The following is a 134,702-nucleotide window of genomic DNA, read 5'->3' as shown; positions in this document are numbered from 1 at the left end:
ATAATATATATACATGTTCACATGTGTGTGCATATATTATGCAGACGTGTTCTTTCATATGTCCATGTGTGGTGCCCAGAAGTCAATGTCAGAAGTCTTTTTCTACCACTTTCACCACCTAATTTTTTGAAGCAGGCTCTCTCTCTCTCTCTGTGTACCTCGAATTCACCAATTTGACTAGACTGGATGGCCAATGAACTATAGCCTGACTTCACTCACACACACACATACACATACACACACATACACATACACACACACACACACACACACACACACACACAGGGGTTACATCTATATGGGACCATGTCTGGCTATATATGTGGGAGCTCACATCTCAGGCTTGTGCAGTCGATACTCCACTAGCTGGGAGAACTCTCTAGCCTCCTTATGTATGGCCTTTTCTTAATATTTGATTTTAAGGGCTGTGAAGGTAGAGAGCAAGGCAGCTGGGTTTATCAGAGTCCACAGGAAAGATATATGGAATTCATAGACCAATAAGAGAGATTTCATGGAGTCAAGTCACAGAGAATGGAGACATGGACAACTCATTTGGCTGCCAAGTGCCTCCTTGCAGTACTGCCGGGTGTCCTTCCCTGCTCCATAGGCCACCCCAGGGCTTTAACACACCTTTGAAATACACATCTTCAATTAATTAATCATCTCTTCCTTGCACCTGTTGCTGATTGCTGCTGAGGGCTTTGGGACAGTCAGAAAGTGATGCATCAAGGTGGCCTAAAGACTGAGTTTACAAACAGAGGGACACCCTGTCCAGTCCTTCAAGAAAGACAAGGAGTCCTTTCCTTCTCCGCCCCCCAGCCCCCGCCCCTCCCTCCCGTAAGCTACGCCAAGTGTTCCTTCCCCGCCATACAGACTGCAGTGGGAAGATGAATCTGGTATCTTACAGTCAATGTCCCTATGGCTGTTTTCCAGCTCTGGGCTTATCTTAACCTTTTGAGAGTCAGTTTTTCCATCTGAAAATGAGAAATCACTCCCATCCAGGAAGAAGTTACTTTATGAAATGGGAAGCGATCCCCCATCGTGGCAGCCAGCTTCCACCTGGCCGTGCCTGTGCTAATCCCAGCCTTATCTGAGTCATCCTATGTCCTCTTTTCTCCACTGCCCCGGGAGCACCTGCCTTGGCCCTCCTGCCTTTACTCTTTTAGTCGGGGAAATTGCTGAAAAAAGGAAAGAAGCAGAGTGGAGAGTGGATGGAAGGAAGGCTGCTCTCTCTTCTGTGCAGCGAAGAAGATGCCCTCGTGTCTGGCTAGAACCAGAACTGGCTCTGTCTTGTATCTGCGTTGGTTTCATGTCTACGATATGAGACAATTGCACAGCACACAGCGCACAGAGCACAGAACACAGCGTGTGCCATCCCTGTGCCGTATTTCACCCCTCACACAGCACTGATTGCTCTCTGGTGTCTGAAACGCCTGAACTTGCAATCCTTGAATAGGCTTTAAGCGCTGTGTTCAAGGTTGGCTTTCCTTCTGCTGTGCTCTTTTGGAAAGGTTTTCTAAAGAAAAATGAATCCATCAGTCAATTTAAAACCAGTCACACCTTACTACCTAATATAAACACCACTAATGTGTTCTTAGGTAACCTGTCTATATTTCACAGGAACTTATCACACACATCATTTTTTGTTTATGTGTGTGTTTTGTTTCTCTGTGTAACAGCCCTGGCTGACCTAGACTCACTTTATAGACTAGGATGGCCTCGAACTCAGAGATCCACCTGCCTCTGCCTTCCTAGTGCTGGGATTAAAGATATGCATCACCATGCCCAGCTAACACACATCATTTTACGGGGCGGGGAGGGGAGAGGAGAGATGGGAATACCTCCTTTTTCATTTAAAGCCATACTGCAAATATCTTCTTGCGTTATTAACCATCCTTGCACATGTTCTGACTGTTTCTACGAGTAGGCAGGATATATGTCCAACTGTTGTAACAGAGGCCATAATGATAGCTTAAACACAGCTGTTTATGTCCCTCTAAAGTGGATGTCAAGGGCACCATAGCTCTGCTGTGCCCCGTGAGAATGTCACATGACTCATAACCTCATTTCTCCACCATCCCTGAGGCAAAGCCACTATCCGTATAGTCTAGGAGGTCACTCCCAGTTTGCATTCTAACCCTTGGGGAGATAGGAAAAGGGCCTCAAAAAACATAGCCATATTTAAAAGACACACCTTTCCAAGCCCTGGAGATGTGATCTCTGTTTTCATGCCATTAGTCACAACGATGACCATATCCTACTGGTAGGGAAGCTTAGATACTGTGCCAGGACATGCACATGCTCAGATAAAGATAGACAGACAGACAGATCAGCAGTCCAGATGAGAGCTGCTGAGCACACCCCTTCCCCAGCCCCCATCACACACACACACACACACACACACACACACACACACACACACACACACACACATACACACACACACACAGAGACAGAGACAGAGACAGACAGACAGAGAGAGAGAGAGAGAGAGAGAGAGAGAGAGAGAAAGAGAGAGAGAGGAGAGAGAGAGAGAGAGAGAGAGAGAGAGAGAGAGAGAGAGAGAGAGAGAGAGAGATGCTGTCTGGGGAGGGCCAGGAGTCAGCATTCACAAGGAGGCCAAAGGACTCTTAGTGGAGAGTTTGAAGGCTTTAGGAAAAACACAGGGTCAAAGAGATTCCCAAGACCGAATATCATAGAAGGTAAGAGCCCACCTAGGCCACTTCTCCTTTAGCAAAAGCAACCAGCAAACAGTACACAGTGGGCCTGTGAGCCCTCAGTGCCTTTCCTAGGACAAAGGGGCTGTTACCAGCAGATGGGGCTGTCTGCCTACAGTCCTAAAGACAGCTCCCTTGGTGCCCAGAGTTCTTGGGTAACTAGGCAGTAATGTAAACTCCACAAAATGTTAATTCAGAATAGCATCTAATGCCAAAGGAAATGTGTGTGTGTGTGTGTGTGTGTGTTGGGAGAGAGTGCAGTAATCTAGGCAACCTTATTCTGGGACACGGAGGCAGACAGTGATTTCTGCATCCCCAATGTTTTCACAGCTCCATGTGCCCAGGTGGGACCTAGAGAAAGACAGGAATCAACAAACAAACAACACTGCAATCAGGAAGTCAGGGAGTCACCCAGCCCAGAATCACACCCATCTGTTTCATCCATAACCACTAGCTGCCACTAGATGGCACCAAACTGCAAAAGGGAGCAATATATATCTTTTTTTAGGCAGAGGCCGCTTCAGGACAAGACAGCAGCAGGTTTATCTGGGCCCCGGGACAGTGAAGCTCAGAAAAATTGCACATGTCTGCTGACTGGAGAGGAGGGAAGGAGGGAGGGAGGAAAAGAGGGAGGGAGGGAGCTCACCATGCTATTTATTACAGCCCCAGAACTTACTGGTTCTGCATACAAAGGGGCTAACAAGCCCCATTTCACCCAACCCCCAGATTCTACCAACACCTACAGCACGGTCTGTGGTTGAGTGTGGCTTTTTTAAATACCAGAAGAAGCCAGCATACCTTCACAATACACAAGCACATCCTGGTGACCCTATTAACCTTGAGACCTGTAGTCTTCAGCCTCATTTCCTTACAATGACTAGAATAAACAGACTACATATAGCTGTAGTTTCATTTTCTCCATTCAATGAGCCATAATGAAAGTAGACAAAAAGATGACCTTCATAGACACCTCCAGGGCCAGGGCCAATGGTGAGGGACCAGGCAGAGTCCCTGGTGATAGAAGCCTCAAGATTCAGGTTTCATTAATTGTAATTCTGGCTGACTCTGCCCAGAAATCCCATCATTTATTCATTCCTTTGCCTTTGGCTCCGAGTCTGCCACCCTGGCCAGATAGCTGCCCTTCTAGTGAGCCACCAGGAGGAGCCCAGGGACACTGGAAATTTCCCAAGGGCCAGGTGCCTGGAGCTGTTGGCCATAGTCACAGAGGCTATAGACAACTTTTAGAGTAAAATCAGAAAGCTGACAAGCCATGTAAAAGGCACATCCCTTCTTTCATTTTTTCCCCTCGTTTTTATGGGTATAGTCAGTTAGTTGTTTCTGTCATCTATATTTCTCCTCTCTCTCTCTCTCTCTCTCTCTCTCTCTCTCTCTCTCTCTCTGCAAAATAGAGAGCCTTCTCATCCCCCCTTTTTTTGGTTGGGGTCTTCACAGTGTGTAAGAGTTCCTCATGCAAATACTATGCCACTGTATGTAAGGGACTTAAAGATCCATAGATTTTTGGCGGTTGTGAACATCTAGGTACCGACAGGTCCTAATGGGTAAATGTATGCAAATGAAACTACCATGCACTATCCCTGCAATCACCCAGCACATTGGTTTGCCTTCCCTTGTAGCCTCTTTTGTGATTTCTACACACTGTGGTGGCCCTGTTGTTTAGTGAGGGGAGGGCTGAAGGTGGGAGGCTTTTTTGGCATCTGCCATCTAGAGAGATTTGTGGAGGCTGTACCAGCTGCAGAAAAAAAGTGGCTGAACCCTGGAGAACTGTGGGCTGTGGGTGACAATGGGCTCAGAAATGTCACTCACAGCTGAGCCTAGAGAGCCCAAGTCCCAGAAGAAGAGTCAACCCCTATGTGTGGATTTTTCTGGCTCATGAAAGATTGGAGGAGGTGTAGGCAAGCAGAGGACCTACCCGACTCCTACTAACAGCCAAGGGGCTATGGCACATGCATCTACAAGCTGTGATCACATCCAAGGGATGGAGATACGTCTAAGTATCTGCCAGGGTACCTCTGACATGGGTGGTAGGAGCCTATAGAAGGCTGCTAATGAAACTGTCCCCTTTGTGTGGTTGGGTATTTACTATGGAATAAAGAAGCTTCTCTCTGGGTACATTGGTGGCTGGCAACCTAAGAACCTGTAGGCCAACGGGTCTGTCACTAAGTTCCACATACCTCCAGGCCCCACAGAAGGTAGGTGAGGCAGGTAAGCCATAGCAATAGAAGGACAGTGCTGGGGTGAGGACCAGGCATACCACTCCCACCCCAACCACCACCACCAGTTCCTGGATATATGCATGGAAATGACTGAGCTGAGGCTGTCAGCTCAGGAGTTATGCCTCCAGTAGGGCCCTGCAGGACACTGCTAGGAAACAGTGATGGAGCTAGCCTACGGGAAAGTGGGAAGGGGCTGAGCCAAGCTCCTTCTCTATTGGGTCCAAAAGCTACCATGCTCCGGACCTCCTGTACATGTGACCCTGCACCACCCTGCCCTCAATGCCCCTGGAAGAATTCTACTCTTTCCTAGACCAGCAACTCTCAGTTGGGAGAATTTGGTTGGCCAGTGAACACTCGACAGTCTGAGATGATTTTATGTCTCGTGTGGGGTAGGGAGGCAAAGACTGATGCCGGCATCTGGTAGCTAGGGGGCAAGGATGCTGCCAGGCAATGAAGAATCACTGTCCACCCACCTGATGGGAAACCTGGCAACAGGGCCATTCATTCCCGCACATTGCCTGGGTGCCAGCTCAGAGGTCCCCTCTGCTGCCTGCCTCCCCTGCCCCAGGTGCACACACAGAGTGGCTTCTCTCCCTTCTGATGGCCCCTCAACTGTCCGCTGAGCCGCTGCCCCCGCCCACATCATTTTCCTTACCACTGTTGATTCTTCCTTTGCTGGAGCTGAGGGTCACTTTCCCTTCTGTTCGCCCGACAGCACCTTGCTCCTCTGTGAGCACCGAGAGATGCAGTATTTCACACTCCATACTGGCGATCTGCTTGTCACCCAGAGACACAAAGGAATTTCCCTAAGACCAACAGCTGGTTGAAAGGGCTACATGGAAGCTCAAACACGAGACTTTTTGACCTTGTCCTCGATGTAGCAGGTCTCAGACATCACTGTCTTCACTTATTGGGTCCTAAGGACCTGAGATACAGTCTTCAAGTGGCATCTTAGGTTGGTTTGGGAACCAGAAAATCAGAGTGGCCTTAGTGGCTTAAGTGAAAAGCTCCCCCTAAGAACTGGTTGGACCTCCTTTGCACTCTGTCCCTTTAAATTTGCACGAGCAATGAAGGAGTATTAGCAAGAATGAAAGCCTGTCAGGTAGCCACACCGACAGAACTGGACGATTTTGTTTAGTGAAATAGGCCAGGCACAGAAAGCAAGCACTGCGTGTGCTCATCCGTCAGTGAAAGCCAAAAAAGTCTGATTCCACAGAAGCAGAGAGCAGAAAAGCTGTTACCTGAGGCTGGAAGGGAAGGACAGGCAGGAGCTGGGTGAACATGACTGCATTAGAGGAAGCTGTCCCAGTGCGTGGTGGGTGACCTGCGAGGGGACCTCAGCTCACGATTCACGGGGAAGCTTATAAAACATGTAGACAGGAAGAGCTCACAGCTTCCCAAGCAAAAGGGAAACATTACATACTCTGATTTGATCTGTACATTCTATGCACCAAGGAGCCACACTGTAATGCACAACTATGACAATTACCATGCATTAGTTAAATAAATAAGATAGAAAGGGACACATAAAAGGCCTTTAATAGCAGCCGGTCCTTCTCAAGGCAAACTGAACGGTGAGTGATGGTGTCCTGCCTCAGTGACGGAATGTGCACCTTGTCTTGGTGCATCAGTGATGCAGAAGACCTTCTTGTGCTGCCCAACATACCTCTTCCCAAGACAGAAACCCGGGAGTCAGCACTCCTGGACACAATTACTGATAAGTTCCTGTAGCATCAAGGAGCCCTGTCTCACTGTGTGACCTGTGTGCCTCAGTTTCCCCATCTGTACGATAACCAAGTGTGCCGGTTAGCTTTTGTGAACTTGATGCAGACTAGAGGCACCTGGGAAGAGAGCAGCTCAGATAGGGGAACCGCCTCCTCCATCAGATTAGCTTGTGAACCTGTCTTGAGTAGTCATGGGTGTGGGAGGGCCCAGCCCGAGATAGGCGGTGCCACCCCGGCCAGGTAGTTTTGACTTCTATAAGACACCAGGCTGGCTGAGCAAGCTGTGGAGAGCAAGCCACTAAACAGCATTCCTCCATGGTTCCGGCTTCAGTTCCTGCCTTGAGTCCTGGCCCCGACTTGTGTTAATGACAAACTGTACCTAGAAACCTACAAGAAGAACATTATGATGGGTGGATCTGGGCCCAGGGGTTCTGCTTAAGCTATGGCACCAACCAAGGACAATATTTGCAGTAAACATTGAACCCCTACCCAGATCTAGCCAATGGACAGGACATTCTCCACAGATGAGTGAAGAGTGGGGACTGACTTTCACATGAACACTGGTGCCCCATATTTGACCACGTCCCCTTGATGGGGAGGCCTAGTGGCACTCAGAGGAAGGATAGCAGGCTACCAAGAAGAGACTTGATACCCTATGAGCATATACAGGGGGAGGAGGTCCCCCTCAGTCACAGTCATAGGGGAGGGGAGTAGGGGGGAAGTGGGAGGGAGGGAGGAATGGGAAGACAGAAGGGATGGATTAACAGTTGAGATGTAATATGAATGAATAAATAATAAAAAATTAACTTATTAAAAAAGACACATAATTCAAAATATTTTAAATGTCATACACAGTTTACAGTCTACACATTTATGTAAGGTTTGTGATGTATTTTACACTTGTATACTGGGTTTTCACATTGCTGCTTATGTTGTATACGTATATACACATTTGGACACTTGTTCATGGTACCTTGTAATGATTGTGAAATAGGCAATAAATAGAGTTGATATCATAAAAAAAAAAAATGATGAACTGTAGCCCATGAACCAAATTAACCCTTTCCTCCCCAAGCCCCTTTTGGTTAGAGTGTTGTATCACAGCAACAGAGCACCAACGAGGGTGGCGATAATGATGCACACGCCTCATAGGCCTGTGGAGGGTACTAGACTCACGTGAGCTGGCAGAAACGGGCTAAATCTTTTGGCCCATGTCAGCTTTCCCAACAGCTAAATGTGTGCTGCTGTGAGAAGATACCAAAGTCCCTCTCTCTACTTTGGAAAAAGAAAAGAAGAAGAAGAGTCCAGCAACACCGGGCCCACAGCTTCTCTGGCATCTTATTTCCACTCTGAGATGTCAATCATTTCTGCCCCATCACTGCAGTGTTTATTGCATCCAAGATCTACTACTGATTTCATGTTTTTCTTCCTTCCATTGGTCATCAAACATTTATCTTAAATGACAGATGCTTTATAACAAGATTGTAAACTCAGTATCCATTAGTTCATATGGATAGACAGAAAATAAGCCCTTAAGTGATAGTCCAATGGCAGCGAGCACACAGGGTGATGCTTTGGAACACCTCCCCCAATGAATCAGGAGCCAGCCTGGCAAAGCTTATACAAGTTCAAAATTATTCTAGAATAAACAGTTTAAAATGAGGAGGGGAAAGGACATGGGGAAGAGGAGGAGACACGACGCCTTAGAGAAATGACTGATGGCTGATTCCAGCTAAGGCAGCAAAGTACACAAGAAGCCAGTGCCAGGAAGGAAGGCAGTGGCCCAAACCATGGGACACATCCAAGGCCACAGGGGCCAGCTCAGATCAGCCTTAGCCACAACTGGGTCTATCAGAACCTCAAAATAAAAACAACACCAATGGATTACAATCTCCCAAATGGTAAAAATGTTACAACTCCATTCTGATGTGAATAAATAAATAATAGGGCCAGCTCTTCCTTCCAGTAAATGCCAATAAATGGTGAATGCGAGTCAAAGGGTCCTTTGGCAGGCACCATGGCCATAATGGAGCTAGGAAAAAGCCATCAATGAAGGTTAAACTGTGGATAAAGTTTGATGAGGAACAAAATAGTCATTTATTCTCAAAAAAAATTTCTCCACATGTCACCTACTAAGCTCAGAGGAGACAAGAATGGCTGATGGCAAAGGAGCCCTGTGGAGTCCTACACAAGGCTCAACAGGAGCATCAGCAGTCCAGGGACAGAGGACACTAAACTGAAGGCATCATGCCAGGTCAGTTCATCCTGATGGCAAGGACGAGGTACAGCCTCATCCTGTGATGGGCACAGGGGTGAGGACCGTGGGTCCTCAGGTAGCCACAGGTAGCTGCAGACGGGTGACCAAGCTCAGTGCTGTGGTTTTAGGCAGACAGCAGAGCATCTGCAGAGGACAGCGCCAGTCCGAGTAGCCAGGGAAAGCTGACCATGGCCTTATCTCAGATGCTAGAGCTGCCTGTTCTTGAGGAAAATAGACAGTGCTGAAATGCCATGGTATGTCTGGTATGGAGCCTATGACTTACTCTGCAGGACTCAGGGGTGTAGGCCAGGGAGAGAGGAAGAAAGAAAGGAGCAAGAGAAGCCAGAGATGGAGAAGCAGGGAGGGGGAGGAGAGGAGAGACCTCCAAGAGAACGGTAAGGCAGAATCATCTGGCTCTTTTTTTTTTTTTTTAAGGGGGTATCTTTTGTTATTTTTTGACCATTTCATCCATGTGTACAATGTATCTTGAACATGTCTAAGCCCCATTTTTGCCTCCCCACTCCCCACACCCACACACACACACAAGCAGGGCTCCCTGCCTTCACATCATTTCTCTGTCCCTTTCTTCCTCTTAGCCTCCTTTATAGGGTTTTTTTTTTTTTTTTTTTTGCATTGAGTAATACCTTCTAATACAATATTTTAAGTTCATTAATGACTTTTCCACTGTGCCTCTGTCATTTTTTTCTTAGTGGTTGTTCCAGGCCTTAGAACACACACACAAACCAGAATCGACAGCAAACCTGAACTGTTTTAACAGTGACAGTATACAAGCACGTCACTTCCGTAAAGATCTGTCTCCTCTTCCACTTTTTATGATACTAGGGTTGGCTACATTTTATCTACTTATGTTAGAAACTCCTCCCTGATGCTCTAGCAAACATACTAAACATACATTGTATGTACTGGAGGGCAGCAACGCATCAGATACATGCTAATTTGTGCGGCTCCCCTTCAGAACAGTTTAGAGAGGAAAAGGCAAAGATGCAATGTATAGCGAGCGCTTCATACATTCATCTGCAGGTCTTCTCTGTGTGGCCTTGAATTGTCTCAGATGGGGGTCCCCTGCCTTCACCCCGGAGTGCCTCCTTTAGTTTTTCTTGCTAGATCTACTAACAACCTCTGCTCCGTTTTCTTTTCTGGGAAAGCCTATTTCGATTTCACAATAGGATAAAATCTTCCTGGACAAACGTTGGGTAGATCGTTGTTGTTTTCTAGAGTGCTGTCTTCCAGCCTTCACCACTTCTTTCCCCCAAGAAGTTAGTAGTATTCGTGTTACCGAAGGTGCCTTGTAAGTGGTTTGTTTAATTCACATTATTTAATTCACTTCTGTCTTGTCAACATGGTCTCACTGTGCAGCCCTGACAGGCTTGGCACTCGCTATCAGAGGAAACTAAACTGACCTGGGAGTCCTAATCCCCCCCCCCCCCATCTCACAGGTGCTGTAATTAAAGATGCACATACTGCATCTGCGGCCCCTTTCTTCCTCCTCCTCCTCCTCCTCCTCTTTTTTATTTGTTTTGTTTTGTTTTTGTTTTTTCAAGACAGGGGTTTTCTGTATAACCTTGGTTGTCCTGGACTCACTAGGTAGACAGGCTGGGCTTAAACTTCTAGAGATCTGCCTGCCTCTGCCTCCCTGTGCACTTGGATTACAGGCATGTGCTACAGCGCCTGGCTTCCTCTTCTTTTTTATAAGTGAAGACTTAGTCCAGGCCATAAGGGGAAAATACATCACCAATCCCAGGCCAACCCTGTTTAATGTTCAAACACTCTTGCTAAGTGTCTCAAGTTGATTCCAAACTTGGGATCCTCCTGCCTCAGCTTTCCAAATAGTTGGGATTACAGATATGCTATACCACGTGTGGATTTTCTTTACCCTAAACAAAAAAATTATGTGTGTGCTTGTGTGTGTACACATGTGTGAGTGGAGGACAGAAAGGGACATTGGGTCCCTGGGAGCTTGAGTTACATGCATCTGCAAGGATACCTGGCTTGTTAGATGGGTCCTGGGATCCAAAGCCTAGTCTTCACGGTTGTGGCACAAGCACGCCTTACTGCTCAGCCATCGAGACATCTCACCAGCCCGTGGGATGATCTCTTTATTACGTGATTAATACATTTCCTGGCTGTTTCCCACCCCCCACACTCCCTGCCAGGAAATCTAAGGAGTTTTCAGTCATTTCTTTAAATGTTTTTCTTTCATCTCTCGTTATTCCTACAAGCGCACTTTGGACACTTGTTTGACGGTGTGTGTCCTAATGGTGCCACAGTTTGGTAACTCTGATTTGCTTCCCATTTTCCTTTCTGTCTCTGGAGAGTATAACATTTGTCTACAAGTGGCAAAATCTTTCTTCCGTTGAGCCCTGACAGTGTTTTCTGATGTAGGGTCTCACTCTGTGGCTCAGGCCAGCCTTCACCTTGCCATGTGGCCTAAGATGGCTTTGAACTCCTGACCCCTTCACTCCTACTTCCTAAAGTACCAGGACTACGGGTGTGTGCTACCATGTCTGGCTCTTATGTGAATTTTAACCAATCTTTAACTTTCTGAATTTTCTCCCTACAGCCTGGAGCTAGAAATGAGAAAAGTGGGCAGCCCACCCCTCCCACTGAGAGAACTCACCCCCCCAACCGGAGTTGACGGGAAAGACTTGTTCTACCCACGTGGATTACATTCTAAGGGAAAACCTAAACAAACTCTTCAGCATCACCAACTCTTAACTGTCTTAAACATTACTAATTTGGCAAATCGGGGTGTCATACAGGTTCGCAACCCGGTGCTAGTCTCCAGCTAGCTTTGCAGCAGTTATTGCCTCTGCTGCCTGTGCCCTGGTTCTGCCTAAGTCACCGTGGGGGCACTTGAAGGCTGCTCTTGCTTTTGAAAACATTGCCTTATTCCCTGGGCTGGGAGGTGACTGACCAATGACGGAACAGAACGAGGGCACAGGTATCTGGCTTTATACTGGATCTGTCATCTCTTCAGCTCTGCATGTAGGCACGTTAGTCACTGAGACCATTTTAACCAAGACTGTAATAGTGTCCTTTACCCAAACTTGCCTTATCTCTTCCCACGTGAGGGCTAAAGACTCCACCAGCTGCCATGACCAGAAACACAAGACCAGGAAAGAAGAATAGCAGTGGAGTTCCTGGAGGGTCCCAACTTACTTTTCATTATTCTTATTAGCTCCTCCCTCTCTCTCCTTCATTCCTGCTGGGTGTCTGTAACCCACCCACAGAGCTGAGGAAAACTCCGGCTTTACCCTTTGGCCACTGAATAGTCTTTCTTTCTCCCTGGCTGTGGACTGTTGGGCACTAGTTTTCATATGGAAGAAGCTCTGAGTGCAGACACGACCCTGACAGCACCTAGTGTTCTGTCATCACACCGAGGAGGGGTAGTTCACATCAGACTCTGTTCTCACTAAGAACTGATGGATCTGCTTGCATGATATGCATTTTCTATATGCTCTAAAGACACTTTCCAAAGACGTTATGTGGCTTTGCTTGGGCAGAGTTAGCATCCCAGTTTCATGTTATGCTTGATTTTTGGCCAGTGCATCTGTGCATCACCCCCATGCCATCTCCCAACTGGCTGACACTTAAGAGAAGTTTTGATGTTGGAAGACTTGACTGTGTACGTCACCAAACTAGGAGAGACTGTTAAAGAAGAAAAATGTCGATACAAGCTGGAGAAACATTTAATGAAACCCAGCACTGGATTTAAAACTGGGAAGACTATTCCCTTAGCCCAATTTAACCATCTATTAGAAAACAGCATCAACTGGAGGTTTTACAGCTTCTCATCAAGGGCAAGAAAAAGAGATGCTAACCAGGGTGCCAACTGTGAGCATTTGTACTCCTTATCATAGAGTACAGATCTGAACAGCTCAAACAAAAGCTGATCTGAGGGTTACAGAACAATTTATAGGTCAGCATTATAAGGTCAGCAAAGTTACTAAATGGATATACCATCAGTTAGCAAAGCCAACTTACAGAGGACCAGGAGACGAGCCTTGGTAAATGAGAATGTGTCCTTTATTATGGGAAAATAGGGTCAGGACACAGTCTAAGTTTTACACAACTCTGTTACAAAATGGGAGATAAATTATAATTATTCTTTATAAACAGATAGGAAAGATAAGCAACTGTGACTTATTCAGAGATACATGGAACCCAGCATCATAAATAACCCTCAATAAGTCTGCACATTCTTAGTAATCACAAAATCGAAATGTGACAAGGTGATCCAATATATACAGAACAAAGAAAAGCCAAGACTTCTTCTATAATTTCTGACAACCAATTAGAAATCTACATGATTAAAAACGGCTTATTGGAGCTGGGTGTGGTGGTGCACACCTTTAATCCCAGCACTTGGGAGGCAGAGGCAGGTGGATCACTGTGAGTTTGAGGCCAGCCTGGTCTACAAAGTGAGTCCAGGAGACAAGGCCACACAGAGAAATTCTGTCTCACACTACCCACCCCCATCCCCCCAAAAAGGCTTATTGGTAAAGAAGAGTGGACAAAGTCTACAAAACATAGAGCCCAGAAACATCCCCATAATTATATGGACATGGGACATAATGGTGGTGTGGAAGCTTTATAAATGTAAACATCAGGAGTGAGTGATCTGTTTTCCAAATGTTAAGAAAATAGCTATGTCTATATAATTGTATCTAGTCATTTTCCTTATTGCTGACAAAAATGCCAAGACAAAAGAACCTAAGGAAAGAAGGGTTTATTTTTGGCTCACAGTTGCAGGTGATGCCGTCCCTCATGGCAGCTGCAGGAGGTCCACTGGGACACTGCATGGGCAGTCAGGAAGGAACAGAGAGGGAACAGAGAGTGAGGCTGGACTATGAACCTCAGGACTCATGCCCAGAGATCCACTTCCTTCAGCAAATCATTATGTCCGGGTTTTACACAATATTCCACGGAGTGTCTCCAGCTAGAGACCATGTGTTTAAAGACACGAGACTACAGATGGGACATTTCACATTTAAACCACATTGGTAACTAACAAGGGCATTTATGAGATTGCATTCATGAGCTTAGGTTAAGGAGTGGCGTATTAATAAGGAGGCAAAATGAAAAAACTAATGTAGATGCTTTAAAAGTAAAAGCTTCCCGGCGATAAGCAACACAAAGTTAACACAGGAATGTTCCAATTATCTAGATTTTTATGTGAAAGTAAGATTTTTAACCTCAAATTCATAAAACAGCTAGAACAAAGCTAGTTTAAAATGTGAAGACCCTTGTAAGGAATGTTATCCAAGCATATAAAAGAGTTAAATAAAATGAGGCCTATCATAATACTAATGGGAAAATTATACTAATTATGAAGCCTATTATCCTCCAATTAATGAACAAATTAATGCAATCCCAACCAGAAGAGCAAGACTTTAGTGGAACTTAATAAGCTAATTCTAGCATTTGCTTGGAACAGAAAATGCACAAAAATAAGACACAGAAGAGATTAAAAAAATAGACTTTCCTACAGGTGGCAGAACAGTGCAAAAACAAATGTCAGCGTGCAGCGTGTAAAGGAAAAAAAGACAGATATGGGGTCTGACGTCAAGCTGGGCAGCACAAACAGTGGGATGAGTCAAAGGCAGCATTTGGAACAGATGGGGATGGACTACTCATTCCATAATGGCCTTTCATTTTTCCCTACTTCATAATGGCCTTTCAGTTCTGTCTACAAAACTAGGGGAATATGATGCAAGCAGGCAAGGTACAGCAAAGACGTGCAGGTAAGCAGCAAACATGGAACTGTCTGGTGTTAAAGTAATCAGGGAAATTCAAGTTAAAATAAGGTTATTTTCAATCACAAAATTGACAGTCTACCAAGATGGAAACTACCGGCTGGGGCAAGTATGGGGAAACTGAGCCTGTAACGGGCTAAGAGTTCAGAGGTCCAGCGAAAGTAGAGCTCTATCATAGGAGGGAAAAAACCTATACGCTGTGAAACTTACTTAGATGCTGACAGGAAACTTTTATTGCATTAATGTTACATGCATTAAATAAGTAGGTGTTAAAACAGTCTCTAAAACAGTGGTAAACAAGAATTCTTTTATTTCACTCCAGTAATAGGTCCAGGATAGCTGTTCCTGACTAGGAGACCAACCACTCGAACCTCAACACACACCTTTTCTTGAGACACTAAGGAGAGCCCTGAGGCTCTCACAGACATCCTGGCCAGCAAAAGGGGAACTTTCAGGCATGTGCACATCAAGACTATCCAAGCTTCAGGCTGGAAGGACGTCTTCCATCTCCCTGCCTAGACCTGCCACGTGGCCACGTACCAGCTGAACAGTCATGAGTCCAGGTAAAACTCAAGTCTAGGAGCAGTCCACGCCGGTGACCGTGTAAACGTCTGGGCAACTGCACAGGGCTCCGGAGCAGCAGCAAGACTGGTGTGGGGTGGACAGGCTGAGGCTGCGTGAAGGCTTTTAATAGTGATAATACAATGAAAGCCTGGCATTTTAAAAATCCTTTATTTGTAATTACATAACATATTTAATACATTAAATATATTTACACTGCACAAAGTATTTAATGTTCAAAAAATCAGATCGCAACCCAGTGTATACAGGTGCTGCATGTTATTAAAAACTATTCTAACTAGGTGCACTGGTTTCTAAGGTTCTCTAGGGTTGGCTGGATGAGTGTGTCTACAGATCATTATTCTGAGAATCAACTTTCCCGGGATGGCAGGTGAGTGGCAGAGCTGGAGCATGGATGCTTTGCCTTACTGCACGTAGGTAACTTTCGACACCTAACTAGCTCAGTCTAACTCAGACATTTCCGGCATACTGCACTAATGCACAAGGGATGGGCCAGCTCAGTCCAACTCAGACATTTCCGGCACACTGCACTAATGCACAAGGGATGGGCCAGCTCAGTCTAACTCAGACATTTCCAGCACACTGCACTAATGCACAAGTGATGGGCCAGCTCAGTCTAACTCAGACATTTCCGGCACACTGCACTAATGCACAAGTGATGAGCCAGCTCAGTCTAACTCAGACATTTCCGGCACAGTACACTAATGCACAGTGATGAGCCAGCTCAGAACGCGAGCCTGAGAACAAGGGCGACATCACTTCTTTGTAGGGTAGAAGAAAAAATAAGCAAAGAACCCTCAGAAGAAAAGAGGTGTTATGACTTCCTTCAGAGCCAAGTGCTGAAGCTTAGCACTTAATGACTGTTTAAATGAACGTCTGTAATCTTAGATAATGAAGACAGAACAGAAAACACTCTTCCTTCTTGATGCTTATGTATGAACCGGGTGGAACTTAGTGGTAGAGTACAGGCTTAGCATGTGCAAGGCACCAGAATCTGTCTCCAGCACCATTTAAGACAAACAAAACCCAAACCCGCTAACTTAAAAGTACTGTAAATAACTACTGGTAGGTAATTGATGATTTGACAGGTAAGTCTCTGCATGTGGCCAGTGGGACAGAGACACTGACACGTTCTGCATCAAGACTCTGAGGTTATAACACTAATGAAGTGACTCGTGGGGTAGGGTGGGTTAAACAGACCTGCCCCAGCACCAGTAAAAAGAACTGAGATCTGTTCTTAAGTAGAGTGTGCTCCCAGACAGGTTAGAAATATATTTGCTCCGTTAAGTAACTGTTAGATCCTTGGTTTTATAACATAATTTCTAGTGCCACCAAAACAAAACAAAACAACCCAAAACCTCCGAGGATTTTCCTCTTCAAGTTTCAGTCTTGAGGTAGATGACACAGTAAACACCATATGCAGCCATGCCCTTACACATGCATGCACACACACTCACGAATGCACACACATATACACACTCATACACGCACGCAATCATGCATGCATGGGTACACACACACACACACACACACACACACACACACACACAGTCTCGCACACACAATCACTAATCACAGGACTGGTGAGCCAAGATTCCCATTTGAAAATGTCTAGGGAGCACCACTGTTCAGCAGTATTCTGGCTTCAGTTTCCAAACCCCTTCACCACCAGGAGTTCTATGGAAGTTGCACAGATTTCTCAATAGTTCTCGGAAGACACAGGACTGTGCCACAGACAGCTTGGATTCAAACTCCTGTAGGATCTCCTGAGTGCTGGCCTGGCCATCCACCTGGGCCTGGAAAGCAATGAAGTTCCTCATGTCCACCAGAAGGTCGTCATGTTCTGTGGAGGGAGGCACCGCAGCGGCTTCAGCGAGGTGCTGGCTGTTGCTCTCCAAGCGCTCTGGCAGAATCAGGTGGTTTCTTGCACGCATCCTGGCCAAGAGTGAAGAGGAACTGGGGGCTCCAGACAATGACACCCCATCTTCTTTGCCACTGAAGTGCTCAGAGGTTTGAGCTTTCCCCTCCTTTTTCACATTGTTCTGAAGAAAGAAGACCACACATTAGCAGACTGGACTTCCAGATTATTCCGCTATTTCCTCAAAGGTTTCAAGGACCCACAGAATAACCCAAATACCATGTGATAAGACTAGGACCCCATCCAATGCCCAGGAAAAGGAGATGTGGGCAGGAGTCTACCATTTGTAAAGGGCATTTCCTGAAGAAATAAGCACTAAGGGAGAGAAATGAAGCCATCTCCTGCACACCAGAGCAGAAGAGCAGGTGAGCCGAGGGAGGCCCTGCCCTGGAGGCATGGTGCCTGGGCAGGTCTTCTAGAGGCGGGGCAGCTTTCAGGAGCCAGGGACTAGTCCTGCTCTTCCTGCCGCATGCACCGTGATGCACATCATGGGACCAGGAGCGGCTGTCACCTTCTCCACTTCTCAGCCTTCTTCCTTTCACACCCTGCGTCTCAGGTGTTTCCTTAAAAGAACAGATCTAACCTGGAAAGTGTCTCAAACTCCTGCTGCTAAAAGCATGGAACGCAGGAGACTGGAAAGGGTCTGCTCCTTAAGGAGTTCACACGGATCTGAAACTGGGGTCTTAACCTGGGAGTTTCCAAGTTTGAGCAGTAACACATCCTTAGCAGATAGTGGTATTTGCCCAGTTTTACCACTGCTGGAGCGTGACCAAAGAGAGGTGCTGTGCCCAGCATTCAAGAAGGCTCCCTGGTCCTTAGGTTTAGACAGTGTGTCTCTACAGCTGACACATCTCCTCCAGATAGGTGGCTGTGCATATTAATTTTCTAAGACCAGAACAAAAAATCTGCTAGAGATTTTGGCAACTCCGAGTCTACAAGTATCAGGTGTCACTATTATCAGTAACAACCATTTTCATCTTCACATCTGAATGCCATTCCCCTGACCACCTAAGCAAATCTCAAACATGAGAGGTAGGCAGCCAGGCTGCTGTGTTACCTGGCTCTTTTCTGTTAGCGATGAAGGACGCTGCACAGGAAGGCTGGAGTTCCTTTTCTGACCAAACCTATTCCTAAATAAGGAAGAGAATCGGGTAGATAGGAGGTCAGGTGCGGTGACAGAGAGGCCAGAGTACTTTCAACAACTGAGCTGGGGAAACCAACTCCTGCTCCACCCGCCTTGACTGTTACACTCTGCTCTTGTACGGTGTGAGCACTTCCTCTCAGAGTGAAATGCACTCAGCACTGCACTGGACACTGGACATGAGAAAGCACCCTGGATAATAATTACACACCGCTATGCTAATATGATAATTAGCATAATAGCTTCTGATGGCTCTAACCCGGCTAATTGTCTTACTAACATTTAGTCAGTATTTAGATTTCTCACTATTTTAAACATCATCTCACAAGCAAAGCCGATCACTTCTTCCCCTGGAAAGTGATCTCTGGAAAGCAGGAAATGAAAGGGAAAAAGGGCAACAGTACATGCCCACGTCACTTAAGCCTGGCCCACAGCATGCCTCCCTGAGCCAACCTCTTGTCCCACAGAGAACAAGCCTTGGCGGTGCAGCTAGCCTCAACCACTGGGGTTCCTCACAAGCATGACAAGGAGTGGTCTCTTACTTTATTCCTGCTGGTGCACCAGAAATACCCCTGTGGCCAGTCCAGGTGGGAACACCAGATGCTGCCCCCAGGCACTGCTGACGGGAGAGCCTCAGAGCTTTCAAGGCATCCTGAGCCACTCGGCTGGCCTCTGCCTCCACCAGCACGTAATCCGGACTGGTCCCCTCTATGATGGCATCATGCTTCACGACACTGTGCACTCCCACTAGCCAGAGTGAGGAAAGAACAAGTGATAATTTAGCCTACACACTCTAATACTAGTGTCACAGGGGGAAACCCACAATGCTTTTAGCTGTTTTCCGGGTGACAGTTATGACTCAGGAACTTCAAAAATGCTTTCTATTCATGTTCGCCACTACCTTACAAGGGACAGTTATGAATTATCCTGGCTTTAAAATACCTGAAACAAAATGCTTTAGTCATAATTTTAACATTGATCTCTTCCTATATATACTATGAGAAAATTAAAACATTAAATGTCTTCAAAGAGAGAAAAATATAAAGCAGAAATATAAAATTTCAAACAAATTAATATTCATGAGAATGTTACATATCAGAACCAGCAAAATACGCTTAATACGATAATGAATGCAACGTTCATTTCCCTGAGTATTTGCATCAGTAAAAATGAAGCAGCAATGCAAGGTGGTGCATGCCTACGGTCCCAGCACCTGAGCAGCTGCAGAAGGAGGACCAGAGATGATGCAAGGCCAATGTGGGATACATAGTGACATGCTCAATAAATAAATAAGAAAGAAAGATTACATAACGTGAGGATAAAAATGAAATAAATTTCAAACTAGACATAAATACAAGGAAATAATTATGTCCCCAAACTCACTAAAATGTAATATAATAATATATAAAAGCTCTAGAAGAAAATTATAAAATAAAATAATAAAGTATAGATCAACTACAGATCATTAATAAATAAGAACCTTGAATTATTAGAAAAAAAGTAGCAGAATGGATAAATCACTTAAAAGTTAAGAAAAATAAAAATCTATGGATTAAAGTAAATCCTAAAGGTCATTATAGGAATATTGTGTATGCTTTTGTGCCAATTTGAAAACCATACAAAATAAGTAATTTCCTACAAAAACAGACAAGTACTGTATATAGAAAAAAATAAAGTTCCTGACAATAAAGAAAACTATAAGCTAGCAAGTATCATTATGAACATCAGTGAGAAAATACTAAGAACAACACTAAAAACAGAAACTAATAGCAAAAAGGAGCACAGACAACTCAGGTAAGAGTCATGGGAATTCAAGGTTGGCAATGTTAAGAAATCCATTTTCTAAGAAGCTTCGTAATGCTCTTTTCAAATCCTTCATGGATGCCTCTACAGTGAAAATGCAAGCCATTCCCCAAACTGGGAATTTCCTTAATAAAACCCATGCCTTTCCCTAGCCTCAGAGTCTTACTTAACGAGGTCACTTACTTCCACAGGTGATGCATAGTATTCTGCTCCCATTACTGGCTAGGAAATTAGTAATAATAGAAAAAGATGTGACAGAAAAATGAAGGCACAATTTTCCTTGAGTTAGTTCTTTCTTCCTTCCTTTATCTACTCCCTTCATTTCCCTCTGTCCCTTCCTCCCTCCCTTCCCTCTGGGCTAGAGATGGGACACAGTGCTTCATGTGTGGGAGGCAAGGGTTCTGCCATTGATCAATACAAGTGCAGTCCCTCTCTCTTCTGAAGTTTTTAATGGATACCAACCTAGAGGACTCTAGAGAATCAATGATAAAAACAAAGCAGTAAAACCATCCAGGAAAGAATACAATACAATAAAATAAAACCCCTATAACCTTCTAATTAAACAGCACTTAAAGAATATAAAGAATCCATATACAGTAACAATGAACATAAAACAGTTCAAAAACAGTTCACTTAAGAAAAGAATGGATGTATTAATTTTGCTCAATTTCACTAATAAAATAAATGCAAATTAAAATAAAATGAGATGCCAGGGGAGTTAGGATAGAAAGGAAGGAAACTTATGGAACAATAGACAAGAAAGGAGCCTCCCCACTGCTGCCTCTCACTGCTGCCTCTCTCCTGCTAAGAAGCAAGAATCCAGACAATGAACACTTGCTACAAATGAATATTCCTTTGGTGCACATCTATTTTATGACAAATACCTCCCCCCACTTGAGGCCTGATGTGTAAGTCCTCGTGGCTGGGGCTTCACTCCTCTCCCCAGACATCCTTGAGAATCTCGGACAAAACCGTTACCTTTGTTTACAGCAAAGAAGTCATCTATCCTTCATGTGCAGCAACTGTAACCCTGACAGCTGCCCTCAGGAGCAACCTGGGTGGTCGCATTCAGGTTTCTTAACAGTTCTCTGAGGATAGTAAATTCAAACCCTGTCCAAATCCAGCGTAGAACTATTATTTAAGATGAGACAGATGGCTGCAGCTACTTGAAGCCCACATCCATGTGGCCCAGGACCTTGCTTTCTTCTGAGCAACTCCCTACTTTTAGTCCTCCTGCTTAAACATAGAGTAAAATATCTTTATTAAATCCCAACTCTTCTTTATACTGGCTAGTACTCAAACTGTGCTTCACTGAAGTCACCAACTCAGCATAACCTGTGCTAAGGTCTCAAATGATTAAGGGAACCCCTCAGGCTGCTGTGGCTGCCAGACTGGAGCTGTACTTCCTGCCTCTGCTTCTCAGACACCAACTTCTATATGCCTGCCTGTCTTATCTATCTGCTCCTCAGACAATGACATCCAACCATCCATCCATCCACCCATCAACCCACCCACCTACCCATCCACCCACCCATCATCCATCTACCCACCCACCCACCCATTCATCCATCCATCCGAGACCACTCTCTGCAGCTCTGGCTGGCCTGGAACTCAAGAGTCCACTAGTCTTTGCCTCCCAAATGCTGGGATTAATGATGTGTGCCACAGGGCCTGACTTCTCTTATTTATTCTGGCATAAAGTAAAGTGTATCACACAGTCCTGGGCATATGAAGACAGACCGCTGAGGACAAATGTTAATATAAATCTTTTTTGGGGGTGAGGGGTAGCATTATTTAAAAAACTAAATGTGTCCTGTGTGTGTCTATCTTCTGCTATAGTGACCTCACTTGTAGGAATTTTCAGGAAGCTGTGTGTCTACCACAGGACAATACACTGACACAAGGCTATTCATCACTACACTCTGACTGAAAAAAAAAACCTTAGCAGTCTAAGTGCTTAATGTGAATAAACTATAGTGTGCCCATGTGAGCCACAGAAAGGGAGAAGGGTCTCTATGAGCTAATCTGAAGGGACTATTATGATAGGCAAAGGCTTTTAAAACAGTGTTTGAAAATGTAAGTTCCCGTACACATTTGTAACCGATAGGCAGCTTGACCTTTATGTCGGTCCCCTACTAAGTTGAGCGGGTAATGTCTCTGACATGGATTCTGTTGCCTGGTTTTGATCACTTCTCCCTAACGGGGCTGCCTTGCCTGGGCTCAATGGATAAGGATGAGCTCAGTCCTGATGTGACTTGCTGTGCTAGGGCAGGTTGGAGGCTCGCTTTCTCTGAGGAGAAGGGAGGGGAGACAGAGGGAAGGAGGTGGGAGAATGGGACCAGGGGAGGAGAGAAGGGAGGGGGCTACAATCAGGATGTAAAGTGAATATATGAGTTAAAAAAAAAATTTTTTTAAAAGGAGTGAAAAAAAAAAAAGAAAATATAAGTTATATATGTGCCTACTCTGACAAAAAGAAACACAAGATGAAGATGCCACATGTTCTTGGGACAAACAAAAAGAGGGATTGGGGTAGCTGGTATGTCTTGACTTTTGTAAGATGTGTTACAGGCGTAAAAAGGAAAATACGATAACATGAAGAAACATAAGGAAACCGGTGTGGTGCACACACCTGTAATCCCAGCACTTAGGAGGCAGAGGCAGGTGGACTGCTGTGAGTTCGAGGCCAGCCTAGTCTACAAAGTGAGTCCAGGACAGCTAAGCTACACAAGAGAAACCCTGTCTTAAAAAGAAGGAGGAGGAGGAGGAGGAGCAAGAGGAGGAGGAGAAGCAGCAGCAGCAGCAACATAAGGAAAATCAAACTAAATTCATCTAACTGTACTATGAAAGAGGGGGAAACAAGAAACTTTTGAATAGTGTTTTGATTAAAAACTTCAGGTTGGAGATAAAAAGGCATATAAATAAATATTAAACTTCTATTAGTGTGGTTTTCTCGTTGTGGTGGCTGTACAGCGTCATGCATGGTATGACTGCGCAAATACATCCCCATGCTGAGAACGGTGGTCAAGAATTCTCCCTCTGGAAGAAAGGCGTCTGACCCACAGGAAAGGCTCTACAGTGTGGATGCAAACCAAACCGGACAGAGTAGCATCAGCTTCCTGGGGTTACTAAAGTTCGTGCCGTACCATGAGGCACACCTACTTAGCATGTACAACAGGACAGGTTCTGACATGGATCCGCCATGGAGCTACTACAGTCAAGGCAACAACATCACGACTTGCAAAGCCCTCTTCCTGGCCATGGGCACATGGGACCCCACGCTCCTACGTCCTACCCGCAGCGAATGCCAAGTGGATTCTGTCCTTCGCTCTACTGAGGAGCCTTGGTATCATCTGTACTGTCAAGGTTCACAACCTTTCTCTTCCACTCTTCTGCACTGGGCACTTCACATCTCACTGTCTCTCTTTGCCATCTTCTCTGGCCGGTTTATTATCACGGTTTGGGTTGTTTTTATTTCATTTCCTGGCTTGAGTTGTATTAAGTTTCTTGGCTGTGTGGGTATAAAGCTCTCATCTAACTTGGAATATTCTTTACTAGTTATTCTCGAGATTGATATACTCTCCTCATTCTTCTTCTTGGTTAGGGCTTCGGTTACCTTAACAGGCTGCTGACGCCCCACAGTCTTGCTTCTGTGAACTTACTGTGTTCCTTTTTGCATAGCTTTTCCTGCTCTGTATTCAAGTTCACTAACCTTTTCTTCTGTTATGTCTAATACGTCTTCGCCTCCTACCAAGCATTTTTCACATCAGATATTATATTTTTATAAAAGCTCACTTTGAATGTATGAGTGCAGCTTTCATGTCTTTTTGAATATATAGAAGTTATAATTATTTAAGTCTGTGCTAATTCTACCATCTGTGTCAATCCCAATTTATTCCCTCATTGTGATTAACATCTCCCTGCCTATTTCTATGCCCAGTAATTTTTGTATTTGATGAAAAACATCATAAATTTTATCTTGTCCAGTGTTTACTATCTAAATAGTCCTAGAAGAGTTCAGGTAAAGCTGAAACAGTGCTAACTCTGCAGTAACACTATACTTTATTTTGTAATACAACAGGCTGCCTGGCAGCACAAGCATTGTCTCCGGCTATTGGTGTGCACAGCAGTGCTTCCTCTAATCCTTCTGAGTGGTCCTTTCTGCAGGATGTGCTGATTAGCATCCAGCTGAGTTCCAAAGGAGCCCCTCTGCAGAAGAGCAGCGGTCCTTCCCTGTGCTGCTCTCACCTTCAGTACTCTTCCATAAACTCCAGCACCTAGGTCTCCCTGGAACTGTCTGGCCAGGACTCCATCTGACCACTTTCTCATGTTTTTCAAGGCAGCAAGCGGCAAGCTGAATTCACTTGTCTCCCATCTGAGTGCTCACCATCCTTTCGTGCCTTCTTGGCACCAGTGCTACATACACTGTTACATTTCAGCTGTTGCATCATGGGAGAGTAAACATTGTTCCACCATTATTGGAATTATGGTTCTTATCCAGAGATGTAGAAAGAGATAAAAAAAAAAAGTGTGCATATTTATTTGTACACATACATGCATATATGTGTATCTGTAGCTATGTTTACTTATGCATGTGAATGATAAAGCAAATGCTGAAAAATGTTAATGGTGATAAAGGCTACAACAGTGTCCGCATGCTCTTCATACTCATTTCTTTGAAGGACTTTTCTGAGCCAGGTGTAGTGGTGGTGCACTCTGGGAGGCAGAGGCAGGTGGATCGTTGTGAGTTTAAGGCCAGCCTGGTCTACAAAATGAATCCAGGACAGCCAAGGCTACACAGAGAGAAACCCTGTCTTGAAAGAAAAGAAAAGAAAAGACTTTTCTGCAGTAACACATAAACCTTTCTTCTCAGAGTACCCAGACTCAGGTACCACAGCCATTACACTGTAAACACAATGCGGCAAAGGACAAAGATGACACTCGGGAGATAGCAAAGCTGGCCAGGGCATGACGACTCCCACTGTCTTCCGCAATCGTTAGTTGGTTTCTCAAATGCCTTCTCTGTCATCTTGGCCATGAGTCTCTCTTTCTGCCTGTCCTTAGCCACAGTCCTGCCTCTCTCCCATGATCTGCTTCTCTACCCTCTTGTAGTTAGAAAAGTGTATAAATACAGCCTGTAAGGAAACTGCCTACCAACCAACGTTCAGGCAGCGCATGCCTGTTTGAGGTATCTGATCTGCTGTAAGTGGTCATATATTAAGTATTATTGTTTCCTAGAGTTTCAATATTTCAGGTCTTCAAAATGTCAGTTCCATAGGTAAAGACTACCATGCTGGAAATGGCTCCCACATTTACTGTTCCAAGCATCCAGGTGAGAGATTCATCAAAATCATTACCTGATTTTTTGAAAAGCTTTTCCAAAACGTAATCATCACTGTTCTGCTCCTTGGCTTCGCTTTCTTGCTCAGTGTTTTGCTGGCAGTACCGCCTTTTCTTCACCAGGTATGGGACACGAGTTCCCTCAAACTTGGCATCTCTACAGTGCTTGGAGCTCCTGGCCTTTTGCTTGGGCTTTGGACTTCTCTCTGGAGTCTCTTCCTCTGCCACATCATGTTTCCTTTTTGATTTGTGCTTACAAAAATGCCCTCCTGTTTGTTCACTCCCAAAAACAGGTTCTGTCTGACCCTGGCAGGCTCCTCCTTTGTAGGAAGAAGCCTGCTCCTCACTGGCGCTCATGTCAGCAGATGGCCCAGACGGTTGGTCGACTGCTGGGGCATCTGAACACTCCCCATCTGCATTCATCACTGAGAGCTGCTCCAGCCTGGACCCTGCATCTGTCTCTTCTCCACATGCAACCCTGCCAGTTCTCTTCTCACTCGTGTGATGGTCGCCTTTCAAAGGGCCACTTTCTCCAGAAGTTACACTTCCTGCAGCTCCCACAGCCTTAGCGTTTTCTTCAGTCAGGGTGCCACCATTTGCAGATGTGTCAGAACCAGAGATTTTCTTGAGATCTGTTCCTAAGGCTGGTGGAGTCTTTTTTTTAAAATGGCGTTTGGGTGTTTGAATATCGGAGCCAGTTCCTGCAATGGAGAAAACACAGCTAATGTTACACTGCAGAATTCTCATGCAACCGACTAACTTAAAGAACTTAATGTAATACCTGCAAAAATAGCACTTGTTTCAGTGCTCTGGGATGCGTTGGGACTAGACAGAGTGAACAGCTCATACAGATCATTGGACTTGAAAAAGCGCCTTTGCTTTGGGTCTTTTAGCACTCTGTTTGTCAAAAATTGCTTGAAGATTTGTCTGAAAAGATAAAATTACATTGGCATCAGACAATGGTTAGCTGTACCTCAAAATCCCAGTTATAAAGCGTGAGAGATGGGGCTGTAGAGAGAGCACTGGCTGCTCTTCCAGAGGACCCAAGTTCAATTCCCAGCACCCACAGGGCAGCTCACAACCACTTGTAATTCCAGTATCAAGTAATATAATGCCCTCCTCTAGACTTTGTAGGCACTGCATACACATGGTGCACAGACATACATGCATGCAGAACGCCCACACTTAAAAATAACTTAATTTTTTTAAGGTGTGAGAGAGATACTAACAGCAGATACATGAATAATTAAAAAGCCCCCAAACTCTCAGTCCTGGAAAATCACAACTCAAGATGTATACAATGTATCAGGTGGTTTCACGAGTTTTAGAAATCTTAAATTAGACATAGTACCTTATTATTTATGCCTAATGAGTTTTGTTTGACCTCCAAAACCTATCACATTTCAAGCCACACCTTTCTATATTTATGTGCCCTAACCTCTACAGACCTAAGAAGCCAGTCAGCATCCCTCATTCATGGGCCAAGGCCTATTCTGCCCTGCTTGGTGCCCTCTTATGATGGGTTCAGGGTTTTGCCCAGCCCCTACCTGCTGGCCCACACACTCTGCCTAAGGTCATGTGCTGTCCTTTTCACTAGGCATTACCACGAAGCAACATCTTCCCCTCCTGTCCACTTATGCGTCAGGCTAAAGCTTTCTTCTCACAAGACTCACCTCATCTCCAGACCCTACAATATGCCCTAAGGACACAAAATGTTTCTGGAACAGTGTGGAACCCTGCTGTTAAGGTAGAAGTCTGGCATTTCCAGATAGTCTCTGAGCTCGGTCTAAGATGAAACTCCCCTTCTCTGCTGGGTTCTCTCTCTGACTGATCTGGGGGACCCCAAATCTTCTAAGGAACATCACATAGCCCTCAAGGAGATTATAAGCTCAACCTTTTCCTGATAAGAAACTCGTTGATTGTGCACCCGGGGATTCCTGGAAATACCCACCTATGCCAATGAGACCTTAGCTTTCAGCAAATGACCGTTAGCCATACTTGGAGTTCTTCCCCCACCCATAGGATAAGTAAATACTGTGTTCCCCTTCTTATGATAGAATTATCACTGCATGAAAGTAAAGTATCCATGGCATCCCTAGCTCCATGTATCAAACACATTCTCCTTCAAAACCCTCCCACTGCCCAAGGTTTATAAGCCCCCATGTCACAGGAAATAAGCAAGCTAGAATAACTCGTAAGTTATTCTGGGGAAGGAAAGGTTCTCCTTCTCCCCAGAGAATTCATCACTGGACCCCCTAGGGCTTTGCTGGCGTGAGCTTCCACTATTCACTGGTATGTCAGTGCAGAATGCTGCTGCCCTCTTCCTAACACTGTTCCACCTACCCCACTGCAGTGCCCAACTGCAAGAGCAAGCAGCTGGCTGCTCTAAAAGCAGCCACTTTGTCCACCTGGACAAAACCAGGCTCTCACCTCTGCCTCTCTCGGTTTCAGAGCTCCAAGAGAGCCTGTTACCCACTGTTCACGAAGCACCCACTGGGCTCACCCAGGCTGGGCCTCTGTTGCCCACTGGCTAAGGTTTCGGATTTCAGAGTCCTGAGCTCCTTTGACCCTGTACTTCACCCTTTTCCTCCCTGGAATATGCACTTCCAATTTCGTGCTCGACGGGACCTGAGCTTCCTGGAGAGTCCCCAACAAAGCCCCAGGCTCCAATCAGGGGCAGAGCAACAGAACAGTCCAGTGCTGGTGCAGGTGTTAGAATATGGGACAAGAATGAGTCTGAGGGGCACAAGAAACACTGGCAATGTCTGGACTCTCCCTAATTACCACTGTCTCAAACTGCCTAGTTATGAGAGGAATTCAGGCAGGGACACAGACTGCTAACCTCTCCGAGAATCACTGAATGTATTGTCTTCACTTCTGTCACTTCTCAGTTTTTCTACAAGCAAGTGGCACATTATAGTAAGTCAGAATGTTTCCCTCACAAAGCAATTAATATCAAATTTCCAAAAAAGGAGTCTCTGATTTAGATTAAGGTACAAAAATTATCAGGTTCAGATAGTTTAAAAAAAAAAAAACAGTAAGACTGCCAGTAGTGGTGCACATCTTTAGTCCCAACACTTGGTAGGCAGAGGCAGGGGGATCTCTATGAGTCTGAGGCCAGCCAGGTCTACTGAGTGAGTTGCAGGCCAGCCAACAGCTACACAATGAGATCTTGTCTCAAAACAAAACAAACAAACAAAAAGAATAACGGATCAAATATATTTTAACAGCAATGAAAAAATAATAACACAAAACGGTCAATGATATTGCTTACATTAAAATAATTCTTCTAAGATGAAAGTATCTTTTAAACCAACACTTGGAAATAATAAAAACCCCTTTTTCCTGAAAGCTCAGGCTAGGAAGTTGAGGCTCAGCAGCCATCTGTACTGACCGGTGGTAGATCTTCTCCTCAATGGTGCCGGCCATCAGAAGCCTATAGACAGTGACCTGCTTCTTCTGACCTATCCTCCACGCTCGCTCCCGGGCCTGTGGCAGAGAGAGATTTTAACCAGGGCCAATTAAGAGAAAGCGGTACCTGGTCATTGCTTTCTACCCCAGTCAGAAGTATGCCAATGAAGAAATGTACACTCAAGGCCAAAGCAAGCCGGTGCACAGTCATGTGACAAAAAGAAAACCAAGACAGCGTGACTGACTTTTTGTGAGCACTTTTCACACCATGGCTTGCAATGGATGCTGAGGATAAACAGCTGAGGACTCTCCCAGTCTGTATGACTGACCATGTGTTCTCTCATGTGACAGGATGGGATAGGACCAAAATGTACTATACGTGAACATTAGAGCTACTGATGAAAGCTGCCATTAACAAGCTGTCCTTTTGAAGATACCTTCTCTTCATGGATAAGACAGACCTGTGTGTCAGTGCTTGGGTTCCAGTCTGGGTCATAGATGATGACTCTGTTGGCCCCGGTCAGGTTCACTCCTATGCCGCCCACTCGTGTGGTCAGAAGGAAGACAAAGATGGACGCATCCTACAGAAAAGATGCAGAACAGAGTGGGCACAGCTGAAAGCTGCTACAGCGCTGTACTGCCTGACACAGGTCCTACCATGGGCTCTCTGCTGGTTACCAATACACCCACATTTCGTGTCCCAGAAGCCTCTCTGAATCAAGTTCTCATGCCAGAGAGCCTACTTTTATTAATTATACTGACAATTTTTAATAACTGTGCAAAGACACTCTCGCTGGCCATGCTTCAGCAGCTCCTTGGCATCTTCTCAAACATCAGCATCTCATTTCTTAATCTTACATGCCTACTTTTGAAGCCCTAAAGTGAACAGTCAAAGGCAAAATGCTACCATGTGTGATGGCTCACACCTTTAATTCTAATACTTGAGAGGCAGAGGCAGGTGGAGCTCTGTGAATTTGAGGCCAGCCTAGTCTACATAGCAAGTTCCAGGATAGCCAGGGCTATACAGAGACACCCAAAGGGATAATGCCAGCCAGTCACAAAGACCTGTCACAGCCTGCGAGGGTGGACATGCTCACTCCTTCCCCTCCATAGCTGTACTCCCTTTGGCCTCTTCTGTCACGTCCCTTGTTACCTCATTGTATCTTGTAATCAGTGGCTGTCTTGATGCTATGGTAGTGGTCCCATCCATTTTGAGATAGGAATATTTATGGGCTCTCAGGAACACTTCCAGTATGTGCAGCATCTGTTGGGGGATGAAGAAAACAGTATGCAAACCAAGTATGCTCCACACGAGTACGTCTCCACCTACGTAAGCACTGCGCCTATACCGAAAGGGATTTCTTGCTTTGAGAAAGAGAAATAATACTGCCACAAAAGAATTTTTGCTAATTCCTCCTGATGTAGGCATCCCAGCCTCACCAGGATGCCAGATCCCACTGTGACTCTGTAGGAGCCAAGCGGCCATGCAGTCCCATGAAGTGACACGGGGCTGCCCCCTCAGCAGCATGGCAGACCTCTCTTCAGGTGACACCCTACCTTTTGCACTTGTGGTCACTAGTCTTGTTTGCTGGGTGCAGCTTGAGCACTCACCTGCCTTGACTGGGAAAACAGCAGCACCCGCTGACCCTGCTTTTGCCATATTTTCAGCAAAGACTCAACAACAATCATTTTCCCAGAGCGTTTCCAGTAACCAAACTGATCTTCCTCTAGTTCGTCTTCTGGAAGACCGCTGAGATTCTTGGGGCCTCCAGTAAAGAGATCAGGGTGGTTGCAGATCTTCCTCAGAGCTACAAGTCCAGAGAAAATCTGTGATTAAAACAACAACACATATGACTCAGGTTACCCTGTGTAAGCAACAGGAGAGGAGGAAGGAGGAGACATGTTACATGGTCACAGTCATTGTCACCAGCTTGTTGATTTCTCAATGTGAACAGTAAGGGAAACAGTCTGGATCTTGAACGGCTCACTGCAGGTTGTACATATGTTGAAGGCTTGGTCCCCATAGTGGCAGTGTCCAGATATGGGGCTTTGGGGAAAGTGATTGGGCCATGAAGGCTCTGACCTCATTAACAGACTGTTGCATTGATAGGTTTATAATTTCATTGTCTACTAAGAGGTGGGAACTAGCTGAAGGAAGGGCTTTTAGAAGTAAGCCTTGGAAACCGTGTCTTGTCCCCAGCTCCCTTTCTCAGACCCCTCCTTTGCAGCCACCATGAGCAGTTTTGCCCTCACATGTGCTTCCTGAAATGCTATTCAGTCCCACTAGGGGCCAGAAACAACAGCCAAGTGACCACAGGCTGAAAACCCTGAAACCATAAGCCTCCAAACTTTCCCTCCTTTAGGTTGATTTTTTCAAGTATTTTGTCATAGTGATAGAAAACTGACTAAGACAAGCTGGAAGAAATTAACTTTCATTCATTTCTTTCCCTGGTTAGACAATGTCTCTGGAAAAAAAAAAAAAAAATTTTACTGGACTGAACACGCTACAGAGGCCATAGTCGATTGCTGATGATTCAAGTTCCCTTACTAGAGAAAAGGACATTTAGTTCACAGCATTGTAAATCTGATAGAAACAAATGAACAAACAAAAATCTAGCTTACCTTAAAAACACACGGGCCAGAAACGCCATACCAATCCCTGACTTAGCAAATGTCTCCTGATCCCACATGTCTAAATAACCTAACGCCCTGTGTTTAGAGTGTGAGCCTGAGGCTGAAATTCCATTTCCTGCTACAACATCTGAGAGCATATATGCATGAAGAATGCATGAATGGAAGGATGTGCAGGTTGGACCATGCAATAGAGAGCACCAGGGGCTGGGGTTTGCTGACCCCAAGTCCCAGGCCCCAGCCCCTGCCTCAGGGTGCTTTTCAAAGTTCAGTTAGGGTCCATACCATCCGCAACTCCAGTTCCAAGAGCTCTTACGCCCTCTTCTAATCTTCATAGATACCAAGCATGCATGTGATATGTGGTGAACCTACATACATGTAGGCCAGACACTCATGCATAAAATAAATATATCTTTAATTGGAGCTAGAGAGTTGGCATGGCCATTAAGTACACTGGTTGTTTTTCCAAACTCCACAGGTTTAATTCTCATCCCCCACTGGCAGCTTACAACCTTCTAACTCCAGGTCCCAGTGATCTGACTCTCTTCTGGCTCCACAGGCATTAGGCACACATTCTCTGAGAAGCTGATAAAACTTACTAGTCTTCATAACCAAATCCTGATAATATAATTTTGGTTATAATTTCCAAGAAAACTCTACAATGTACTAGACACCACCCCTGCCAGGTAAGAGCCTTAGGTGGTAGGACTTATGGTCACACCCCCTCCTTTGGTCCAGCTTCCTAGCTCAGGGCCCCACCCTCATCCCAGTGACCCTGCTCCTTGCTCCACACCTATCTCCAACTGTGCCTATGACTCAGTGGCCACTCCACAGATGACGGCAGGTGAGCAAAGGTGGCCTGACACAAGAAGCCTGGCACATTCTAAAGAGCAGTTTCTTCTCCTGCCCCACCCTCCTTGATAACAACTTATTTCTCTGGAGTCTGCTCTTTGGCTGACCTGATTGTCTCCATTGAGAATCCTGTAAACTTCTTTGGAATCAATGAAATTCTGGTAGACTTGATGCTGCTCATCAGTTAGGCGGCAAAATAAGACCTGGAAGAGAAAAAAGGAATGAAACAGTTTTTAAAATACTCTAACTTATCAATAAGATTCCCTTTTATTTTTTAAAAGGTGCAATGTATGCAACTTTAGCAATGATACATCTCTCAGCTAAGGAAAATTGTTCCTTTTCCATATCCATCCATCTCCTAACTCCAGCCCGTCACCCCATAGTCCCTCCAGACTGGCTTCCTGTTCACAGGCAGTCTCAGGACCCAGGTACACAGTCATGTGTCATTTCAGCCTTTCCCCCAGGCCTCTCATCTACACTGTGCTTGAATGACTTGGAAAGAAGCTTTACCTCACCTGGAACTCTCCCATACTCAGGGCTTACACGTTTACCAGGCCCTAGAGCAATTCCTACCCTCCCAGCCCACCAGTCAATTTCCATGCCATCACACTGCCCACTTCCTGCCTTTCAGTCCCTTCTCTCTAAGGCTACAGCCTCTAAGTCCAACCTCAAGGCAGGATTTTCTTCACAGCCTTTATAAACAGTGCCCAGCTGCAGCCCAATCCTGCAGCAGCTTACCACTGTCTGCCCTAAGAGACATCTCTCCACACATCCTGCCTAGCACTGTCTAAAAGTCCCTAGTAGCTGTGCTGATGCCCGAGGCTTCCTAAGCCACTCACCTACCAGCCATCTTTGTCTCAACCTCTAGTCATAAACATTCAAATAAAAAAACAACAAAAACCGAGCTTGAAGCTAGCAGGATCCATATCCTCAGGTGCTTAGTTCCCGTCCCTAAGACAGTTCTAATTCTGCATCCGCTTCCTGTAGGTGCACAGACTAGTCCAGGGCAGAACCTGAGACAATGCCTTAACCTTTGCACTGGATCTCAACACCTGTCTTCCTCAGGACAGTCCTCTGCCCACTGGGCTCTCTACCGGAAATAGGGAACACCCTGAGAAAACACGAGGCAGTCCTCACCAGCCGGCTGCTTCCCAAGCCAGCACCTGGTGTGAGCCACTGATGCCTATGAAAATTCCCCTGAGCATCAGAGCTGCCTTCAGAGCTGCCAAGTACACCAGGCTCTTCCCATTGAGCTACTTGCCCCCCAGTTGGCCAGCTCCGGCCCCACCATCTCCTAGCCCACTTTCTGGGCCTCCACAATCTCCGCAGCTAGTTCCTCTTCTTCTGCCAAGGAGAGCAGCTGCTTCTTGGTCTCCACATGCTCTCTGGACAACCAATCTGTGCTCGGAAGTGTAACTTTACCAGCTCACTGTATTAGCTATGGCCAGCCTAGAACCTCTTATGCAAGTGGATGTTATGCAAGTACTTCAACATGTCCTAAATTAAACTCATCAACTGGTTGTCCTCTTGAAGCCTCTATCACTGCAGATCCATCTTAGTGTCTAAGGGCTTTGGGAGGACACAAAGGAAAAATGAGATGTGGGGCTAGAAAAAAAGCAGAGATGAAGTGGCTTTGGTGAAAGATGTGTGAGATCCTCCAACATACAAAATCAACAATGTGCTTAACTTGATGGCCCTGAGCATAAGATGTAATCATCAATTAAGATTACAGAACACCAAGGTAGATTCAATATTATCCTTTTAACACCAACTCAGATGACATCAACCCCTTTTATAGCCTATTCTCATGAATATATTCATACACACACACACACACACACACACACACACACACACACACACAAACCGGCCTTTCTTATGACCAGTAGAACCCAAACTGACCTCTAGATGGTCACGTGACTGCCTCCTTAGCTTTCTTGCTCCCAGCTTCAGCCACCCCGACACCCTTGCTGCCCACAGGTACCAACACACTGCCCTGCCCATAACCTGTAATGCTCTCCCTCCAAATCCCAGCAACTCATTCTCTGACCTTCACAGCCTCCAGCATGATTAGCGGATCAAAGGCCTCTTCTGACCATCCGTTAGGGAAAGACCACTCCTTCAGCATGTCTTGTCCCCCGACTTGGTGAAAACACCTGGACAGCCCTACTACCTTACTTATTTGTGAACCTGTGAGGTTTATGATCGCAGGATCATTTGCTCACTGCTGTGTGCCAGAGCTTATTATACAATGTGTGACAGGAATGACTGGGGCTTAAGGAGATGCTTTCGAGTAATTGTAGGGTCAGGCCAAAGCCTGTGGCCTAGAGGGGAAATCCAGCCATGGGAAGATGTCACAGTGGGTCCAGTCACCAGCAGACCGGCCTGCCCACAGTCCTAGGATAGAGCTGTAGGCCTAGTCAGTTACACAGACACACTCATGCTTGAGAAATGCTTGGTCACCTCCCAGACTCCCATACCTGTTCGTGCTTATCCGGCAAAGAAAGGCTCATCTTGACATCCGACTTCGCTCTCCGCAGTAGGTACGGGTTAATGGTGTCTCTTAAGACGCACGCACACTTATAGGCAGTTTTAACCTTTAATGAAAGAAAAAAGAGAAACATTAGCTTAAGGAATACATTTGTTCTTCTCGGTTGATTCCATTCCTTAAAAATTAAAGAATGATCAGCTGGTATATAAATTCAACTCAGAAACTATCCAAGTTCTGTATGCTCCCAGGAATGACACCTTTCACAATAACGTCATCAGATAAAAAAAATGTACCTCATTAACCAAAACACAGGCGAGGAAAGCTGTTAAATCGTGGTTTATCTCTTCTTCTACACTTGTTTTAATTATTACTGTACCATTTAGTTAAGCCTGAAAGTAGAGAGTTATCTGCTCACTGCCCATTCTCTAGGGGAAACACTAGTTTCAAACAAATCCCCGTTTATAATCTTGTATTCTCCAGGAGGTACAAAGGGCCTGGGCCTTGTGAGGTTAGAGATCAAAAGCCAAGTGTGGGGAGAGCTGCAGCAGGGGGAGCCACCAGCTAATAAGGGGAGATTAGGCTCCAGGGAGTAAGTTCAAGAGGAGCCCTGTGATCCCAGAAATCAAAGGTCACTCTGGCCTAAAGTGGAGCATATGGCTCCATAACAGACATGGCCACATGAGAGGGTATTAACTGTACACAGAAAACAAAGACCTGCAGCCTGGGAAGCCACGCCTTCTGCAGCTTGCTTATGGGCAAGCAGAGGCTTCCATTAATTATTGATACTTAAAAAAAAAAAAAATCTAAGTACGTTTAACAATTTAGTAAATTATTATTCCATAGAATAAGAAAAATCCAAAATTTAAACATAAAAAATGTAGCTTTAAAAAAAGAGCTTGAGCATAATAAACATAGAAAAGTTCACATTAAACACATTAACATGCTAAAAAGAAAATATTAGGAAAGACCCTCAGTACTCCTCAATCATGTCTCATCACGTATGCACACTTGTCTGTATGAAGGTGTTATGCGAACGGGTGTATATAACTACAAAGCACAGGCAGCCCCTGGACTACCAAGAGGCTAAACTTTAACAACTTCTAGTTATATCTACCCAGTAAGTTTATCCCTGGGACAATGATAAAAGTTGCCCATAAGGATATGAGGTACAGATGACTTACAATGCTAAGATGTTAAATTTCACAGTTGACCAACCCAGCCCACCGAGAAAGCAAGCACTCTGGTGTTCTAGGTAAATACTTCCCATCTCCCTGCTGCTGCTTTGGACACTACACCAGGGCTCTGCTGATGTGTGGTCCGTCTCCAGCTCCCACTATCTTTGGCATGGCATTTCTGAGGAAGTGATCTGGTATTTCATGCCCACCTGGTCTCCAGGTCTGTCTCTATTAGTAAAAATACAGGGCTGGGGGACAGTTATATGCCTCCTCTTACTCCTAATCCTGACAAGACAAAAGACACCTGCTGAGACTGACAGTAGAAAGGCAGCCCAGCCCAGCCCTGCCTCTGCAGAATGGGCAGATCTTCAGCAACAAAAGCATAGGTTTCCTGGACCTCAGTGAGGAGGTTCCAGAAGTTGCCTGCCTAGGTTCTTTTTGGTTCTAAAGATACAACCTTCTTACGGGCTGGGGTGGCTTGCCCTCAGTTCCTCAGCCTTTGGGGTTGGCCTGGCTCCCTGTCCTCCAGGAGGCTTTCTGGTCTCAGGGCTGGATGTGACATCTGTAGTTTCAGGCCTCATGGCCCTCTTCTACATGTCCCTTTGCCACAGTCACCTAGCTTACTTAGCTGGGTTTCTAGGGAGGCTTTGGTACTCAGCCGCCTCCCATCTCATGAGCCCCAGGCTGACCCAGTAATTACCTGTGGACCAACTACCTTCACATGATTCAACAACGTGTGGCAAACGTGGCCTTAAGCAAAAAGAGCAAAGGAAAGCGATGCCCCCCTCACAAGACTTGCCATCTAGCACTAAGTAAACACACTCAACGGTTTCGTCTTACCAGTTTTGCTTCACAGATATTACATGGAAAATTATAGAATGAAACAGCTCACTAGTTTTAAGTTGTGTGTTGTTTCTGTAGTATAATAAAATTTGTACAGCTCTGTTCCATCCAAGACACAAAGCGTTCCTTTGCCCAGTGCATCATCCTGCTGTGTATGATACCCACCTATTAGTCACAAGCAGTGGGTTCAGTTATCAGACCTGCCTGTCCTAAAGCACAGGGCTCGTCCCCACAATGGCAGCATCTGCCAGCGTCTCAGTGCGTACCTCCTAAACACAAGGAGGAACTATACGCACACATTTCTGAGACAAGGATTTCAAGAAACACACTGTCTGTCCTTTTTCTCAAGATAAGCTTCCCACAAATGACCTGTTAATGCCGGAAGAGAAATGTTAAATCCAGAGTTTAGAAATCTGGGCCAGACAACGTTGCCAAGCAGTCCTCAGTAACAGGACAAAGCAACAGACTCTGCATACTGAGAAAACACCATGTTCATGATGCTCCTGCCACAAATATGTAGTTTGGATGTAATGTGGAAGCCATGTGAGACAAATCTTATTTTTGGTTTAAAATTATTCCAAAATGGAAAAATAAAATAACAACAAAGGACAGAGCAAGGATTCAGAGATGGGAGCACTTACATGTTTATTGATAACCATTTAATCACAAAAGATAAAGTGATTAATATTGGTTTTGACAAGCCTCTGGTTTTAAAGGTATGAAACTGTTTTAATGATTAAGTTTTCCAAAACATGAGATCACCTTTGGAGGAGGACATTAGCTTGGCTCAGCCAGGACCCAGGAGGAGCATCCCCACCTGAACAGGGAGGCCAATACCCTACTCACTCCAAGGCTGGGGTCTGCTCCCATAGGTCATGGAATGCCCTCAGGAGAGCTCCACTCTCTGAAATTATATAATAACCCCAAACTACCTGTGGCCCAGGCCTAAGGCGTCAGTTGGGTACAGCAAGCTCAATCCTGTTTCCTTTATTCTATTAGCATCTACATCTTGCTTATCCTGACTAAAATGTCACCTAGGTCTCCTATCCCTACTGTGCTAGTCTCAGGCCACTACCTTTGTCTTGGTCTGGCTCCTCACTTCCCCCTCAAAAGCCCGAGGTCTTTTAATGCCAGCCTCTTCATGACTACTTGCAGCCCAAACAACCCAAAGACCTGCCACCTTCTATCTGCTGCCTCAAGTACCTTCTTGGTGTCCCTCAGCAAGGCCCCGAGTCCCAGCCTCCCCACACCATGTCCCGCACAGTCCAACAGGTTCTTGCGCTGCTCCAGCCACAGAGCACAGTTGTGCTCACAGCCACAGCCCTGACCCTGAATGGCTGCATGCTCTGTGGCCTGTTTTCCCAGGGCCAGGTTAGAGCAGTGGCTCACTGTGTTCTTCCTAGCTTCCCATCTACCCCTTCTCACTGTAAAAGGCACACTACCCTGGTTGGCACAGAATTGCTTAGTTTTGTTTTTGTTTTTGTTTTTGTTTTTGTTTTTTCAGGATTTCTCACTGCTCTTATGACCACTTCCAAAATTATTTTTCTTTTTTTTTTTCCAAAATTATTTTTAATTTAATATCTGAGAGGCACTTCCCAAGAAAAACCAACATTGAAACTATTTCTTTCCTCTTGTGAAAAGAGAAGTTTTGTCCTAGTGTTTCCCTTACATGATTTTTTTTAAAAAAACCTTATCTATAAAAATACATTCTACTGAGTAGGGACAATTTCTGACTTTCATCAGCCACCAATTTCTAAGCCTGGCCACTTTCCTTGGCTACAAAGTGCACTGTCTGGGGAACTGTCTAGCATATTACCTGCACTGGGGAAGCATTGGAATATCCTCCCATGGTGATGGGGACGGAGAACTGTTCCATGAACACAGGTAATGTGCCTAGCTTTCCTGGGAAGATGAAGTCGAAGAGCGACCACAGCTCTCGAAGGTTATTCTGCATCGGTGAGCCAGACAAGATGATCCGATGAGGCGTGCGGAACTGTGTGGCGAGAAGAGACATCCTTTTATGAAATGCTATCCAACCCCAAAACACTCCCACATAACAGTTAATTAACACATTTAATCATCATTTTTGTGTGTCCATTATTTTGGTCCTCTCCAAAATGTGCATATTTTGTCCAATTTTCTAACCGCATGTGGATGAAAACACTGGGAAGAAATCTGTCTTAGTTCAAGTTAAACAGCACCCATTAGAGGTGGATGCGGTTACATCCTAACAGCTGACCCTTATCAAAAAGGACCGGCATCAAGAATGCTCCACATTAAGATAAAATTTAATAAATGTATCATAAAGCAAATAGTCTATTCTAATATTAAATATCCCTATGCACATGAACCCCGCCTCTGTAAACAGCCATACCTGTTTGCAAGCAAGAGTGACGGCGGCATTTGGATTTCGAATTTTGTGTCCCTCGTCTAAGATGACATAGTGCCAGTCATGTCTGCTGATGTCATCTTGCATCAGTCGAATGTAGGAATAAGAAGTTATCAACACTCCGTGACAATGAACAATGTCTCGAATCAGCCTCTCCTATAACCACAATAACACCACGAGGGCAGATGTAAGGAAGAAGCAAACAACAAAACAAACAAACAAACAAACAAACAAACAAACCCCAAACCAAGCAGGGCCTAAAATGACAATCTGAAGGTTAGCCACGGATGATCATGAGACCACCAAAAGCACACTATAAAAATATAGAAACACACAAAGAGAAAATGTCTGGGCATGAGACATAAGGAAAAGTTTTCCTTCAAGCATCAGAAATAACTAATTTTTCTGAAAAGAAATGCATAATTCTTAGCAGGGAAAGGCTAAAACCTGTAATCCTGCTTGATCAGGGCTTCAGTCAGCCAAAGACTCAAAAAATAAGCTACCTGGAAGCTGGCCGGGCACACTGGTGAGTGCAGCTAAGGCAGTCCCACAGATAATAAGCTACCTGGAAGCTGGCCGGGCACACTGGTGAGTGCAGCTAAGGCAGTCCCACAGATAATAAGCTACCTGGAAGCTGGCCGGGCACACTGGTGAGCGCAGCTAAGGCAGTCCCACAGAAAGCCGTTGGGGCAGAGGGGCCAGAGCGACGCTCCCTACACAGAGCATGCTAGCATCAACTCCTGGAGCAAGGACACAGTGACCACCAGCAACTCCCCCTCTGCACATGGAAACTTCCTTGGATCAGGTCCTAGAGCTGGCGAGTAGTGGAGTCGGGACTCAAAAGGCAAAAGGACAGCCCGCGCCAAAGCTACAATCATCCAGTATTGGGTTACACTGCTGCTCACAACATTACAGAAGAAAGCGCAAGTGAAAATTCTGTGTAGCTGCATACCATTTCTTTTAAAACCTTGTTAAACATGAAGTGTACTTCATGTTTAAAAATATGGAATACTTTTAAATAATGAATAGGGATGTTTTTAAAGTATTACTAGAATTTCTGTTTAATTAATAAAACCTAGAGGGAAACCAGGGTAATGAATATAAAAGTGGACCCAAACCTTCACCTTCTCCAGACACTTTCTCCTGCCCTTGCGTGTGTGTGTGTGTGTGTGTGTGTGTGTGTGTGCGCGTGCGCGTGTGTGTGTGTGCGCGCGCACGCACATGGCGTTTGTGTTCATATGAATGTGGAAGCCAGAAGACAACTTCCAGTTTTGTTCCTCGGGTTCTGTCTACCTTTTCTTTAAAGAAAGTTTTGGGCTAGTGAGGCAGCTCAGGGAGCAAAGGTACTTGCCACAAGTCTGGTGACTTGAGTGCAACCCTGGAACTCCTGCGTGGTGGAAGAAGAGCTGATTCTCACAAGTTATTCTCTGATCTCTACACACCTCTCACGCATGAGCACACATGAGGAAGGAAGATAAAACACAGCCTTGAGCTTAAAGGACACCTGAACCAGATTGACATGAAACGCTGACCTGGGAATTAGTGAAGATACCAAGAATTTGCAATGCAAATAGCAGATCTATTTTATTTTGTATTTATTTATGTTTTAAAATGGAATGACACATTAAAAAAGAAAAAAGACCATAAATCTTCACCTATTTAAGATACTATAACAAACATGGGTAAAGCCCCCAAAGCAATCAGGACAGCTCCAGGCACAGGGCCAGGGGGCTTCTCATGGACAAGGAATGAGACAAGCAAACAGAAGTTTCAAACTGAGGACACAGGACCTGAGCATGCTGTTGGGGCTCCTTCTCACAGCTAGCAGTATGGCTCAGACATAGGGTACTCACTCCTTTACATGCACACACACTCAGATGCACAGACAACTCAGTGGGCAAGGGAGGAAAAAAGGGCAGAACTAATAAGAGACAAAGCCAGTCAATCTTAGAGAAAATACCTGCAGGGACAGAGCAAGCCTGTGTGTGATGGCACGCACCCATATCCCAACATTCAGAATGCAGAGAATTTACAGAGGAAGTTCCAGGCTAGCCAGGGCTACAGAATCAGATCCTGTCTCAAAGAAAGCCAAAATAATAACGGGCAGAACAAACATAAAAGTAATTCTTTGAGATTCTCTGACAATAAGACAGGTTAACTCCTGACAACACTCAGCCTACCTCAGAAGATGATGAGCATCAAAGAACCTCCTTATAGAGATGGCTTCGAATGTGGCAAAGCAGCCACTGGCCAAAATACCCTCATTTCTGCCACAGACAGAATTCTGCCTAAAAATGGGTAAGCTTGGATGGAGGCAGAGTTGACAGCCAAACTCTGCCAAGATAAGGTAGGAAAGTCCTCAATAGTTCCTGCCTCACAAATATGGCCATCAGATATACTGGGACAGAAGGCTAAAGATGATGCTCCAACGTTAGAGAGAGTTTTGGATGACTGTTCAGGCAGTAAACTGTTTCTGTCATTTTTTCATTTTGGAAGGTGATAACCTGTACTTTCGGTTTACTCAAGTAATTAATTTTTATTCCTTCTCAAGTCTCTGATGGGGTTGAAGACCAGATAGTTTAGTTTTACAATTAAACTTAGTTGTTTAGGCATTAAGATGTTTTTAGGTCTAGATAGATGTTTTAAGTTGATAGAGATGAGATATGATAGATATTGATTTACATTCAGAATTTTAGATGTTCTAAGATAGGAAAGATGTTTTCTTCAAGGTTGCCAAATACAAATAGCCAAAACACTATGAATATAACATTTATATAACTCCTCATTGTTTCGAGGTTCTTCTTGCTATATGTAGTTTATTGAACATATATGTAATAATATAAATGTATATGTAAAAAAAGAAAAACAATAAAATAAAATAAATGAGAAAAAAAGTAACTCTTGAAAAGACAAACCAAAGAACTCAGTGTGTAGCTTGAAACTCTCAGTTATGGAAAGAATGTAAGACTGGTAACACCGCATAGCAGAAACCTTCAACATTTTGAGAGAAATGAGTGACAAAAATTAATTATTCAAGCCGAGCAGTGGTGGTGCACGTCTTTAATGCCAGCACTCAGGAGGCAGAGGCAGGTGGAACTCTGTGAGGCCAGCCTGATCTACAGAGAGTTCCAGGACAGCCAAGGCTACACACACAGAAACCCTGTCTCAAAAAACAACAACAACAACAACAACAATTAATTATTCAAAAGAGAATAAGCACAAGAAAAATCAGACTAACTGGGGAGCAGAAGGATTAGAAAAGGGTGCCATGTTCTTCCTAGTGCGAGTGACGTCACAAAGGGCATCCTGAGAGCCACAGGGTCCTTCCAACTGTTCCAAGTCATCAGCCAGTACAACCCAGCCCTCTAATCTGAAAGAACTACATACACACTCCCAGCTCTCACTTTACAGATAAAAGATAAACCCAGAAATATGGGGTTTCTCACAGGAATACAAAAGTAGCTAAGGATGAAAAAGCCTAATAATGCTCACACATTGTTTATAATTCAAAAATCTCAAAAAAGTCATAATTTTATTAATACCATCTTAAGAAACTGGGACTTTACTTTTTCTTTTTTCTTTTTTAAGCCAGGCATAGTGGTACATACCTGTAATTCTAACATTTAGGAGGCTGAGGCAGCAGGCTTACAAGTTCAGGCCCTGCCTGCATCATATAGCAAAGCCCTAGCTCAAAGAAGGGGCTGGGGTGGGGTGAGGGTGGGCTCTCAGTGTGTAAAGAAGGGGCTGGGGTAGGGTGAGGGTGGGGTCTCAGTGTGTAAAGGTGCTTGCTACTAAGCTTGACAATGTGCACTGAACTCTCGAACTCCACAAGGTAGAAAGAGAGAACAACTCCCACAAAGTTGTGCTCATCTCTACATGGCTCCTAAGCTCGCTCGCTCTCTCTCTCTCTCACACACACACACACACACACACTCACATACACACACTCACACATACACAAACACACACACTCATACACACAGTCACATATACACACTCATACACACACACACACACACACACACACACACAAATAAAAAAATTAATGTGAGTTGGGCAAGCAGCTTGCTGCCCTGAGATCAATTCCCAGAACTGAATGAACTGGGCTTGGCTGGGCACACTCATGATGTCAGCACTGGGGACGGAGGCTGGAGGATCAGAGGTTTCAAGGTCGTCCTCAGCTACACGGTGAGACACCGTCTTAAAACAAGATGAGCAGACAATGCAGATGCATGTGCATACGTATCTCGGTGTGGATTCAATAAAGTGTAAAAGGGTACAAAGAGGGCTGAAGGAAACCTGAAGTGGGAAACTGTCCGCTCATGCACCACAGCACACAAGGCACTCAAAGAGCTAAAACAATTGCTTTACAGACTACACACCAAAGACACAGTAAAGGCTCAATGAGCGTGAACTGTGTTATTCTAGTGACTACTCTTGAGAAGTTCAATGTCCAATGCATAGTACTATACCAATAGCTACTGTGGTGCAAAGCCTTGCAAACACGGCCAGAGAATTAAGACTCACTTCAGTCCACCTCCCTGATGGAGCCCGCTCCTTCAGCTGCTGGGGCTCAGTGCAGAAAAGAACCATCTGAAGGAGCAGGCTCCACTCCCCAGCCTCACCCGTGACCCTGTAACTCTGAGCGGCCAGAGCTAATTCCCCCAGTTCTTCCACATCGACATTTTCTACCAAGACTCTAGGCAGGCAGCACCCCAGCTCTTCCCGTTTCCCTCCAGGAGATCAGGGGCACCCCACAGCCATGCCAGTAGGTAGAGCATAAAGTGACAGCCACGGAATACTCCACAACTGAGTGCTGTCCAGCTGTCAGCCATATGCACACTGAGAGATGGAAGGAGAACAAGTGTGGTTGCCTGGGGCTTGAGATGAGAGCGGAAGTTAAACCACCACTGACAGTTATGAAGTACTCATCCCCTGTGTTTGGCCACGCCCTGCAAAAGCGGGTTCACTTGACTTGCTCATGGACCCTGGGACTTTCAACTGTTGCACAGGTTCACGATGGTCACCCCACTTAGCCCTAAGGTGCTCACTTACCTAAAATGAATTCTTAAAATCACTTGACATAGCAAGAAGCTTTACCATAGTTAAGCTAACGAGACATTGACCCGCTAAACGTATGCCATTGGTGCAATGTGTAGCTTCTTGTGATTGCCTAAGAACCAAAGCTTATTAGGGCATTCTGCAATGTTAACTATAGAACCACAGAATTCCTGTTTCTACTCTGTTCAAAAAGATGTACAGTGATTATAAAGAACTTTAAAAGATGCTTTACAGAAAGAACAAGAAGTTGTTCAAAATGTTCACAATGAAAATACATTCTCTCCTGGGTAACAACCCATCTATGACTACTGAAGTTCACCTGACTCAATCTCAGAATTCTGTAACTGCCTGGACTGGAGTTTCAATAATAGTAAATTGTTGAATATTATGGACGTCTCAATCCAAACACTTAAGACAAATCATCTCGGGCGGTTTCAAATTAAAAGCTTGTAAAATATGTAACCTCTCCTAGTTTTTGCAATTAATAGGGTACATCTGCAATTAGCCTGACTTACTGAATGTAGTGCCGTTGTCATTAAAAGATGTCTGAGGAAGTGCCGGCGTTATTATGGAGGCTCAGGAGACCAATCCCTCCTAGAGGGCAAACAGTGGACTGGTAGAAAACAACAGCCATAAATCACACTGTCAGGCAGCGGGGAGAGCCAGTGAAGCACAGGCACATGAAGGCCATTCACAACAAACACGCGCGGCAGCTTCCCAGGCAGGATTTACTGCACCTGTAATTAATTAAAATTTCCTTCAAGCTAAATCTTTAATAAACAAGGATTTGTGCTGACAATGAAGAAAAAAAGGGCTCCAGCAACGTAATTTTACAGTATGCCTTACAGCACAAACAGAGCATCTATTTGTATCAGGTGCACATAGCAACTCTGGGCTAATCCAAAATACAACACTTTGCTTTATAAATGTGTGCTTAGAATGGGTCTGAATGCTTGAAGGAGCATATGGCTACCCTTTTTATTCTCACTTGTTGTTTTTATTTTTTCCCTCTCTCTTCAGTTAATATTTATTACATTTATTTATGATTCTCTGCGAGAGAGAGAGTCTGTCTGTCTGTCTAGTTGAATGTGTTGCCACACCATGCATATGGCAAAACAGGACAACAACTCTCTGAAGTCCGTTTTCTCCTGCCACCTTGTGAAATCCAGGAATCAAACTCGGATCACTAAACCCATGTGGAAACACTTTTACCCACCGAGCTATCTCACCAGCCTACGTGTTTTTTAAGAAGTCAAGTGTCCAGCTCCTGTTCAGAAAGCGGGCCTTTTTAAAGAATCAAGATGGAGTTCATCAGATGGCCAAGTACTGTTGTGATTTGCTTTTCAACCCTCCTCTGACCTTGCACTTTCCAAAAAGAACTATAATGCTCCAATTCATTCTTTCCATTTAGGACATGAGACAAAAGATCTAGACACTGGCATGAACATTTTGTTAAGAGGTATGAACTTTTCTGTGTAGAATGTATAATGGTTTGGGGCCGTCTTTCTCAACTACTGAGATCAAAGCCTGTCATACGCTAGGTTGCGATCAAGAAAAGAAGTGGGTAAGTGTTATCTATCAGGGAACATACAATGTTCTCCATACATGTGCTCAATGCATGTACTCAACAAACCTTCACACAACCATCACATCTCTCAATGATGATCTACACGCCATCAAACAAGGCTCAGAGAAGCCAGTAAACCAGCAGTTTCAAAATCCATGACACCAGTCACATGTGCGCCTCAAACCCTGTTGCAGTAAACAGTGTCCTAAGACTCCAGGAGATGGGTGATTTTTTTTATTTCTAGGATGACAGTTGAGTTGATCAAAATGAGACAAAACTCTTCAGATTATCTAAAATGTCCACAGAATCACCAGATCCTACATATCAGGAAAAGGTGAGAGACAGTGACAGTTATTTCAGAATACAAGCGATCTCTCACTATACATCTTCTGGCAAACTGAAAGGAGAGTTCTTAACCGTTAAATAAGCTTTTCCACACAGTGCTAACGACGCCACCACCCACTGTGAGTTGTGGGTAAGCACCACAAACTGCCTTTCATTATCTTTTTGTATGTTCTTTCTTTAAGAAGAACTAATTAACAACATCACACCCTCTTGCTTCCTGAGGCCTAACAACATGAAGCACCTGGACTATAGCATTTATACTTGTTCTACAAATAAGTATTAATCAACTCATATACATTTTTTTTTCTGTGAGGGAAAGCAAACAAACAAACTGTAATGAAAAGCACCGGGGGAAAGAGACCAGCTGTGTGCATGCATGTGCGTATAGGCAAAACTCCCTTAGCAGGGGGTCACAAGTTCAAAGCCAGCCAAGGCTACAGAACAAGACTCTCTCAAAAAACACACCACCACAAATGGAAGCAGCAAAAACAAAAAACAAAAACAAAACAAACAAACAAACAAAACTGGAACTACCGGAAGCCAAAGTGAGACATTATTCCTTAAGGTTTTGCTGTCCCGCCAAGTAAGGGTCCCAAGTTCTTCCAAGAGGCTCCCTGTCAGCTGTCTTCCCCTAGTTAGTCAAGAAAGACTTCTTTTTATATGAGTTTGCGACATGAAGCATGAAGAAATGTCAGGAAGTAGTAAAATGAAAACAGAACGGGAAATGTCTCACATGGGCGATACCGGGGCAGTTAGCAACCGAGACTCTGAGGACAAAAACAACCTGAACCATTACTACTTTCAAACTGCTAAAAATTATTTCTTTTAAAGCACAGTATTTGCTCTACTTTGCTAATTATCTCAATTTGATTGGTTTTCTACTTGTCCTGGGCAAAGACAGTTGGCTTTAGTAAGCAGGGCTCCAACTCACCTTATGTGAGTGACTGTATCATAGATACTTCTGATCTACTTCTAGCTCACTCTGCTTACCCAAAGTCATGAGGGCACGGGAATTTGCAGGAAAAAGAACACAGAGCAAAATTAGAGACCCAGTAGTTCAGTGGCTGCCGAGTGCCTCTTAAGTGAGGAGAAACCCTGGAGATCCTCATGGCCAGCCTGTATCTCTCACTCAGGAGCTGAGCAGACTCAGGAAATAATGAACGCGGACACACTGCCATCTGACAGGAATCTTACTGTAAGCCTGTAAAGCTCAGACTGTTGTTTATACTATTTAGTAGCCAAATATTTGTTCACTTGAGATACACAGTATCTATTCTACAGTGCAGAGACAGATGAGAAGGAAAAAGCAGCCTGGTGTAACACAGCTACAGAATTTAGGAGCAAAGGGAAGCCTCCTTCTTGAAAAATCTATCTGTGACTGGGTGTGGCGGCACACGTCTTCAGTCCCAGCACTTGAGAAGCAGAGGCAGGTAGACCTCTGTGAGTTTGAGGCCATCCTAGTCTACATAGTGAGTTCCAGGACAGTCAGGGCTATGTAGAGACTCTGTCTCAAAACAAAACAACAAAAGATAGATTTGATAGATAGATAGATAGATAGATAGACAGACAGACAGACAGACAGACAGACAGACAGACAGACAGACAAGGAGGAGGTGGTGGTAGCGGCATAGACCTTTGAGTCCAGCACTCAGGAGACAGAGGCAGGGGAATCTCTGTGAATTTGAGGCCAGCCTAGACTACAGAGTGAGTTCCAGGATAGCCAAAACTACACACACACACACACACACACACAGAGAGAGAGAGAGAGAGAGAGAGAGAGAGAGAGAGAGAGAGAGAGAGAGAGACTGTTACCAAATCTGCAAGCATGGGAGAACTACAATATCCAACGCTGTGATCCAGGAGGACAAAACAAGGAAACTAAACTATTGGTATCTAGGAAAGTCTCAAAGTAGCACGCTGTTTCTCCTGCATCAGAAACGTATTTGAAAGGCATAGCTACATGTGCACTTATTAATTAAGGTTAAATATTCCTTATTCAGAAGGTGTACTTCAGCCTTTGAAGTATTTGCATATACGTGCTAAGGTGCCTTGGAACTAGAACCCAGGCTAAACACAAGACCCCTATGTCTCATACATATCTACAGGCAACAGATAGTTTTGGTGTGCCTGCATTTTCACTGTGACCTGTCACAGTGAATCATGTATGGACTCTTTATTGCGCAAAGTTTCGGATTTTGGAACGTTTTCTATTTCTGATTAGGGATGCTCAATCCGTACGTTACTTTCGAACCCACTCATTTGCAATTGTTTAAAGCTGCTTATGTGAAACGTCCCTCCAGTCAACGGCCATGCAGAGCACCTGATTTGTGATCCCATGAGCACAATCAGCCTCGCGGTCCTCTGTCTGTGCCCAGCTAGGTTTTGTCGGACATCAAAACATCATACTACGAGACTGTTAGAACAAGAAAGCCTTTGTTCATATCTGTTTGATAATATAGAGCTTCAAGTCAACAACAAATTAAAATGAAAGAAACATACATGGGCACATTTTTTTTAAAAAGCCAAATATGTGGAGTAGAGGCCAAACAAAAGCAGGCAAGCACTGTAACGTTACCTTTTTGTGGGCATAGGAACCTGTTTCATGCAGAATCGCCACTCTGAACGGAGGCCACCATGTGTGGAACTCTTTCACCCACTGGTGCATCACTGTGGTTGGGCAGACAATTATGGTAGGGCCCAGTCCCTCGAACCTGCACCCAAGAGTCCAAGAAGAAAACACAGCCATGAAAGACAGTAGAGAAAGTAGCCAGTAGCCAAAACCAAAAACCCTGAATGGTTCTGAAAGGAAAATAAGGCATGAAAATGTACTGATTCTTTAAGGAAAAAGCTACTGAAGCTGAAGACAGTAAGGAAAATCTGTGTCAATCCATTCATCACTCAGCAGCTGAAGGACTTAAGGACAAACAGTAAATGGTACACTCGGAAGCCAACATATAAAGCAAAGAAAAAAACCACTATACAACAGGATACTTTCTCCCTCCCTCCGTTTCTTATCAGTCCAGATAACACACAGTGTATCCCAACCTAAGAGAGCACGGCAGCATCTTCCATCTGTACGAGGCTTTCCAGTCTACCAGATTTCAGCCGGTGGAATTCCAATACCTCTTTACTGCTCTAGAAAGCATGCACGACAGACATAGTTCAGAAGCTTGGAAGACTATGTGTCCAGGGTGACATGGCCACTAAAACTTGGAAGGATGCCTGGAAGCTGGCCGGCTCTGGTTGCTGTGGCCTCCTCTTGCTATGACATGCTGCCTACTTCCTATGCAATGGCAACACAGTGGAGGAGCACCCCAGAGATTTCTCTCCCCAGGGAAGTGCTGAGGTGCTCACTGGGTCACTGCGGAAGGTAGATATGATGTAAAAATGCATGGACAAGGGAGAGTTGAAATATATCCACACGATACAAACCAGTTATGGACACCATCTGGGCCTGAACACCGCTCTGTACAATCCCAGGCATATATTTAACATTTCTGAACCTCAGTTTCTCATCATAAAGTAAGCTAATAATAGCACTGAATTTACAGTTACTATTGACAGTTAACATCTGTGAGATGCTTACAACAGTGTCATTCAGTGAACACTAAAAGGATTTGTTGAATAAGACAGAGTATCATATAACCGTTAAAACAGTTTTTTGAAGAACATTTAATAGCTGAGAAAGCGCTTATAATAAACTTAAAAAAAAAAAAAGAAGAAAAGAAAAACCCTTTTTCCTAACACGCAGGAGCTGGGAGGCCGGTGGAGGCACCTCCCCAGTCTTCCTCCCTCCTGCCTTGCTTCCCTGAGCTCCACTGGGAACAGACGTAACTAGCTCCGGGAGACATCTATTTTATGGGGTCCTAACACTGGTATGCTATGAAGCGAGGGTCCCCTCTGTCCACATGCCAGCAGCACAGCATGCCCCTGAAACTCCCACAGGAAGAACTGCCTGGCTTAGGAAGGAAGAACTCCCACTCCAGGTCAGGGAAGCCACTTTTCTTTCTCTATCCTGCTGTGTGTAATGAAAGTACAAGTCAAAAATCAATAGTGATGTCCCCCAGAGACACATGCCACCTCTCCCTAATGGCTTCCCAACCCAAAGGACAGAACAGCCATCCACTCTACAGAGCACCAGACCACAAGTCCAGATTTTGTTCTTTGCTCTATCTTCTTGTGTCCCACCATAAGACCTGTACAAATTTACATCTCTTCTACCCCCTAAGTCTCTCCACAGGTCACCATCTTTTTCTCCCTGTACAATGTCACTATTCCAATTGCAGCCACTACCATCTCATCTACATCTGGCAGAAAGCAAAATCTCACTGCCTCGTCCCCTCTCCTCAAGGCCTCCAGTGGCTGCACACTGCTCCTGGAAGAGCATCTATATCCTGCTTTGGCCTATGAGACCATGCAAATCTGGCTCCTGACTCTCCCTGCCTTACTGCTAATACTGTTAGCACCAGAGCCTGACCTCTGCCAGCCTGCACGGTCGTCAGACCCTATGTAGCACACACTGTCTTCTAGACAGTCACTTCCTTCCCCTTTCCCTCATGTCTATCCTGCCACCACTACCTTCTCCTTGACAAAACGGGCCCTTCTCCCCAGACAAGTAGATGAGCTTCCTCGGTGTAGCCGCGCTAACCCTGCCATAACGCATATCCCTCCTCTTCAGCTCTATAAAAGCCTGGACAATCTCTTCATGGTATGCCCTTGGGACCTGGTTCACAGTATAGAAAGGATGAATAGGACAACATTTATTTAAAGACTAGGAGGAAATGTAGAAATGTGAAAGATTATTTTAAGGTGAAAAATGACGCATAGCTTTTATATTCTTGTTATAATGTAGGAAACAATTACTGAACTTAAAATGGTTAAGATGTCAATGCAAGTCACACAGAGCTTGACATTTTAAAAAGTATCATCTACACAACTAAAAATAATTGGCCTAGCAGAAATATAAGATACTGACCAAATCTAACTAAAAGCTTCACCTCTATATCCCAACATGACGAGACGCCTCAGCCCACTTACAACCCTTCACCTCCTGATGTATATGATCATTGGACCCTGGTGCTCGGGTGGAGAAGAGAATTCAGAGGTCAGAACAAACTCAACCCTCCCCACAGAATTTCCAAGCCATACTGTCACCAAAGGCAGGTCTGAGACAGGTGTCTCTCATTCTCCCCAGGGAGAGCAGGACTCTGCCCTGGTCCCTGACCCCTAACCCCTACCATGACAGTATTCCTTTTAAAGGGATTAAATATGCCACCTTCTTATATCCTCCAGTGAGAAGAAAAGGGAGTTGTCATCAATATGTGCTTGGTGGGGATTAGGAAACAGCCAATCGACAGCTGTCTAATGTAGTCTAAAAAAAGCTCACCTTCAAACACATTTCAATGGGTATATATGCCTTTTCAGACTGTACAGCATTTTCCTCTCCTTTATAATATGCCATCTATAAACTGCTACGTTGATGACATACTTGCTCACTCAAGCCTACTACTTAATCCCAGCTGAACTGTTATGTGGGATGCTGTGTCCTTTAATTTCTATCATTCTCCCCCTGTTAGAAGAATAGGGAGGTTTTCATGCTGAGTTGAAACCCTACAGTCCAGGCAGGCTATTCCTGGACCGTAGAGGGGGCAATCAAATCCATTAACAGGCAAGTGAACCACTTTCCCAGCCTCAATACCAGTGAGATGATACAAAATGGCTAAATGTACTACAGTGATTAGCATCAATTACCAAACATGCTACAGCTCCTCTCATCTTTGATTATCATTGATCACTTAATGAATTTAGGACTAGTCAATAGTTCCATGGTCAAACACTTCAGCGTACGATGGGAAGCCTACTAGTTATGGCCTAGAACTTATTGGGAATTAGAAAGTGTAATGTTGACCCTTCAAAGTTTGTTAACTTTTTTAGGACATTAACTCGTCATTAGAAATTAGTTAAATGACAACCAGGTCAAGTATTAACTGAAATGTGAGAGGTAAATCATTTACATCTTCTCTGTTATAAAATTCAGAGGGCCCATCACGATAAGAATGCTCAAGTAGAAAGCCAGGGTACTCCCTGCACACTGGGAATGTAGCTGACAGTAGTCCCTTACTCATGCAATATGCTTCATTCTCTTCCCAAAACAAAGTTGTACAACATCCATCAAAACATCAACTAACACAACAAACTACTTTTAATAAAAGTGTCTTGCTATCACAGAGACTTGCAGTTTCATGGTGTTCACAGACTTTAAAATTTGGTCATCATTTTCATAAATTGGACCCCAACATCTCTAGCCAACAATGCAATACTGGCTTACACAGATATTCCTATCGCTTTAAAGGCTATTTTTCTTTAAGCCGTAAGTTCGCCTAGTACAGGAGAAGGACACATTACACAATTGTTCTTCACAGAGCTCCTCAGCTAGCCCTGTAGTGTGGCTACACTGCCACAGCCTCAGAAGCCAGTTCTACCAATACTATTTTAATAAAGATGATCCAGGCACTAGTCCAATATGCCACACTATTTCATTATGGAAAGAGAATATGAGCATTGATAGTTAATTGACTGCAGCTGATGCGCATTAGAAGCCCCAACTTCACTCCTCCTAGGACTGTCACCACTCAAGAGAACATGTTTTAATTTTTATATCAAAACTACACTGCAGGGATGAGTTGAGGTCTCCTACACCTAGAATGTTAAGACGCCACACAAGGTTCACGATAATAGGATGGAAGCAGAAGAAATGGTAAAATGAGAGGATTCCAGAAACCACTTATGGACAGAAAGCCCCAGCAGCATTGGGGACAGTCAAGACATCCTCACTATCTGAAAACCTCAAAGGAACCAAAGAGACCAGGCCTGTTTGGAGCAGAAAAAGTCATTTTTAGATGCTAAGTAACAGTCACAGACAGGAATATCTTAGATGCTCATTGTCAGCTGACTTATTTCTTAGGCTGGAATGTTTTCATGTTCTCAGGCAAAATATATCCTACATCTAAACAAGTGTTCTGATAGCTCCCCAAACTCTCCAGGTTCAATACGACTTCCCTGTAACAACTGCAAGATGGTTAGGGATTTTTGTTTGTTTGTTTTTAGTTGTTTTTTTTTTTTTTTTTTTTTTTTTTTGAGATAGGGTTTCTCTGTGTAGCCTTGGCTGTCCTGGATTTGCTTTGTAGACCAGGCTGGGCTCAAACTCATATCAATCCGCCTCTCCCAAGTGCTGGGATTAAAAGCATGTGCCACCATTCTTGGTAAGATGTTTAATTTTTAAAATCATCTTAACACAATTGCTCCTCCTCCAGGGAACTTTGAAAAATATCTAGGGCGAGAGACGGCTCAGTGGTTAAAAACAAACACTGCTTTTACAGGGGGCCTGAGTTCAGTTCCCAGCACCCACTTACACAGCCCACAGCCTCTGCTCCAGGGGACTAACGTCCTCTTCTGTACCCCACAGGCGCCGGCAGTCATATGTACATACCCCAACACACATGCACAGGCACATGCACAAACAAACATAGTAAAATAAATCTCTTTTTAAAACATGTAAAGAGCCGGGCGTGGTGGCGCACACCTTTAATCCCAGCACTCGGGAGGCAGAGGCAGGCAGATCGCTGTGAGTTCGAGGCCAGCCTGGTCTACAAAGTGAGTCCAGGATGGCCAAGGCTACACAGAGAAACCCTGTCTTGGAAAAAAAAAAAAAAAAACATGTAAAAACTTTAAACTTTCGCCACAAGAAGTGCTGACCTGCTAACTAAGCAAAGGAGTGCTGTGCTGCATTGTTAAAACAGTAACAAACAAAAGCAGACCAGGGTCCTAGGGAGCCTCAGTCAGGGCTCCGCTCCCCATCCGGCTCTCTACTGCGCACTTCTGCGCCGCTTCCCTAGAATGAGGCCACAATGGTCTGCAGTTGCTGACACTGGACACACCAAGGTAGTTTTAAAGCCATCTGCAAACTGCATACAACGAGTGCCTCAAGTCACAGACACAGACCCACTGGGTAACCCCACCTCTGCTACTCATGTCCGAGATGAAACATCCTACGGAATTGATCTGCCAACATTTTTACCAATATAGAGACCCATGGAGCTCATTTACAACTTAAACAGGGCAAACCTCGCAGCTCTTTATTACAAGAACAAACACTCCAGTGCTCCCTCCAAACAGACGGCATGTTTATTCTTTCAGACCACTACTGCTTCAGTGGTGTATCAGACAATAAGCAGAAACAGGCTAAAATCACTTTCTACACTTTCTGGAAGTCCTTTAGGTGCGGACCTTAGGAGAGAGTGTAAAACATACTGAGCAGATTAAGACTCTTCACTCCAAAAGAGTGAGCATGCCTCTAAATGCTATCAGGCACATAGACTCCAAAGGAACCCAGAGAGAATGGCGTCTTCAAAGCTCCAACTTTGCCCGCGAGCAGACTCGTACTTACTGTAATGCTCACCTGGTCTCCTGCCAGAACAAATATTTTAATGTAAAATTTAATAAATGGGACTAAAGGTATTACGTCTAATTTAAAATTCCATATTGTGTAAACTATTGATATTAACATAATTGAGTTTGTAAACAATCCATTTGCAAGAGCTAACCTTAGACATTGTATTGACCCAAAATATCTAGTGGGGCCCATCTGCAGAATGAAGCATCAACGCCTGGAATTCATTACAAGTGTTACATGTTTAATTTCTCCTGCCCTACAGCTCCATTGTCTCGTAAAAATTTTCCTTTGATGTCCCCCACTAAAAGAATTAAAGGAATATTGTAATTGAAATGTCATCAATAATTCACAAGACCCTCCTCCACAGCAATACATCTGATGAAATATTAATTGAGCTCCACAGACTGACAGTCTGCAGAGGAGCACTTGCCTGTAATTTGAACCGCGAGTCCTGATCTTGCTGTAGCTCAGACCTGCCAAGAAGGCAATTATCTGGATGGTCTTGCCCAATCCCATCTCGTCTCCCAGAATTCCTCCTGCCTGCTGGCAGTGCAATTCCCACAGCCACCTAACACCTGTCTGCTGATACCTACAACAACAAACACCAACAAGAAAAGAGAAAATGGCAAATGGTGGGTAATACAGGCGGTAACAGAACGTACTCATGAATTAATGATTCCGTTAGGTTCTAGTCCAGTCAGAGAAGCGTGCTGGATGCGTGGTTTACATGACTGTTATATTTATAAGGTCATACATTTTTGATCACTTAGGCATAAAAATCATAATTTTTGTTATAGAATGTTAACACATTTCTAATTAAACTGATAGATGGGGTAATTAAGGACTATTTTATTTCTCTTCCAACATTAGATATAGCTTGAAAAACAAGTATAAACTTATTAGCTTTGATTCATTTTCTGGAAAATAAGAATCTCAAATATTCTAAGTATATAAAGTTCCATAAGTTTTTCTTAACAAAGAAGTAGTACACTTTTTTTCAATCCAAATAGTATCAAAAAAGCAGGGCAGAGAACACCACAATTTACAGCTTATATAGTTGTAAAGCCAGTTTGTAATCATATTATCTTTTTATAGGGAAAATTAAATTAAATTTTAAGGCCATAAACAAGCATGAGCACTAGAAGTGTTCTAGAAGTTAGTGTACGGCAGATGGCTCCACTGCACAGGTGTAAGAAAGAACTGCTTATGAAGGCCCAACAGCACAATAGGTCTTTTTGTATTTTAAAGTACAAACTGATTAAAGGATTTTAACAAAAGTTACAATATCAGAGTTATTAAAATTTTAAATAAGTAGTTCAAGTAAAAAAGAAACAGTATTTCCCTCACCCCTCTTTCTTCACCAATCACACATTCAACTCTATAAACCTCTAAGATTTGGTTTGTGTTTAAATAAAGTAAAAATATTTTGAGGAGTGAACAATGACCTGACATGATGGAATGAAGATTATATGCCACATTAAACAACTTAAAGCAAAACCCGCTATGATAAAAAGCCAAATGAAAACATCAGGGCTAAGGGACCCCCACACACACAGAAAGAGAGGTGGGTTCACCATCCCTGCCTTCCTGCCCCAGAACTGACTGCACAGTTCTGCTCTGCCTACTAAAATCTTGTTCAGTGCCAGGCATGGTAGCTCCTGTCTATAACCTCAGTACTTGGGAGGTGATAGCAGAAGAATTCCAGGTCTGTCTTGAAAGAAGGAAGGAGGAAATGAGGGAGGGAGATAAGTAACAGACACAGAGACAGACAGACACAAGTTCATCTCATTGCAGACCTTGGCTCTTGGTGAGCTGTTATTTAACTTCCTTCCGGCAGACGTACCCTGACTGACTTTCTCTCAGTATTCTGTGACTCTAGGTGGTGACATCATTTGATCATGTGTAAGAAAAATTTTGAGACTGCTTATTAGTTTGGCTAATTATAATATATATTTGAATATACACTTTGGAGAAAAGGATTAAAAAATCAAAACCCAATGAAGTACAAAATAGCATTGATTAATTTGAGAAGAAAGACAAGACCCATAAATGCATCGCATTCCCTTGGAGAACAACACCTCCCACTGAACAAACCTATTTGCTGGAAGACTCTGGACCAGACTCTAGACAGAACCTCACAAGCAACCTGTGGGTTTAGTGGCATATTTCATAGTCAGGAAGCAAAGGCTGGGGAAAAGAAGAGAAAGGGAGGGGAGGGGAAAAGGGGGGAAGGAGGGAGAGGGGAGGGGGAGAGGAGAGGAGGGACTGATACACAAGCAAACAAGAATACAAGCGAGCAAAACTCAAGTCCAGAATTGCATGGCTCCAATGCAATCCCACGTTGGAAACAATCTAGAATAGCAGCTGGATAGTTTGCTCCCTTGGGTCAGTTGGCATTATCTACAAACACTTTTTTTTTTTTTTTTAACTGGAAAAGAACAAGTGGACAGAAGGCAGAGATGCTATTCATCCTACAATGCTGTGGACAATCCCTACAGAAAAATTTTTGGCCCAACATGTCAAGTGTGCCAAGGCAGAGGCAGTCCTGACTTGGAAGACAATCTGGTTCCTGAACTGGCCTCACACATCTATAATCCCAATACACAAGAGGTTAAGGCAGGAAGGAGGCTTTCAAGCTTGAGGCCACCCCAGGCTACATGATAATACTGTCTCAAAAGAATAAAAATTAAAAATAAAACAAAACAGAATAGACTGTTTGCATTCACGGTCCAGAATGGCTGGAGTCTGGCCACTGGCCTTCTCCTACCAAAGCACAGAAGCCATAAGAATAGCTCCGAGCAGGCCCAGAACCTCCTGGTGACCGCCCTGAAACCAATCCAACACAGGGCCAATACTTCTCTTTGGTTAAGGCCTAAACTTAATTAAAATGGTAAGAATTTAGAAAAGGAACACGTATCATTTCAGGGTCTTTCAGAAATAATCAGGGTGTCAACGGGACACTGGACTCCACGTGACCCTGGAGAATCAGCAACAGTGGGCCAGATGTTTTGACATCTACCCTAAAACTCCAAGGGTTTTCACTGGGCACACAGTGGGATGTTTACACAAAAGTGAGAAGCACTACAGGAATAATTCAAGGAGAAAGACTTATGGGGCAGTCCAGGAACCACATCGCAATAGCCAGAGATTGTACAAAGCCTGGGTAAGGGGGCTAGCTCCCCCACCAAACCATCAACAGGCCCTCAGACTTCAGCTGAAGAATATTCACTGATAATGGAAAACCACCACCACCCTGGTCAGCAGGGGTGTATGGTGAGTAAGGAATGTCAGGCCTGGGCTCTGGCTCCACTGGAACTAGTAAATGCTCTGAGTGTTACTATTGATTTCCATTCTGAACAGTAAATACTGTAAAACAACTACACAGTTAAAATGAAAATCAGGTATAGAATATAGTTTTCAAAATCCTTGAGAAGCATATAAAATTTACTCTTTAGAAAGTTAAATGGTCTTCTAAATTACTATACAACCGTAAGGAAATTACTAAACTGTTATCCCCGTGGGACCAAAGCATCAGAAAATAACCACATGTAATTGTTGGATCTTGGCATTATCACACTAACCCAAGATTGCATTTACTAGTTTGGTGGAAGGTAAGGTCAAAACAAATTCAAGTTTGCCATGAGGCTGTTAAATTATACAGATGAATAAATTTGCTGGGCAAACTTTCAAAACTGAAATTTAGAAGTTAAACATTATCTTGCAGAAAATAGCACTTAAATGGAAAATTGTGCCTTCTAACTCCCTGAGATGCAACTATACCCTGTTAACTCAATTCCACTGAGTGTAGTAAATAGAATAAAAATATATCCACAACTTATAAGTAAACTGGCTTGGCTAAAACTTAATCATAAAAAAAGGAGAGATTAGAGGCTGGGAGAGAGCTCAGTGGTTAGGAGCACTTGCTGCTCTTGCAGGAGCGGGGTGTGGTTTTCAGCACCTACACAGTAGCTCACACCCAGCTCTAATTCCAGTTCCAGGCACCTGGCGCCCTCTTCTGGCCTCTGTGGGCACTGTATGCACATGGTATACATACACATAAAATAAAAATAACTTTTTAAAAACTGAGATTCTACTCGTTCTTTTTCTTAAAATAGAAAATATGAAGTCTAATACCATTTACAAAGTATTTTAAGTTATTTTTGTAGATATAAAACAAAATACTTTCTAGAATGGCATAATTAAGATAAATTTAAAATGCTAACAAGCTTGTACTTATGTTAACGATAATAAAGTTAGTAGCCAATATACTGACTCTTACATATGTTTAGTGTAGCAAAGTTTGGTTCTGTTAACTGTGAAACTTCTTTGCTAGAAAATCTGATGCTTATACAAAACTGTGCACTCAACCTGACTCCTGAGGACATTTGCCAGATCAATCACCGAGCATGGAGAAGAGGCCTGTCCTTGTTAAATCAGCTTAACGTATAATTTGGGCATTTCTTTTTGCCAGTACAACACAGACACTATTTTAGTTGTTCCTTAATAAACAATTACTTCAGAGAAAATAAAAAGAAATGCCAATAAATGTAGTCTTTATCTTTTTATAGTTAATTTTCATTGGGGAGTAGCAATAAACAAACCATTTGCCTTTCTGGGCTATGACCTGACTTCTCTGCAGAAATGACGAGATATGTAGATTCTACCTTCCAGTGGTTTGTCCTCTTTAACCTAGTCAGGACACCCAGCCCTGTCAGTTCAGCTAGGACTTGGTTTTGCTATGTGTTTAATGGGTTAAATATTTCCTCGTTGCTCTCTCACCCCAAATGCCTCCAGTGCAAGTCAAATGACAGCATAAAGCTATACTGTGAGGGGTGTGCAGCTGAGCGGTGAGCAAAGCCCTGGATTCCACACCCAGCACAATAGTCAAGTAAATAACTATGATCTGCAGGCCTTCATCTCGCCTGCTGCCTCTCGGAAGTAGAGTGCTTGCCATGTGCGTATGCACCCTACACACATAAATAAAATCTGAGGAGACATGCAAAGAGAATGCTATTTTTAAGTACATCTCTTCCATAAGTTTAGGGCATGGTTGACAGTTGATAAAAGACATTAAACTTCATTATTTCGTAGAAAGAAGTCTGCACCCTGCTCTATGAATTCATGACATAAACAGGAAAGATGCTACCTAATAGTCTAACTTCCTCTACAGGTCTCAAGATGCCTTCCCAAAGCATCGTTAAGTAAATCCACAAGTGAGGAGACTGAAAATGTCCCTCGGTGTTAATTCATCATGGGGATCCTGTGCAGTCACACAGACCAAGCATGCATCCATCAGGCAGCTTCTGAGCACCACAGCACTCGGCCCCTTACACAAAGAACTTAAGCCAGCTTCCAACATAATCCTTGAGGTGTTGCCTGTGTCTAATCTTTTGACATTATGTGAAAAGACATCCACATAAAATATTTAGATGCACATTTGGTCAGCTCAAAAATACTATGCCCTTAGGTAGGATGCAGGATCTTCAGAAAACAATCAACAGTTTCTGTTTCCACACAGGAGTAAAAACAAAAAAAAAACTAAGAACCTCCCCAAGGTTTGATTTTAATATATATAAGCTCCTCGTGTTGATTTCAATATACAAATCTTCTGAAATACATTAATCTAATTTTTAAAATGAGAAGTTTGGTGCCTTAAAATTACTAAGAACAAAAACATAATTTGATGCAGAGGCATTTAAGTGTGTTGCTTTTAGTCTGCTGAGACAAGTCCACACAGATTCATCAGTTTACAAACATACCCAATGCGCACCTTAGTCAATTTATTATCATCTAATTTTAATGAACAGCATGTGGCTAAAATTTCATTTGACAGTGTCTGGATTTGCAATAAATTGCTGCAAGTACCTTAAGGGCCCACAGGTAACTACTGTGTAATTTCTAAATGTTAATTTGTACACAATGGCTCGATGACAAACATAAAGGACAGAACAAATGGCACATACTTAAAGAGCTTTCTGAACAGAAAACCTGGCACTTTGAAACCTTCATCAAATTCGGCGTCACTTTCCTCAGAATCATCTTCAAGCTTCAGGCGTTTCTCTTTGTCCTGCAGCCTCAGTTTATTCCACCTCCTACGGTGAGACAGAAATCACATTTCCATTACTTTGATTATAGGACAGATTAAGAGACAGCTCTAGATTATGGACTGGAAAGACGCTGGCAAATCAGAATGGCCCTTCAGGCTCCCGCTACCTTCACTCCCCAACACTGACAGTCTACAAAAAAACAGCTCTCTTCTGCCCCCTCAAGTCAATTCTTACTTGAATTATTTCAGCTACTCTAGAAAGATTCCTGCATCTCTCATTTCATTATCAAAACGACCTATTCCTCTCCAGCACACCCTAAGGGGCTTCTCTGCCAGCTCCTAAGACACATGACCTTCATCCCAGAACAGCCTCAGGAAAATCTGAATAGAACTGAGCATTTCCCAAATAGTATACAGTTTAACAAGAGAATATTTTATTTAGAACTGGCATTTATATGCTGAAAATAATAGTCGTGGGAAAAAGAAAACAAATTTTTGTCCAAAATTTGCTGTTTCGGTTATTTTTTTCTAATTACTCAACTGAAGAGAATCAACAGTGCCACTGTACTGACAATCACAGGACTCAGAAAGCAGGTGCTACAGATAAACCTAAATATAAAGAAAATATGAACATTTGTATTTCAGAAGCATGATGCCAGTTTGTTTTACAGTGATAAGCTATGAAGGTCCTGCAACACACCACAGCTGCACAGAGGAGGCAGTCATTTAACTAAAAGGCATTTAACTAAATTAACTAAACTAATTTTACGTTTCCACAACTATAATGAGCTCTGATATTGTGACCAAAAAGAAAAGCAGTTACCATAGTAAATAACGCTGGATTCCGTTATTTAAAACAAGAAAGTATGACCTTCTTAGTATGTATACGATTGACATTCTAAATGTTACAAAGTGGTAGAAATGGAAAAAAGTGTGACTACTGATAAATGCCTGGAACTAAAAGCTCACAGGAAGACGACAGCAGCACACAAGGGCTTCTAACTTCCACTGAGTAGTAGAGCATGTCTGAGGGAAGGCAGAGAAAGAGACAGGATAAGATGGGCTGGACATCCCTTCTGAAAAGCTGCACAGAGGCCACAGGCCAGAGTGGTGGGCAGCCAACCCTCCCAGGAAGAAAATCATTCAAAATTAGCTCTTCAAAGTGAGTAATGCTTGCTCAGTAAGAAAGCACTAGATCGTGATGTGGAGCTGTTCTGCAATGCAGTGGGAACTTAGGAGAAAGGGCAACAAATCCTGTCAGTAGTCTCCAGAGAAGAGCAGCAAACAGAAGACGCACACTGAGCCAAGCCTAGAGGAACAGCTGTCGCACAACTCTAAGGTCTACTGTGGCACAAGACACTTCCAAAGACCACCTCTTCTTCCCTGTTAGCAGCTGTCTTCCTTAGATAGTACCTCCATGCAACTGACCAAGTGAGTTCTCTGGGTAACTTCAACAGTCTGATGCTCTTCCAATTTCTGTGTCGTTTACAATGGTGTACCTCAGTGGTTCTCAACGGGGACAACTGTGCCCCTCATCATCTGCACCCAGAGCAAGCTGACCATGCCTAGAGACATGCCTAGTCATTACAGGGGCCTCCTGCTGCCCTCCTGGAAGTCCAAAGTTGCTAGACACACTACCACACATGTTCTCCTCAGGAGCCTATCCTAAAGGTGACTGGGGTTCAATTCTTAGACAAGGAGACTACAGATAAGTTTAAGTCACGGTGGCAGACTTAGGACAGCGCAATCCTCCATTAAAAATGTTACCTAGCTTCTCATATCAATAACTCCAAGAAAGCCTTGGAATTGCAGCCACTGTCCAGCAGAGAACACGCTGGAAAGGGATAGCTGTTCTCCTGATGCACATATCTGAATGTGCTGCAGTTTCAGGTGCTGAGATGATCTTTGGTACCCAAGCCCGGAGCATCAGACCAATATAGTAAGAGGCCTCTACTCAGCAAAATCTGTGGGTAAGGTAACACTCCAAGAATCACAAATGCTATCACTTCCTTTGGCATTTTTCTTCAATAATTCTGCAAGGTGGGAATGGAAATCCCACAATGCGCCGGCTTTAGCAGCTTGGCACTACAAGATGAACAAGAGCTTTTCCACGTTACACAGTACATTTCACTCACAGATGACAGCTATTTCCTTGGACTCTACCACTCAGTGTTTGTGGCTGTTAAAGTTCCCACCACATCATCCTGCATTGACAAGACTGCATCTTCTTGTCTTGCCTTCCTCTCTCTGCCCTAAACTATACAGGCATCATGTTGCCACAGAACTCAGCACCTAGGAAACCACATAAGCCACCACAGGAATGATTACATCCCAGAGCTCTCCGCTTCATAAAGAAAGATGAGAGCATTTAACGTTCATTCAGTTTGGCCAAACAATAAGTAAAGGTGGTGGGGCTAAATCATTACGGTCAACAACACCCAAACCATTGTGAAGACAAATCGTCCCAGAAGAATCTAAAAGACAGAAAATACAACCTCATGCACATGTGGCTGGGGCTATGGACAGCAATACTTCCTTGTGTGAATCGGGGCTCACCATCTAAGATGTACCTCCAAGAAAGACATGGCACACCCAGGAAAGGGAGGAGAGCTGAACCACCCAGTTCTCTCTTTCCACCATTACATGGGTTCAAGTGTCAAACACAGAAGGCCAGGCTGCCACAAGCAGTTTTACTTCTTGACCCATCCCACCAGCCCAGGCATCTTCTTAAGGGTACCCTTTTTAACATGAGCTCTAGAATCCCACTTATCCTGTGCCTAGCAGGCTGAGCAATCTGTCTGGCAGGCAGATACAAAGGGGCTAACTGCACTATGACTACCCTGTACAGGAAGAGAGAGAAGTCCAGGCGCCCACACACAGCCTGGGTACAGACTGGCTAGAAGTAAACCCTGCTGCATTTATTAGCTGTGTTAGTCACCTTTCTGTCATTGTGTCAGAAATACCTGAGAAAAACCAACTTGAAAGAGAGAGACTTATCTTGATTCATGGCTTCAAAGTTCACATCATAGTCACCTGGCTCCACTGTTTCTGGAAAAGGCATAGTAGCATGGAGCCCAAGAGGGGCTAAAACTACAAATCCCATGGTGAAGCAGGAGAAAAGGAAGCAGAGAAAAGAGGAAGGAACCAGGAATAAGGCATGGCTTATTCCCTTCAAATAGGTCCCATCTCCTAGGTTCCTATCAATGACCCATCAAAATGTGACCATCAGGGGATAAATGCATGGGTGAGGTCAGAGCCACTTTCCCAGAGCCCCACCTCTGAACACTCTGATAGAGTGTCAAGCTTCTAAATACATGAACCTCTGGAGAACATTCCAGATCCAAACCATGACAAGCACCCTTAACCCTCAGCAAAAAACCTAACCTTACAACTAAGTGTTCCCGAAGAGCCTTGAGAAGAACAGTGACACCTGCGTCACTGGGTTGCATGAAGGACTGACTGAGGTGCCACAGGCAAAGCTGCCCACACAAGAGTGAGAATTTAAGTGCTTAACTAAGACAGACTTGTGTATGATTATGCACATGTGTTGAAATCGCCATGCTCGCTCTGTAACAGGAACTACCACTAGTTTAAAGAGGGAAGACGAGGCAGTATGCATTTCCATACAGTCTGGGTGCAGTAATGCAATGGCCCTCAATGGCTTCACAGAACTTCTAGAAGGAATGAATGTCAGTGACAAGAACAAGAATTGATTAAATGGATGTACGGCTATCATTATCAATGATATGACCAAAAAAAGGCACCTGCCCTTCGGAAGATACCTGCTGGATATCTAAATTTAAAACCTTTTGCTATGGACTAGGAATGTAGCTCAGTGGCAGAGCACATTCTTAGAATGTACAAGGCTCTGGACTCAATCTCCAGCACCAAAGACAGAAATAAAAATTTGACCATAAATATGTATACTGTCTGAATTATGGCTGACTTTTATATGATAGTAACAAAAGGCACATCCAGAATTACTTGAAAATTGGCTGGTGGCAGTAAATGGTCCACCATGTAAGGTTTGTGTTTTGTTTTGTTTTGTTTTGTTTTGTTTTCAGAAAAGAATAACTTTTTCATGTTCTCCATCATCTCATTTAAAAAACTCCACACATGTAATAGTCACAGCTGCAGCCACATAAAGTGAAAGTGCCTGGTGTTCCCTGGCAGAGCTTCTAACTCCTCACACAACTGCCATGTACAGCCGGCTGCCGACTCCCTGTCAGCCACTTAGAGGGGAAGCCAGTGATGAATATAAACTTTAATTCCCATCAGATGCAGACACAGAAAACACTCCTTGGCTTCCCTGTATGCCTGCAGGATGAGGCCCTGGCCCAGGCTCTGGAGCCTGGAATTGATGCCACACTCAGAATAACCAGTTGAACTGCATACACCAAGGCCCTTGTCAGCTACTGGGGTGCTTTGTCAATGGAACCCTAAGAGCATACCTGCAAGCTAAGTGACACCATTTACTGTTTGTTTTAGGATTTCTAGCATTCCCAAGGAGAATCCAATTATGTAAATGGAGAAACACAGCTGGCTGCGTTATACCATGCCTTGTATGTGGCCTTGATCCTCTTCAACTACAAATGCAGTCCCCATCCTACGTCCCTCCAACAGGCACATCTTCACTCTTGGCAAACCCTTCAGGTACCATGCTCCTTTCCCCCAGAGGAAACAGCTTCCTAACCCTATGACATCCTAGACACAACTAGGCTTCTCATCCACAGAGCTCATAGTGTCAGCATGTAGTGAGAGCCTTCTTTGTCTCCCAATTTAAGTGGGAGCTATCAGAGACCAGAGGCTAGCATGATGCCCTAGAGCTCACACAGACACTCAAAAATGCGGAGCAATGACCATGTTCATAATTCACTCAGAACTGAGCTTGAAATAAGAAAGACAGATGCATAAGAAGCATGGTTTGAAATGATATAAGTGGGTCATCCAGAAATGTTTCTAGAAGCTGTTCTACCTCATTTAGAGACTCTCTTGCTTACTACCACCTGGCCCTAAGGCCCCATACCTTACTTTGCCTACTGCTAAGCATGATTACAGTCTGGAACAAAGAATGACCCATGGAAGACAGCAGCTAGCTACAATGTCAGAGAAATTCTTAACACAGAATCTTAGAATAATAACTCTGAAAAAGGTAAAGGAGTTTGGGGCCAGCATGGTCTACAGAATGAGTTCTAGGTCGCCAGGACTGTTATACAGAGAAACCCTATCTTGAAAAAACAAAACAAATAAGCAAACCAACAAAAATAAAATAAAATAAAAATAAAAAGAGAAGCTCATTACTTTGAACAATTAAAAACAAAATACAAAATTTTTCTTATTTTCAAAACTGAACTCCATTTTTTTGATTTTCCAAGGCATCCACTTGGTAACAAACAAACTGGCTTCTGTATCCTAGCCAGCAGGATGAATCAGAGGCCCCAATTTTGGTTCTAAGTTTGTCTGGGATCAATTAAAAAGGACAAGTAAGTATTGCACAAGTTAGAAAAGAGTTCTTCTTGGGATAGGCGTGGCGTTGCTGACTCTAACCTGCATTTCCATCACTAGGCCTCGTCCTCATGCTCTCCTTTATGTCAGCCTTGTAACCCTGCAGCTGCTAACTGGCAATGCGAGCGTCGGATTCTCTTGGAGTGGGCCACCTCCTGAGAGCCGTGGCAGACTCCAGCAGAGGCCACGAGAGTAGAGCTCACAGAGATAAGTAAGCACTGAGAAGAGAAGCCAGAAGCAGACAGCCAGGCATTAGAGGCTTTTCACTGTAAGGGGAGCATGCACTCCAAAACGGTCATTCTCCTCCGCTGTGCCTATGTCCTTGACCATAAGAGCCAAAAAGGGGTCTGCTACAGAGACTAAAAGACAGACTAGGATATGTATAACACGTTAAACAAACTACATACATACTAAGTGGCATCTGATAAGTCTACTATGTAATCTTTACCAAAAAAATGTAAAATCAAACACTGGAGAGAAGGCTCCTGCAGGGGATCTGGGTTCAGCTCCCAAAACCTGCCCGGTGGCTCACAATCCTCGGCAACTCTAGTTCCAGAGCACAGTACCTCCAGGGACACCAGGAACGTATGTGATACATACGTATTTATTAAGCAAAAAAACAACAACAAAAAACTCATATACAAACAACAAACCTTTTTTTAAGTTTTTAATTTAGTTTCTTAGAACTTTATTTTAATTTAATTTAAGTTTCTGTGCACGGGTGTTTTGCCTACCCTCTGTACCACTTGCATGCCACGTGCCCACAGAGGCCAGAAGAGGGTGTGAGAAGGTGCTAGGCCTCCTACAACTAGAGTTCTGGACAACTGCACAAGCCCCGCAGGTCCTAAGAATTCAATCTAGGTACTCTGAAAGATCAGCAATTGCTCTTCTGCCAGGCCATCGCTCCAGCCCATTTTTAACCAAATAATAAAAAAGGAAAATCAAGCAATATTAGTTAAACACAAGTAACAAACATTCAAAGCATCTACTGCAGCCAGGATCACAGCAGAGGCCTACAGGCCCAGCACTTAGGAGGCAAAGCAGGGAGGATCAGGAGTTTAAGGTACCCTCAAATACAGTTTGAGGCCAGTCTGAGGCACATGAGATGGTCTCAAAAAAGAAACGAAAAAAATTTAAAGAATAAGTAAACAAATAACAAAAACTATGCAATACAAGCATGGGCCAGCAGAATTTAACCCTGGCTCCCGAGCATGGAAGACTGGCCCACTACTCCACCCCATCTCAGCCTGTCCAGATGAACAGAACACCGTAGGTACGCCATCCTACAGCAACGGGTCTGGAAGTCAAGCCACAGAAGACCACAGAAGGGCCTCAAGGGAGGCTCCTCCAGAGCAGTGCTGTGGGGGTTCACAGTATATCCTCCCTAGTGTATGCAAAGGAGAAACAATCACTAGTAACGGTGCTCGCTCTCACAATCAAATTAACAAGTCCGAAAGATACAAAAATGCATAACAACAATAAAACTAAGTTTTGACAGGTGATATTTACCCATACATACTAGCACCAATTGTTAAGCTACCTTTACTAATCTCACGTGTACAGTGTCTGTAAGAGCTTCACGGCTCTGCACAGAGACTCTTTTCAAGGTTCTTCCTGGTTTGACGGAATCTTTGCCCTTAGTTTCTGCCTGTGGCTTGAGAACTCAGCAACAGCCAACAGTTACAAGCTCTTACTTGCAGTCTGGGCTGTCATAGTCTTGTCACCCGTGGGGAGTGCACTACTCCAATTCCTGTTCTATAGATGAAACGTGATCTCGAGGCTGCCAGTTGAGAGTCTGACGCTCTGACTTCACGGCCTATGACTTCCAGCTGACATGTGAGAGCTAGTTGGCTTTGGACATGTTTTCTTTTGAAGAGATAGGACTGGGTTTCCCCTGAGGAGTGTGGTATGAACCACCTTCAGGAGTTGGTTCCTTCCTTCCACTCTGGTGAGGACTTGCCTTATGGTTACTGCCACTGTGTGGGCAGCAGACCCCAGGCTATCCAGCCTGGGAGCTTCTGGGAGCTTCTCCTGCCTCTACCACCCATTTCACAGTGCGAGTGGCTAGACCACAGGTGCAAGTGGCTAGATCACAGGTAAGAGTGGCTAGACCACAGGTGCGAGTGGCTAGACCACAGGTGCGAGTGGCTAGGCCACAGGTGAGAGTGGCTAGACCACAGGTGTGCAGCATCACATCCAGCTTCTCACTGGGAACTAAATTCCGGTTACCAGGGGGATTTGTCTCAAATTTTGAGATTATATGTACATTTTACATACCTAAAATACTTATATATTTTAAAAAATATTTCTATAGTTTTAAATTTAGAATCAGAAGATGATGAGCAATAGTGACTAAGGTAACTGATATTCACTGTATTCTAGGCTCTAACCTAAGTAGTTCACATTTATTAACTTCCTTAATCTAACAGGACAGATATTTCACTTTTGGAAATAGTAGGGGAATACCAACCCTCAGGCAGGCTCCCTGCTCTACCCTCTCAGTGGGTGTTTTCCAAACTTGCAGGCAAAGGGTCAGTTGATGACCTTTGTCAGGAGGGCAGACCAAATCTCACACCTTCAACTTCCATCTTAACAGCAGATTTTTATTTCTGGGAACTAAGTACAGTTAGATGTACAGACTTCGGGCCTGGTTAAATTCTGTGTGCAAAAAAATATTTACAAGATCTTACAATAAAGTCTATTATCTTAAAAAATTAGCAATGCTAGCTACAGATTGCTTCTGTGCTTCTGTGCAGGAGCTGAGGGACAGGGGAGCTGAGCTGGGGTGGGGGTGTCGTTATAACCCACTGTCACCTGACACCTACAGACTCTTCCAAGTAACAGAAAAGCTGCTTGGCAGTTCTGACCATAGATGATCTGAGATGAACCATCCCACGAGACACACTTAACACCAGACAAATCGATGGACACAATGGCCCACACCAACCCACTAACAGGACAAAGTACGCCTATTAACGGGAACTGGCAAACACCAGGAGGCCGGAGTCGTACAGTCAAAACATGAGCATGCCCCTCCCCAACTCCACTGTCCCCACTGCCCTGGTCTCTACACAGCTTTTACATTGAGATCACTGGCACTGGACCCAGCACAACCGAAGACTGGAAGTGGGGAAAGCACATACCAGACAGTCAAATCACTGAACTCTCAGCCAAATACAATGAAATTTCAAACTCGGTATCATTCTCCACTCATTGCAATTTCCAGGAAGGAAACTCTACAACAGCAGCACAAGTACAATGTGATTTTAAGAAGTGTATCCAGACACCAAGCTGAGTCTTTAACACAGTTTGCATTTGTGTACTGCAGTAGGTTTTCTATCCCAGACAGCTAAGAGTCCCTTGCAGATTAGTCTCATTTGCTAAATTGAGATACTCAGTGTTTTACTTTTCTTATCTCCCTTTTTATGGTCTATCTGGGTGGACTTAATGGGCACATCTGAGCAGATGAGATGCCCTCAGTTAGGAGTTCAGATCTCACAGAGTAAATTAAGACTGATGTAGACAATTATGCCCTGAGCAGAGAAGAAAAGGTGTGCACGGAGCAGGAAATGGAATTAGTCTTCATTTGTGTCTTGGTTTTGTCATTTTAAAGCCAGCATGCTCTCTTAAAAAAACCATGCTTGGGGGTGGGGGGTGGTGTGGGGCGGGTTTCTTTTTGCTTTAAAATCTAGATTCCTATGAAGAAAGTAAAAAAGAATGGCTTATTTGCTTGACAAAGAACTGCACTCCTGGAAACTCGTTAAGAGCAATCTTCAAATTATTATTTAGGTATTAGACCAAATCTAGATTATTAGGGCTTTTAAAAAGGTACAAATAAATCAATTTGGCTTTTGTTTACGTATGTACAGTCTAAAACTGCTGAGTGCCCACCCCATCCAAACAAGGATCCATCCCAGGAACAGAAACAATCCAGCATAAACTGGATGTTGGCAAGAGGGAGAAAGAGGCTACACAGTGCCAACACTGGGGAGCAGGCCTTCTGAGAGCATGGTCTCCAGACATCTCCTGACATCTCTCATTTCCCCCAGTGAAGAGAGTCCATCTTGGAGACAGGGCTGCCAGCCCTCTGCAGCAGACTGAGCCATGAAGAGAGGCAGGCAGCTATGTGCTGCTTCTTGGCACCACCTTGTGGTCACACAGGGACACTGCCCTGTTTACCAGTCCACCAGTGGAAGGAAACAGTTCCAACATCCCCCAGGTTCAAGCTTCAGCTCTGGCTCTGGGCAAGTTGATTATAACAAATTTGTGAGGGCCACTATACCCATACAAGACAAAAACAGGCATGCATAAACACAAAGTCAGGAATAATGATGAAAAATATGTAAAGACTTTTCTCATCTCAATACTGCTATATATTTACAATTAAAAACAAGTGGAGGAAGGCAGAAAGTCAGTAACCCTGGTACAAGGACCAACTGTAACCAACTTCAGGCTGAAGCCCCAGCACGCAGCCCAGTTTGCCAGATGGAACCAGGCACTCGGGACAGCAGTTTCTGACCTCTCCTAACAGACTGGAGAGGAGGACTGGATGAGGGTTAGCTCAAAAACAATGCCAGTGTTTTAGGGCTGAATAGAGAAAGCACTGCACCTCAAACCCCAACATCCAGGGCAATATTTTCCAATGGCCTCAAAGGCCGTGACTCTCCTCGACCCCAGCCCTCTCTTAAGTAAGAACAGTTATCAAGGCAAACAAGGGACGACTTAGAGAAACCAAATCGGCCAAAAGCCATGGTCTCAGAAGGGAAACAGTAACCAACATACACATGTTGGCAGTTTGCAACTCAAGGAGAGCCACAGCATGCCAGCTCAGATAAGCTAGCTTTTGGGTGGAATTTCCAGGCTAGACCCGCACAGTCATGTGCTTATAGTACTGCCCCTTACTCAGGATGTACAGGCAGGTCACTCAGCAGCTCAAACCACAGCTGGCTGGACCTACAAGTCCAGCTTTGGGGTATGAATTAAAGCTAAATGACAAGTACTAACCTCCTCCTGCCTCTCAGCCCGATCCAAACAGTGCTGACTTGTGCTGGGAAAGGAGGCCAGAGCCACGGGCATCTCTGTTTTATCATCTCCAGTAAGTAGCTGGTAGGAACACTGTTGATGTCCCCTTGCCCCACCCACTGCAGCCAGGCTGGACATCACTGAGGGACTCTGGTCTTCTTTCCAGAGAAGGCCTGGATCTCCTGGAAAACAGACCACCACTCCCAGAAACTGGAGCTGGCAGGTCCAGCTGATGCTAAGTTTCCTTCCTAATGTGGAAGACATGGATGCCAAGCCTCTCTATAGATCACCACCATCGCCCTCATCTCTAAGGCAACACAAATCAGACCCCTGAGGAACTGCTGGCCTCTGAAGTTCAAAATGAGATGGAATAAAAAGAAAAAAAAGTCCAGGGACATGGGAAAGCAAAAAAGGCCCGCAGCCTAGGAGCTCAGCTGTCTCCCCATTAGTTGACAGTCAAGAAACTTCAACATTCTGACAGAACTGAGAGAACCTACAGAGAACACTCTAGGCTTCCTAAAGGTGCTAAGGGGATGTAAAAAGAGCAAACAAGCCACGCTTACTCAAGGCCAGGATGTTGATAACCTTGAGTTAACTGTGTCAGCACTCCTCTCTCATCCTTAAACACAAACAGCACACTTCATAAAACCACTGCACGCTTTCATTTACAATTGAAATTCTTTACAATAAATAAGTAAGCCAATTCACATATTTTTAACCCACTTAATCTTTAATCCTTATAGATTATATCCTTTGAGCAACATATTTTAGAAAGCCACAAAATCATATACATAAAAACCATAAAGACATCTAGGTGCTCCTCTCTACTGAGAAGCCCAACCCCATGGCTTAGGTACACATCCCTTACCTTTCCTCTCAACATGCTAACTTTGATTCACTGACTTGTCCTCAAAGGTTCTTCTGTGGTGTCATCAAGGTCTGGCTTAAATGAGCGAGGTCCCTGAGGTTGACAGCATCTCCTGTTGTCGCTGTCATGAATATTTCCTTCCCAGTGTCACAGCTGAGGCTCAGAGGCAAATTTAACACATACTGCCTGGCCCACACCAACATACATGAGCTGGTGAATAGGCAAGGCCCTGCACTGGAATGCACTTCCTCCAGGAAGGCTCCTCCATACCTCATCTGCATTCATTGCCCCCTTCATACTAGATAGGGTCCACTAACAAACAGCCCATGGGCTGACTCCTTACCAGCAATCCTCAAAGCCCGGCCCAGGATGCAAACATGCACTGGTCTTGGAAGCAAAGACCAAGCAACAGAGCTGACTTTGCATCACAACTGGGAAATGAGTACACCTCACACAGGTACTGGTACACTGACTAGACCACCATGCTGGGAAAGTTAGTATTCTGTCCTACTGTCCAGCCTTGACTAGGCAAGTAGACCTGTGTCTTGCCAAGACTCAGATAATTCAAAGCATGGGTGTGTTGGAAATTTCTGGAACATCAGCATTATGTTAGGAAAGCCCGTCCTAATGAATAACTGTGTACCTCCAGCAAGAGTAAGAGCCCACAAGCATCTGCTTCTAAGCATAGCTCCTGCTTAGGATAGTCAGGGATCTGATCTGCAGAAGTTCCTGGGTCCTACCTGAGGACTGGAGTGCACGGAAAGAGTAAGAAACATGGGGGAAGGGACAGTATAGGCACAGCTTGCAAGTGGTTAGAACATCCTTGACTGAGCTGAGAGCTTGGGGCTAGTCAGAGAAAGAAGAATTCTAACTGCTGGTGTCCAGTTCTAAAGAAGGTATGCTTAAACTTTAACCAGTTTTTTTTTTAATGTTTTCTACACTGTAAACTACAGATTTATTCTGACCATTCTCATCAGTCTGTGATCAGCAACCCGAGGCTCTTTTCAGTCCAAGGACCACCACTACAGCTCAATCTGTCTGCAAAGAGCAGCGATAAGGAACAGAATTCGATGACAGGCAAATTTCAAACATTAATATGCTTCTCAATTCTTAGCATTCTACTTTCACATCCCCCAATCGAAAGAGCACCAAAGGAGATGTAATATAAGCATTTCAATGTGTATATCTACCGCTTAACAGCCTTAATAACTAGCTATAAAATTTTAAGAGCTATCGTATTTTGGTGGCAATTAAGAATTATTGATATTTCTGAAATTCATTTGAGATTTTACTGTAACTTTAGCAAAAAATGGATTATGATATGGCTTTGGAAATAATAAATTGTTTTACAATCTTAACATTATTAAAGAAAACTTATTGCCATGAAATTAAACTATACCCATATTTAAAATTCAATCAAAATAAATTGCTATGTTTAAAATATATTTAATATTGACCCAGTTTAATGAGAAGACTATATATTGCTCCATTTATAATCAATATGCTATGATTAACATTTTTATTAATTTTCTACAGTAAAGACTGACACTATTCACTCTTGTAAGAGTGTTGAACAGTAGTCCTCAAGCACTGCAGCTATTAGGTGTGCACACTAACTAAGGCTGCAGTGGGAAATGACAAACATAAGCCCCTCCCTATCAATGTACTACCATACAAGGAGCTACTAGAATGGCAGTGTCACTGGGCTTCCAGTTACTTTTAAGAAAATGTATGTGGAGTTTGGACTAGGTTATGGCAGATCTGAAGTAAAGCAAAGCAATCGGTCAGCTTTCCCAGGAAGGCCTATGGAAAGCTACTTGAACACTATCAATTAGCTTTCTTCTCATTGAGAAATAAAAGCACTGCTGAGGATTGGCCAAAGCCATCCAAAGAGTAAATAATTTAAAGTACCATGGTTCTTTTTCTCCTCTGACCGAAGCAGAATCCCTATAGAGCTCACGTAGAAGCCCTGTGCCTATGGTGTATGAGGTGCTTTCCTGGCTCACAGAAACTATGCAGCCGTGGTGACTAACTCAGTGTGGAAGCTCACTGCCTCTTATCTCACACCAAGTGCTGACAAAGGCCTCAGAGTAAAAGCCAACTCAGTCTCAGTGATAGCAAAGGCAGCAAGGGAGACATGTGCTGTGTACAAAGTGTATCTTCAGCATTATGGTGGTCTACAATTCTGTAGATAACTATTTTCTCACAATCAAGAGAGGAGGGATTGGAGAAAAAGCATATTCTCTCATATGCCAAAACACAAGCTTTAGCTCTTTTTCTGAAGGAAATTTCTCTAAAGTAAGTATCATGCTTCATTAAAAAGCAAAAACAAAACCAAGGGACAGCACCGCCTTTTCCTTCCTCAACACTTCCTGCAGGAGTAAGACCATGTAACTCATGTCAGGCCTCTCAGCTCTTCCCCATGGCTCCTCATCCCAGACTTGCCTCTCAAGTCTTTGGGGCCAGCTCCACTAAGGACTCCATGACCAGGTTCCTGTGAGCTGAGGCAGCAAGCTCAGCTCCTGCACACCCAGGTGTCTAGTACAAGATGGATCTAGAATGCTAACATCTTTAAAAGGCGGCCTCCTCACATGCAGTGAGTAGCACAAGCCTGCACACTGACCTTAGCCGCTGCTTATAAGAAGCCTCATCTCCGTCGTCCCGGCACCTCGCTACCTTGCGACCTCCTCCTTTTCCTTCCATAGCTTCATCTTCCTCCCCAGAACTCGGGAAGAAGTCATCATCATCATCCTCCTGCACTGGGACTTTCTTCTGGTATTTCTGGCCCTTCCGAAGAGGCTTCAGTTCATAGCTGACATCATCGGAAGACAGGCTGGCTACCCCTTCCTCCTCCTCCTCCTCCTGCTCTTCCTCCTCCTCCCCATCGGTGGGAAAGGACCCTGAGGCCTCACTCTCCGTGTCTCCCTCAGCCTCTGGCCTCGCCTCAGGCTCCAGAGGTTTCTTCCCCCTTGGCAATCCCACTTTTCCCTGGAACTGCAGTGCCCTCTTCTGGAGCTTCCTGATGTGCTTCTTCAAGCGCCTATCTGCCTGAGAGAAGGCCTGGCCTCCGGGCTTTGGCTTGCTTCCGTTTGGTCCTGGGTGTGGCTCAGATTTGGCCATGGCTTTTTTAGCTGCTCTTTTGTTAGCAGCTTGTTTCTTCCTTTCAAACGACAGTTGTGCTTGGTCTGCCAAGTATTTTTCAAAGCCTGATACTTCATTGAGCATTATTTTTCTAGGCTTTTTCTCCTCTTTCTGAGGGGCTGGGGTACCAAATGGTGTCATCTGGCCAGTGCGGATAAGCTCTTCCCAGGCGGTCTCCTGGGCAGGCATGAGCATACTGCCAAGACATGATGGCCCTGGCTCTGAAAGGGAAACAATGAAGACTTGGGTAAAACTCTCAAAGAGTACACAGGAAACATCACTCATTCACAGAGAGTAAGTCTTTCCAATAGCTTCCAAAATAAAGTTTATTGCAGCATTTACATCCCATGTGTAATATATTCCTGTTTAAAAAGATGATTTCTCAGTAACTTGTCCTCAAAACATGACACTTGTGTGGGACACACACACCACAGAACACTATGCAGCCATTCTTTAAAAGGATGACAACACTACACTACAAAAGAACTGAAGATTATGTGACGTGAAACAAGCCAGGCAGAGAAAGACAAGTGCTGTGTGCTCTCCCCCATGTATGGACTGGAGAAGAGCTGATCTTCAAAAAGTCAAGGGCTGAGAACTTCAGGGAGGAAAGAGAAGGCTGGTCCGTGTACTGAGCCCAGCTGAATACAAGCAGCACGTCTGTGGTACCATTCCACAGTAGGGGGGGTGCAGACAGCAACAACGCATGTGGGTTTCAATAGCTGGAGTAAGGGTTTTAGATGTTTTTAATCATATAAAAATGTTAAATGTTTGAGAAGACAAATGTTTAACCTAATTTACATACTACATAATATATATATATGCATTGAAATATCACATGACAGCCGGACATGGTGGCTCGGAGGCAAAGGCAGGCGGATCTTCATGAGTTTGAGGCCAACCTGGTCTACAAAGTGAGTCCCGGCAGCCAGAGCTACCACACTATTACACAGGAAAACCCTGTCTCAAAAAACAAAAAACACTTGACACCCCATAAATACACTAAATGTTTACCTTATTATACATTAGTTCTTTCGTCTAACTTTGTGTTTAAATAAAAATGTATCACATTATAGTCATACTGTGTGTACAAAGGCAGGCTTATCTATGTATTACTGGTTATAAATAACAAACTTAGCTGTGTCTCCTTATCAATTAAGAAATAGGCCATGAGAAGTGACCCCCCCCCCATATTCCATGCCTCTGCTTTGCCCAACATTCAGATGGCCCTTAGCTGTCTAAGGAATCAGCATGCCTATCTAAGACAGACATCAAGTGCCAGCTCTGCGCTTGCCATACTTGGTCACTACCAGTCACTTCTAACAGACTGTCTAACCTTTCAACATTGCCACCAGACACTGTCATCTAGTTGGGCTGCATTCCCAGCTATCTAGGGATACATGTGGCCCACAGGACACAGGTGTGACATGCCTGGTGCACTTCAGATATGGGGAAACTGACTTCCACAGCTGGGGTACGGTGGGTTATCAACAGCTGGGTGTGACAATGGTCAGAACACTGAACAACAAAGAGTGTTCTTGTCACGGCAGAGAGGTCAGCCAGAGCGCTGGCAAGATGGCTTTCTGTGAAAATAGAAGGACCTAAGTGTAAATCCTTAGTACCCATGTAAAGCCAGGCATGGTCACAGCACTGCAACCCTCGCATCAGGGGCAGACGCAAGTGGATCCTGCAGGCTCACTGGCTAGCCAGCCTCCCTGAGACAGCCTCGCTGAGACAGCAAGCCCTGAGTTCAACAAGAAACCCTATCTCGAGAAATAAGGTAAAGAACGACAGAGGAAAACTCCTGATATCCTCTTCTGGTCTCCACACTCACACGTGCACACTCACACGGGCATATACACCACACACACACACACACACACACACACACACACACACACACACACACACCCCTACTAGGTGACACCATGCTAGATATGTGATATGAATAATGAGAAGATGAACCAAACATGAAGATACGCCAAGTACAGTCACCCAGAAACACTCCCTTCCTAACTGAAGCTGACCTCTAGAAAGACACTTTATCATGTCATAGGAAAGCAATAGGCTACCATCACTACAGCCAGTTTTCACCAACCTTGCACTGAAATACAATATACATCAGAGTATACAAATCATAAGCTCCACGAATATTCAGAAGCAAAACCAAGAACCTATATTTACACTTCAGCATCTACATCAAGTAGTAGAAATTACTAGTGTTCCCATGCACCCTCCATACCACCTCCTCAGCCTCCAGCCTCCCCTCAGATACTGACAGGCCTGGCTCTAAGGATGACTCGTGCACAGCTTGCTGTTCCTGCCTGCCTGCTATGCCTGGCATGTGAGATCCACACTGATTTGTTAAACTGAGCTGAAAGTCATTAACTGACTGATAATAGTATTCTGTGGCTCTGCCATTTTCTCTTTCACTATTCATGTAGTTTAGGTGGTTTTGAGGTTTGGCTGGGTTTTAGAAGAGGCTGCCATGAGTACTCTGGTATACATCCTTCAATAGGAGCGTGCATCTGATATTTAGAGTGTTAAGCTTTAGTAAACACTGATGAGAAGATTTGCAAAGTGTCACCAGCTTAAGTTTTAATAGTGTTTGAAAGTTCAGATCGGTTCAGTTTATGTCACTCCGTGGTTTTCTGATTCCCAGTGAAAACAGAAGGCCTCTCAGATTCACGGGTCTATGGACAACTGCTTTGTATACAGTCTTGTTCTTAGTCTGTCTTAGTCTTTTACTAGTTTTCATGCATTACAAATTCAAGCCCAGGCGGACGTGGTGGCATGTGCCTTTTAATCCCAGCACTCAGGGAGGCAGAGGCAGGCAGACTGCTCAGAGTTCGAGGCCAGCCTGGTCTACAAAGAGAGTCCAGGGCAGCCAAGGCTACACAGAGAAACCGTGTCTCAAAAAAACAAAACAAAATAAAAACAAAGCCCAAATTCAAGTCCTTTGCATGTTCTACAGCTGTCGTCTCCCACCTACTCTGCAGCCCTCTTCCCCTAGTCTAAGGCCTAGGCAGACACCTGGCTGTCATCAGAGTCCACTTAACAAACTATTTTCTTCCATATGCACATTTTTGGTCTTGCTTCAGTCTTTGCCTCTCCTGCCCCCCAGGATCAAAATGTTTTCCCTGTGTTATGTTCTCAAAGTTTTTTTTTATATCAATATTTATTTATTTATTTATTTATTTATTATCTACGTATAGTGTTCTCCCTGCATGTACACCTGCATGCCACAAGAGGGCACAAGATCTTATTACAGATGGCCCATGTGGTTGCTGGGAATTGAACTCAGGACCTCTGGAAGAGCAGCCAGTGCCCTTAACCTCTGAGCCATCTCTGCAGCCCGTTCTCAAAGTTTTTTATCATTAACATCAGACCTATGATCTGCTTGAGATATATTTTGTACACAATTTAATGGTTCAAGATTCATTTTCTTTTCATATTAGTATGAAATTTCACAATAATTCAGATTAGTATTATTCATCAAAAGACTGTTCATCATACGTGGGCCTGTTTCCCGAGTCTTCTATTCCATCCCCCACGCTGCCTGAGCATCCCTGTGCCAACACCGCCCTGTCTTAATCACTCACTACAGTTTTATACCACTTGTTTGCATTTTGTTCTTTCCTTTTATTGGATAAAGAGTGGTAAAACAGGCTCAGGTTTGTATTGGGGTAGCACTGAAATTACAACAGGCTAGAAATGACATGTTAATAATACTGCATCACCCAACCTCAACCACAATAAATATCCCCACTTACCTGGGCGGGCTTTTTTTTTGGTCAATAATATTTTGCAGTTTTTAAATCTATAAAACATTGCCAAACTACTTTTTTTAACTAAAATTTATTTCTAAGTATCTGGATCACAGCTGGCACCTGTATTAAGTTTTATCGTTTATTTTACCTGGCGTACAGAAATTACTAATTTATTAAGTTTTATCGTTTATTCTCCCTGGCGTACAGAAATCACTAACTTTTATGTAGTGTATATTCAACACTATCACTAAAATCACCACGCAGCTGCGGATGATGATGGACTCTTTGCTTCTTACCTTTACTCTTTGGGCTTTTTTCTTCTATTCCTACAGTGCCTCGTACCCTGCTAAACAGCGTGGGTGAGTGTACATGCCTGCTGCCCTGCCGACCACACTGGCAAACCAGATATCAGTGTTTACAATCTGTCCTCATCCCAACTACTGCAGCAAAGGGCTGCCGCATAATCATGTGGAAAGCAATGAAGCATGTCCTCAGGAAAGCATGTGGGCAACACAGGGCTTCAGATGGGCTGAGAGGGCCACACCCACAGTACAGAGCCAGGCCCCCAAAGCTTGGCTGCTCTGGCACTCAGCTCTATGGCCTCTGCAGACAGGAAAAGGGAAAGGAAAAAGGAAAAAAGACAAAGAGAAAACCCAGTCTCCAGTGATGGTTAGTGGTCAGATAGAAAAGTATCCTGGGAAGCAAGAGTTCAGAAGAAAAGGAGGGCTACAATACAGGATTGTAAGATATCAGATCGTAAGTGGTTACAAAACCCACAGGAAATGGATGAGATACTCAGGGAGGAAACAACACGAGCACTGACAAGTCTTAAGCAGTATCAGCATTTAAGATACTAGATAAGCTAAGCAAAAATAACTACCCAGAACCAATCAGAGGGCAGAAAGGATGAAGGAGACGGGTCTAATATGCGCTCAAGGCACAGGCAGTATCAGCTGCTATCAGCAGCCTCAACTCCACAGAGGTGGAAGGAGGCTTCAGGAGGTCTCTGAGTACCAGGAGCACTAAGAACAGCTTTAGACAATGGCCAGGGATGTATCTCCTTACCAGTGAGCAATCCGGGGCCCAAGGGGCAGACAGCGCTGATGGCAGGGATAATGGATCACATGACAATGAACTTAAAAAGCAAATCTAAAGCCAGGGGTCAGGACACACACCTGATGCTGAAAGAGCACCATTTCAGACCAGCCTGGGCTATACAGTAAGATCTTGCTAAAGGGGGGGGGGGGGGAGAGGGAGGTATAGCACATTCTCCCCCCACCCCACCCCCCCACTGTTACACTTCTCATACCAATCCGCTTGTCTATATGAAAAAAAGTTCCAGGAGCTAGCGGAGAATATTTGCCTGGTCAGCCAAACTCTAAGACGCTTTCAGCTTTAATCTATATTCCAGGCAGGAACTGGCCAAGCAATAACCAACAGTGTGTAAATACAGACACAAAAAAAGAGACATTTAGCTCCAGAGCGTATATGTTTTTCCAAGAGATTTTCCAAAGCATAGCCACCCCAAAGAGGACTTTATATGAAATCCTGGCCATGATATACGTTAATGTCCTTCCTTAACAAAATGAATGCTTAGAAGGCCCACCATGCTCCTTACAGTATGAATAATCCTACAGACGCTAACTGAGGATGCCGGACACTGAGAACAATCCTACAGACGCTAACTGAGGATGCCAGACACAGAGAACAATCCTACAGACGCTAACTGAGGATGCCAGACACAGAGAACAATCCTACAGACGCTACCTGAGGATGCCGGACACTGAGAACAATCCTACAGGTGCTGATACAAGATGCTGGGGTTACAAAATGGACCCAATCAAGATGCTCATTCTCTTCATCAAGTTGCATATATTCAAATGTCTAAATTTTTTATTTGTCAAGCCTAATACTAAATGTGCATCAGTAGCCACTAGAGAACCAGGTTAACATTTTTTTTTTTCAGTCTCTAAACTGCGTGTGTCATTTAAGAGCTCTAGGTCCACAGGAGAATAAGATTTCCCCAGACCTACCTACAAAGCTATTGCTATTCCCAAAACTGAGAAAAATACTCACAAGACCCGTCCCCTGAACCAGGCATTAATTAAGAGCATGGCAAGCTGCCCCAGCATCCTCACCTGCATCATCATCCTCCAGGCTAGCATGATCCAGTTCCAGTTGGGGCCCAGCCCCTCCGAGGATGGCCTGAAGACGTTTCTGTTTTGCAGTTATCTTCTTTAGCTGTTGTTCCTTAAATTGTAAACCCCAAATACAAGATATACAATACAGTGGTTTATTGTTATTTATGAAAGATTGCACAAAAGTTTAAAACTTTAATTAAGAGTAAACTAAAACTGAAACAGAAAGTCCACATGGTAGCATCCCTAGAGAGCCCTATTGGAGCAGCTCCCACTTCCCTGCAGCACGGTAGCCTTGAGCAGGCCTGCACAGCCAGCCATGCCCAAACCCGCCCTCATGCTTGGGCCTGAGCACTGAGGCCACAGGCACTGACTTGAGAGGTGAAAATGTTCTCCGGGTTCCCTCTACACACTCTGGTTACATCACTAAACTCTGTTTCTGACCTTGGCAGCCAACAGGCTACAGCAGGCAACAAGCTAGAGTGATAAACAAAAATACAAAAGCTTAACATGTAAAAGAGTCACGCCCATTGAGAACTGGCAGTGAATGGCATCCTATGTAGTATTCTGCCCCGTTAGAAACTTTGAAAGACATTTTGCTATGCCTCTCCCCCAGTACCTCCGGCTCCCTTTTTGTCTCCCTTGACATTATCAGAACTCAGGTGTGTGGGCTTCCTACAGCCTTTCAACTAACCAGACCTCAAGGGCTTCCACCGTCTTCATGGAGAAGAGTCTTGCCTATGCACACAAGGGCTAGCTCTCTAGCCTCAGCATGAGGGACAAAGGCAAGCACAAGCAGTATGCTACCATGACTTGCAATTGGTTGTTTTCTTGGTCTTCTCCGCAATCCAACTTAAAACACTTTCCCTCTAAAAATCCTAAACACTAAGGTCTAGCTAAAGAAACACAGAGAACCTAAAAAATAAATAAATAAGCCAGAGGCAGAGGCCGGTGGATCTCTGTGAGTTCAAGGCCAGCCTGGTCTACAAAGTGAGTCCAGGACAACGAGGGCTACACAGAGAAACCCTGTCTCAAAAAAACTAAAAGAAAGAAAGAAAGACAGGGAAAGATAATTAGGTCAGACCAGTCACTTAAAGTTTGGTCCTCTCCACCTTTAAGATCCCAGCCCACAAGAAGCCACGTCCCCTTTCTGATTTAGAAAGGCTCCATCCACTCTCAATTACTGCTGGCTCGGACATCTGGGCTGCGACTGTAGAAATGAAGAGCTGGGTGAAATAATGAGCGGTACGGGGGAAATAAAGGGAAGGCCGAATGCACTGAGTCTACACACAGCCCTCATTATCATAATAAAGAGGCACAAGTATTCCACATGCTGCCATGAGGCAACTGCAAGCACAAGGACATATACTGGTATCTGAACGGAAACCATCAACACCGGTCATTCCCAGATACTGGCATGAATTTGTACAAAGTGGTATACAAATCCTCCCAAAAATGTTTCAAACTTCAGAAATCTGTATATAAATCTCATTCTTAAAAGCCTCAGAAAAGCAGTATCCTAGGTCACAGTTCGTTCCACCCTTGAGTTCCCTGCCTCTGAGGGCAGCCCCGTGTGGCTATGCTAACTAGACCCAAAGCAGAGAGGGAGCATGTGAGCCGTGACGCTGTATCTACAGGACACAAAGAGACGGCATGGGGTAAGCGAGACTTGAGCAAGACAGCAAAGTCTGGACAAAACAAAGACACTGAGTGAGAGGCCAGATCCTAAGTTGAAGTGGTAAAGTGGTGACAGGGAAGACCATGAGAGAAGTGAGAAAGCATACAAAACCACACAAGAACTACTCTCCCATGTGGATGGATGGAGGCGTGCATGCATGTATATACATAGATGTATGTCTGTATACATGGGCTATTAAATATACTGCACAGCAGAGCTGACAGATCACACATATAAAAGGTACCCTAAGTTTTTCTATTGTGGGACTAGAGAGGTAGCTCAGAAGTTACCCTTAAAGATGCCCTGGGTTCAGTTGCTAGCATCCACATGGTAGCTCACAGCTATCTGTAACTCCAGTTACAGGACAGCGGGTGCCTTTTTCTGGCCTCTGCAGGCACCAGGCATGCACACGGTGCGCATACATACATGCAGGCAAAACACTTATACGCTTAAAAATAAATCCTTTTAAGAACTGTTTTTCTACGATGACACTGTCTCACATAACATGTACTCTCCAGAAGACTTCCTAAGCTCTGGGACGGCCTGAAGTCGTGACTTGCTTTGCTGCAGCACTCAGTGGGTTGCTCAGCATCACCTTGTTGTACTTCTGCCGTTTCACGGAATCCAGCTTCCTGTTGATAGCCCTGTTGGTGGCAGCCTGAGGGCTAAGTTGCTCAATAATTTTATTGATTTGCCTCAGGGATGTTGTACATGACCTGAAAAATAAGAATTGTCTGTTGTTCTCCATGGTAACAGTTTCATAGCATGAAGTAGAGAAAACTGTTAAAAATGTCCATTTTACTTCTTATGAGCTAAAACACAAACAAAACTAAAGTAGAATGCATTGATGGCCACAAATAGATTAGAGATGTAAAGTAAATAACAGAACGAGTCTCTTCTTTGGGTGGTTTAAATCAGCCCATGCCTGTTTGCAAACTGACTCGTTTCTTCTACAAGCATTTTTTCTAGTTGTCAACTCTATTCAAGGCAGTGGGATAAGGACAGAGCTCAATCCAAGTCTCCTTTTATATGTGAAAAAAATAAATAAACTGATACACATCACAGAAGCTCCCAAAGTTTGAAAAAGTGCTAAAAATGCTTAATGATTTTCTTAGCTAAATCACTTGTCTATGAAAATATTATCCCTTCACAGAACTGGAAATTCCTCTACTGTAACAGTAAACTTCATGATATAAAGAGAAAAGAACAATTGGAAATTAGTCGCTCCTAAAATGCTACAAAATTGCTGCTTCTAATTTTTAAAAGAGAAAACTCAATCTCATAATTTGTTGTTAGTAGTCTTTGCAGATTTCAGGGCAACAATGCAAGTCGCTGGCTATCTAAGGCAGTACCTCCATAGCACTCTCCTCTGACACCTCTATAGAAAGCGGATGTAGTTCCAAGACGAACCAATCATAAAGGCCACTGCACAGAACACGGAAGGTTTCAAAACACTTAAGCAAAAAGATGTGCTACTCAAGGACCAAAACCCGATAATAATAATGATGATTTCCATTAAAAAAATCAAACAATTAGAAACAAAAAACTATCAAGGAACTGTTAACAGAAAACATGTCCTTTGAGCATCTATAGAAACTCAGACACAGCTCCTCCAACGGGGTAACACATCCAGTTCTTTGCTGACTCTCCTGCTTCCTTCCCCAGCCATGCCCTGAGGTTGCCCCTTCCTTCACCCAGGCAAGTCTAGTTGCTCTTTCTTGTAGGTCTGACCTAGCCATCACACAGGAGTGAGCAGCACACATCCCTGCCTCCCTGCCTCGGCCTCTCAGCTGTCCTACACCTTCCCCACCAGAATATTTCACCCAGCAGAACCCATGTCTCTCTTCTCTTCAGCACAAATGAAGTCTCCACAAGACTGAATCTCTCTTTACAGCCAAAAATAGGACACAAGAAATTGAAGAGCAGGGAGTTGATTCTCAATATTTTTATAAATTAAAGTCTGAAAAATTGCCAAAAGAATAAACATTGTTTGGGAACAGCAAACTACTAACTATAGGAGAGAGAAAAAGGCGATGATGGGTGAAAAGTGTTCCCTGTATTTCAAAATGAAACTCCCAGAATTCACTCCTAAGAGCACTCTGCTGCTTTCAGGACAGCCTTTGTCTTCAGGGCCCTAGGCAAGGGCAGGCTTTCAGCAGCTGATCTGAGCCCCTACCTATAGGCAATGTTGTTCCTGAAGGGAGGGGCAGGAGCTCAGAAGGCAAAATGACAACTGGCTTAACCAATGTTTCCCAAGTGAGAGGTTCTATGGAGCTCAGCTTTCTATTACCCGAATTTTCCTGTCATATTTTAATACAAACTCACATGAGGTCGTCCAGGACTGACTGATACTCCTTCTCTGCGTCAGCAATCTGGGCTGCGCGGCTGGCCTCGTGCATCGCACTGTCCACCTGCTGAAGCACGCCTTGCTCCAGTGTGGCCTGGTCATAGACGTCCACACCCAGGCCCTGCAGCTCCAGGGCCTGAGCACTGGGCTCCACGGCGGGGATCTGATGCCGATCAATGTGGAGCAGGGCTGACCCTCGCCTTGTGGCTGCCAACACACAAGCTTCACCGGATGTGGACGGCCCGAACTCACAGGAAGCAGAGGAGAGGCACTCCCCGGCCTCCAACACCCCACCACTCTCCAGCCCAACTGGAGTGTCTCTGTCAGCACTGACATGCTGAGTTGAGTTGGGAATTTCCTCGTGAGGCATCCTCTACAAACTATCTAAAAGGAAAAGAAAATCACTGATGAGACTTTTGGTTATATAGAATTGATTGTTATACATTTTCTTAAATATGTTAAATGCATAAACTTCTCAAAACATCAATAACCTTCCAGTTAAATAAATTCAAGTTTCTAAGTATTAAGTTCTTTAAAGAGTACAAATGATAATAAGCAAGAAAAGCTAACCAAAATAAGCACAGTAACAGCAGCAAAGGGCACATGGGCAGCTGCCTGAGTGCCAGTCACAGAATGTTCTAAGACAGGTGAAATGGACCAGTTGCTGTCTTGCCAATTAGCATCTTCACTGCACAACTGCTTTATGTTGGAGTAGCATAGCCAACTATATACCAAAGTATCAGTGATGTAAGAATTCCTATAGGAACCACGCTAGAAACTTCTGAGCTGTACACCCATCCAATAACTGGAGCATATCAGAAGTTCAAAGATTAAGTTAAAAATCCTCAGATGAGAACTCCATTTCAGATGTCTTTATCAAATCTCTACCCTCAAAGCCCGGGATCAATATGGGCAAAGTGGGGGACTCTGTAGATCAGAGGGCGTGGATGACTCCAAGGAAACAGTGTCTTCTAAGCACAACAGGTCACACACACATAGGAACTCAGGCTGACGCATGTGCAAGACCTGCACAGGTTAAAACCAGACAAAATCCCAGCTCTGAGAAGGGGCAGAAGATACACGCCCAGCCCTAACCAAGAAGCTATGTGTAGCAATACCTGCTAGGAAAGGGAAAATCAGTGTTACTGGGGATATCAGCCACACGCCAGGGCAGGCCCTATGCCCAGGAGTAGCTGCCAACACAAAACAGACTCTGTATTTTTTGTGTGTCCTTTTGTTTTCTCTTGTTATTATCTTTTTTTTTTTTAAGTTTGTCTATTTTGATTCTTGTTTTCTGTTGTTTTACTGGTTTTAATTTTGAGAAAGAGAAAAACAATCTGAAGCTAGGTGGGTAGGGGGGTAAGAATAATCTGGAAAGCGTTGAAACAGGAGAAAACTAATTTCAAAATATACAGTAATGAAAAAAAACCTCCATCTCAATGCACAATAATTTCTCACCTGTCAGATTGGCAGGTCCAACAGACACTAAGCTAAGCAAGAAGAATTCACTCCACACGCAGTTAGTGGGAACATAAATTAGTATTAATTCAAAACTAAATGACGTAACCTTTGCCCAGAAATTCCAGCTGTAGACATTTATCTCAGAGAAACACACAAAACTGTTTCCAGTGTGTTTCAGCAAGCGACAGCTGTTCACCTCGTGGCCACCTGACTGCTCATCGTCCACAAGAAGACAACTGGACCACTCACCACAAGCTCGAGAAGAAGCAAATTCAAAGTGCAGTTTCATCTAAACACGCTCTGCTTTTACCCCACCATTACATCAAAGGTGAGTTCAAGGCCAGCCTGAGCCACACAGTTATACCATTTGAAAACAAACAACAAGAACTAAAGGGTGTGAGAAGGGACTGAATGAAAGAATCAATGAAGCAAGCGACACAAAAACTACAAAGCAGATGAGGCCAGCAGGCGGTAAGGCAAAGGATGACAAAGCGGGCAACCTACCTCTTTAAACCTTGGCTACAGAAGGGGGAAAAAAAAACAGTGATAAATAACCCGAGGTTTTGTTGGAAAGTGAAGAGAAAAAAATATAGATGACAAGAAAACAATATAATGTCATAAGGAAATGACTCGAACAGAAAATTGTGCAGCAACCAGGGAAGGTCCAGATAGAAGTGACCAGAAGGCACAGCACGTTTACCTGCCTCTGACTGAAGAGTGATTGCTAGTGTTCACAGATGCAAAGGGAAGTTGAGGTGGACTACAGAGAAGATAACGCCATAAGGAAGAACCCTGGGCGTTCCCTAAGTCAGTCAAAGTTGGGGGACGGGGGCGGGAGGGGGAGGATCTGGAACAAATGTCTATAAGAACAGATGATGATGAGGAATGAATACAGCAGGTGCATGCTTTCCAAAATTATGGATTGGCCACACTCCACCACTGTGCAGTTCCCTCCCCCTGTCATGAGCAGGCCTTACAGAAATGGCATTCCTTAGGATGGTCAAAGAAGTGGTAGAACAAAGGAATAAGAATCGAAGGTGTTAAGAAGGGGAGTTAGGGGGCTGGAGAGATGGCTCAGTGGTTAGGAGCACTGAGTTCAATTCCCAGCACCCACATGGTGGTTCATAACCATCTATAATGAGATCTGGTGCCCTCTTCTGGCCTGCAGGGGTACATGCAAGCAAAACATTGTATACATAATAAAGAAGGGGAGTTAAAGTGACAGCTCAGAGTTCATGGTAGGGCAGGGTTTTTATTTTATCTTATTCTTTAGTCAGAAAGGAACCAGAAGAGGGCAAAAAGCCTTTGAGCTTCTAGCTATAACCAGAAAGGGGGGAAGGGTAAACTTGAAAGCTCTAATCAAACTGTTAAAATTTTAGAGGTGGAATAAATCACGAATTTTAACAAGTTGTTACTGACTCAATTCCACCAGGCATTAAGGCACACTAGTTCCTCTGTGCACAGAGTTTAGTCTTTAGGGAGGCCAGGATTTTAAAAGTTGACAACAGTATAGATACATATTAGTACAACTGAGGTGATGGCCATAAAACAAAGTACACAGTAAGAGAGCCCTAAGTGAAACTGTGGAGGTGGGCAGGCATGAAGGGAGGTGGACTCTCTGACACAAAGTAACATTACAAAGGCTTTATGGGATTTAATCAAGGTCAAAAGCCGACTTAGTATCTTGCAATGAGATAATGGAGAAAGGCTAGAACACCGTGAGAACTTATTTGTAACTAAATTAAAGAACTGATTACAGTCTCCTTCCTGTGTAAATCTTACAGAATGCTGCAGATACATCCCAAGACTTTACAAGGCTGGGAAAACAAACTTGCATCTTGAGGTTTCTAATAGTGTCGAGTTAGCTGTATGTAAGCACCGTTTTGAGAACGGGCAGGCAAGAAGGGTCAAGTCACACAAGTCTGGAAAAAAGCGTGCTCTTAGACTGTATTTCACTGAAACGGCTCTCAAACAGTTTTAAGATGGATGACAACACCAGGACCCAATAAATACTCGTAAAAGACCTGTTGGACCACTGTATGAGTAATAAAGAAAAGGCAACGCAGGCGGTGGTCTGGCAGAAACAGCTATTAGGACGTAGTCAGGAGGAAAATAACGAGAGCTTGGAAGAGGGCGACGGCGGTGAAGATGACCGACACTACGAGGGATCCCAGGGTTACAGCATTCAACGCCTCAATTCTACCCACTCAACTTTGCATCAGTGAGAATGGCGCTGGGCATGCACCACACAGACTCCCCCTCTCAACCATTGTCGTAACCAGACCCAAGAGTGCCCGGCACGCCCGGCCCCATTCACAAACCCAGAAGCAGGCGCCAGAGGCTGATCCGGCTTCGCGACAGCCCTCCCCCCCTCCCCCCCGCCCCGCGCGCAGGTGAGAGCATGCGCCACGCGCCACTTCCGGCTTCAGGTGCGCCAGCCGGAAGACACCCGGCCCGTGGGTGGGAGAAACTACCGCTCGCTTAGATGGGCTCCGCGGTAGGGGGCTAGAAGCCCACGGCGCGGGGCCACGGCCACATGGGCAGCCCGAGGCGCAGGCACCTCCACCGGGCCTTCAGTCCGGCTGCTGAACACTCACCCAGGATCACGCGGCTGCCCAGACAAAATCTTAGTCGCCACAACCGTCGCGGAGCGCTGATAGAGACCTTAGCGCATGCGCCCTAGGTCTGTGATAAGCTCCACCTCTGAAGGCGGCACGGCCAGGAGCGCATGCGCCTTGCCTTGCCGTTTGTTTGTAAGCAAGGGCGTCCCACGTGCGTTGACCAAAGGAAACCGCGGGCGCGTGGCCTTTGTCCCCTGGCTAGGTTGGACCTCGTGGTCAGGCTGTGGCTATTTGGGTGGCTTGGATCGCTCTCAGCAAACGTTATCTCGTTTATGGGTTAGAAGATATTTTTAAAGAAAGAAAAAGGGATATGCCAATGAATGACTAGCCGCCGTAAGGTGTGCAAATCGGTTCCTTTGCCGGCCTCACCACCTTAGTGATCTGACACAACTTTAACCAAAAGAGTAAAAAGCGCCCTATCGCTGCTCACCACCGAGACACGTACACGCACGTGCGCGCACACCTGGACAGGGCACCTTAGTGCATGCACTGCGGGCAGTGGATCTACATACATGATATGATTGGATAGTCGCTTAGTATTTGTTAATATTAACTATCGAAGCCCGGTAGTAGAAGTCTTTACCTAACCAAGAATTATAACTTGGAGAACTTGGTGAGAATGTAGGAAGAGAAAGCCTTGCTTCCTGTGAAGTAGCTATGTTAAATGTCGTTGAATGAAGAAGGTGGCATCGGAAGGGTCCTTGCACACAGTCCTGTATGAATGTATGAGACTGAGGAAGGGATGTTTGGGACTGGGCAGTGTCAGCAGTGGGAGGCTCCACACTGCCATCCTCAGCAGCCCAAGGAATTTCAAGGCTAGCCAGTTTATGAAGAAGAGTTGACTTTATTAAAGACATTTTTAAAAGGGCTTAACCTCGAGGGTTAAGAAAAGAAGAGGCTCTCTTGGGAGAAAATAAAACACATTAGGGTATGAATGAGCTTCTTGAATAGCCACACTCTTAGCATTAGCCACATAAATATTACATCTCAAAAGATTCTTAAAAATTACACCACCACTCCTTCCCTTTTTCTCTTTCTCTTAGTAAGAGAGATTATAGGGTAACTCCAGAGATACCTTGGATAGAATCTTAAAGTAAAAATAAGCTGGCGCTGGCCAGGTAGCCATCAAACCTTAGGACCTGATTTCTGTCTCCAGGATCCACATGGTAGAAAGAGAGAACCATTTTCCACAACTTGTCCTCTGGCCTCCACACATTAAAACAATCTTTGTTCTCCTCCTCCTGGTCTCTGCCTAGGGCTTGTAATGCTAAGCTATATGAGCTCCTGCCTGTCCTTAGAGGGATGGAATCATTTCCCTTGCTCAGCAGGCTCCAGTTCCACTTGTCCTTGACTCCTCTTTTGTCTGTACTCCTTGGGTCTTTACCTAGGTGCCAGTCAAGGCCATCCTTTGCCAACTGCACCTGGGTATTAGCACAAAGGGGACCACTGATGCGCTAGTGAGGTTCCTTAGATGGGTCTGATGGAGGGCTAGCCTAACTGCATCACCTATGACCAACCCTATCCAGCATTCAAAGCCAGATATGAGCCAGGCATGGTGGTGCACGCCTTTAATTCCAGCACTTGGGAGGCAGAAGCAGGTGGGATCTCTGAGTCCAAGGCCAGGCTGGTCTACAGATCGAGTTCCAAGACAGTCAGGGCTACACAGAGAAACCCTATCTGGAAAAACCAAGAAGTTGGGGACGGGTAGTTTATGGTAAGAGGATGACTCTCCCTACCCACCTGAGTACCACAGAAACCTATCTTTGTAACCAGAATTTCGTTTGTGCTACCTGTCACTTACGAAAGCCAATGAACAGACACAGGCATTTAATCTTAAAGCTGGCCTTCATTCAGAGAGCCAGGCTAAAAGCCAGAAATATCCTTGGTCCTGTCAGTAGCTTCATCCTTGTCAGAGGCCAAAGATGCCGCAATTGTTTAAGCAAAACTACCTACGGTCTGCCTGGCCAGAAGTCAGGGCTCTAAGAAGGGAGGCCTGGGATTTGTTGGTTTGTTTGTTTTTCTTGTTTCTCTTCTCCGAACACAGAGCCCCTTCCTGGAGGCACTATGCAAGAATATGACTGAAACTACAATGCAGACACCCGTTGTTTAGGTAAACTTTGGAAGCAGACCTCTGGATTTGCAACTTCGAAAATGGAGTCCATCCTGATCTGCTCCAAAAACTAGACCTTGGCTTGTCTTCTACCTTAAGAGTTAATCCAGCTGTACCTGTCAAGCATCTGGCCAAGAAACTAGTCCTTGGAAAGGCTGATTCACCAAGTGAGGAGATGGGGTCAATAATTATCTCCAATAATTATATACTTAGACTTCGGGGACACCCTCCTGCCATCAGTCACTCGCAGAGCTTCCACCAGTGTGGCCTGTACACTTGTTTGGGTGACTCAGAAAAAAATAAAACTTTTCAATTTTTTCTTCTATCTTTTTCTTTTGAAACTGGCCAAAGCCTGGTCATGCTTTCCCTGACACTCTGGGCTTTGTCATGCGTTCCCTCCTCTCATCCCACCTGAGCCAGGTGGGGAGTTGTAGGTTTCCACTGCAAACCAAAGGCAGAAAGCGGAACTCTTCTTCACCATCTCCCTTCTCACAGCAGCGGGTGAAGTTACCAGCTTCCCTGCCCTGTCCCTTTAAATGGTCTTCAAGCTTCCTTTGTAGTTTGTTTCAAAATAAATTTGTTTGTTTAGGTTTTTCTAGACAGGGTTTCTCTGTGTAGCTTTGGCTGTCCTCAAAATCACTCTAAAGACCAAGCTGGTCTCGAACTCACAGAGATCCCACTGCCTCTGCCTCCTGAGTGCCGGGATTAAAGGTGTGCCACCACCACAGCTAGGCTCAAAACTTACTTTATTAACGTGACTAAGAGCCATAGAAAGGGAACCCCGAAACCCTTAGTGACGTACCTTGTTTCAGAGAGTGATGTGCACATATTCTTCACTTTGAACACCACAGGAGGAAGGAAAGAGTCAGGAAGGTGCCTTAATGGTCCTCAGTAGCTCTGCCCCAGGGACCTTGATCGGAAGTCCTTGTGACTTCCCAGTCCTAAAACATTCACATAGAGCATAGTTAACTGCAGTGCAAAGCAGAGAACACAGTCAAGGAGTGAGAGTGGACAATGGCCAAAGGGACCACTGTGCCAGGCTACATTTCAGACAGGCTTTATACTATTTCTCAAGACTCCACTCAGCTTTCCTGAGGGTCTTTATCAATGTCCAGGTGGCTGACAGACCTTTTTGGTTTAACTCTTTCAGGACTGATCTTGTGTAAACAAGTTAGATATTTACTAATGATCTTGCTGGCTGTTCAGGATATCAGTCTTCTCCCAGGGTCAGAGAGACAGCTCTGGTCCCATTCTTCTGACCAATCATTAGAGTCCTTTGGAGGATGCAGGAGTTCTGAAGGGTAAATGACCTAAAAGCCTAAGGTTAGCTGGGAAACTCCTGACAGAAAAGTTGACAGGCTGATAACATCGGCATGTAGGCAGCTAGGGTCTGGAAAGCTCCCAACAGGTCAACACGTCGGGGGAACAGATCTCCAGGCGGAATATTCTACCATTAAAGTTGCCTTTTCTGCCCTACAAAGCCCTCAAGGCCCCTGTGACTGCATGTACAGTCGCCACTTCTGAGCAGCCAGCTTCCCTTCATTGTTCTGATAAGAGGACAATGTGCTTCTGCTGAAGTGACTCTCTTATCTCCACATTGCCAAGATCAGTGGTTCTCAGCCTCCAGAATGCTGCAACCCTTTAATGCGGTGCCACAAGTGGTGGAGTCACTTGTCCATAAAATTGTTTTCGTTGCTTCTTCATCACTGTAATTTTTCTACTGTTAGGAATCGTAATGTGAATTTATGATATGCAGGATATCCGATATACAACCCCTGTGAAACGATTATTTGACCCCCAAAGAGATGGAGGTGAGAAACACTGGCCTACATCAGTCCTGCTCTAATAGAGTCTAGCACCAATGTCCTCCAAGCTAAAACCGCTGCCTAAAAATACCTAAGAATTTCACCCCCTCCCCCTCATACATCAATGGCTGATCATCCCACAGAAATATGTAACATGTTTTTAAAAGGAAGAATTCTAATCTCTTCAAAAAAATTGAGAGAGTGTGATGATTGGTAAATAAAGCATGCCTTTAGATTAAATTCCTAGACAGACGCATGATGGCACACGCCTTTAATCCCAGCACATGGGAGGCAGAGGCAGGCAGATCTCTGTGAGTTCAAGACCAGCCTGGTCTACAAAGCAAGTCCAGGACAGCCAAGGCTGCACAAACAAGCAAACCCACAAAACATAACAAAAGATTAAGTTCCTGTTTTGGCTCATTGTAAGTGACAGGTAACACAAGCCAAATTCTGGTCACAAAAATAGGTGTCTGTAGTACTCAGGCGGGCACAGGATCATCCAGTCCGACTTTGCACTGCTTATAGAACCTACAGCTACTCTCAGGCTAGGCAGGGCAGCAGAAACAGGGCTTAGAGTAAGCATATGTAAATTTTTATTTTTATTTATTTATTTTTTTTTACTGAATGTAAATCCATTTTAAAAACTTTACTGAATGTTGAAAGGATAGTACATTTGAATAGGGAATAATGTGTATTTTCTGCTTAGGGCCCTGGGCCCACTCCTCTCTCCTCCCCACCCACCTCTGTGTTCTAGAGGCTTGACCTAAATCATCTGGCACCAACAGGTGTGGACCTTCAGTTGATTTTGACAATGAGAGGCTGAGCAGATGAAGTTGTGGAGCTAGCAGTTATGACCTTGAACTTGGCAGTGGATTTTAGATATGATACTTCAGTATGAGCATTGAAAGAAAACCAGATCAATTGTACTTTATTTAAAAAAAAGCTGTTAGGAGGTGCTGGAGAGATAGCTCAGGGGTTAAGAACACTGGCTGTTCTTCCAGAGAACCCAGGTTCAATTCCCAGCATTCACACAGCAGCTCATAACTGTCTGTAACTCCACTTCCAAGGGATCTGACACCGTCATACAGGCATACATGCAGGCAAAACACCAATGCACATTAAAAAAAAAAAAATTCTTTTTTTTTTTTTTTTTAAGATTAAAAACGTGTTTGGGCTTTCTCATGTGACTGTCTCCAAGTCCCTTCCATCACCCAACTGGGAACCACACTTGCATATGGCTGGATTTAAACTTCCCAGTTCAGCCCATTCCGTTCCCTTGTTCATTTTTCTTTCCTTAGTGTCTAGAGCTAGCACTGTGCCTGTACCTCAGAGAGTGAAGAGATAATGTCTGAGTGATTGCTCACTTTCTTCCAGGCAGCTTGTCAGTCTACAATCCTCTGAGTCTTCCACGGTTCTGCTCCTGATGGCTCACCTTTTGGAAGCTTTCCAATGCCTCCAGGCTGTTGGAAGTCTTCCTTGCTTTCTGTTTAGAACTCCATCTTAGCCGCTTAGCTGTGCTGTTGTGGAGGCCCTCCACAGCCCCCCTCCTTCCTGTAAGGTTTGTGGTTAGAGACCCACAGATTCCTCAAGGTACTTTTTAAAGCTTCCTGTTCTGTACTGGCAAATTGTTAATCAGTTTGTGGCAGCATAAATAAAATTAGAGGCTTTAATTAAAACTAATGAACGAGTGAGCGGAGACCAGCCTGGCCGCTCTGCTCTCTGAGCCTCAGAGCTGTAAATAATGAAAGTGTCACACATCAAGTGATGTGTTTTAGCAAAGTGTAAGGGCAGCAGAAAGAAGACCACAGAGCACTCCTCCTCCTGGGTGTAATTTGCAAGCTAGCGAAACCCCCGTTTTAATGTTTCTTAGTAATTCTGCAGGAACGACTCCAGCTTGCTGGTTGCTCTTTGTTTTGTGCTGCTGAAACAAAATGCCACAAATGGGGTGACGTATAATGAACAGACATTTGTCTCCTACAGTTCGGGAGGCTGGTCCATCCAGTCCAAAATCAGTGTCTGGCATCTTGGCAGTGGCTCTCTGTTGCCAAACTCACTTGTATAATAAACCTACTTTGGCTATAACTAACCCTCTGTTCTAACGCCAGCATCAGTCCATGAACAAGAGAAAGGATAGCACTAATGGTGTCCTTTGCCTCACAGAAACGTTTCAGTTTCGTGAGGTCCTATTTGTTAGTAGTTGCTCTTAGAGCCTGAGCTGTTGGTGTTCTGTTCAGGAAGTTGTCTCCTGTGACAATGTGTTTCTCTTCTATCAGGTTCAGTGTCTCTGGTTTTATGTTGAGGCCTTTGATCTACTTGGTCTTGAGTTTAGTGCAGGGTGATAGACAGCAGCCCAAAGAATGGGAAAAGATATTTGCCAACTCCACATCTGACAGAGGGATAATACCCAAAATATATAAAGAGCTTAAGAAACTAGGCACCACCAAACCAAATGATCCATTTAAAAAATGGAGTACAGATCCAAACAGAGAATTCTCAACAGAGGAATCTCAAATGGTGAGAAACACTTAAAGAAATGCTCAACATCCTTAACCCTCAAGGAAATATAAACCAAAACAACTCTGAGACTCCATCTTACACCATCAGAATGGCTAAGATCAAAACCTCAATCGATAGCAGCTGCTGGTGAGGATGTGGAGGAATGGAAACACTCCTCCAATGCTGGTAGGAGGGCAAGCTTGTATCACTACTTTGGAAATTATTATGCTGACTTCTCAGAAAATTAGGAATTGATCTACCTCAAGACGCAGCTATACCACTCCTGGGCATATACCCAAAAGATGCTCCACCATACCACAGTCTACTGTCTCAACTATGTTCACATCAGCTTTACTTATAATAGCCAGAAACTGGAAACATCTTAAATGTCCTTCAAGCAAAAAAAAAAAAAAAAAAAAAAAAGATAAAAGAAAATGTGGCACATTTACACAACTCAGCTGTTAAAAACAATGGCATCATAACATTTTCAGGCAAATGGATGAAACTAGAAAAGATCATCCTGAGTGAGGTAACCCAGACCCAGAAAGACAAACATGGTATGTACTTACTTACAGGTGGATATTAGCCATAAAGTAAAAGATAATTATGCTACAATCCACAGACCCAGAGAGGCTAAGTAAGGAGGAGGGCCCAAGGGAGGACATAAGGATCTTCCTGGGAAGGGGAAATAGAATAAATGTCACCAGTCGACTGGGGACGGATGGGGTTGGGAACAGAAGGAATGAAGAGTGGAGAAAAGACTGGGAGAAAAGACTGGCATTGGGGGGAGGTGCATTCTGGGGGTAAGGGTTGCAAGCATGTGCCACCACTGGCATCATTTTTTTATTAATTTATTCATATTACATCTCGATTGTTAGCCCTTCCCCTGTTTCCTCCCATTCTTCCCTCCCTCCCATTTCTCCCCTTCTCCCCTCCCCTATGTCTGTGACTGAGGGAGACCTCCTCCCCCTATATATGCTCTCAGAATATCAAGTCTCTTCTTGGTAACTAGCTATCCTTCCTCTGAGTGCCACCAGGTCTCCCCATCCTAGTGTACACAGCTCCTTATTTCTACCAGTCTACATTGGAGCTTATCAACCTCATTATGACTCTAAACACAGACACATTCAACCTGTTGCTCATTTTGTCATTGAATGTAGGCCTTTGCAAGCATTTATGTGTTGAAATTAATATTTTTATAAGCTGCTTCTCTCTTATTTTCTTCAGCCAAGTCATCATATTGATATTGTACTCTCTAACTCTTCCACCCCCTGTGCCCCTGTGAGTGTGAGTGTGAGTGTGAGTGTGAGTGTGTGTGTGTGTGTGTGTGTGTGTGTGTATGAAAAGAAACACTTGTTATATCAATAAGTACATTGGGCAGAAGATGAGTTTGAGTATCACTGCCCATCCCAAATGTTGCCATGAAGATTATACATATAAGCTCACTATATAGACCAGGCTGACTTCACAGTCATAGAGATCCACCTGCTTCTGACTCCCAGGTGTATCTGTATATATGTATATGTGTGTATATGTGTGTGTGTGTGTGTGTGTGTGTGTGTGCGTGTGTGTATGCATATATACACACACATATATATTTGTGTGTTTTATGGCACTTAAAGAACTGCTGGATCTTGATCATCAGATCTAGTTTACATAATTTTGTCAATGAGGCAGAAAAGCAGAATTGATACAGCTTTGAGAGGAACATGTAAGTACGTATATTATTGACCCTGGAATTTAACAGCTAACCATTACTGGTGATCCCAATAAATAGACACATTTGTAAGCTTCACATTGTTGCAACAGTGCAGTACCTGTGGCCACTGAGGAAGCATATAATCAGTTCAATTTGAGAGCCTGAAAGGCCCTGCATCTGCTAGTTCCTGTGAGGACCATTTGACGATGGCAGGAGCATGTGTCAGAACAAGAGGTTCCACCTTGAACAAGAACACAGAGGAAGACCAGATGTTGCTTTTTTGTGACCAAGAACCTCCTGAGGGCCTGGATGCCTGCCAGTAGCACCACTCTGGGCAACAAAACTTCCACAAAGACATTTTTGGGACAATCAAACTATAGACAAATCATAGCAACAGATATGGGGTCAAAGGTACTAGTTAGGTTGACAGTTGTAGAACAACCAGGTGCTGCTCTTGTCTAGCAGAAACATACATCTAGGGGAAACTACATTACTCCATCTATAATTTGTAATAATCCACTACAGCCATTCTCCAGATCACTCTATTGTTTTCTTCAAATAGAGTCTAGTTGTTGTTGGTTATTCACTCCAACTGGCCTTTCTATGCCCATGCTGTCCTGCAGCCCACAATCCTCCCGCCCCAGTTTCTGGAATGCTGACATTGTAAGACATGTGCCACCACACCCAGCTGGCTCCTTTCAACTTTTTCTAGCTCAAACTGATGAGTTTCATTGGACTGTGAGAACCATATTACTCCTGTTTCTCTTAAATATCATGTAATGTCCTCAGTCTCTAAAGGTTTCCAGCTTACGATTTTTTTTCCTACTCATAACATCCTCTCTAATTTCTATTTAGCATACGATGTACCAGGTTTCCTTATGGCGTTCTCATACTCCTTTCTGGTTGATGTGCTCCATCTCTCATCTTCTCTTCCCTGCCTACCTGTCCCCTGTCCCCACTGTACCCTGCTGCCTCTAGTAGCCCAACTTCCACTTTCGTATCATACATGTTCAATTACTCTTCTACTCCCTCCCTCCCTTATATATTGAGGGTTCTTTCTAGTTCCCTGGCCTCTAACCACACTTATTCCCACTTAAATATATAAACGTAGCCATTAGAAAGAAAGACCTACAGATGAGACAGAACAAGTGGCATTTGTTTTTCTGAGTTTGTACTATTTCACTTAATATAATATTTACCATTTCCTGTAATTTTCATCTTTCTTTACAAGCGAATAAAATTTCTTGGTTTGTGCACCACATTTTCATTATCCATCTGCTGATAGACACCTAGGTGGATTGCATTGCCTTGCTATTGTGAAAATAGAAGCAATAAACATGAATGTGCAGGTGTCCCTGTGGGAAGTGATAGAGTCCTCTGGGTATATAGAACACACTAGTTTACCACTGTGAAGAGATTGGTCAACAATCCTGGCATTACTGATCTTCATCTCACAGCCAGAGGAGCTCTGTGGGGATTTTCATGTGCTGTGCATTTTAGTTGCAATTATCCATGCAGGGAATGGGGACTGTTAGAGTTGGTGTCTGTGGATTCACCAGCCACACTCGGAGACACACTCGGGCTCAGATCCCACCTCCTGGTTACCATCAACCCTCATCCTGACTGGGTATCTTGGGTCCCAGGAATCAAAGCCAACTCAGAATTCTGTCTAGTAATCTTGGATAGGCCTAAAATCTTCCTCATTTTGGAGGACTGGCATAAGATTTACAATGCATGTTTGTGACAGTGATGCAGGGACCACACACACACACACACACACACACACACACACACACACACACTTGATACTTCTTCATTCAACAGACTCTGAGCTTGTGTGTTGCCTTCCTTGAAACAGTGTCAAAAGCCATGGCTCGGGTCAGACTCTGAGTAACAGGTCTTAGAATATGTTATATCATCATATCAAATAATAATATAGTAACTGGGCTGCCCATTTATTTTCTAGGAATACCATGAAGAACTGGCCACTTCCAAAGACCTCCTTGGAGCAGGAAATTGTGCCTGCCTGAGGATCCTTGCTGCCCTGACAGGCTCTTGGCTGCTACTATTCTAGACTCTTACTTAGGTGAAAACCGTGAGCTCGTTGCAGTGTTAGCATCCCCTATGGATATAGCTGACCTACAAAGAGAATGAGCACACATCTGCTCGGGAGGGCGGGTACCATGTTCACTAATGCATTTATCAATGCCTTTGTGGAAGATGTGCCTTCTGGGTCCTTCACTGGGAGCATTGGTGGGGGGGCAGATGCTACAGTTTGTACATGATAAACCCTATCTCCCCAGCCTTTGCATTTCCAACTTTTTATCAGGCTTGGTAAACTATAGGGCTCTATCTTCTTTAAATGTAGGGGAGCTCTATGTCCCTCTCTTAGGCTGCTAAAGAGAGAAGCTGGGAGAAAGACTCTCTGGTAAGTATCACGCTCTTTGCTGTGCAGCTGTGTCCATGGATTAGAGTTCCTCTAGTGCTAGGTCCCCCTCCTTGGGCTAACATCTGCAAGGTCCACTCACACCAGGCCTCTGATGATACACATTATCAAAATCTTGGAATTCCTTCAGTGCGTAAGCTATTTGGGAATGAGAATATTGTGGTTGGAAGGTAGAATGGTCCTCCACAGGCTCACACGTTGAAACACTTGGTTCTCAGAAGGTGGCACTGTTTTGAGAGGTCATGGAGCCTTTGGGTAGAGGAAGGTTGCTAGAGGTGAGCACTGGAGGATGACACCCTGACCCCACTACCAGCCCCATCTCTGCTTCCTGGTTTGGCAAGATATGGCGGAAGGTCATAACTGACCCTATCGCACATCAAGCTTCTTTGACGTACCTTTCCTTCCATGAGCACCTGCCTCCCCAGACACCAGGAACCGAAATGAATCCTTCCCCATCTAAGCGTCTTCCGTCAGGTGTATTGTCACAGAGATGCGAGGAGCAGCTCATAACAGAGGCTGCATAGCTGGAGTGTGCTGGGATTTGAAGTTAGCTCTGCATCCAGAGGCAACAGCGGGTGGTTTGGGTTTTGAGGAAGGTGGGGGACTGCCTTTTTATGCACCTGCTTCAAGTACGGCAGCAGATCCAGGCATAAGCAGGCTGGTGTTTTCAGGTGGGAGAACCAATTGGAGGGCCAACCCTGACATTTGCTTCTGGGCCTAACCATATGTCCTGATCCAGTTTCCAGAACCACAGCCTTTCACAGCCAGACTTCAGATTTCAAGTGCAGTGCAGCAAAAACCAACGAATTAATTTTGCATTTGACTTTCCGTGGTACCCAGTCCAGCTACAATAAATAATCTTCACTTACTATTATAATTTATTTATCTATTTTATCAAACTCTCTGGTTTCCAGATAGGGCAGAGCTATGCTTCCCATTTGCTCTTGGCAAGTGCTCAACTATCTTTCAAAAGAAAGCCAGCCTCACATTCATCAGGCAAAGATGGATAAAGAGGAAGTGGAGAACCAGCTGAGCAGTTGCACCGAGCACTGGCTGCTCTTCCAAGGGACCAGAGTTCAATTGCCAGCCTCTCATAGCGCAGCTCACAGCCATCTTTAACCACACTGCCAGGGGATCTGATGTTCTTCTCTGACCTCCACAGCACCAGACACTCGTGTGGCACGCAGACATGCATACAGACAAAACACCTATACACACAAAACAGTAAAAGTTTCCAAAGAATGGATAAAGAAAATGTAATTTAGTTTCATCTACCTGTGGACTACATGAAAGCAAAGACTGCTGGAAATGCGATACCCAGAAAACCTGTCTTCTCAGTGCAGGAGAAACTAAGCACGGTGCAGCTGATTGACAGAGCTTAACCCTGAAATGGGAACACCCCAGTGACTCACATTTTATCACCATGAGCAACACTGGCAACCTGAAAGTCAGCCTGTTGAATAAAGACAAGGTTGAGTCAGACCTTGCTTCCAACCCAGAGAAAGAGGAGAAGCATCCAGAATATAATAAGGAACTTGAACGCTGTGTGAGAAGCTGCAGGCCACCAAGGATGGTTGACTAAGATGAACACAGAAAAGGCATTTTCAACCACAGAATTTGTGAACCAGAAATCTACCATTGTCAGAAATAGAGGCTCCATAGTCTCTCTCTCTTTTTTTTTTAATAAGATCTCTGATGCAGAGCTGGCACTCACTGGACTGCAACCTCATCTGTCCATGTGGCTGTACAAGCTCTGTATAGAGAGTCACAGCAAGCTGCAGCTTGAGAGAGCTGCTCAAAACAAAGCACTGGACCGTGACTCCCCAGGCACCCTGCCTTCGCTCACAGCCTCTGGGCTCCAGACCTCTGGCTGGATAGTCATTTTGGTCCAGCCTCTCTGAGTCCTGCTGTGGCTTTCCTCCGCTTCTGCCTTGCCCCACAGGTAGAGAAGTTGCCAGTCATGAGCACCCCTGAGTGAAGTCAATGAGGACCTGGGAGGAACAGCTTGAGGGCGCAGTGTCTCGTTTTTTGTAAACCAAGAACACTTTACAACACGTTGTATCAATGCAGACAATGCTGAGTTTCCTGTTTTTATTTTGTACCCATTGACCTTCTGTGTGTGTGTGTGTGTGTGTGTGTGTGTGTGTGTGTGTGTGCGTGTGCGTGTGTGTGTGTCGCCAGGTCAAACCCAGACTTTCACACAAGCTATGCATTCAATAAAGAGCCCTTCCTGCCCCAACAGCACATGCACACACGCACGCACGCATAAACAAATAATAAATCTTTTTTTTTTTTTTTTTTTTTGGTTTTTCAGGACAGGGTTTCTCTGTGTTAGCCTTGGCTGTCCAGAACTAACTTTGTAGACCAGGCTGGCCTCAAACTCACAGTGATCTGCCTACCTCTGCCTCCTGAGTGCTGGGATTAAAGGCATGCACCACCACCACCTGGCAATAAATCTTTACTAAAAGATTTTTTTTAAAGAAAAGAAAATATTTTTTGCATACACAGTGTAATTTTTTAGTCATAAAGAAGGGTATACTGTTTGAAGGAAAATGGATTAACTGGGAATAATAATTTTAAATGAATTAAGTCAGTTTCAGAGAGGCAAATATTATATTTTTTCTTATTTGCAAATTATATACAGGCTATCCTGTATGTATATTTGACACCAAAGTAGAAACAAAACTATCTTGGGGAACAAGAGGGACTAATGGGGGATAGAAAAGGGAGAGAGGAAGAGATGCTCAAAGTACATCCTATACTTTTCTATTTTTGCATAAAAATGTTCCTTTGAAACCCAGTACCATGCACAATGAATATATGCTCATCAAAACTTTTTTTTTTTTAATTCAGAAAGAAAATACTAAACAGGATGACCAAAATTTTACTTTCTATTTTGTCAATTTAAATAAGTTTAAAAGAATTTTTGTTTCTTTACTTATACTTTTTTTTGGTTGGTTGGTTGGGTTTTGAGATAGAGTTTCTCTGTGTAGCTTTGGCTATCCTGGACTCCCTTTGTAGATCAGGCTGGCCTCGAACTCACATCAACATGCTTGCCTCGGCCTCCCCAAGAGGGATTACAGGTGTGCACCACCACACCCAGCTTAAAATAATTTTTAAAAGAAAATAAATGATGAAACAAGATATGGCCATTGAGATCGCCACTCTGTAAGCCCCTTTCAGGGTTTGCCATGATCTGCACATGAGATGTCTTCAAGATACAACCTTAGCACAGCCTCCCTCCATAACACTGTCCCAGCATGTTCTAAATTTACCTGATTGCAGAATTGTGTGTTTTATTTTACTTTTTTATAATTTATTCATATCACATCCTGATTGTTATCCGCTTGCTTGTATCTTCCCGTTCCCACCCTCCTTCGGTTTTGTTTTGTTTGGTTTGGTTTGGTTTGGTTTGGTTTGGTTTGGTTTGGTTTTTTGTTTTTTGTTTTCCAAGACAGGGTTTCTCTGTGTAGCCTTGGCTGTCCTGGACTCTCATTGTACACCAGGCTGGCCTCGAACTCACAGTGATCTGCCTGCCTCTGCCTCCTGAGTGCTGGGATTAAAGGCGTGTGCCGCCACCACCCGGCCCTCATACGGTTTTTAACAGCTAGCTCCTATTGTTTTCTCAAGGACTCACATATCATACTGTGCATAATTTAAAAGATATGCTTTTAAAGACTTTGGAAAACATATGATGTTAGTGTCACAGGAGGAAATGTAGGATTACAAATTCCCCAGTGAAGAGCACTGGTCATCTCATCTCTGTTCTTTGTCCTTAAAGTCAGGACAATGCATTAGATTTCTTTATGTAGCAGGAATTTGAAGGAGATGTGAGTCAGCATATGGCAAGGTCTTAAGAAATAGGAAATAAAGGACAACTTTTTTCAAAGGGTCATCACTGCAATCATCAACATTGTCATAAGGGGTCAGAAAAGCAGTTACTTGGACTCCCAAGAGCTTATTTCTGTTAGCCACAGGCAACTAACCTACCACAAGCTGCCCTCCTCGCTCCTGAAGGGGCTGCATTGAAAACCCATCACAAACAGAAGACATTAGAACTTGAACGTGCGCAGCACAGCCAACATGCTGAGTGGACATCCTAGCTTAGCATTGTAGTTCCCTGTACAGTACCAGTGGTTTACTTCCGAGATGCTGCTGCTGACAGGCAGCCATAGCACCCCGAGAGTACAGAAACACAGCACTGTGCATTGTTAGCTCCAGAAAAGACCAACATTCAAAATCTGAAGTGTAATTTATTGCATTTTCACTAGTGTGAAGTGTAAAATCACTAAGTCAGGGACCACCTCGATACAACTTCTTATGACAATGATGGTGCAAAACTGTTGTAAAGCATCAGCTGTTAGTGTCACTACTATTGAATATATATTCCCAGGCCCCCTTGGGTCACTAGAACTAGAATTCCCAGGGATGGCAAGGAAAAGGCCTCAGTCGCCTGCTCTCTGGAGAGCTGTCCCACTCTGAGTGTGGCCCCCAGAATCCAGCCCAGGTGGCATATTCTCTGACTCCGTCCTCTGGGGAAGTACCTCTTCCTTGCTCGTCCACACCATGACTTTCCAGGTTTGGCCAACATTTCCGTACATTCTCTGTACTTCCTGACTATTCCTTACTGCTCTCTTGGCCTGCCCTACTCTCCAGAACAGTGATTATCCAAACACGATAATTTTTCCTCAAAAGGTACCCTTTGACATTTCTCACTGGAGAAACATAACATTTATATCTGTAGCTGGCTGTTCTAGCCCATGAGTCAACATGGCAGTGACACGGGTCTGAAGCAGAAGTCAGGGCACAGAAATCAGCAAATGGCCCAGGGAAAACCCCAACTGCACCAACAATATTGGAGAAAAAGACACGAAGTCTTCTCATACGGGGGAAACACAGCTTTAACTAAAATATTTAAAGCAGTCTTTTTAACCCGTGGGTCGCGACCCCTCTGGAGGTTGAATGACCCTTTCACAGGGGTCACATATCAGATATCTTGTAGATCAGCTATTTACATTGCAGTCCATAACAGTAGCAAAATTACAGTTATGAAATAACAAGGAAAATAATTTCATGGTTGAGGGGGGATCACCACAACATGAGGAACTGTATTAGAGGGTTAGAGCATTAGGAAAGTTGAGGACCACTGATTCAAAGCCTTACAGAGGATGAGCATTGGGAGTCACAGCCTGTATGGTGTGTGCTGTTTTCTGACTGATGAAAGAACTGAAACTTTTGGTCCAGCAAAGAAAATGCCGGCCTCAGCAAGTTTTCAGAGTGGGAGTTATTTGGAAACGGTTTGGAAGAGTTCAATTCCCTGCCCAAAAGGTCTAAACAAACTGAAACTAGAGCTTTTTATACAAATAGCTAGAAAAGAAAGAAAAAAAAAAATTTTTTTTTTCATCAAAGTAAAGGTGTGTGTACAACATATTGGCCCCTTGGTGTCACTTGAAGCAAATTAATGTAGAGGACCAAAGAGATGGCGTCGGCAGTATGCAACACTCCAGGGACCTGCCTGTGATTTTGTTCCTAGTGTAGCAAAAATGAATGCTCCCAGCAAGCCTTGGGGAGAAATACGACGTGCATAAGTAAGATTAATCAGTAAAGCTAGCATCCACCTAATGAGTCATCTTTGACACCACAAAGCTAGGAAAACATTGGGCCGCGGCCTGGCAGGTCTGTGTGCTGCCAGAAGACACAAAGTGGGAGCCGCCCACATGCATGGGTGTGGGTGGCCCCTGAGCACACTGGTCCCAGCAGAGAGAAAGTGATAGAAAATGGCTGCCTCCTGGGTGCCATTGACTGCTGTGGGAAGAGAGTTGGGGGCTAGTAAAGCAAGACTGAGGGGTCCATGTCCCCTCAGCATCCCTCCTGTCTTTCAGAGGAGCTCTGGGGTGGGGCCAGGGGGGAGGTTGTGTTTCTATTGCAAGTGAGGATCTCTAGTCTGAGGCAGAAAGACTACAAGCTTGAGCTAGTTTTGGAGATACAGATAAGAGACCTAGTTAAAAAGAAGAGAAGAAGAAGAAGGAGGAGGAGGAGGAGAAAAGAGGAGGGGGAGGAAGGAAGGAAGGAAGGAAGGAAGGAAGGAAGGAAGGAAGAAAGGAAGGAAGGAAGGAAGGAACAAGCAAGCAAATTGCCAACTCTAGGAACACTAAGATTCCAGAGAGTGAGAGCACAGCTCTCTCAGCTGTACATCCCCAGTTGCCTTAGTTTTTGCAAACTTTCCTTAAACCCTCAGCATCCCGCAATCAACCCTCCCTCTACTGGCCACAGTAAACAGTATGGACCCAAGAGCCCTAAGCCAGTCCTCCATGGTTAGAGAGGCCAGGCCCCCAGGTCCTATGCAGGGGTCCAGTGATGTAGTGTCCCTGCTACAGAGCCCACTGCCTGACTCCAACCCAGTATACCCCGGTCCACGATCCAACTGGCGGCCCATATTACCCCACAAGACCCAACTGCAGCATCCAAGGTGTTGACATGTGGTCCCCTGGTTTCCCCTGACAGTCCTTGATAAGAATGTTCCATTGTGCCTTCGTTCTCAGGTCACCTGTACACAAAGAGAACCCTAGGAGGGGCTTCTGGAAGTCTTCCTCAATGGCGGCCATTGTATGTACAAAAAGCAGGAGGTTTGGAACTGACGAGGCAACACACACAGGCCTGGGTCCTGGGTCAGGCACTGATGTGCAGCTGCCTGTGAGCTAAAAGCGCCAAGCTGCAGTATCCTGGCTTCCCATGCTTTCTGGGACTGTTTGCTGTGATTGCTATGTACCTGCATTGTTCTGGACACTGAGATCACAACAGCAAATCACCACACACAGGCTTTGCTCTGTAAGGTTGTATTTTAGTAGAGAAACAAGTGAGGAAGTAAATGCAATCAGATCAGACAGTGACAAATGTCATGATGAAAGTGGAAGAAACTCCTGTGACAAAGGGACATAACTAGTCAGACAGGCAGGGAGTTGGATAGCATGGTGAGAGAAAATTACTGACAGGTGAGTTTTTGGTTGTTGTTTGGTTGGTTTGGTTTGAGACAGGGTTTCTCTCTGTATCCCTGGCTTTCCTGGACTCACTTTGTAGACCAGGCTGCCTTCGAACTCACAGAGATCCACCTACCTCTGCCTCCCCAGTGCTGAGATTACAGGCGTGTGCCACTGCCTGGCAGCAAGGTGAGTTTTGAAGCAAGGCTTGATCACCAAGAGGAAGCCAATGAGGGAAGGTCTCGAGAGATGTAGGCAGAGAGAGCGGAGGTCAGAGTGAATTTAATGCCTCCTCCCAATTTGTAGGAATGTGTTCCAACACCCTAATGAATATCTGAAACAGAGCCTACATGCTGATATATATATATATATATATATATATATATATATATATATATATATATATATGATAATTTTGTTCAGAATTTAATCATAGCAAAAGATTAACAATGTAACAAATGATAAAAAACAGAACAACAATGAGTAATATAGTTTAAGGATATGGATAGCCTATCTCTCTCTTTAAATACCTAAATGTACTGCACATCTTAACAATGTCAGTACACAATTCTTTTCCTTTCCTTACTAAATTGAGAACTTCTGCCTTTTTGCTTACAGCAAGCACTTCATGGCTTTTCTTTGATACATTTGAATTACTAGGATCAGTGTCCTTGGGCTTTCGAGCTAGCCCAACCATGACAATTTCTCAGATCACCACAAGGCTACTAAATGACTAATGAGTGGGTAGTATATACAACTCAGATGCACCGCACAAAGGGATGACCTATGTCTGGATGGGGCGCCGTAGAATGATGTAAGATTTCGTTGTATTACTCAGAATGGCATGCAACCTAAGCATTGTGAATTGTTTATTTCTGGAATCTTCCACCTAGTATTTTCAGAGCACGCTGGCAGTGAGTAACAAATTGCAGGAAGTGGAGCCATGGATAAGGAAAGACATGGAATTTAATAGGAATTGAGAAGCGGGGGCGGGTGGGAAGGGGAGTGGAAAACAAAGAATTTGGCACGTGGTTGAGATGGACCACATACAGTCTTGGAGCTTGTCCTAGTCAAGTTTACTCTTGCTGTGATGAAGCACCAGGATGAAAGGAACTTGGTTGGGGAGGGCTTATTCCCCATCACTGTTCATCGAAGGAAGGCGGGACAGGAACTCAAACAGAGCAGGAATCTTGAAGCAGGACCTGATGCAGAGGCCATGGAGGGGTGCTGCTTACTGGCTTGCTCAGCCTGCTTTCTTATAGAACCCAGGGCTACCAGCCCAATTAACCCGCACACCTAATGGTCTGGGCCCTCCTCCCACTAATTATCAACTAATTATTAATAATAAGTAATAATTATTAACTAATAATAATTGCCTACATCCCAGTGTCTTGGAGGTATTTTCTCACTGAAGGTTCCCTCCTCTCAGATGACTGTAGCTTGTGTCAAGTTGATATAAAACTCCCCAGCACAACTACAGAGTCTTCCTTGTTTCAATTTTCTCCTAGACTTAATAGAAAAACCACTGGATGGTTTGGTAAGAGGGATAATATGTTTTGCTTTGGTTTTGTAGTTGCCACCTGGCCCCCTTCTCCCCCTACCTCCCCTACCTCCACCCCCCCCCCCCCCCCCCCCCGCTGCCTGCCCACCTGCCATGGGATGGGATGAAGGGATGGTGGAAGCGAAGCCAGGTGTTTTGCTGGGTACCTGGAGGCCCTGTGAGTCACTCTCCCAAATAGCCAAAGACTTTAGAGAATGAAAAACATCTGTTGCCCTATAAAGCCCAGCAGCAGCAGCACTGGTGGGTGGACACCTGGCAATAGGAAACAGCCAGAAGGGCGGACCCAGATGAGTCATATAAAAGAGGAAGATGAAACGGGGGATGGGCAGCTGGGAACCGTCACCAAGGATGCAGAGAGCAAGTTTTGCCAAGGGGAGAGAGTAAGCACAAAGCTCATAGGGTACCATGAGCAGACATGACCCGGGCAAGCCCTGTCTGCACACTTGTTGCTGGAGGTAGCTCTGCACAGACTTCTGAGCAATGCTTCAGTCGCTGGCCGCTTACACAAGAGGAAGCAGGTGAAAACACTATTCTAAAAGACAAACAGCTCCCAAAGGGCTCTACCATTTCTCAGGTTTTTAGCAAACCACAGTAATTTTTTTTAAATTTGTAATCATGAAATTAGATGTTTGACTCTAAATGTGTGTGTGTGGGGGGGGCAGGGAGATGGGGAGAGGGGGAGGGAGAGGGAGAAAGGGAAAGGGAGAGAGAGAGGGAGGGACAGAGAGAGAGAGAGAGAGAGAGAGAGAGAACATGTGTGCACAGTAGAGCTAGAGACAGAGACAGATAATTAAATTAGGTGATGAATTAACCTTTTTGAAATCAGATTCTCTGTGACACAGTGCTCTATCATCGGTCTTTCTCCTCCCGTCTCTATTTTTCTCTCCTCTTCCACCTGCTTCTTTCTCAAAGTATTATTAGCATTTAAAGCATGGCATGTGAATAAAACTCTACTGACTAGATAAGATTCTATATTATATTTTCAATTGTTTGGGTAATCAGAAAATTCAAATACATCATGCACAACGCTGTGGATTCTCAGAAACTCCAAAGTTGGTCCAGGGTCTGAGCCCTGTGACAGCCAAAGCCACAGTTAAGATCTCACAGCAGTGCCCGAGAGGCAGGACTTAAGACCTCATAACCATCCCAGCACACTGGCTACACTGGGACCTGACAGTGTGCATAATGTATTTGAAGAGGACTTTGCTTAAAGGACGGCAGATGTCAGGAGGTTAAAGAAGCGAGCAGAGACAGAGGCCTTCTTCCTCCCTTCACTCCACTTTGGAATTTAGTTTCTAATTTAGCAGAAGAACCTCCCTCACATGGCACAATAGTTCAGCTCAGTGGTGGAACTATAGTAAAGGGTCACAGCATTAGGAATATTGAGAGCCACGGCAACAGATGAAAACTTCATCCAACAATCCAACTGAAAATCCCTGCAACCCCTGGTTCCCATGGTCAGTTCCCGTTCTAAAGGTAGCAGTTGCTTGTGCTGTTGCTAGCTAATGACATACTCAGAACTCTAGATCCAAAAGGCTGAAACTGAATCTTTGCCTGCCCCCTAAACATAATAAAATAAGTGACAAGGTTTGTAGCACATGGTTTATGTCTGTACACATACAAGGAGACAGGAAGAGGACATGGGATGTCAGAAGCAAAGCCGAGTGACCCAACACACTTACTTGGACCCAACACGAAGAAGATCCTTCACAGATGCAGTCATCAAGCCCATCTGTCCCCTGAGGGTGAATTTCTAGGCTTCTCATGGGATCAGAGCTTTCTTATGGCCCCCACATTTGGACTGAGGATGACCTATAAAAGATTGTGGGCCAAAGACAAAAAGATGAAGTCCCCTTCAAGAACCCTCAGAACAGAAGCACGCAGCAAAGCCAATCCTCCTAAAGATGTGCCAGCTTGCTGTCTCCATCACCCTCAAGATGTGATCTTAAAGACTAACTCTGAGCATCTCACTCAAGGCAACAGTACTAAAAAACGGTAGCTGTAAAAGATGATGAGTCAGGAGAGCTCTGCCCACACTAAAGGAGTTAGCTATCTTTTATTAAAGGGGCTGGACAGAACTAGCCCAGCCCTCTTCTGCATGCCTTCCAACACCCACAATGGTATGATGCCGGAAGCAGGGACTGGGCTCTCACCAGACACCAAATCTATCATGGACCATTCCAGCTTCTAACACTAGATCACTTTCTGAGAAAATAAGTATGTGTTGTTTATGAAAAGACCTAGCCTTTGCTTATTTTGTATAATGGCACAATTAGACGTGGTAGAATAGTGCTAACTTGACCTGGGAAATGGCTCCCCTGTTGGAGATGGATGACTGACGAGCCTCCCCCTATCCTGCCTCGAGGCATATCAGGACCTGGGGATCTTCTCAAAGGTGGTCTGCTGTGATGGAGGAGGATATACGCCGTCTGTGAGGTCTCCTTTCTTTAAAAAAAAAAAAAGATCCTTTCTCTGCTCTTGGGCCAATTAGAATGAGTTCTATAAAGACAAAGAGACTCCAGTTTTGAAGTTCTGCTTGCTCACTCTTTTGTTGTTTGTCTTCACCTACGATATGTGGCAGGGGAATAAGCAGAGAATAAGGACACGTTTTGTGGCTGTTGCTCTAGATCTACAATTTTGCCCTAGCCAAAGGGGTCAGAACATTCTCCTAGTATTGTTAAAGCTTGGTCCAACTGTCCAGGAAGAGCTGCGGGCAAAACTCCTTTGTAGCCCTACACAGTTGCCAAGCAAGTCCCACAGCCTGTGAACCAGAGCTGTACAGAGGATCTTCGGTACTCTACCTGATGGTGCTGGCTGTGCAGGGATGTTGCAGGGATGTTGCAGGGTCCTGCACTCACCTGCGCAGATTGGGGCAAGGCTTCTCAGTGCCCCTCACATCTAAAGCTATGCTTCCCAGGCCTCTGCAGGCTCCAATCCTCTTCCATAACCAGGGAGTAAGCAAATGGAAACTCATTCCCTTTTCAAGAAAGCTGGAGCTACCAGCTCCTGGATTCAAATGCAAGGCTTATAATTTTTAAACTCTGATTTTGACCAAATTGACTGGAAGAGGAAGGAGAGCTATGTTAATAATTAACACCAAGTACAAAAACACAGTAAGGAGGGATGGAGGCAAGAGAGAACAGTGAGGGCTAGATATGAGCAAAGCATAGCTGTACCTATGAGAAAACATACTAAACTCCATTGTTTTGAATGCTAATTTTAAAGCATAGATACAAACTTAGTCGCCTGAATTGGATAAATTAATAATCATTCATAAAGAAAAAAACAGAAGCTGAAGTTCCTCCAATATGTAAATCCTGTGGATAAATCAAATATTCACTGAGAAATGTACAAGAAAGAGATTTACTTGTGATCAAATACAGATTCAAATGAAACTGAGCACTCAGGTGATAGCAATCAAAGGAAAAGCCTGCCATTCTTCACTGTGACCACAGGGTGGCAATAGAGACTGGCATTTGCAAAAGTCAAGCCACAGAAGGCTTAAGAGAGCTCCAGAGCCAAGGCAGAGGAACTCAGAAATGCAAATCTCAAAGCCAGGGACTCCCAGACTCTCCCAAGCATCACCAGCTTTCCCTAAAATCACCAGGCACTACCCTTGGAATTGATTGTGGATTTCTTTATTTTATCAAATAGCTTCTGCCGAACCATTAAACTGCCTAGTTTTGAAAGAAAAGCAGTGCAGTCAGCTCCGCATGAAAATCTGTCTGCCACACTGAGCCTCACTTGTAAGGGTGAGGTTTGAGCCCTGGGTCTTCCCATCTGGGTGATATGGCCACTGCCCTCTTTCTCATATCCCTTTCTGCCTTGGACTTTTCCACTCTATCTTGGGAAGGAATCTAGCTCTATGTTTCTGTGTCTCAGCTCCTGAAGGTCAGAGGTTACCCTCACTGGAGTTCTCTCTGTCCATAGTGTCCTAATTAATAAACTAGAGCAGAACTCCAGACCTGGCCCTCATATTCAACTATCTCTTCTCTAGTTCCTCTTCCAAACCTCTGGCCAGTCCCAGCCCTAAGTCTCCTCCGACCCCTCCCACAACTTACCCAGCATGAGATTTCTACCCATGGAGGCTGGGATTGGATGTTTGCATTACCAGAAGTGGACTGAGCATTGCTCTTTGTGTTTGTTTGTTTGTTTTCATTTTGTTTTTCAAGACAGGGTTTCTCCTACAAAGAGCCCTGGCTGTCCTGGAACTCTCTTTGTAGACCAGGCTGGCCTTGAACTCAGAGAGACCCGCCTACCTTTGCCTCTCAAGTATTGGGATTAAAGGTGTGTTGTTCTTAGGAAGGCAGACATGTTCTGGTCTCAGCCTGGCTGCTTAGGGAACGGTTTGTGCAAGCCACCAAATCTCAGCCATAAGATGAAGGCAAAGCTCTGTTCTTGCTTTGCACTAGCTAAGCCAGCATCATTTGTGGGGTTCTGAGAAGTCTCCCCTTCTCTCAGGAAGTAGGGAGTTCCTATGCCTGGCAGCCTAGGAAATGAGATGTACATTTGTCAGACCTTGGGAATTAGATAGAGATGACAAACACAACTGACTACAGGGTGTAGTACACCCACAAAAATCAGCCCACTAGCTGGCTGGACCCGTGGGACACCGGAAGCCGCCTGCCCTTCTAAATGTTGCTTGGATTTTTAGGACAAGAGCCTAAGTTTTCAGCATCCCAGATGAGGAAGCTCAGCCACCTGTCCCAACCCACCAGTCAAAGAGAAGAGCAGTGTAAAGATTGGCCACAGTGGGACTAAGTTCAGGTGTTCCAAGTCTATCTTTGCCGTAGGGGCATGAGCTTTGGGTTCAGCGGAGGAACAATTGGGGCAGGGAGCAGCAGCGCTTAGAATCAATCAATCTTGATCAAGAGCTGTAGTTTGGTTGAACACTAAGCTCCATGTGTGCAAAGCGACTCCCAGTCTTCCTTATGGCTTGAGGGGACATGCCTGTCCCCATGAGAGGACTGCTTCTGCTTACGATGTGACTCTTCTGCTGGGGGCTCTGCTGCTCCTGACATTCATGGTCCAGGACAATTGCTGAAAACCTTCAGGCACCTTTAGAGGTTCAAGAGCAGGAAGTGGTAGAAGCTGACAAGGTGCCCCTCTGCCCCCCCCACCCCATTTACTGGTATTTTTGTGTCTTCATCCTTGAGAGGTGATGAAAGAGCAGGAGTGTCACCAGTTTTCCTACAGACAATCCTTGAGGAATCAACGTGTCTATGGGACCAGCTAAGTTGGAGTCTGACTCCAAGGAAAGGCGACAGACACGGCATGAAGGCAGAGACCCCAGGCTCCCTTCCTGTTATTGCTTACCTCGCAAACCCCTTGGGTGTTTGTTTTTAGCACAAAGCAGCTTTTAAGAGCCTGTTTATGGGGAAGTCACTAGTAGTTCCACTGTGTGGGTAGATATTGGGGTACACTATGAACAGAGGAGTTGGTATGAAGCTGAGGCTGTGGCCTGCTTCTTGAGGACTTTGGTAGAAGGGACCCATGCTTAGGGCAGCATCATGCATAGCTGGTACTTAATGACACCATCACATTTAAGGGTCTGCCTGGAAGCCTCTAAGTAGTGGATGTTGGAACCCAGACACAAAGCCAGGGTCTAGCCTCCTCCCCAGCTTTCCAGGCTGTTCTCCAAGTCAGAAGAGGCCAGCCCTGTAGTTGTAGCAAAGGGCCTTTAGTCTGTGCAGTGCTGAGAGCAGGAGTGCACTTACTGTGGTTGATATCTGTGAAAACTCTGAAGGTGCCATGCTGAGAAGTCCCGTTCTCTAAAGCCATCCATGGCCAGAGAGGGCTGTTTGGAATTGTCACTGAGAAGACGATAGCCCAGTTGTATTTTGAGGAGAGTCACCCACCGACTAAGACACAGTTTCTGAGGATGGGCACCCAACTTGCTTCCTAGCACAACTCTTTGCCTAAAGCCCTGCTCACGGTCTTCTCAGTGACCCACCCAGCCCAAGGATAGCTCCGTAGCTCCTCTTGTAAGAAGCCGAGGATCTGAGGCATGCAGCCCATCTTTCTGCTTCAGTGAGGGAAGACATCTAACTTTGCTGGGCTCTAAGGACACCCGTCCAATGGTCTTTATTTGATCACTGTTGGTGAGCCTCACCTTGGCATCTCAAAGCCCTCTTTGAAGGTTGGCGATGTAGATTTGACAGCCATCTGCATGACACGGAGGAAAAAGTCTCTGAGGACAGGTCCATTGTGTCCCAGCTCTGTCTCCTTTGCTCAGCCATTCTTCATTCCATCCCATTCTCACATCCTCCCTGTGGGGACAGTGCCGAGCAGCAATCCTGTAGCTTCAGTGTCAACCTTAAAAGGCACTGAAAGCCAGAAGACATCTCATGACTCAACACTGTCTGGACTCACGTCATTTGGTGGCAAAAACCTGGCCCGGAATGACACGGGTTTATTTATGCTCTGTTGATCTTTCAAAATAGAAATATTTTTCCACCTTTCATGCACAAACATCAGCTATTTGACTGTAGGTAAATTACCCCAAATTTTGTGGAGGAATTATCAAAGGCGTGCTATGTGCTGTATGTATATCATCTTGTTTCCCTAACTATTTAAGATGCTCCAACCGACAATGGAGCCCTGGAGTCTCCAAGATGGATTATGGATCTTTTCCCCACACCCCCACGGGGTGGCCAGGATCATTTATGAAACAGAGTCCTGCTCCTTCCAGTAGAGGCATGAGGCGCAGTGCTGCTGGTGCTGCTGGCCGGACCCCACCCTGGCTGCCTGTGGTAAGCAGCACACACCCCCACCCCCCACCCCCCCGCCACAAGGCTCCAAAGCACTTTTTCCTTCATGTTCTTCAAAGCGTCTTCTGGGTATCACTAGTCATACATGGTCCCTGCGGGATGACCAGTTTTAACTATGTCTTGATAGATGGTCTAGTGCTCCCTCGCCCTCGAGCATCCTCAGATGATTTCACATCAATCACCAGGTGGCCCTGCCTGCTCTGCCCTGTTTGTACCTTCTCCCTACACTCAGGAGTGAGGCAAACTTGCTTATCTTGGGACTGACATTTCACAAACTATTCTTGATGCTGAAAGAGGAGACCCTGTTGGTCAAAGGCCCACTCCTCTGAGCCCATACATGAGCTAAAAGGGGACTAGAAGACCTCTGACCCTTAGGAAGGAGTTTTCTTCCTTCCCTCTTTGCATTAATGTCCTCAGTTTAGGGCCAGGGGCTTCTCTGCCTCTCTCCTACAGGGATCTCACAGAGAGGGAGGCCAGCCTGGGCCAACCTTTCCTAACATAACCAACAGGGCTGGGGCCATTCCTGGGAATCCTTCATGTAGAATACAGCCTGGGTCCCTCTTGAGCTATGGGTACCCTTGATGAGCCTGCCCCTTCTCAGAGAAGGGCTTAAATGGGCCAGTTCTATGGAGGCATGACCCTCTGCTCTCTGCCCAGTCACTCAGAGGCCGTCTGAGCCAATCACTCACTGTGCAGACTGAACACTCCACGAGGGAGTCTGGAGCTGACTCCATATCTGGGGTCAATGAGGATGTTCCAGGCTGTGAGGTCTGCTACCAGATGGCGTCTGAGGAGTTCAAACGAGGAAATGGCACCTGTCATTTGCACATCTGAGAGGCAGCTTGACATGGCATAGAGCCAACTAACGGTCAAACACATCTCACTGGACTGCATGCTCAGGGGTTGAGGAGACAGGCCTCACCATTGTGATGGATGTGTACATATGTCATGATTAATTTGATGCTCACTTTAAATGAAGCTTAATCGATTGCTTATAATTGTCCAGGAAACAATTGTTCTGGTTACTTTTCTTGATACTCTGAGCAGATGATGCTTTCACATGGCCTGCCCTGAAGCCACCTCCCTGTGCTGCCGCCCCCGTCACCACCACCACCTGTACAGGTAGGTGATGCCTACATTCCTGTCTCTAAGTACAAAATCTGAGTCCTTGCCCGCATCGCCACTCTGAGGTCTAGCACCATTCCAGAGAATTCCTTTCAACTCTCTCCAGCCACCATGGATCAAGTCTAGCAATGAAACTTGACACTTGTATCCAATCGACACAGTCAAGGTCCATCAGGATTGTTCTGCACCACACACTCATTACACTTAGACACAGGCATTCTCACACGTCTAATTACAACAGGAGTTTAGAAGATAGATCCCCTACACTCTCGCCGCGTGGGCACAGTATAACACCAAGACACTTCAGATAGGTGTAATGAGTTTGACCCTCAACAAGAGAGAATCTGAATCCTGGACATTTTCCTCCCTGTGAGAGTCTCTGCATGTGCCAGGCATGGTACCAGGTGTTAGAGGCACAATGGAGCAGTACCAGCCATTGGACAGCACTCAGCTGGACTGTGATGCTGACATTGCTCTCCCAAATCACACACCAATAATAGTCAATGCTTCAGATATGTGATCTGTTGCACCCTCAGATCAGTCACCACTGTGTCACCTGTACCTGGCAGGCTCCGTGTGATCTCCTGACCTATGAGTCATCCAACATCATGAGCCACCATCAGCCATTGTAGCCATGTGTTGGGGATGAAGCGCAGGGTCTTGAACATATGCCTGGGTTGCAGCCCTGCCATGATGTTCCCTGATGGTATGATCTGGAGTGAGTTACTTCCTCTCTCTGCATCTCACATAAGATGGGGAGAATAACAGTTTCAGCCTAATGGAGGTGCTGTGAGGAGGGTTGGTCAGCAACCATTAATCTGTTTTAAAACCAAGTTAGAAAGCCAAGTGTGGTAGCATGAGTCTATAACCCAGTGCTGAAGGGCACAGATGGGCTGATAGAAGGGTATGTATGGGAGGTTCATTGGCTGGCCAAGCTAGCCAATGCCAGCTCTGGCCTTTGTGAAAGACCCTGTCTCTAAATAATAAGGTGAATAGTTGGCATAGGGTTGCACATGATTGATCTCAGCACTTGGGAAGCAGAGACAGCCAGATCTCTATGAGTTTGGGGCCAGTTTAGTCTAAATAGTGAGTTTCAGACCAACCAGGGATATATAGTGAGACTCTCACACACACAGAAAAAAATGATAAATAATGTGCAAAGCAATAAAACAGGACACCTTAGTTGACTTCTGGTCTCATCATGTGTGCATGTGAGTGCATGTGAGCACGCGCGTGCACACACGCACACACACACACACACACACACACACACACACACACACAGGAACCCAAACCACATTAGTGAGTTGTCACACCTTACTTTAGAGAAGTCTACATACACACATGTCTGTATGTGTATATTCAAAGCATTTCAGATGTCTTTCAGTCTGGAGCGCATGGCGGGCCTAAGAGATTCCAGGTGAATTTAACATGGCCAAGAATCCTTCCTAATGTTTTTGGGCCAGTGCACCCCTTGTTAGTAGTCACCTCTCGTTCTGGAAAGCAGGGAAGAGAACACATTGGGCTCTGAGTTCGGGATATGAGGACCCAGGTGCCCTGGGCAGGCAAGCCTGTGATGGCTAGAAGTGCAAGGAGAAAGTGACAAGGGAAGAGCGTGCCATACACAGAGGGCCTCAAAAGCCTTGCAGAACGGGTGAACTTGACCTGAGCAGTGGAACTCTGAAGCTGAGCCTGCCCTTTCATGCTAAGGGCAGACAATGCCCAACAACCACAGGTCTGCACTCATGAAAAGGGTGTGGATATCCTTTTTGTGCTCCCGTGTCTGCACCAAATGGAGTCAAATGATTCCATTTAATTATGGTAGCATAATTAAAATCTTTGCCTAGAAACCACAAGATTTTGGAGAAGAATGAACCAAAATTGCACTTAAATGCTCATTTCTGGCCATTTGTTAAAGTCTCTACCACTTATCTTGGGAAGACAAGATACTCACAAGAAACTTTGCTAAGGAGTAACTCCTGTAGTCATCTGGACCAGGGTCATACATAGATTTGGTTTGGTAAGAAAGAAATTGTTTGTATTACTACTTACAAATGTTTGTGTGGTTTTTGTTGCTACCTACAAAACATGTATCTGTAAATGTTTGCTCCTGCTTGGGCTGCAGAAATTCCTTTTGGGGGTCACAGGACTCGGAGACCACCCTCAGGTGGCCACACTGTTACCTGATCTCTAAAAGCTATAGGAAAATATGGGGTGCCCCTTTCCAGAACATTATCTTGGGTCCCAGCCCGTATGTAAATAAAGTTCTGCCCCTCTGGTTGCATATTTTTGATGGGTAGAATTCCCTAACATAATTTGGAGGCCCCAGCGAGATCCCAGCCACTGCAGACCCTCACACCGAGGGAGCAGCAGCTCAGCCAGGCCGGAGTGAAGGAGTTCCAAGTGAAGATGCTAAGCAGCATCTGCATTCCTCTGAGCAGTACTCGACTCAGTCCTTAACTCTCCTGTCAGCCAAGCCCCTAACTAGATCACTGGACAGAGAGAGAGAGAGAGAAACCTGACAGGAAGAACTTGCAGGATAAGGTAAGGCGCTGAATGAAGCTCAGAGTTCTAGTCAGGCCCACTCTTGGGGTAGAAGAATTCCCTAATCATATCCTAAAGAATCCTCCATAAGCCAGGCTCGACGGCACACACCTGTATTCCCAGCACTTGAGAAGGTAGAGGCAGGTAGATCTCTGAGTTTGAGGCCAGCCCGGTCTACAAAGTGAGTCCAGGACAATCAAGGTTACACAGAGAAACCCTGTCTCAAAAAAACCAAAACAAAACAAAAATCCTTCATAAGAAGGCCCTCAGCTCAGGGAACCACACCTCTCAAAAGAGGAAAGGAAACACAATCACCTCTGAATGCATGTGCAGCTGGTTGGCATCACCTCAGGTTCAAGTTGGCAGCTCCATGGTTGGGTGCCTTTACAGGACCCCATAAGGCTATGGAGTTCATGGGGGCTTGTCTGAAATACTATAGCAAATGCTTATTGTCTAAGGGGGACACCAGCTTAAAGTCCAGTTGCACATCATAAAAAGCCAAGCATCACCAAAGCTCTGAAGAGAGACATGGGCAGGTGAGTAACTTCATCTTCAGAGGTGAGTCCTCATCCTTGGCTGTCTGTCTCACATCATCACATAGGAAGGGAACACTACTAGGAAACCATTAGGCAGAATCTGCACGGAGACCTCTCAGCCCTCAGAACTTAGAAAACCTTTCTTTGAAGAAATCAGACTCCTATCTGGTCAGGCCTTTGGGTCACTCTTTTGTTGTTGTTGTTGCTGCTGTTGTTTTGGTTTGCTTTGCTTTGCTTTGGTTTTTCAAGACAGGGTTTCTCTATGTAGCCTTGGCTGTCCTGGACTTACTTTGTAAACCAGGCTGGCCTCGAACTCACAGTGATCTGGCTGCCTCTGCCTCCCAAGTACTAGAATTAAAGGCGTGGGCCACCATGCCCAGTGGTCTTTGGGTCACTCTTATCTGCAGGCTCACTGTTATCTCCAACGTTGGCCCTCTCTGCACTCTGCATAAAGGGACCGATTGACATTTGGGGTCGCGTTCCTCTGGAGGACGCCTAGATCCTGCCCAGAATGAGGAGGCAGCTGGAATTCACTTGACACTGCTCCGCTTTTTGCCATCTTGGGCCTCTGTTAGGTTCTCAGGTCCCCAAGAAGATTTTCTGGGCCTTCTATCCTACCTCTCTGTCCAAGAAGGCTGCCGTTGTGTGGGAAACGCCACCAGAATGTCCCTGAAGGGCCTAGAAGGGCCCAGGGGACACAGCAGTTGCTACTGAGGCACCTATAACCTAGTAACTTACAAGATTAAAATTGAGATGGTTTCTGGTGGCTTGAGATAAATTCAGGTTTTATCTTGCTGTTATGTTTGTCATGCAGTGGACCCAGTACGTTAAAAACTCAGATTATATTATCCTCATCTCTGTTGCCAGAGGCGCGCGTTATACTTAGCAGTCAAAAGACTTGTTGTAGGGTCCCTTCACTGCTTGTTTCCAAGTGTTGCTCATACATACACAGGACATTTGTACCTCCCCACCCCCCCACCCCCCACCAAGCCCTAGCAAGATGGTAAACAGCTATATAAGGCTGGGTGCTATGTTTCGGCTCCTGGGCCTGTCAAATCCTAGCCTAGCAAGGTACTACTGACTTTTCCTGCCTCTTGGGAAGCCCAGCTGATTGCTATCCTGGGAGAGTGCTTGGAAGAATCATAAGAGCTCTCCAAGTTGTGCCTTTGCTGCTGGAATTGGGGATGGCACTGGGAGTAGGAACTGGTATTGGGGAACCAGCATCCTCTGGGATCCAGCATAGACAGCTGGCCTCTAAAGCAATGCAAGACACAGAACAGGCAGCCCAGGCTCTAGATTAGGTAGCCTCTCTTGCAGAAGTAGGTCTCCCAAACTAGAAGAGGATTACATTCACTGACCACAAAGAGAGCGGGCTCTGTACCTTTAAATGTACCATGCAAATAGATCTGGAATAATAAGAGATGTGGCCAAGCGACTGCGGGAAAGCACAGCAAAAAGAAGGGAACAGCCCTGCTTGGTTTTATTGCTATGAACAAAATAATCTACCTGAGAACACTTGTTCCTGCTCCTGCTGTTCCTGTAAATGTGGCTGACTGTGACAGAAAGAAACTCCTCTTGGTATGCATGGGACTCCGAGACCACCCTCCTAGACCACACCATGCTGTGACCTGAGTTCTGAAAGCTGTGAGAAATTATGCGATGCTGCTGGACTTTCCCAAAGCACTAGCTTGGCTCCCAGCCTATGGATAAGTTGAATCAAGTTCTCCTGTCCCTCTGGGTGCATGGTTGAGTCTCTGCTGGCGGGAACTTTCATAGCACGGCCTGGTGGGGTCCAGGAGAATGCCAAGGCTTCAAAGCCCACAGAAGAAGCCCATGAAATCTCAAAGCACTGAAGACATGGGACCAAGCAGATGAGCAACAGAGGGCAGGTTAGACAGCCTGCAGACGAGACGTTGGCTCATCATCCACCCTGTGCTGCTGATCTGCACTTGCTTAAATGGACTTTGGGGCCTTTCCTCCCTGAAGGTGATGAGACAAAAAGTTAGAAAGAAAAAAAAGGCTTCTATTAGGATGTCCATGGACATGGCTAGTGTGTCTCCTGCTGCTGGTCTCTTTCCTCAGTAAACTTACCTGGACAAGGCATTAGCCAGAAACGGACTCATTGAAATAGTCTGTTCTCTGGACTCTGTCCCAGATGCAGTGAGGTTGACGGGCAGGAGGTGCAGGCTTTGCAATGCACCACCTTGCCACTAGAGGGGGCTTTATACTTATGTCTCCGCTGACTACACTCACTGAGGAGCCAGATTTCAGAGGCTTCAAGACATCTCGCATTGTGCGAGATAAAGATAAAGAAAAAGAAACGTTTTTGGTAGATGGCAATTACCTATTTAGAGGGATTGGATCCACAAACAGACCTTTCTTTAGATATGTGAAGAGCTTACTTGATGATACTTTCGCACTGTTGATGCTTCCTTCTAGGCCGGTGGTTCTCAACCTGTGTGGCATGGCCCCTTGGGGGGCTATCAAAAGACCCTTTCTCAGGGATCACCTAACACTATTTTAAAAATTACGATTCATAACAGTAGCAAATTTACGATTACAAAGTAGTAACAAAATGATTTTGTGGTTGGGGTCACCACAGCATGGGGAACTGCATTACAGGGTCGTAGCTTTAGGAAGGTTTACAACCACTGGTCGGCTACATGGAGGAGCCCATGACACTGTCCTCCAAAGAGTCCCTGCCCCAAATGCACGTTTACCAAAACTATAAATGGAAGTGATGGTGCCTAGTCAGACTTCTTTCCCAATCACAGCAGCCTTGGAGCCGAGGAGAGAAGGCCGGCAGCCTCTATTTATCTTCTGTTTTCCTCCCAGAGGCAATTCTAGACTGTAAAGTGCAGTTTCCTGTTGATATCTTAGCTTCCCCAACCGATATCTTAGCTTCCCCAACCAGTCTGTCAATGGAAATGTTTCCTGGTTCTTTCCAGAATGTGTCTGGATTTTTTTTTTTTTTTTCAGGGCTGTGTGAGCTTCTCACTAAGTGTCCCCGGGGCACTCCACTTTCCACAGCCCTTTGACAAAATGAGAAATCCCTAATTCTTTTTTGAAATGGGAAAAAATCCTTCATCCCACAGTCATCTTTCCAGTATGATGTGCATCAGCCAGGGATCAAGGCTAAGCTACCTTAGATCTCACCTACAAGATAGGATCTACGGGAGTAAATAGCATGCATTGACACAACGTAGTTGTGACCCATACAGTGATAGGAGTGCGGTCACAACACAGTGGGAGATGGGTTTTACTTAGTGTTTGGCTGGACCACAGAAGTTCAGTATAAATCATCCGGGAAAGCAGGAGTGATGCACAACATTTGTGAGCTCAGTCGCTCTGTAGCAGACTCTGTGAGCACCACCAATGCACCCACTGCATAAACAGTATAAGGTCTGATGGGCTTGAGTGCGATGGACAAGGTCAGGCACTTGGACATGTACAAAGAAGGAGCAATATAAACTTGTAGGACACTTGTAAAAAGAAGGAACAATTCTGTGAGGGTTTTTTAAAAAACAACAGATTCTAAACGCGGAGCATTTGAGTAAGTTTTTCCAGAGAGATAGAAGCTGATAGAATCAGTAATTGAATCTGGGCATTGCATTAGAGCACGGCAGTGGGTGGACCAGATAGAAAACCTTTTACATCAAGCTAAGGAGCTTGGATTGTCCCCTGTCAAAGAGGCTCTTAGGCCGTTAACTGACGGAGCAGCCTCACATCCACTCTAACTTACCCTGCTCGAAAAGTATAAACTGCCAAATCTAGAGTGAAGGTTTAGCAATAACTGTCATCTCCAATGGGCACACCCAGGGCAAAGACAGCACCTTCAAAAATGCTTATGATGATGCAGGAAGAAAAGGACAACCTGAACGGAAAACAGGGAAGTGAAGCAACAGGCAGTTCAGACACACACATACACACACACACACACACACACACACACACACACAGAATTCAAATGGCCTACAAACATACCAAAAGCAGCTCAGCCAATTAAGCATTTAATGATTGAAATGACAATGAATACTATCTCTCATCAGACTGACAAAAGGAAAAGACTGCTCAGAACATGCACTGGCACTGACGTGGCCCTGATGTGAAGGTTTGTGCAACCATTTTGGAAGGCAATTTGGAAATTTCTTTTAAAGTGTAAAATGGTCTCGGTGTGAGGGAGCATTCAGGGCGGTCTAGGCAAGAATATTCTTCCTGAGTTCAAGGCCAGATTGGACTACAGAGTGACCTACATAAAAGACCTGTCTTTAAGAAGCAAAATAAGGGCTGGAGAGATGGCTCAGAGGTTAAGAGCACTGACTACTCTTCCAAAGGTCCTGAGTTCAATTCCCAGCAACCACATGGTGGCTCACAACTATCTGTAATGTGATATGATGCCCTCTTCTGGCATGCAGGCCTACATGCAGGCAGAACACTGCCTACATAAATAAATACAGGTGCACACCTTTAATCCCAGCATTCAGGAGGCAGAGACAGGTGGATCTCTGAGTTCAAGGCAAGCCTGGTCTACAGGACACCCAGAGAAACCCTGTCTTGAAAAAACTAAAAACAAAACAAAAATCCCAAATAAGCAAAGAAAAGAAATAAAATAAACATGCACACCACTGGGAGAAACGTCTCCATAAGAGGAGGAAGCTGTTCATTGTAACATCAACAAATCAGAAAAAAAAAAAAAAAAACAAACAGGCCCATCTATAGGTAGGATGGCAGTGGGAAATTGATATCACACACACACACACACACACACACACACACACACACCTTTTAAAAACACTAACAAAAGTCTCATAGTATAATAGCAGCTAAGAAAATGGAACTCAGGACTAGAAAGATGGCTGAACAGTTGAGAACAGTTACTGCTTCTGCAGAGAACCAGAGCTCAGTCCCAGCATCTACATGACAACTCGCAACTATCTGTAACTCCAGTCCCAGCGGATGTGGCACCCTCTCCTGACTTCCATGAGCACAAGTCATGCACATGGTCCACAGACATACAGGCAGGCAAAAGGCTCATCTGCATAAAAACAAATAAACCTTTAAAGAGAAGAAGACAACAGAATCCCCTTTTGTATAAACTAAGGTGCATTTAATGCTTAGTAGAAAGTGAGAAAGCCGCAGAGTGGCACACACACAGCAACATACATTAAAACACACTTAACTAAATGCAATGTGATTTGTTCAATACTCTATGAGCTCATATGTATGCATAGAAAAGTTTAGAAGGGGCCTGGAAATATGCATAAAACAATAATGGTGGCCAGGGACTAAACATCTTTAACACTATGAATTCCATTAGCAGAATGTATTTCTGTAGTATTTGTGTGATTTATTTTTTATTTCAACAAATGTAGAGGTGATTTTGAAACCCACTAGCACACCAGCTCCCCATGCAGAGTGCTGTGTCCAATCCCTAACAAACAAACAGAGCCCACCTCTAAAGAGCTTTCAGGGCAGCTCTGATTAAGTGGGGGCCTTCTCCTGAAACACAAGCACTTGAGACGCTGAGGCAGGAGGATTTTGAGAGTTGCAGGCTAACAAGAGAAGACAACAGTAGTAACAACAAACTTGCTGGCGCACAGGTGGGCAGGTGTGAGCCTCAGAGGTTGATAAGAGAAGATCTGAGCACAGGAAGGCTGATATGCCTGGAGACGAAGCTAGGCCCACATAGCAGGTGATGTGGGGACTCTGTGAACAAGCTGGGAACGTTCCTAAAGTTTGACAGAGTAAATAAATTTGGTGTTGTGTAGATATGCACTGGTTAGATAAAGAGGGAAGGCGTCCAGTTGAGAGCTGTTGAGTGACCTAGGCTTGGGGAAGATGGCGGTTCTCAACCTTCCTAATGCTGTGACCCTTTAATACAGTTCTTTATGTTGTGGTGAAACTCCTTCCCCCAACCATAAAATTATTTTGTCACTGCTTAGTATAGGTAATTTTGCTACTTTTATGACTTGTAATGTAAATATTTGTGTTGTCTAATGGTCTTAGGTGACCCCCCCCGTGAAAGGGTCATTCAATTTCCACCAGAGGGGTCGTGACCCACAAGTTGAGAACCACTGGTCTAGGGCAAATTTTTAAAGAGGGAAGTGAACCTGAGGGAGTCATAGAATTGAAATGAAAAGCAAACATGAGGGCTAAAACAAAAGTGATCTGAGGCCAGGCTTCCTGTCAGAACATATGTGAGGGATCTACAAGTCCATGTGTTGGCCAGGTCCTTTCTCTGAGAGCTGTAGAGAGCAGATCAGAGCTCACCCAGTATGTAGAAGACATTGTCCTTTGCCCTACTGCACCCACTATACTGTCCAAGTCTGGGCCCTCGGGACAGGCTGGCCAAGGGCAGCCAGGCAGACTCATAGTCCTCTGGCTCCCAGCCACCAGAATCACAGGTTTCCGGGAAAGCCTGACATGGGGCCACTCTGTTCTTCTGAATCTGAGACTACTGAGCTGTGGAGGCCTAAATTAATTAAGTAATGCTGAAGCCCCACCCCACCCCCACACACAAGGCAGCACATGGGGGAGGGGCTAGTGAGGCCTGAGAACACTGCCCCACCCCCACCCCCAGTGCTGGAATCCAGAGGCTCCTGAGTGTCATTGGAACTAAGCCTGCCCTTAAGTGCTTCTTCCACAGAGACAAAGGAATAATAAATCTGGAGTAGGCACCCCCGCCCACACACTGCCCAACCACCACACCAACCTGCTTCTCCACAGACACCCAGGCAGTTTGCAACTCTGGGATGAATTTCTCCAAGAAGCAACACATGGTAAAGCTCTGACCTTCATGTCAGAGGACCCCCTCGGACCATCTCAGAAACCAGAACAGACCGGCCCCTCCCTTCACAGCAGCACCTCCACACCCATGACCTCAAGAACGCACTGCTGCAGGTCCCCTTTGCACCTTCTCTCCAGACTCCCCCCACCCCAGAACTCCACACTCTGACCCAGCCCCCCGTGGCACTGATCCGGAGGGAACCAGATTTTGTTTTATCAGACTAAAGGCCACAGCTGTGCCCGCTGAATGAAATGAGAAGAAAGATTGTCATCCAAACACCACCGAGCAGTCTGAAGCAATTCAAGGTACTAATGAAGCTCCCACTGAGTACCAGGCTTTGAGCCCTGAGGCCACATGGTGAGTTCCTTGGGCTGCCAGTGCCTGCTGCTGGACACCACTGAGACTAGGATATAAATGTGGGGCGTTAGATCTGACTAGGATGCATTATCCCAACAATAGAAAGGTAATACACGTGTTGGTGAGATAATTAAATAAGTTAGTGCATGCTTTGCACACCACCTGTCCCATTGCTAGCTCTTCTTACAGATTTAATAAATAAATTCCTTCCTTCACTCAGTCAACTTACAAGGTATGTACCTGTACCCTGTAGTAACAGTCTCTACATTTTGAAGGAAAAGGAGGAAAGGTGCTTCTGTTTTCCCTCCAGGATGGAATAGGAAATTTCCTCTTGTCTATAAGTTATGATCAAATGCAGGAGGGTCGGGAAAGGAGTTTGCCAAGCGCCAGGGCGAGGAAAAAGCCACAGGCACAGAAACACAGCAGAACCAGAACCGGGGCCCTTGGAGGCCTACTGCCAGGCAGCATTCTGGTCAGGACCATGGACAGTTCCAGTGAGCTTTGTAGCCTGGCTCATCCAGGAGGGATAGCCTTTTGCTGATGGGGATGCTCCCTTGCCTGTGACCCCTGTACCCTAGTCCAAATGGGAAGGTCGTTGTCTTCTTACTTAGACACTAAAGAATGTCATTTAGAGACCCAGAGCCAGTCAGGTGCCTTTCTTACTCCAGTCTTTATCTGCATCTTGTCCTTACCCTGGATTATTATGTAGGGTGGGGAGCAAGAGACAAGACCTGCTGCTTGCTAGCACCGCGGCGTCTCCTTTCTAAAAGATTCCATTCACTGTCCATTAGCTACTAGAAACAAACCTGCCTCCAGTCTCATCCTGCCTCCTGGTTTTATTCAGATAGAGGGACAATATATGAATAATTAACCACTGCCACATAGGTTGGGGAGGATCTCTTTAAAAACCACTGGTGAAGCCTTTGTAGAAAATCAGAGAGAGCTCCAAGTCCTTAAACTCAAGTGTGCAGAGAAGTGTCTCCAAGAAGCAACAAATGGTAAAGTCAGGTGACAAAAGTTCATGAAGCAAGCTAAGAAAGAACTAGTCGCTGGAGAGTGTGCGATGAATAAAGGCTGTGCAATAGTAGTCAACGGGGTTTTTCCTACACTTTCTGCAACGTGAATTTTGGTAACCTCTTGGTGAAGACAGGCCAAGTGGGCCAGGGAGAGGCTAGGACTTGCCCAACGCCATCCACAGCTGTGGCTCCTTCCCTCCTCCATTTCCAGGGCAGCTGGGCCACCACAGGGCATGCGATGGCAGTACCCCAATCAGATGGGTTCCTCTTCCTTTCATAGGTACCTGTGTGTGGGTTGAGGGGTTGGGCACTAGACCATAAGACTGCTGCCTCTCACTCTGACATGGCGGTCTCCATCACCTCATCTTGCAGCTGGCTTAAGAATAGAAGCCAACTTTCCAGTTCTTTCTGCATCTTGCACCAGCCCAGACAGAGCCCAGGCTCACAATGCCTACCCAATCCGAGGGATAAGCCAGAGAGTCAGGAAGCTCCTAGTTTCTATCTGCCCTTCACAAGACCCCCCACTGTGACATGACCATAAGGCAGCACGTGCTATGATGATAATAGCAAATACTGATTTTTCGTATTATGTGTGTACCACACCCTAAGCTGTAGGTACTCCTATGCCATTTTACAGATAAATAAAGGGACAGTGGAGCAGGAGAAAACAATAGCCTCCTTGACACTTTTATCTATTAAGTGGCAGAGCTGGGAGCCATCCTATCTGTCTGCCTCTGGAGCCCAGATACCATGATGTCTTCTTCCCGGTGGGAAGGATGACAGAAGAGGCTGGATCCAATGCCTTGGGCTCTGAAGGCTCCTGTGACGCTGGAAGACTGAGAAGGCGCATTTTCAACATTGGTTTCTCTCCCTCCCCCCTTCTCCGCCCCCAATCTCAGCTGACTAATAGCTTCTCTCCTGCCAGTCTGTGGACTAGTACACGGACCTCATATGCCATCTGGGGTCAAAGCTTGTCTGAGGACATACGGACCCAATGCATAGGCTGATCTGTTCAGCCTCTCGGCTGGCCACAAACCAGAAGCCTCAGAATTGTGCAGCCCTCCCGGAAGGAAGGTCAGCCTTCCAAAGCCTCTACTGACAGCAAAGCTGCGGAGGCCCTGCTGCTTGAGACCCAGAGGCTTCCACGCAGGGCTTCTAACTAGCGTCACACCACTAGTGAGCCCACTCAGGGCTTGGAGAAGGCCGCGGAGAGTGCGGGTTGCAGAAAAGTGGACGGATGCTCACAAGAGCCTAAGGAGGGCTTGGTCTAGAGAGAAGAGGACCTGGGGGGTGTTGGGATGAGGAGAAAGAAGAAAGAAAAGAAAAATAGGCGGAGCTGGAGGGGGTGGGGACCCGCTCCTGGGAAAGCGGAAAGGGAGATTCCAGGTAGGGGGAGGTCAAAAAGGGTTAGTGCTGACATCTAGGGCTCTGGGTGCAGGGGATAACTCCTCCTGTCAGTCTTAGCGCTCACAGTCGCTGCCAAGACTTTCTGCCCAAGGGCAGGTGGGTCGGAACCAGACCCAGAAGGTTCTGTACCTTCTCCATCCCTTCCTGGAGAGGGTGAGAGGGTCTGGGGGTGAGATTGAGGGAGGGCATCGCGTACATTGTGCCTCTAGGTCCCGGCTGCGCGTTCCAGCTGTGAGAACAGATGGAGGCAGCGCGGCTCACCTCGGGGGGGCTCCGTGCCCGCTGTGCGCCAAGGTCCAGGCTGAGGAGGAGGTCTAGAGCCCTGGCTCTCCCGTCTCCCACCAGGCTGCGGGGAACCGGCTGCGGTACCCCCTCCTCCCAAGTGGGGGAAGAATGGAGCCTCACTCCTATAGGTCTCAGAACTAGGGAGAACACAGGGCTGGTTCCTCCCATGGAACACCCATCTCCAGGGGCTTGTCTAGGACTCTTTCTCTCCAAGATCCCCTTCCCCTGGCTTCCAGCCTGGGTGTATCTGGGAAGCGGACCCCTACCCGGACGCGCCCCGCCCCCGCCCCCCGCCCCGACGACGTCGCATTAGCATGAGCGACGCCAATGGCCCGGGCACCACTCGGGGGCCGAGACTCACCGCGTCATAGCCCCAAGTGGAGGGAGGAAAAAAAAAAAAAAAAAAAAAAGAGGCGGCGGCGGAAAAAGAGGCAAGAGCCGACGCGCGGGGAGGGGTGCGCAGTGGCGGCAGCATGCCCCTGGGCGGGTGCACACGGCCTCTCTGCGCGGCAGGGGCTGCTCCTGGGCTCGCTGGGCACCCCGCGTCCAGTCTCCTGCCTCAGCCCCTCTGCTTCCCGGCCTCCGCGGTTGCACCTGAAACAGCGGCAACTGGTCCCTGGAGCAGCTAAGAGCAGCGGCGGCGCAGCGCGGGACAATCCTTGCTTTTCTCTGAGCTCGGAGATAAGAGCCCCACAGCCACCTGAAGCACAGGGGGCGCTACGTGGCTAGGACTGCGCCCCCCCCCCCGAAGTACGGTACCCTAGCCTCTGCACTGCGGGACGCCGGCACCCGACTCAAGTGGAAGCATCTTCGGAAGAGCAGCGAGTGGGGGCATGGAACCCACCACGCCAACCGGTCAGGCCCGGGCGGCGGCAACCAAGCTGTCGGAAGCGGTGGGAGCCGCATTTCAGGAGCCCCAGAGGCAGCGGCGCCTGGTGCTGGTCATCGTGTGTGTTGCACTGTTGCTGGACAACATGTTGTACATGGTCATCGTGCCCATTGTTCCCGACTATATCGCCCACATGCGCGGGGGCAGCGAGAGTCCTACCTTGGCTGCTGAGGTGTGGGAACCCACCCTGCCACCACCCACTCTGGCTAATGCCAGCGCCTACTTGGCCAACACCTCGGCTCCCCCGACGGCTGCTGGGTCTGCCCGGTCAATCCTGCGGCCTCGCTACCCCACAGAAAGTGAAGATGTGAAGATAGGGGTGTTGTTTGCCTCCAAGGCTATCTTGCAGCTTCTGGTGAACCCCTTGAGCGGACCTTTCATTGACCGCATGAGCTACGACGTGCCTCTGCTTATTGGCCTGGGCGTCATGTTCGCCTCCACAGTCATGTTTGCCTTTGCAGAGGACTATGCCACACTCTTCGCCGCGCGCAGTCTACAAGGCCTGGGCTCAGCCTTCGCGGACACGTCTGGCATCGCCATGATCGCCGACAAGTATCCCGAGGAGCCCGAACGCAGCCGTGCCCTGGGCGTGGCGCTAGCTTTCATTAGCTTTGGAAGCCTAGTGGCGCCACCCTTCGGAGGCATCCTCTACGAGTTCGCGGGCAAGCGTGTGCCTTTTCTAGTGCTCGCTGCCGTCTCGCTCTTCGACGCACTGCTGCTGCTGGCGGTGGCTAAGCCCTTCTCGGCTGCGGCTCGGGCGCGGGCCAACCTGCCCGTGGGCACACCTATCCACCGCCTCATGCTGGACCCATACATCGCTGTGGTAGCCGGCGCACTCACGACCTGTAACATTCCCCTTGCGTTCCTCGAGCCCACCATAGCCACGTGGATGAAAAACACAATGGCAGCATCCGAGTGGGAGATGGGAATGGTTTGGCTGCCGGCTTTCGTGCCGCACGTGTTAGGCGTCTATCTCACCGTGCGCCTAGCCGCGCGCTATCCACACCTGCAGTGGCTGTACGGCGCTCTCGGGCTAGCGGTGATTGGAGCAAGCTCTTGCATAGTACCTGCCTGCCGCTCCTTCGCGCCACTAGTGGTCTCGCTCTGCGGCCTCTGCTTCGGCATCGCGTTAGTGGACACGGCGCTGTTACCCACGCTCGCCTTCCTGGTGGACGTACGCCACGTATCAGTCTATGGCAGCGTCTACGCTATAGCTGACATCTCCTATTCTGTGGCCTACGCACTCGGGCCCATAGTGGCAGGCCATATTGTTCACTCTCTTGGCTTTGAGCAGCTCAGCCTCGGCATGGGCCTGGCCAACCTGCTCTATGCACCTGTCCTGTTGCTCTTGCGTAACGTGGGCCTTCTTACTCGCTCGCGTTCCGAGCGCGATGTGCTGCTTGATGAACCACCGCAGGGTCTGTACGACGCGGTGCGCCTGCGTGAGCGTTCGGGGCAGGGCACGGGCAGCGGCGAACCTTGCAGCCCGCCTGGCCCTTTTGATGGGTGCGAGGACGACTACAGCTACTACACCCGCAGCTAGCAGACCCGCTCCTCCTCCAGGCCACCTACTCCCCAGTTTAGGTCATGCGGGAGCACTGGCCAACTATGGCTTGGGGCCCGCCTCCACCAACGAGTACCCTAGCCCCACCCCAGCCTTGAATTCCCTTGCTGGAACCCTTCTCCGTGACCTCTCTCAATGTAACCTCCTCCCCAAACGCACTCTCACCACTCTCATATCGGTTGAGGGAATGGTACAGGGAGGCATAAAAAGCTACTGGGCTCCTAGCAGAGGTGAAGAAGTGTGCGGGCGATCACCGATCACCTACTGAGCGCCCCAAAAATAGAGCCATGCACCTCTCCTTCCTGTGGATCTTTCCAGTGCCAAACTTGGTCTGCTGCACCCCGGTGCCTCTGGCCTGAATTAATAAACCATATCTGTCTGAGGAGGCCGAGTCTCTTTACTCATGAGGGGTGGGTGGCCGTGACACAAAACCTGAGCACAGAGACAAGCTGCCTGGGTTTCCCATGTTCAATCCAGGCCTGAGGAGAAATCTCTCTCTCTCTCTCTCTCTCTCTCTCTCGCGATATCGTCTCTCGATCTATCTCTCTCTGTCCTCGTGTTGTGTGTGTGTGTTGTGTGTTGTGTGTGTGTGGCTTTATCTGCATCTGTGTGTGTTAATGTCCTCTTGTCTTTCTCTGTTCGTCTTTTGTCTCTTGATGTCTGTCTGCCCTCTCTCTCTCTCTCTCTCTCTCTCTCTCTCGCTCTCTCTCTCTCTCTCCACACACACACACACACACACACACACACCTCTCGATAGTCCCTCATTTCGCAGCCCAGTGCAGCACCTGAAGGTTCCACCCGAGGGAGCCTGAGGATCTGCCTGGCCTTGGAAGACAAGCCAGCACCAGGAGTTCTGAACTGGGCTTCCCTGCCCAGTGGGATCTTATCCTACCTTGTCAAGTAAGGAGCAGGAGGGAGCTGTTTTCTACAGAAAAGAGGAGGCAAGTCCTCATCTTTTAGGGCCCCAGCCTGGGAACAGTGTTCTTTAAGGATGGGGGCTCTTAAGGATCTGAGGAATGGGAGAGCAGCTGCCTGTGGATTTGCCTTTTCTCAGTCAGTTTGAATGGAAAAGGGAAGAGATATGGGTGTGGGAACTGGTGCCAATCCCTACCCCTCTCTGTCCTAAATGAAAGAGGTCACTCAGAGATGGCAGGGAAGTTTCCTAGCCTGATTTCCTGTGGTGGAGGCTGAGGCTGAAGGCTGTACACTCATTCCTGGATCCTGCTGCCTCCACACAGAGCCCTCTGATTTCATGGTGGAGAGGCAGTTGGATCAGAGTAACCTGGGTGTATAGCGAGGAAGACTGCATGTGTGTGGGTATATCTGTCTGTCTGTCTGCCTGTCCTTATCTGTTTGTGTAAGAGAAAGGTGTGTGTGTGGAGGGGGATACTTTGCCTGAGAAGAGTGTCTGTGGGCATCTGGTTGAGTCCCTAAACAACCTTCGCCTGCTATCATTGCGGACCAAGTCTGTGTTCCCTTGTCTCGGCCTCTCTCCTCAAAGAGCCTGCAGGAATAGGATGGTAAAAGAAAGGAAGGGAGGTCCCACAGTAGCCAACAAACTCATTAATATTTTAAAGGGGTGCAGTAAGGTTCCAGCCTTGTGAGAAGGGGCAAATTTTCTTCTGACAAACACTCTCCATGGTTCTGCATAAGCAGCTGCACAGAAGACCATGTGGATAGGGGAGCCGAGGGACTGGGAAAGGCTGGGGTGGGGGTGATGCATTAGCAGGACAATGTTCAGTGTCCCTTTCCAGGGCTTAAATCCGATGCCAGTGCACAAACGAACTCATCCGGGAAGCTGTCCGAGACAGGTTTTGAGGACAGAAGATGGAAATCACAGGGCGGGGCGTGGGGTGGGGGGAGCAGAGGACTGCGAGGAAGAGATGCAGGGAGGGACAAGAGGGAGGGAAAAAAGAGGAGAAGGGGAGGGGAGGAGGAAAGGGAGGGAGTCTACAGAGGTGCGGCTGGTTTGCTTGCAGTCAGCTGCTGGGACCCAGCACGTCGTCGTCGGAGACTCTACTATTGACCTAGGTGGCAGCCCTACTTTCTTTCTGACGCTGTCTCCACCCCTTCCCTGGTCCTTCTGGCTCACACAGCCGCCTCCAGCCCTGCTTGGTGTGGTGCAGAGCCCGGTTTGGTGCCGAACAACCCAGGAGAGCAGGTGAGGAGGGTTGGGCAGCGGTGGGTTCGTGGGGTGGGGGTGAGGGTGTGGGAGGGCAAAGAGCTAAGCCCTTGGAGACAGGCGGACCCCAGGTGCTGTTCTTCCGGAGGAGCTGTCCAAGGAGGGGCAGCTCCCAGGCCCAAAGGCCCCTGGACTCTCAGAGTCTACAGCGTCCTAGGCACCACTGGTCATCGTGGGAGTACATCTAAGAGACTGAGGGGTTTGGCAGCTCAGATGCCTGGACTGGGAGGGCTTGATTATCAAGGCTTAGGACTCCCCTGATGGCTACCGCCCACCTATGTTACTTTTACTTGAAGCCCAGGGTCTGTTGGTATTATCTCTGGGCCCCAGTTTTCTTCAGCCATTCTTGGGAAGGTGGGGAGTGCGGGAGGGGGTGGCAGGTAGGAGTCCATGACACGCCTGCAGGAGTGGCAGCACAGATAGCCTTAGGAAACCAGATCAGATGTGTTGGACCTTCAGGGCAGAAAGCAAAGACCTCTCCCTGTAGCTCCTACAAGCCAGGCCAGCAGAAGAAGAAATGGGAGGGTACCAAACCATAGGAAGACAAATGCATAAGAACTCTCTAAGCCTGGGCCAAGGTGCTAAGGAGGAAGGAGCTGCGGGTCATGGGAGAACAGTGGGACACCCATCACAATGTCAACTGGCAGGGGCACAGTCTCCTCTCCATCAGGCCCGGCCAGTGTTCTCCCCTTCCCACCACTGAGATGGCACAAAAGCAAACATTAGCTGTGTAATATAGAGCTTTTATTAACTTGATCTTGTTGTCTTGGTTGGCCCCTCAAGGTAAACAACAAAGCACCCACATACTTATCCGGCAATTTCTAGCCACAGTTGGGCTGAAG

At 45.4% G+C, this 134,702-nt stretch overlaps 2 protein-coding genes across 2 annotated transcripts; one reads left to right on the top strand and one right to left on the bottom strand.

The window, feature by feature from the left end:
* Positions 1-16,904: 16,904 nt before the first annotated feature.
* Positions 16,905-89,392, bottom strand: Ercc6 (ERCC excision repair 6, chromatin remodeling factor). Its single transcript, XM_051141788.1, has 21 exons — positions 89,281-89,392; positions 85,201-85,602; positions 83,471-83,591; positions 81,198-81,309; positions 74,772-75,510; positions 60,671-60,799; positions 55,138-55,296; positions 48,831-48,966; positions 39,268-39,438; positions 38,710-38,886; positions 34,865-34,981; positions 32,492-32,587; positions 30,513-30,728; positions 30,055-30,165; positions 29,363-29,482; positions 28,885-28,979; positions 26,272-26,417; positions 25,508-26,191; positions 18,893-19,097; positions 18,267-18,339; positions 16,905-17,333 (listed from the first exon to the last, which is right to left on the bottom strand). Exons 2-21 carry the CDS (start codon positions 85,590-85,592, stop codon positions 16,920-16,922), a joined length of 4,413 nt encoding a protein of 1,470 aa, XP_050997745.1. The 5' UTR covers positions 85,593-85,602; positions 89,281-89,392; the 3' UTR covers positions 16,905-16,919.
* A 40,575-nt stretch (positions 89,393-129,967) lies between these two features.
* Positions 129,968-131,827, top strand: Slc18a3 (solute carrier family 18 member A3). Its single transcript, XM_051143289.1, has one exon. The coding sequence runs from the start codon at positions 130,059-130,061 to the stop codon at positions 131,655-131,657; it is 1,599 nt and encodes a 532-aa protein (XP_050999246.1). The 5' UTR covers positions 129,968-130,058; the 3' UTR covers positions 131,658-131,827.
* The last annotated feature ends 2,875 nt before the right edge of the window (positions 131,828-134,702 follow it).

The sequence above is a fragment of the Acomys russatus genome, chromosome 3 (genome assembly GCF_903995435.1).
Source record: "Acomys russatus chromosome 3, mAcoRus1.1, whole genome shotgun sequence".
In the NCBI taxonomy this organism is placed as follows: Eukaryota; Metazoa; Chordata; class Mammalia; order Rodentia; family Muridae; genus Acomys; species Acomys russatus.
The sequence above is the reverse complement of the archived record's forward strand: the minus strand, read 5'-3'. Positions and strand labels throughout refer to the sequence as shown.

Bases quoted from the DNA above. Each gene is read 5' to 3' on its own strand.
- Slc18a3 (XM_051143289.1), top strand. From the start codon at position 130,059: ATGGAACCCACCACGCCAACCGGTCAGGCCCGGGCGGCGGCAACCAAG.
- Ercc6 (XM_051141788.1), bottom strand. From the start codon at position 85,592: ATGCCTCACGAGGAAATTCCCAACTCAACTCAGCATGTCAGTGCTGAC. The intron at 75,511-81,197 runs GTGAGGATGCTG...TTTCCCTTTCAG, and splicing joins CCTGGAGGATGATGATGCAG to AGCCAGGGCCATCATGTCTT. The intron at 17,334-18,266 runs GTAACACAGCAG...TTCTTTCTTCAG, and splicing joins CGCTAACAGAAAAGAGCCAG to AACAATGTGAAAAAGGAGGG.